At 42.2% G+C, this 144179-nt stretch overlaps 1 protein-coding gene and 1 long non-coding RNA gene across 5 annotated transcripts; both read left to right on the top strand.

The window, feature by feature from the left end:
* Positions 1 to 3629: 3629 nt before the first annotated feature.
* Positions 3630 to 109523, top strand: ZNF704 (zinc finger protein 704). Of its 4 annotated transcripts, XM_064442498.1 has the most exons (9): positions 3635 to 4316; positions 22988 to 23235; positions 69528 to 69631; positions 73654 to 73886; positions 77258 to 77358; positions 79356 to 79617; positions 84616 to 84720; positions 90637 to 90731; positions 92537 to 104085. In XM_064442498.1, the coding sequence occupies exons 1-9, from the start codon at positions 4035 to 4037 to the stop codon at positions 92646 to 92648; spliced, it is 1542 nt and encodes a 513-aa protein (XP_064298568.1). In that variant the 5' UTR covers positions 3635 to 4034; the 3' UTR covers positions 92649 to 104085. The 4 variants fall into 4 exon arrangements, with proteins under 4 accessions (XP_064298569.1, XP_064298570.1, XP_064298571.1 ...); XM_064442499.1 differs by lacking the exon at positions 84616 to 84720 and having other exon boundaries at positions 3630 to 4316; positions 92537 to 109523; XM_064442500.1 differs by lacking the exons at positions 90637 to 90731; positions 92537 to 104085 and adding an exon at positions 85428 to 85689 and having other exon boundaries at positions 3631 to 4316.
* A 28173-nt stretch (positions 109524 to 137696) lies between these two features.
* LOC135312295 (uncharacterized) lies at positions 137697 to 141730 on the top strand. Its single transcript, XR_010371862.1, has 4 exons — positions 137697 to 137806; positions 138504 to 138564; positions 140834 to 140945; positions 141651 to 141730. It is a non-coding gene; the product is annotated as an uncharacterized LOC135312295 (long non-coding RNA).
* The last annotated feature ends 2449 nt before the right edge of the window (positions 141731 to 144179 follow it).

Here is a 144179-nt window from a genome sequence, read left to right on the forward strand (position 1 = left end):
AGCGCCACAGGAGGACCTCTGCTTTTCAAAGCCAAGGTTCTCCAAGGGTCTCCTCCCCCACCTTGGTGTCAGTCAAGCTTTGCCTGCAGTCATGGTCACAGTATAAAGTAGCACTAGCTGAATGGAGCAAAATGTCAAAAAGATCAGTAAATAATTATATTAAAAATTAGATAAATATTTAACTGAAAGATGGACCGTACAAAATATTTGGAAAAAGCATGTATTGTAAGAAGACTCCACTGGACATTAATCAGTACCAACTAGTTAAGGCAGTGCCAGGGAAAGCTAGGTTTTCTCCTGTGGCTGGTGCACAGAACTGAACAATGGATTTACTGAAAGAAGTTAGACAATAATTATTCAAGATGAACTGCAAAGCCATTGCTGTAATTGACCTTCACAGATTGTTCTAGAAGAGCTTCTGGAGGGATACATGCTTACATACACGTACCATTCGAATTGCCTCTTATGTCTTTAGAGAGAGAGAGAGGCATTTCTTTTTTGGAAATACGAACTGATTGCTAAGGTTAGAGGCAAAGAAGCATCTGAGCCACTTCTGCTGTGTTGGAAAGCTGTATACACAAAGGGAGTGCAAATGTGCACATTAACTTTTAATAAGCTTGGAAATCATTGACATGTAAACAGTTATTACAAACAGAGCCTGCACTTCCGTTAGAGGCATATTATGCTGTAGGACAGTCATGAGATATCTCTCTTGAGCTAAGTGTTACCATATTACCCGTATATCACAAGAATTTGCTTGATGTCAGGACGTGGCTACGGGCCAGAATTGTTCAGCAGTTCACCCCAAGAGTGCTAAGACTGAGTCTCAGGGAAAAAAATGTTGATGGGTGATAGTGAATTATGGCTTGTGTTTGACTCTTAACTATTTGTGAATATAAAGATACTTAAGGGGACTGTATCTAGGACTCCCTGACTGTCCTTAGAAAACTGTCTCCATAATTTAACTCCCCTGGGAAGCACTGGAAGGGCAATATGGGTTCAGCTTCAGTTCCATTCATACTGCAAGTCAGACAGCATAGAAGAAATGGATCAAACCGTAATTTTTATCTTTTGTTTGTATCAAATATTGTGAGAGAAGTTATTCTTACTACAGCTCCAATCTGGCTCGCCTGGGAAGTGCTAGAAATCTTTAACCAATCTGTTGTAGAGTTGTCAACACTGGCTTCTCATTGCATTTGATAACCCAGCAGGAGTAAAAAGCATTAGCAGCTCAGATGATTACTAATCAAAAGTCACTATTCTTCCTTAAACCCCTTCCCAGGACTGCCCTGCCCATCAGTCCAGTGAACTCTGACCCGCCATTCCTTTTCCCTCCTGATCCCTCTCCACCAAAATTTGGTTACACTCTTCCTCCATCATCCTGCCCAGCTTTTCCAGGGCTCACCTGCCATCCTGCTCTGCTTTGAGAGCTGAGGAGCCATGACCTGCCGGAGTCCTGGGGGAGAAGAGGCGGCATCGTGGAGGATGGAGCAGCCTCTGGCAGACAGGCAGGCCGGCCTGATGTGTTTTATGCATCCCTAAGAACCTGTCCGAGCCTCTCTCCTCTGCCTTCTGCCACCACGCTCCCGAAACAGAGAACCCAGCTAGTAATTTTTGCAACAGTTGCTGTTGAACTGACAGCTAAAGGCCTGATTATTGATTAACAATCTCTGCTTTTATGTTTGTCCCCCAAAACCTCAGTGCGAGAGGCGTCAAGTCAGCTGCATCTTACAGTGGGTCCCGGAACTAACCTGACAAACAGGCTGGATGCAGAGTCCATAGAGAGGCTGAAGTGTGAGGTGTCCCGGCAGTTAACAGATGCACCTGCGCCAGCCCAACTATCCTTTATTATCACTGTTTTCTACAAGAGATCCTTTGGTCTCCATTCTGTTGTTTGTGGCGTTCATGGGAGCGTGTATGATCCAATTCAGTGGTAACACATTCAGTGTCTGCAGTTTCTAATTTTGGTTCTGTTCTCGCTTCGGTTAAAACATACAGACTTTTGAAAACCTCAAGGAAGTCTCTCAACATTTATCCCAGTATGCGGCAAATAGGAACAGGACCTTCTGTAACGTCATTATAATTCAGATAACTGGACACAGGCCACTACAGAAGATCACAGACTTAGGTGGTATTCAAATGATACAAAATACTTAAAATAATTTTAATACTGGGAGGTATTTGATTCCATTTCTATGTCCTTGAGGTATGAGTATGAAGGAACTAAGAATTCATGGTGGAATTCACTTTTAAGGCAAAACTGAAGTGTAAGTTTTTGTCAAATCAAAACCTTAATTCTGAACATTCAGTTTAGAATTAAAACTAAAACGCATTCATCTTTTTTTTTCTTCCACAGATCTATCCTTTATGCAACATCAGCTTCAAAAAACCATGACTGATCCACTCAAGAAGGTATCAAGAAGGTAGGAGTGCAGTGGCAGGAAAACTCATGCAGTGGCAGGAAAATTGGCGGGCAGGGTGGTGGCGGCGTGCCCCAGGGGCTTTGACCGCTGTTCTGCTGTGAGGTGGGCTGAGCCGGCACTGCAGTGCGGCCGGCCAAAGCCGCAGTAAAACATCTGGAAACATCACTCTTGGAGGCATGGGGAAATCCTGCTAGAAGAGCTGAAATGCCAGAATTTGCCAATGATCCTGCTGCAGATCTCACCCGGAGATGCAGAGTCTCTGTGGGGTTGGGTTGAAAAAATTGAAACAACTTCCATAGTTCATATTACTTGTTTAAGAATGGGTACTGTATTACCTACAATTTCTTGCATGGAAGGTGCTGTTATGCTATATTCCAAAATGAATAAATATCATTACTTTCTGACAGGGACAAATTAACCTAGCATTAGAGGCGCAGCTTGGCCCCGTGCTGACAGAGTACGTGTAGATTTGGCCTGTTGGCACGTCTCTAAATCAGAATGTGTGGGGAGAAAGGTGCTGAACGCCAGAAAGGGAGTGACTGTAATTCGCTTGTAAGTGAGAAAGAATATACCTATATGGATAAAAAAACCCCATGTAAATGCAGACTTAACGGTTATTCATGGGGGAAGAGGTGAGGAAAAGCATGTGGCAACCTGAAGTGTAACTCAGTCTCAGGAGGTTTTAATAAACGGTATGGAAGCCTATAATAAATTTATGCAGTGACTGGTTAATAAATTAAGACTCTGTTTGGAGACTATTTGAATTTAAAAAACTTTTCAGAAAGGTGTTTTGAAGCTTAAAGCGCAGAGGTACTACCACCTAGCCTGGAAATTATTGCCCTGACTATCCCGGATAGCTTTCTCAACAGGCTAAAGATTGCCCTGCTCCGATTTTTCACCTCCAAAGAAAACCCCCAAGTATCTTCTCAGCTTTTTTCCCAAAAGTTCCATTTTCCCCATGTATGATTTTTTGGGGGAGGTAGGTGAAATAATTTAATCTCACCCAGGCCCGAGACAGCCGGCAGCGAATCCCGCTGGCCGGGCAGCGCCGGCCCTGCCGCCGTGCGGGCGGAGGCAAGGCCGGGGGTGCGGAGGAAGCGGCGGCCGGCGGGGACCGCTCCGCACCGGACCGGCACCGCGCTCCCCTCGGCGGGCGGGCTGCGGCCGGGGCAGGCGGGCGGGCGGGCCGGGGGCCGGCGCCGCTCCGCAGGGAGACCCCCCGCGGCGGCGGGCGGAGGCAGCGCGGCCCCGCGCAGCGCCCGGCGGGAATCCAGTCCGGGTTTTGGTGTCGGGGACCGGCGGCGGGGAAGGGCGAGCGGCAGCGGACCCGCGCCGGGCCAGGCGGGCGGGCAGGCCGGCGGCGGCGGAGGAGGAGGAAGACGAGGAGGAGGGCGGCGGCGAGAGCAGGTGGGCGAGCGGCGGGGCGGCGGCGCCCGCGGGCCCCCATGGCCGCGGCGCTCCCGCCGCACACACCCACCGCCGCCCCCCGGTGAGCGCCGCCGCCGCCCCTCGGGCTTGGCGCTGCCGCTGCGCGCCCGCGGCGGGGCCGCTGCCCGCAGCCGGGGCTGAGCGCGGCGGGAGGCGGGCCGGGCCGGGCCGGGCGGAGGCACCATGCAGGCGCGGCGCCTGGCCAAGCGCTCCAGCATGGGCAGCCGGCGGCTGAGCGCGGGGCCGGCGGCCGCGCAGGCGGACGGGGCCCGGCCCCCCAAGCCCGAGAGCGCCTGGAGGCCGCCCCGGCGGGAGGGCTCCGCCGCCGCGCTGGAGGAGGAGGACGAAGACGAGGACGTGGTGGTGGAGGTGGAGGAGGAAGAGGAGGAGGAGGAGGGCGGCCTGGGGAGTCCCCCCCCGGCGCTGACCGGCCACGGCAAGGGCCCCCTCCGGGGGAGCCTGAAGGTGCGTCCCGGCAGGGCGAGGGCGGGAGCGGGGCGGTGGCGGCAGCCGCCTGGCCCGACTCGGTGCCGGCGGAGGGGCCCGGCCGGGGGGCAGGCTGGGCCAGCCGGTGCCCCGGGCTGGAGCGGGGGGGGGGGGGCCGGCGGGCGCCGTGCCCGGCCCCGGCCCCGTCCGGGCGGCCTGCGGCGGGGGTACTGCGGGCGGCGGGCCACGCTCAACAAGTCCCGGAGGAAACGGGCGCCCGGTGCGGCCCGCCGGGAAGGCGGCGGCGGCGGGCTGGCCCCGGCGGCTGCGGGGCTCCGGGGTCGGGCGAGGGGGGGGTCACCGGTGCCTGAAGTAGTTCGCGCACCGAGAACACAGCCTTTCCCGGGTGAAGCGCGGCGGCGGGGCTGCCCGGGGGTGCTGAAGGTTGTTGTGCCCGGGGTGTTTCCCAGGCTGGAGCCGTGCCGGCGGGGCGCGGGGGTTGCGCGGTGCCGGGCTCCTGCGGGGGAAGGTGGCCCTGGTACGGGAAGCGGGGCCGGCCGATTGGGAAAAGTTTCTGGATGCAGCAGTACTGTGCGGAGGCCCGGTTTGCATCCCATCGAAGGGCGCTTGGGCAGTCCTCTGACTTCGGCGCTTTTGGAGCAACCTGCTGAACGCTTGCAGGCGGAGGTGCTGCAGACTTAGGCTTAATTACTTTATCCTGAGAGGTTTTCTATAATTATTTTTCTCTTGAGATAACCCGGAGAGTAGGGTTAAGTATGTGTGTAAGTCTGCAGGGGATTCATGTGATAAGTGTGCACTGGTTATGAAAAATAAATGTGCATGAAAGTTTAAAGGATATCCATATGGATTGATTTTTATTTTTTTTAAAATCTAGATAATGATTCTTATTTAACAGGAGATCAGGGTTGGCCTAGTAGTAGTGCCATGTTACCATTGGGGTCTCCCCTGTATACATAGAAGAAAAAAAAAAAGGAAGCAAAATCAAAACAACCAACAAAAAAAATTCCATAAAGGAAAGCAGCAGCAGAAATAGAAGTTAGCCACGTATTGCTTCAGAGCAAGTTTGATACAGCATTGACAGGATAGATCCGACCCAGGTGGGTCTTTGGACCTTGTCCTTGTAGCTGTTCAGTGAGTCTGTCAAAGGCCACGAGATGTGGTTATGGACTGGCTGGGTCAGACCGTCCGTGCTGCTGAGGCCTGTCAGGCTGGGATAACTTCATCGCTACAAAACCTGTTGGCACTTGACTGGTAGCCTAAAGATGAATGACGTGCTGATGGGCTTCTGGTCCCATCAGTCTCCCCATCACACCGAAACTCCAAGCGATAGAGGAGCCTTAGAGAAACTTCCCCTGTGCAGCTGATGGGTAAAAAGAGTGAAATTTTCAAATGGAGCTCAATAATCTGAAACATCAGCTGGATTACATAGGTATAATCTCCATATAACGTGGGTTATCAGAGTGTACTTTGTTGGCCCTCAGCATGTTTTCAAGTAGTGGGTCTGTTAATATAAACCAAGGTCACTGGTATTTCTCTCTTGCTTTTAAGACTATATGTGCATATAAGATTGTTCTCACATGTATTTATTTACCTGGGAAGTAAATCGGCCTTATAGATGAGATGATAATAATAAACCCTCAAGTTATCTGCAGCACTGTAGTTCAGTAATCAGGTGCAGTTATTTACTGACTTTAGAATATTTCTAACCCTCACGACCTGCCTTGGTTTTGCTTTCAGTATGCATGCTTTTAAGTACTATAAACTAGGAAAACTGTTACAATTTAACATTTTAGAGAACCTGGTTTTGCTTTCTGTATATTTCTTTAGGGATAGATATGTAGGGGTACATGAAGCTTCATCTAAAGCTTCTTCCAAGTGATTTTAAAGCAAGAGATTAGAAGTGAGAAAAGCGGGCATGAAATGAATGCAGAGGACTGACTGCAAAACTGCAGGCGGGTAATAGAGCTGGCATGATCAGGCTGTGGTTTGTCAAACAGGATTCCTGCCAAACGGAGAATTGGTGTGGGGTGAGCAGCATTTGACTCCCAAACCTGGCCTTCCGAGCTGGGGTCCGGGAGCAAAGAGAGTTGAAGGGGTGTCCACTTCTGAGACAGGGCATAAATTATTGCACTATCCAGTACCCTTCAGAACAAGAGACAACCTGAAAATCTTCAGAACTGAATCAGACTTGAAAGCAGAGTGGTCCGGGTACTGGTTTTGCAGTCTGTGCTACCCAGAGAATGCAATTAAAAAGCAGCGCACAATGTTTTAGCGTGTGGTGTAGATACAGATGACACGTGCTGCTTGATGTCTGTGCCCTTGGGTGGAATGGCATTTTAAAGCTAGAGGTTTCATGGGCTCTTCACAAAATCGCTTCCATGGAGTGGCTGTGCTAATGGATGAATGCATCATAGCGTCTGTGATGGAATTAGTATTTTTTAAAAGTGCCTGAGAATTTGGTCCACTAGTCAAGATGGAAACTACCTCCGCCATCAGGTCTCAGCTGTGTTGTCTCCACCAGAAGAAAAGCCACTGTGTGTTTGCACCAGTGGTGGTCTGGTTTTGACCCTCACTCTTAAGTGTGGGGGTAGAGAAGACAGTAATAAATACTTTATAAAGGCAAGTCTTATTTCTCCAATTTCTAAAGTCTTGGAAGGCGAGAACAGATACGACAAAAAAAGCGTGAGAGAGACTGTTAGTCACAAGGAAGATAAAAAAATTGCTTCTTTATACTGCTGTAGCCACAAAGATGTCCAAGAGGAGGACACTGGAGAACACTTTTGTTGCTCTCTTTTTTTCCCCCCCTGCTATTCTAACATGATGCTAGAAGAGGCACGAGTGTTCTGTATGTCACTGGTGGGTGATGGCAGGGTAGCCAGGAAGACTTTGAGAGCCTGTAGAGCTTTGTTGAGAAGTGCTGGGATTTCTTATTTTGTCAGCACTAGTTCATTCATCTGTGTAGGAAAACAAATAACACCAAGGTGCTGATTTTACAGACTCATTTTGTGCATGAAACTCTTTCTTTTCAACCCATACTCGATGCTTTGGCTGCATCTAGATTTCCAACCATTTGAAAGGAGATGAAAAAGAACAAATAGCGTAATTACCAGTACTTTGTCTGGAAGCGTGGATTAATTTGCAGTCTTGTTTATTTAATCTTTTGTATGGAGCTTGGTTCTGATACCACAAGCAGCCATGTTAGTACCACTCTGAGGTTAATTAATTCCATGGAAACTGCTGGTTTTGGTGATATGGAGGGAATGTGTTATGAAGTAGGGTCTGTCAGCGGTCTGCGATACTGACTTTATCTGGTACTTGGTGAACAAGTCTCACTGCAAGTTGCAGAGCTATGCTAATTTGCCTGTAAACCACTAAAGCACTATGATTGAAGATTTGAGCTGGTAATGAACCTGGGCTTGTGATAACTTGCCAACATGGTGCAATGTTTTCTCTCCTGTTACAAATAGTAAAGGGGTTAGTGCTTTCATCTGTTCAACCCAGCTGAGCTGCCTCTGCAGCTCCAGCCTGTTTTCTGTCCCCAGGCTCAGAATATGGACCCAGCTGACTATGGGGGTTGCTCCTGTTCCTCAAGCCCTATGTTCCTGTGGTCTCTGCCCTTTACCTTACCATAAGCACCTGTGCAATTATCCATTCCAGATACTTGCTTGTGCATGAGCACTTGTTGGTAGTTCAGAAGGGTGAATTTCCCGCAAACGGATTTGTTCCTGCAAATACACAGCTCCCAAAATCATGGGAAATGAGCAGACGAAGAGTCTGAAAACTCAAGGCCCAGAGAGCTGTGCTGTGGCGCAGGAGGAATACAAAAGCCCAAGCTGTGTAAGCAAGACTTCAATTCATACACGTTGGGCTCAGTTTTGCCCACCTTGCAAAGTGGAATTAGTAACAAGTACAAAGTACAGGCGCATGCAAATCTGTGCCAGAGGTTTCAGAGCGGGGATGGCAGATATTGGTAGGAGTGTAGGTTAATCCAGGAAAAAGTATGCTTTTGGACATGATTTTTGTGGTTTGTTTTGCTTTGGGTTGGTGTTTTGCCTTTTTTTTTTTAAAAAGAGACAACATCTGTGTGATATATCCGTGTGAAGAATCTTCAGAGTTTGTCTGGAAGAAATCAGTTGCCTGTTACTTACATGCGTTGTTTGGCTGGGTTGAATTCACTCCCTGTTCCTTTGCTCATTTTCCCTGCATTATTTCTACAGCTAGGTGTGAATTTGTTGTTGTCCTTTAAATCAGACTTTCAGCTTCAGATTTACTGTTTGAATGAACCATAGGCTCATCTTGGGCAAAACAAACATGCTTTTTTTTCTTCACTAGCAAAGTGCTATTTAATTTAGTTTTCATATGTGTGTGCAAATATATTTTAACTGGCAATTTGCAAAATACAAACCTGAAATGCCAGATTCATTTAGTGGTGGAGAGATCTCTAAGGCACATCAGTAACTTGCATGCTAACCTAAGAGAAAACTGAAATGTGTCCTCAGACTAATAATGATAAAGATATTTTTATAAATACTACTAGTTATTACAACACCAGAACTCATGTTCTGATCTTGGAGCAGGATCCTGTTAGGCTAGGCTGTGTACAAACTCAGAACAAGCATGATCCTGCTCTACCCTGTTCTGTGAAGTTGGAGAGTAACATGAGATATTTTGAATGGATACTGATGGACTGTGGGGAGCAACTAAAGTGTGAGACAAGAGAGGCAGATAAACACTAGCAGCTAAGCCATATTTTTGTAAGTAGATAATAATTCATTTTTAAATTTCAAACTTCATTCAGTTAGTTATAGTCCTTGAGTGAGAATCTGGCTAGTGAAGTTGGTGTGGAAACTGCAAGACTAGATTTGGGATTTTTTTTTCTTCTTTATTAAAGCAAAAAAAAAGTTCATACATATTATGGATTACTAGAAGCAGAGGTGGGGGTGGTGACATTGTAAGACGGTGTTTTTTTCTCCACTCTCCCATAATAAAAAATGAATGGGAGTAATTTGCTGAGGATTTTAAATGTAATTTTGTTGTTGTTGTTGTTTGCTGGACACAGACCAAGCATAACCACTTTGCCCTTAAATGGAATTGAATTAGAAAACTGTGACTATGTGAGAATAAAGGGGTACGGTGGAGCCACTAACAGTTTTGGTGCTTATTTACTAGACTGTTCTCAACTGAACTCATTCTAGACCAAAAACAATCGGTTGGCCGGCTTCAGGTATGCAGTATGTACCAGTGGATAGAGATGTGCTGCTTGGTCTTTATCACAGAATCACAGAATGGTTGAGGTGGGAAGGGCCCTCTGGAGGTCATCTGGTCCAACTCCCCTGCTCAAGCACGGACACCCAGAGGAGGCCGCCCAGGACCGTGGCCAGGCAGCTTTTGAGTATCTCCAGAGATATAGACTCCACAACCTCCCTGGGCAACCTGTACCAGTGCTCCGTCACCCTCACAGTGAAAAAGTGTTTCCTGATGTTGAGAGGGAACCTCCTGTGTTCCAGCGTGTCCCCTTTGGCTCTGGTCCTGTCACCAGGCACCACTGGAAAGAGCCTGGCTCTGTCCTCTTTGCCCCCTCCCTTCAGGTATTTATAGACATATATAAGCCTTCTCTTCTCCAGGCTGAACAGTCCCAGCTCTCTCAAGCATTCCTCACAGGAGAGATGTTTTCATTATCTTTGCGCCCCTTCGTTGGACTCCCTCTAGTATGTCCATGTTTCTCCTGTACTGGGGATCCCAGAACCGGACCCAGCACTCCAGGTGTGGCCTCACCAGTGCTGAGTGGAAGGGCAGGATCACCTCCCTCTACCCGCTGGCAATATTTTGTCTAGTGCAGCCCAGGACATATTCACCTTCTTTGCCACAAGTGCAAACTGCTGGCTTGTGTTCAACTTGGTGTCCACCAGGACCCCTGCACCTTTTCTGCCAAGCTGCTTCCCAGCTGGGCAGCACCGAGCGTGGTTGTTCCTCCCCAGTGCAGGACCTCACATTTTCCCTTGTTGAACTTCATGAGGTTCCTGTTGGCTCATTTCTCCAGCCTTCTGAGGTCTCTCTGTGTGGCAGCATCACCATCTGGTGTATCAGCCACTCCTCCCTGTTTTGTGTCATCTGCAAACTTGCTGAGGATGCGCTCTGCCCCATCATCCAGATCAGAAGTGAAGACTTTGAACAGGACTGGATGCAGTATTGACCCCTGGGGTGTGCCACGATTTACTGGCCTCCAACTATACTTTGTGGGGCTGGTCAACATTCTCTGGGCCCATCCATTCAGGCAGTTTCCAACCCACCTTGCCACCTGCTTGTTCAGCTCATACATCAACAGCTTGTCTAACAGAATGTTACAGCAGATGGCATCAAAAGCCTTCTTGAAGTCTTTTGTCTTCTTGAAGTCTAGATGGAGAATATCCACTGCTTTCCCGTCTACAAGGCTAGTCCTTTCATCCTTTCATCCAGCCACCAGGCTGGCCAAGCATGACTTCCACTTGGTGAAGCCATGCTGCCTACTCACAATCATTTTCTTGTCCTTCATATGCCTGGAAATGGTTTCCGCGTTTAGTTGCTCCATCATGTTCCTGGGAATCAAGGTGAGGCTGACCAGCCTGTAGTTCCCTGCGTCTTCCTTCTTGAAGATATAAGTGATATTTTTTTGCATCTGAAAACTAAGTATTGAGAAAGTGCTTTGCATGGTCTGGTAATTAACATTTGTAATGTGTCCTTTTGACAAGTGTGGACGCATGGACCATCTGTTCCTTTCCTGACCCTGTGCGCTTCCAAACTTGCTTCTTACCCAAGGTTACAGAGAAGCCTAACAGTCCTGTAGATCAGCTTTGAACCCTCAAGTCCTGCTCTGTGTTTTTCCAGCTGCTAGATTAGAAATTCCATGAGAGCACCAGAGAGATCTTTGCAGACTATGGGATAAATCTGTGCCTCAGACTGTGCCTCTTGGCCATCTCAAAGATGGGAGCTTTGCTGCTTGGGCAGTAGGGAGCAGGCTGGTCCTGGCTGGTGTCTGCTCTGTAAATACTGCTGTGGATTGAGCAATGATGCTCTCCCCATGCACCGCCCCCCCCCCCCCCCCCCCCGAATGAGAGTGCCCATTGGCTTTGTAATACTCTCAAGTGATTTGTTGAATTGCTTATTTCTAAAAACAGTAGAGCAGCTTGACCATTCCTGCTGCTTGAGGCCAGCCCAAAGACTACAGAAGGATGGCAGGCTGAGAAACTCTTAGTAGTGTTTTTGTTTATTTGTGAAAACTGAACAGGAAATACAAAGTGAATAAAAAGGAACGTTCCAAGATCAGCTTCAATCTCATGAACTTGTGTTGAAGTTTTACTGTAGCATGTTGCAGAAAGAGCATGCAGGAGTTCAGTGTTGTTGCTGCTGCTGAACAATCTGTGATGGGATCGCTTTCGCCGCTCTGGCACGTTGCCAAGCTTTCCAATCCCAAATGATGATTGCGGTGACATTTGTCTCATTGTATTAAAAAGTACATGTGTGGGTGGTATTTGTTGTTTGACAACAAAACTAATGAAGACAGGAAGCTGAACAACTTCTGTTGCTTGAACTTTGGATAAAAATACAGATCTTTTTATTGGTGTTTTTGCAAAACATAAAGAATCAAATTTTCATAAAATCCTGACCCAGCTGACGTTGATGGAAAAGTCCCGCTAGTTTAAGCAGATTTGGGATTTCAGCCCAATTATCTAACTGCAAGTTACTGATTACTATTAGTCTCCTAACCTTTCCAGAGCAGTCCTAATAATTTTTAAGTATTGCTTCAGACTGTAGAAGACCATTACGATCACTGGACACAGGATAAAAGGGAAGGTAAAACACTTCAATGATCAGAAACTGAAGTGTGAAATTATATAGCTCATTGTTTTACCACCTTCAATGTATTTCTTTAACATAGCAGATAAAAGGTCACTTGAACTTCAGATAGGCAGTGTGGTTATGACAAGCAGTCATAAGACTGGATGGTTACTTAATTCTTTCTGCTTCAGCAGATAAAGTGGTAAATGCCGGCATCATCCTGACATAGAGAACACACTGTACAATCACCTTCTATAAACTGGACTTTGTAAAGTTGGTAGCTAAACATTTGAGCCAACCTGATCTTTTATGTATACATGCATATCCCTTTGAAAAGGCAGAAGGAACTCTCTTTGGATCAAAAATGCTTTTGACCTTGTATTTCTCAACAAGTCCTGTTTTTTTTTGTTTAATGTAATTGTGACAAATGTAAGTACTGCCAAAGGAAAAAAATCTGATTTTTCTACTTTAAAATACTTCTAAAGAGGACACTGTGATGCACTTCTTGCTGCTCTTAGGTCTAGGTTAGTGGTGGTTCCTCATAGCTTGTGGTTCATAAGGCCATGGAAGGTGGTCCTCATTTGGCTTACAGAGCTATATTGAAAAAGCGGAAAAGGGAAGAAGGGTGAACTGGTGATTGCTAAGGATTTACAGTGATATTTTGCTTCAACATGCGTGGCCACCACTGTTCTAAACAATTGTCCTTACTTTCTCAGGGCAGGAGAGAAGTGGCTGGTCTTGCAGGTGTTTCCCTTTCCATGCTGGTAGGTTCCTCTGCTGGAACAGCAGCCTTTGGCGCACAGCACGCTTCGTGCCTGGGCACTGGGTAAAGCCAGGAGGTGTTTGTGGAGCCATGGTGAGATGATTTGATGTTTCATCAGTTCCAGAAAGAGTAAAGCATTCCCCTCTCTGTCCTTCTTCCAGCTCCCAGCCAGGCACTAGCTACCTTGGGCTTGTGTCAGAATTTGTTTTGTGCATTTGTGGGTTACTGAAGCAGCAGGAAACCTGTGCAGCAGAGAGTCTGTAGACTCTGTAACTTCAGTAAGTCAAGGTAACTCAGGGAAGGGCTTGTCAAGCATCTTGACAGTGCAGATGAAAAGGTGCGATATCACAGCTAGGGCATGCATAGGGAGGAAAAGGAAGGCGAGAAAGGGAGCAAGTCTTCCTCCTTTAGAGGACAGCACTCATTTGACTGGCTGGGCTGGGCTGGGCTTGAGTTTGGGCTTGATTGATCTTCATGTTCTTTGTGAAGGCTCTTCTCCCATGAAACATTGTTGCATTCCTCTAGTGGTTTGATAGAGGGCTGGTTTATGGGGTGAGCGAGGAGGAGAAGGTCAGGTTTGGCCTCTGCAGGTTTCTACTAGTGCTATTCCATTGCTTCCAGGGGTAATGAGATGAAACTCTGTGATACTAATTCTCTGCATAGTCAGACCCAAAAATAAACTCCTTTTTTTGGCACCTTTTCCACTCTGAACAGGAAACCTGCTAGATGTTTTTTTTCTGGAGCTGAACATAGATTTGGGAGAATCTCTTAACTGGGGACAATGCTCCTTACTTGTTCACCTCCTCCGAATGACCATGCTTTCTACTTCCAGGCTTGAGATCAGTTACAGGAGATAAGGATGTGTGCTTAATTCTGCTCTTGTAATATCTCCTCCAGGCAGCAAAGACAGTAGATACTTTCCTGCTGGCCTTTAGGACCCTCTTTGCATTTCTTAAAAGTAGGAAAAATTGCCATTTCAGAGAAAGTAGGTGTTCATAGGCATATCATAGGATATAGCCTGACATGAGGTTTCAGAGCTTTAGCCAGTGCAGTAAGAACACCTGATTTGATGGCGCTCACTAATTACACCTTGTAATTACAACCAGTAACGTAATACGAATAAGAACAAAAAAGTTTGTTTGAATTTCCCTGATACCCCGCATTGGCATGCTCGTTTTTACCTCCAGTTCTAGGTTTTTTAAAACTTTGGGAGGAGGCCAGCAAGACCCAGGCATATCTTCCTCTTCTGTCCTTCAGTGCTCCTTGGTCAGTCCAGGGCACACATTTCCAGTCCCTCTCCTGTCCTGTGCATGGCCACAGCTTGCCCCAGCAGCGCCAGGCAGTGCTCACGCTGCTTTTGCCGCAGGAGAGGCAAGGGGAACCTACTGCCTGGTAGACACCCCTCCCATCCTGCTTGCACGGCCAGGCACGTACATCACTGCAAGAAAATGTGATAATTGGTTTAGTTAATTTTAAACTCACTGTTTGTGAAACCAATAATTGGGAAGGTAATTATGGCTGCCCATTCCTGGCCAGTCATGTCCTTTTTAGCCTGGTGGAGTACCTGAGCATGAGATGGTGAGCATGTTTAGCAAAGCTTGAAGTGCAGCAACAGGATTGCTAAATGAAAAATGAACCTGGTTTTTGCAGCTGTGCTCCTCCACTTGCCTTCTGTTTAAGGCTTTCCAAGCTAGCATCTTAATTTTTAGGTCTCTAGGTGTTTCTCAGGGGCTTGCTTTATTTAAGAAAAGGAAACCAGGTCTGCAGGACCTCTGCTGAGATCCATCCAGAGATGTCATGCATGAGGTTAACAGCCAGGTTAACAGGGTGGTGGCTGCAAGGCACCCACTTCTGTGCGCAGCTGATCCAGAGTACAGAGCACGCAGTTATTTGTTTGAGACTTAAACACTGCAAGCGAATTTTGAAGATGCATGCATTCAGTGATTAGTATTAATATTTGGTAATTGTTACTAATTGGTGTCTGATTATATTAGAAGTCATGCCGTGTACTTTTCTATAAGGAACTTACTATGACTGCATACAGATGGGATGGAAAAGGAAGTTGCCTACTTTTACATCTTCATCCCTTTGCTAATATGGTGGAGAGAAAAAGGCTTAAATATCTCAGAATCATCTTTGTTTAGACCTGAAGATGGTATATGGGGAAGGCCATAGAATCCCAGTGTTCCTCACTGCGTCCTCCTGTAATCTAGTAACATCTCTCTGTCCAGTTTTAATAACATCTGTGACTTTTTGTGCCCGTTAGTGCAGGAGTTCAGATGTCACGAGTTGGTCATCGTTTTATTTGGGGTACAACGGATACCAGGATGGGTACTGAATTTCAAATGTGGGAGTGAAAGTTTCTGTCATTCATCTGGATAGATGCTGTATAATTCAGAAACACCTTAGGCTGATGCTGGGGTACACGTTTTTTGTAGATGAGTTATATTTAGCCAGAGAAGTGCTGACACAGACGTGATGATGAAAGGGTAGAAACTTCTTGCTGACTCCAGTTCTTGCTGCCTAACACCATATCGTGAATCCAGGCAACATAAATGTTTAGATTTGTAGTTTAATGTCTAGAAAATATATTTTGTGGATGGTTTTGTATATTCAGTCAAATGCTGAAGACAGGGATTTTGTCTTAGCCTAGCTGAAAATGAATACTACGTTACTATACATTAATGCATACTCTGTATTGTAAAGAACACTTACAGTGACCTTAAAATGTATTATCTTCTGTATTATTAGAGAGCAGCAGTTTACAAATGCTTAGAGTGATTAGATTGACATGGTTTATATGTAATGAGCAACCGCTGGTGAAGCGAATAATTAAATGCAAAGTATACTCGAAAATGTAATAATACATTGAAATTCAGGGCAGATTATTTCCAAGCATCATTACAAGAATCTGTCTTATCTCTTTGTATTCTAGATGAATAGAGATTTCTGGCGAAATCGAAATTCAATACATTCTTTCCTTCCAGTGAGGACACCCTTTTGGGATGGCAAAAATTGGAGCTTTTTTACATAAAAACCTCTGTTATGGGAACTTGAGCTGGAAATACTGTACAAAGTAGTACAAATAAACCAAAGCCTTTGTCCTTCCAGGGATTTAATTTAAAGATCTTTTACTTGCATGATGTTATCTTGGTAATAAATTTGGTGTTTGTCATTGCTGCTTGTTGTATTTTGCTGTGAACTTTACTCCTGATTTCTTTCTTTTCTGGAAAGTGGCTTATCCCTGTCCCTAGAGCATAGCCTGGCTGTTCAGGCTGGCCGCGCTGTTATGGAGCTGTTGTTTTGGCTGAACTTTAAAAATGTGTATCTTGTTAAATATATACATTTCAGTATTGTTTTCCATTAATAGGCTAGGCTGAAATTGAGTCCTCCTTTCACTCCCCCCACTGAGCTGCATATTTGTTCTGTAGTGGATCAAAAACATTTAAAGCCTTGTTTAAAAAAAAAATCCTGTGACTTGTTTTCTGACCCAATAGAAGTTTCCTTGGCAGCCCTTAACATGTAGCATGCATACATCTATTTCAGAAAACGGAAAGAGGTGGTCACAAAGTCAGAATGAAAAAATTGTTTATAAGAACAACAGTTATACGGCAGGTTGGCTGGTGCTAAACCATCTTGTGGCTATTGCTGGTTTTTGTTAATTGGTGTTTAATCAAAAGAGTTTTTTTATGGAATTAGACCAACTGATCACGTAGTAAATCATATGGAAATAAAAAATCCTCATCCTGAACTGTGTCTGCTTTATCAGCTGTATAGTTTTAATATTGTACATAGGCCTAGGACTCACAATTAAGTTAAAATTATTTATTTATTGACAATGCAAATTTTTCCAGAATTGGAGAAGTGTGTTGGGTGGCTGTTGTTGGGGTGCGGCTTTTTGGTATGTGTTTTTAATTAGCGTGTTCTTCCTCCCCCCAGTCTGGAAAGCAGCCAGCGTGGCTTTTGAGGGATTGTGCTTTTGGAATGGGGGTGAGTCCAGCTATGGTGGCCTGTAGCTGAAGTAAAGGAAGTAGAGCTTTATGGGTTGAGGGAGAAAAGGAAGTTTGTACAAAAATGGAAACATGGCAGTGGCATCAGGTTTATTAAGATAAGGTGTTTTTTTTTAAGCAGCTAGTTTCCCAAAGCATATTCCCACTAGCATGTTTTTTAATAGGGAGTTTTGGATGCAGTCAACTTTTGTACAGATACTTCCCTCCACCCTCATAAAATATTTTTAGTGTTTTTAGAGATACTTTTATTGCTGCTGTTGTAAAATGAGCTCTTTTATCTGTGTGGACAAAACATAATGGTACAAAATAGGCCATAGTTGCAAGATCATTTAATTTACCCAGGCCTCTAGGATTCAAACTGTGCGTGGAGGGGACTTTTTCAGACACCTAACTCCTTCCATAATCTCGGTAGACAGTGTGAGGAGAAATAGGGGTTAGCAAGCATCCCCCAGAAGATCAGGGGAGCCTGCTGGGTTCTCACAGCCATCTTGCTGCCTGACAGCATGACACAAGCCTCGCTCTGCCGAGCCTGTCTTTGCTGGCTTGCTTCTTGGCAGGCAGATGCAACTGTCACATGTGTGGCCAGGTCTTCTTCAGCTGGCATGCGTCGGTGTAGCTCTGTTGAAGACACTATGTTGAGTCACAGGGTTGGAGGCTGTGCTGCTCAGGTGAACCATGCTCTGCGCTGGGCAGCTGCCTTCTGCTTGTGCGCTTCCATCACATCCAGTGCCTGTGGCCTGACTCCTCGTCGACAACTCAGCCCCCGAGTTGTTCATAAAACCATCAGCAAAGTAAGCATGGTATGTGCGTGGCAATTCTTTCAGTAGTTTTTTCTGTGGCCACCTGTCTTGTAGACCGTTACAAAGCCTGTTGAAAATGAGGTCTGTGCTCCTGGTGTGCCCACCTGGATCCACAGGTGCTGCACAAAAAATCAGGAAATTTGAAAGAATGTAGGTGGGAGGCAGTTTTTACATTTGAAGGAATATTTCTATACCTTTGGGTCACATACAGGTAAATGATGGTATTATTCTTGGGGATTTCATGCTTTCCATTGTATAGGAAAGGCATCCAGCAGAACACAACAAAAGACACCTTAATGCCTGTTAAATGCTAGCGAACTATTTGAAAATTAGGTAACTTCAGTTTTCAAGCAGCAATGTGCCACAAACAAGGGAAGATGCTAAAGCCAGTCAGGTGGTACTCAAGAGATGACATGTATAATCTGTCAAATATAAGTCTCTGCATTTGCATATAAATATGATAGGTCTGCTTATTCTAGTGTTTGCCGAACCTTTGACTAGGCGGTTCAATACCTGAGCTGTATGATCAATAAGTTTTTTGCTGTTCAGGGCAAAATCCAAGCCGAAATCTAACTGAAATTGGAGAACAATGAAGTTTGACTGCAACGTGATTTTGGGTCATAACAAAAATTGACTGCAGATAAGTTGAGGCCTAAACTATTGCAAAATTGCAGCCTGCACATTCTCTGTAAAGAATAAAGAAAAATCTGTCTAAATTCCTCAAAATCTGTGTTGATGTGAGCATGCTTTCATTTGGCCAGGAGTTCTATTGCAATGCATGGTCTTGATTGGGGCATGTGGAGTTCAGGGCTAGCAACTCAGTTATGACAAGATACCAACAAATACAAGTTTCTATAGGCAGGTTAAGATGGCTTTTGCAATGAAAAATTATTAATATACTGCTGAAAATATTAACTGTGGCAATCATTTAGCTGTCAATGTGGAGTATTAAACTTAATCACTTAAATAATAATCATGAATCAAGCAAGAATTTTAACTTAAAAGTAAAACCCTCAACCTAAATATATACCATTGTCTTGACAACTTCAAAACAGAAACTAAAACACTTTCCTCTTTTTATTTAATAAAGTTTCTGCTTAGAAACCAAAGCAAGACATGGTTTTCAGTTTTTGCAGGAAGATTACCATACTTCCCAGTTGAAGGGGCACTGGTCTCGGTCTGCCACAGGAAGGCTGTGCTGCTGTGCTTCATGAGCCAGAATATTTCAAAAGAAGCAAGGGAAGACCACTCTGTGACCCAGCTTGCACCTTTGAGGAAGTTCGTGGAAATGTGTGTTGAAAACTCAGAGGAGAGTGAGTGGGAAGGCCAGTGCTTGCTGAGAAGCAGTGGAAGGAGTAAAGTCAGATCACACCTCAAGTGTGAGCTCCAGGGAGGAAGGTGCAGGTAATACTAAGCTGTTGTTGCTGAGCGGTGGCATATCAAGTTTCCTTTGCCCAGCGGTGATGGGAGGGAAGTTGTCAAAGGCAGGTGAGGGGTAACTGCAGACAGAAGCAAACCTAGTTTTTAAAATATGCAGATTGTTTATGAATCCTGTTTTCTGTGGCTGATCTTCCAAGTGATGTTGGTTGCCTGAGCCCAGGTTGTAAAGGACACAGTTGAAAGTAAGCTGAAGGTTGCTAATGGCTCAAGGGTGACAATATGCAATGAACTGCATAGAAAAACAGTTAGCCTATTATAAAAGGGCTGTAGAAGCAATAATTAATCAAGTGTATGGAAAAAACTATATAAGTTTTTATCAGCAGTTGATACTGGAGGCAATAAGGTGGCAAATACGGAGGTATGACAACAAGAAAAGCCAAACCATTAGGGAACAACATAATCACGGAGTTTGAGAACAACTAAGGAGAGAGAAATGCGAAGCATTGGAAGTAAGCTGAAATAAATGGATGTTAAGGTGTTAACATCTGGCTGTCTGTGAGACAGGCTGCGTCTGCTTGGGCTAGACCGTCAGTCTTTGCTGAAATGTGTTATGGACTTAAGAGGACCGCCACAAGCCTCAAAGTGGATAAAAGAATACAAAGGATCTATGGGGGGGGAAAATAAAAGTTACTGATAAGATGTGACAGAACAGTTAACTCATCTGGAAAGACATATTGGAAATTGTCTGTGTTGTATCTGAACTGTGAGTAATGGTGAAGCAGAGCTTGAAAGCAGAGGGGTCCAGGAGGTTAATCAATGTGTTTGCCACAAAGCGAGGAACCTGTTCAGTTGAGTGACTGTGGGCCTTGGTGCTCCCACGTCAACAACTGCTTGTGTAGGTGGTTGGATTTCCAGCAAAGACCCCATACCATTCCAGCTAGGGCAGGTGTCTAAAGTGGAAATGGATCTTGTAGGCCTGGTTGAATTACAATAGAAAAACTGCCTGCAGAACAGGAGAAAGCTACTGGAGAGTGGCTGCCAAGGTGAAGCTCTTGGCATTCTCTCATGATCGCCTGCTTTTAAAGCAGAAAAGATTCTTTATCTGCAGTTGCTCTCAAGGGAAAGTTTAGAAAGAGGTTAATGTTTACAAACATCTGTTGAAAACTGAGGGAGCGGTTTAGTATAAGCATTGAATTTGGCTATTTCTGGCCATTTAGACAAAGGACCTGAACTGCTTGGCAGCAGCTCTGCAACCTTCTGAGCACTTGTGTCTGTGGGTTTTGTCATTCCTCACTTCCACTTGCTTGCACGGGGCTGCCTATTAATTATGGCGCATTGATGTATGAGAACCGAATGGTTATTTGAATGTATTTGAACTGGTTTTGAAGGATTTTGATATACATGCACAGTCTGTCTGGTATCACAGTACAAATATTCTGCTTTTTACATTTTAGGCTTTATTTGTACGACTGTAGTCTGAGTCTGCAGCCTTTTGTCATCACTATTTAGGTCTACAAAGAAAACTTAATGTATGGCACAATATGTTTGTTGAACCTGAGTAAAATATTCCAGTTCCATAAATGGAGGAAATTTTTCTTTTTCCTGTGGTAAAATCATTGATTTATTAGGTTGAAAAAAATTATCCCAATGAATACCATATTCAGTCTGACTTTGGAGAGTAGGGAAGAAGGGAGGTTGACCCTCTCCCATGCTCTTGGTGCTTTCTCCGCTAAGGGTTGCACAGAGGAAGGAGGAAACTGCTGGGTCCTGCCTTGTACCTATGTGCACCAGCAGGTGTAGTAGCACCGTCCTGTGCGCTGGATGAGGTAGAAATCCTGGGGAGGGATTTCCGTGTTGTTGTTGTTTAGCATGATATAATTTGTAGGGGCTGGATATTGGAACTTGCCTGTTTTCAGGCTTTTTTTTTTTCTTTAGTACCTCACTTCTAGGTTAATTTTGATGAAAACTGAAGGCAACTCAGCATCTGTTAAGATTCTCAGACGCTTAGAAGAGGTCTTACTGGAAATCTAAGAAGATTAAAAAAAAATAATTATTAAATCCAAATTCAATTTGTATTGTTTATATGTCTTCTCCTATATCTATGTGATCACATGCTGACCGTTTTGTCTTCCAGGCAGATTTTCTTGGTAGTGTCATGTTTGTGTGTGAAGAAGTGTAAAATGACTAATTCTTTCTACTGTTTACATTAATAAAGTAACAATTCTAGTTTTGTTCTTGAAGCAACTGCTAAAAGCTCTTCTTTGGAACCACTAGAATGAGACAATTAAATCATCACGCCTAAGTATTTATGCATTAGTGATGTCATATACTTTACCAAACAAAACAAAGTTACCTTGGCAAGATTGTCTTTCCTGAGAACTTAAAATTGCTTGCACCATTTTTATGCTTGCTAAGGTTTGAACGCCATAAACAGGGAGATTTGTGGGGAGAAGAATACATTTTTATATGTTTTATGCATAAGTATATACACATATACATTTAATTTTTTTGGATGATGAAAAGAGGGAGGAGTAAGGGGGAAGAGTTTAACTAGGAATAGGAATTTCAGCTTATTGGTGCAGTTACTATCAGAGGGTGACACTTCCTGGATTTCTTCACTGTCAAGGTCAGCAATAATTTACAGGTATCTAAAAATTGGGTTTGCAAGTCCTAGAAGGTGTCTGGATTTCTCTGAGGTGGTGACTGGTGTGGAAGTACCTCTGCTCAAGGCGGGACGAGCGGCCATTTTGTTGGGCTGTATTTTGCTTCGCTGTTTGGGTTGGGTTGAGGGGTTGTCTCCCTGGTGCATCTTCTGGGCTTATGGCAAGTTAGCAGTTGAAGCTCCTGGTATTAAAAGCACAGATATCCAGAAATAACTCTTGTTAGCAGATGCTTCTGGTAGGCTCTGTGTTCGCGGGGACATGAGGAAGCTAGCAGGCTGAGGGGCTGGAGGAGCTCGGCCGATCTATGGCAGGACAAGAGGCTCGTGGCAACCTGTAAGACAGGCCTGTCCTTGTGAAGCTGAGGAAGCCTAGCTGGCCAGGGAACAGTATTGCAGAGGAAAGTTGAGATCCTGGACTTTGTTTTGCTTGCTGGGAAGGCGAGTGGCTCAGTTCTGCTGGCTTTCTGTGCTCTTCACTGCAAATCCGCAACAGTTCCCTTTATAAACACCAACACGTTGTGTTCCAGAGAGGTAGCTATTTGTTAAGATACCAATTTGCTTGGTAAGTCTTTGCTTATGGGAGGCAGCAGACCTGAAGATCTGGGAAGCGCTGGCAGCCAAAGAGACCACCTGACACTGCTTCTGTGTGTGACCGTACGCCTCACTGCTGGCCGTCGGTGGTGGAGCTGGCCGGGCTCCTCACGGAGATCCTGCCGGCACAACTTGCTCCCATTTGCCTTCTGGCAGCTGAGTTGGATTGTAGCAAATTATTTTTCTGCTCCTGGAGAAACCCTCATTTACAAATACAGCTGTTAAAGAACCCAGTCAGTGGCTGCCAGAAGCGCTTTGATTTCTTGGTTGCCTTTTATCTGGATAAATTCCCCTTTTTTTCCTGGAATTCTGGGAGGAGGGGAGCTAGGATTTCTTTTGCACAGTTATATAGCACAGATGTGTGTATATTTAATGTATGTTGTATATACTTTGGATTCTGGTATTGCAATTCAAATACCTTTTTGATTTAGGGTTAAGAGGTAACTGATTGCTTTGTCAAATGGACAAGAATTGCTTATTTTCCTGGGTAGTCTTCAATGCTGTAAAGAAATTAATGGCAGTTTCAGAATTTATGAAGGGCAAAGAAATGGTATTCTCTGATTCAAAGAGCTAATTAGAAGTAAATGCCTGTGGGTATTGGGTTTTTTTCCCCCTTTACATTTTAGGAGCATTAGATGAAAATTTAATAATTGCTTTTAATTTTACAGGCAGCCAGCATCAAGCGTGAAATGACCTTCCCTGCATTTCAACACGAGGATGTAAAAAGTGACATCAGTCAAAAACTGCCAGACCAACAGTTTCTCCTGTTCACCACAAAGGAGGAAGATTTAAAAACAGCAGAGACCAAAAAACCAAACAGAGCTCATGAGTATGAAAAGGAAAACACTCGCTCTGTTTGTCTTCTGGAACAGAAGCGCAAGGTTGTTTCTTCAAATATTGATGTGCCTCCAGCAAGGTAAGGAAAGCTGGGTTTTTTTGGTTATGTTTTGTTTGAAGCTTTTTTTTGCCCTCTTTTTTTTATTTAAATGGCACATTAGAGGCAAGTTTGGTAAGCATTACTGTGAACTGATAAGACTAGTATTATTGTCCAAGCAGTCCAAAGTCAATCACAACTCCACTACTTGAGAGATCTGCTAGAAAATTGAAAACACTTGTAGCAGAAACTGAGACCATCTGCAGTGTAGGGCTTTGTATTACTTTTGTAATGTTTTTGCTTGTATAACATGCTGCAACTGAGGTACTTTCAGAAGAGGACATGTCTTAATGGGAAGAGATTGTTGACCCAGCTTCACCCCGAGAAGTAATCTTCTAAATTAGACCCAGAATCATCTTACCTGCTAGCAATTTTTTTTGTTATTATTTTTACTTTTTTACTGCCATACTTTTAGCCACTTCGTACTCATAGGAGTGTGCAGTGACTTACGCTGCATAGTGAGGATGTAGTATCTTATGTTCTCTAATATCCCTGTATAGATATACAGCTGGGTCATAATGTGGTCTGTGAAATGAATTAATAGAAAAAAGTAGTGAGGAAAGGCCAATGCAGGGAAATCAAATTTGTACAAAATGGGGATTTGGGGATTTTGGTATTGCTTTTTAATTTGTTATTTCTTGAGGATCTGTTGTGAATGCACATAAGTGTTTGTGTCTTCACCATTCACATCTGGGTAGTTACACTTTTAATTATAAACTATTTATAGGGAATTATTTTGAGTAAAAAATTGTTCTTTAATCTGAGACTTGATGTATATCACAGCAGGAAAGTCAAGGTTTATTTGTCTGTTTTTTTTTCCTTCCTGATTTTTAAGTGGAATAATAGTAAGAGAAGCTGAGAATTCCGTACTGGTTAGTGATTTAAAGAGGAGACGCTTGAAAATACAGAGCCTAGACCCTTGAACTTTGGGGAAAGATTCACTGCTTTGAGAGAGAAAGGGAGTGATTCCTCTAGGAAATGCTGAACATTAGCCTTGCTGGGTATGCTCTTTTTATACTAATCAAACTCACTTGTATCAGTGGTGAAAAACTGACAACAAATTGGGTATTCCACATTGCAAGATAAGTGGTTTTTCTTCTTTCTTTTTGTTGTTTCTGATTTCATGTTGGCATCAGTCTATCTGCAAAGATTTTTTTTCTTAATCTGCCTGGTAAATTCACTTGCACATAATATTCATTGAAATGCCTTCTGAGTTCATAGTGCCACTTGAAAAATATGTAGTCAGACTGGATGTTTTGCTGTGTTTTGGTTTGTTTGCTTTCTAAAAACCAACATAAACCGGCAGATTTCACCACATTCTGCCACTGTTGTGGTTTAGCCCCAGTCAGCAACCAAGCCCCATGCAGCCACTCGCTCACTCCCCCTCAGTGGGGTGGGGGAGAGAACTGGGAGAGTAAAAGTGAGAAAACTCCTGGACTGAGATAAAGACAGTGTAATAGGTAAAGCAAAAGCCACGTTTGCAAGCAAAGCAAACAAGGAATTCTTTTGCTGCTTCCCATCAGCAGGCAGGTGTTCAGCCATCCCCAGGAAAGCAGGGCTCCATCAACCATAACGGTTACTTGGGAGCACAAACAGCACCACTCTGAACTTCACCCCCCCCCCCCCCCCCCCCCTTCCTCCTTCTTCCCCCAGCTTTATATACTGAGCATGACATCATATGGTATGGAATATCCCTTTGGTCCGTTGGGGTCAGCTGTCCCTGCTGTGTCCCCTCCCAGCTTCTTGTGCACCTGGCAGAGCATGAGAAGCTGAAAAAGTCCTTGACTAGTGTAAGCCCTACTTAGCAACAACTAAAACATCTCTACATTATCATCACTGTTTCCAGAACAAATCCAAAACATAGCCCCATACTAGCTACTCTGAAGAAAATTAACTCTATCCCAGCTGAAACCAGGACACTTTTAAAAACCAACATAAACCAGCAGATTGTGCCACGTCATCCAGAACAGGATGACCATCATTTTCCTCTGGCTGTCATAAATGACACTTGTGAAAACTTCAAAGTTCACAAGTATTTTGACAGGATTTCCGCCCCCCCCCCCCCCCCCCCCCCCCCCCCAGTATATCTAGCAGAAAGCTATGCATTAAAAGCTTGAAAATGTTAGGATACTTATTTGAGATTTTTACCAGTAAGCAACCTGGTAACGGCTGAGTGCCCTTCTCATTCATGCTTATATGTCTCGAAGCAGATAGGATAATCAGAAAATTCAGGCTAGCAGGGACCTTAGGAAGTCACCTAGTCCAACCTCCTGCTCAAACCATATGTTAGGATTTCAATTTTACAATTCAGGCAGCTAAGGTACAGGATTTAAGAGCCTTTTTGCATAGCTTCATGCAGATAATCCACCTGAAGAAGGAGTCGAGCTTCCCTTTTCTGTAAGTGCAGGATCATCCTTCCTTGGAGGGATGGATATTTTTCTGCCAACAAGGTGGAGAAGAGAATGAATAAACATCTTAATGCTTTCTCAAGACTAGTTGTGAGCACAAGATACTTAAGATGATGGGAAATGTTAATTTTTAAAGGTGTCTTCTCAAATTGTTTGTTGTTCCTGTATTTTGTTGTGGACAGAAAAATGATCATATTGTGTCGTTGTGTGTTTTTCAGACATGCAGGTTCAGCTGCTGCATTAGCAGAATTAGAGAATGAAGTAGAAAACAAACCTAGAGTCTGAATTTGGTGGTATGATAAACATCTTGGTCACTGTTGCTACAGTTCTGAGGACAAGTTTAAGTTTCACGTTTAATGTGAGGTGATTTATTGGACCACTTGTCCACGTGGGACAGGAAGAGCGCTAAAACTTTTGGAGATTTTACTAAGTATTTGTTGTTGTAATGAGGAGAATGCCCAGTCTCTCTTCCTCTTCAGCAGTTTAGAAATCAATCAATCTCTAAAGTCATATTCTCTGAGAAGTGAGAGTCCAGGCATTAGATGTTGTCTTGCCTCTTTATAAGCCCCTTCAAGTCTTCTGTCTCAGACTGGGCTGATGGAGTTGCATGTTCCCCAGAGGTGAATTCCTCCTCTGTTCTCCTCCTGGCAGGACTTGTTGGGTCGACTGCCTTCTCTGATGAGAACATCCAGCTGCCTTTGCAGCCTGCTGATTGCCTTCACAGATAATTTGTTGTGTCCAGTTGTGAAAGGTCATCTTGAATTAATCAGATGATGTTTACAAAAGCGTGGGAGAAATAAGGAGTTTAATATGATCTTCAGTTTCTTATTGCTACATATACCCTCTCTACAAAAAAACCTGTCAGCTATCGTTCTGAAGTAGGAAAATGCTATGGAAATAAAGCTTGCTGTTTATTTTGTTTTAAAACCCTAGTGGAGCTGAGAAGGTTACCCACTTCAGATGCCAAGGTAAATGGTAACATTAAGTTTTGCAGTGTCCCACTTAACCCAGGACAATATGTAAATGATTATGAGACAGGAGTTTATCATACTGCAGAATCCTTATTATCAAGGGCAATGAGTATCTCCATAAGAGCTCTGAAAAAGTGTCTGCAAAAGAGCCGGTAACATGGATAAGTGTACTTCACTTTGAGCACAAAATGAAACAAAGCCCATCCCATATCACATGTTTTTAAGGGTCTCAATGAATAAGAATTAAAATCTTTGTAAGGCACTGTATCCAAAATAACCAAGTTCAAAATACACCAGCGTAGTAAATGTTGCTTCTGAGGCATTCAGCTGTGGGGCGTTCATTATTTGCTTATAGACTCTGAAATTCTAGAAACGTGAAAATATCTAAACTGAGTCCCTGGTGTTTCGGGTGATTGGTACTCAGGTGTGCTGGAATTACAGTAGGTGGAACTATAGAGCAGGGACAGGCTGGTGGCTGTCTCGTGTGTGTGCAGGAAAATGGGATATTAATGGAAATCGCGGACACTTGATAAGAGTTTTGTTTGTTACTGAAATCTGGAAAGAAGAGGTAGATCTAATAAATTAATACAGGAATCTAATAATAATACAATGTAATTAATAGCCCAACCGTTACACACTTGCCTGGAGTGTGGAAAGTGTGGGTTCAGGTTTTTTTGTTGTATTTGGAGCAAAGACCTGAACCAGGGTCTCCAGTGTACAAGGGAGCCATCTTAACCATCACAGTCCTGGCGTATTCAAGGTGCTTCACAGGGCAGCTCGTTAAAGTTATAGTGTCAGGCTAAATGTAGCAAACCTGAAATAAATATCTTACTACATGCAGGAGAATTTTAATACTGAAATTAAATGAAATTTTAAAGTTAATTGTTTACATTTTCTATTTCATCTTGCATAAATACTGCAGACCTTTCTACATTATGTGCTGTACTGGAAGTGTTTTTTGGATTAAAATAGGAGGAAACCATGACTTTTTTTTACTGATTTTATGTTTTGGAGTGCAAAAATGAAATGAGAGGTGAACAGCATTGTCTTTTCAGATTTTCTCATTTGGTCACTTTGAACAAAACTTGTACAAGTTAAAAAGCTTTCCTAGTTCTGAAGCCCAGATAAGCATAAATGTTCAGCTTGAGTAGACGAGTTATTTAAAATAATAAGGAAATCTGAATTCATTACTTTCACTTTAAATTTATTGGTAGTTTTGGTGCACAAAGGATTGCTGTGTTGGAGAAAGTGGTCTGACCTCTCGACTGTAAACTGCAATTATCTCTGAGAATTGAGATGTTATGTGTACAACAGAGGAGAATACGCTTTACATTGACCTCCAGCTGAAACATGAGTGATCAAACACAGCCCAGATCCCTAGGATCTGAGAAGTGACAGGTCATTTTCTAAAAAGAGAGTGGTGTCACTGAGGGGCTCATCGCCTTGTCTTGTGAGCAGGAGCAAGCACAGGTCTACCAGTGTTTCGGGCAGCTACATCTGTAGAGGTCAGATGTAATCAAAGATGATGTCCCCAGTAGGCAGCGGTATGGAAGTTAACAGAGCCTTTTTGTTCGTTTGTATTTTCATCAGTTACTTACCGTAATGCACACTTACTCCCAAAGCAAGTCAACAAGAAAGATGAGAAAAAGCCCAGGCTGCTGATAGAGTGGGTGTGAGGGTGTGAGTCACGATGTATGCACCCAGTGTGGGTCAGGCATGCAGGGAGCACCTTCTGCCTCTCGGAGGATGAGGATGGAGGGGTGGGCGATGGAGAGCAAGGGATGAGGTTTGCTTTGTTTGAGTAAAATGTGAGAATAAATGTCTCAAATGGTGATTGGGTTAAAGGTCCTTTTAGGCAGAAGCATTTTGACCAGCTGTAGCTGGAACCCTTCAAAACTTAAACACGTTAGTGTCAGAAGTGGTGTCCTTTCTGGTGTTCCAGACAGGAGAAACTGGAAACATCTGAAAGGTTAACAGAATTAAAGAAGGGACTAGGCTGGCATCACTCCTACCCCTCTAGTGGGTGGGAGTGTTTGAATAGTTTTGCTTTTGTTAGATGACTTCAAAATATTGTGGAATTTGTATTATCCTCTTGCACATTATTCTCCTTTTCCCCAGTCCTCCTGTACCCTGTCTTCTCCAAAAAAAGGAGAAACACAAACTTTTGAACTTCCTAACTTTTTCTACGTTACATTTATTCTCTTTAAAGGACAAGCCAAAGCTCAAACTCAGCTACTTAAGCACTTCGTATAAGTGTGAAAATAGCTATTAGGCAATAAAACCTTCTAGTTCCTGTGCCCTTCTGGTTCGCTGCTATTAAGCAGTGACATTTGCCATGACAACAATATTTTGGATTTTACTGTCTTCTTTTTCTTTTATATTAAAAAGTGTTGCTCAATTACTGCAAAATTAATTTTTATTCATGTACCTATACTTTATCTACTAATTAGTTTATAATTTAATGGAAGAATATGTGAAATAATTGAAGTAAATTAAACTTCTCTAGGAGTTCTCCCCCCCCCCCCTTGCCTCTTTAGGTCCTCTAGAGTAGCTACAGAAAATGGAGCAAAATTAATTGCAGCTGTGTTTTCTGACCATCATTATAAAGAAACAGTATAGGCAGTGTTGCATTTTCATCCCAAAATTATTTTCTTGCCTGGTCTCTCCAGGAACATAGCTCTGGGAAGCCTTCTGATTAGAGTGTGTTGTTGATCCGTAAGGCCTGCTGGGCATGACTGATTATGTGCCATGCATTTCAGTGAAAATATTTGCATATTTTCGTAGCCAAAACTCTCCAGGAGCCTGACTCCAAGATCGAAAGCAGTATGTGCTTAACTATGATATCTTCACTAGGAAGATATCACTTCCCAATCTACTCGCAGAGAGAAGAACCTGACGATCAAGTTGTGCTTTTCTGTTTATCCAGAGATGTTGTTTATTCAGAGATTGTCTTCTGTGATGTTTCTCCATCTGTTTTAGAAGGCTCCTCAGTTCTCCTTGGGGGAGCTCCTTTCCTGTATCCCTCACGATTTTGGCAGAGTGGATTGATGGGACAACTTCTGAGGGCATCAACTATTTTGTTGGCTGCTGAGGATTCTCAGTCAAATGGGTGAAAACAAAAGGTCAAGTAACCAGGCTGAGCTTCAGATTTACTGACTGTAGCTCTGCAAGCTTTGGAGCCCTCTAGCTTTCCTTCTAGCCCAAAAGCACTTCGTTGGGGTGTGAGTTTCTCTCCAAGCTTTTTCACCACCCTATAGGTTGAGTGCTCCTGTTTCTTAAGTTTTATTTTCTGTGCATCCATGATAGCTACAAACTTTGAAAACAGTCGTTTTTCATGTAATGACAATTACTCCCAGAGTCATTCCCAAATTTCAGGGCTTCTGTAAAAACATTGGTAGTTGGCGTTTAAAAGCAGCTTCTCCAAACATCCACGCCAGCTAATTATTGCAGCAGTAAATTGTTTCTTTGTTTTACTAGACTTCTTTAGTTAAATATGTGTGCAGCTTGTTTGGATTTTACCCAAGCAGTCATTAGAGCTTGATTATGTTTAATACTGATAGCAAACTGCTTGTCATGGTCTGTTGCAAAAAGGTGTGGTACCTTCTAGGATCTGACTGTTAATGGGTTTATCCAAAGAGCAGTCAGAGAATTGGTCTGTTAGCGCTAAAAAACCTATACATTTCTTGATGCTATTTTGTAATACTAAATCTTCTTTTCATTCTAGAAGGACTGTATATGTGCTTTAAGCTCTAGATGCCTTTGATCTGCCTGCAGCATGCAAAAGTGGTGTAGCAGAAGCTTCTTGGAAGAGCATAGATTAAATTGCAAATAAAAACTGTACAGGTAGCTACCACAGAGTGAAATCAGAACTCCAAAAGTCACCTTGCTCATTTAACTGGAGTGTCCAGTTACATGAGTGTCCAGTGTCCATCCAGCTTACACGCCTGGGTGTGCATAGTGTTTGTTGCCATCATAGCTGAACCAGCTTCTTATGATGCTGAGGCAGATGACAGCGTTCCTGACAGCTTGCAAACTGTTGGAAACTCAACTCTCAAGTGGTGAGATGATCCAAGTCTCAAGAGTGCTGGGGAACAGAGGACACACTCAGTAGGACTGCCCCATTCAAAGAGTGGCTGAACATAGGGGTGGTTGAGCTTGTTACAAATAAGATTGGATTTCATAGCTGGGTAGTACAGACTCGGGCATTAAGTGTTCAGAAGTCCCCACCACCAGAGAGCCACGGCGATACGTTGGATAGTTTGTTGAAAGAGATGTAACATCCCCTGCTGTAGAAAAAATTACTCTGAAAGTGTACATAATGTATCTTTATTTTGCAGTGGACTTTTGTCAGTTCCCCCATTTCTCTCAGTTGTGTTGTACTGTGTGCATATCTGAGAGTTTTGAGTATTACTGATATTCCTACAAACATCGTGTTCGGTCAGTTGCAGCTTGTAGAGGAATGAGGTATGTGACTAGTACCATTTATTCTTTCATCACTGGTCTTAGATACACTGGCTGGCCTCTCCAGCAGGATTTTGCCAACATAATATTCTTGTTAAAGTGCGAATTTTGGATGAGTTAACATTACTCTTGAGGTATTTTTTCCCAGTAATGTTCAAAGCAGAGGGAATATTAATCTCATGAATAAAGCAAAGAGCTTTTTCTGTTCTTTACTCATGTTTTGCATTTGATAGTGATTTTCACACAATTTGGTGTAATGGCAGCTACATGTGATTGTGGTCTTTGAGCCTGATTTACTATACTTGATCCTGTGAGAACAGGCTATGATTTAAGAGTGGTGGACCTAGCAAGAATATGGATGAAGCTTACTTCTCATGAATAAGTGGGTTTCTGTATGGTGGGGCTTTTTGTAGCAACTGGTCATCACACGGGCATCTTATTTCATTGTTCCTGGGTTTCCGTAGTTTTCAGCTTTCACCCTCTCTTCTGATGTGTGCAGTAGTATTAACATTAGAAGAGGGAACTTCTAACCCCTGCTGGTGACTTCAGCCATCTGGATTTTTGGCCAATGTTATTGCCCAGTTTTTTACCTGTGGAATTGCAATGGCGTTCCCAGAGAATGAAATTCCAGTGAAAACCGAATTTGATTGTGCAGTTAAATGTGGTAATGCTAAGTTGTCCTACTGCCTGGCATTGGAGTCTGTATGATGTTAGGTAATTACTATTTTCAAAACAAGATTTTGCTTGTGCATGTGTACATCTATATACACATACATATGAATATATGCACATGTAAATAAGTTTCCCGTTTCTCTAGAAAAATCCTGTATTCAGGGCACTGCTGAGAAGGGTTTTTCTTCATCTATGGAAGTATGGCTACGTCTCTTTAAAATCTTCCACTGCTAGCCAAGACAAAAGGCTAAATAATTTCATCTGTGTGATAGAAGTTGCCAATGGACAATGATCTTATTACCAAGCAAATTTCAGTGAATTCCTCTAATGTGTCGCAGAGGAAAAATGTGTCCTTAATCTGCAGCAACCATTAGGCGCAGGCGCTGGTTCTTGAAGAGCTGCATTCAGTCAGCATTGCTGCTTTATCTGTTAGCCATTGCTGTGAATGCACGGCTTGTTCTCAGCTCTTCAGTTCCCTTAAAAAATGGAGTGTAATTTCAAAACACTCTTCAACAGCAGGCAATATTCAATAAGAGTAATTTCTTTGTGGTTTGTGTTAGCTGTGGCACAAAAAAAATTCCTCTTGAAATGCCATCTGTGCTGAGAAAAAGAAAGAAGTCAGTGGGTACATGCTTTATAACTTGTGTATCTGTGACATGTGCAAGAATGGGTTACCATGTGTATGGTTACACAGATTACATAGATCATAGCTGTGTTCATAGCTATAATTTTATTTAAATGCTATAAAATAAAAATATTCTAGTTTATACAGCGGTATTCAATGTATTGTTGAGGTCAGGAAAGACATAGAGCTTGCCTTCTTGAAAGAAGTTGTATCACTGATTGTTATTTGTGAAATATATTTAGAAATTTCTGTCTTAACTCCTTTAGCATCATCTCCATTAAAACATTCGTTTCACACATTTTTAAAAAAGGAGGTAGAAAGTGACTTTTCTCCACTTATAGCAATATGCTTGCATTATGTGTACAAGGGTTTTTCTCAGTGTCTTGTTTGTACCCCTAAGATTATGGTACAACGAAATTCATCTAACCACATTGATTTTGAGGCACGTAAAGTGTATAATTGGTTTGTATAGATGAAAGGCTATTTTTAAGGTGCCTTTTATTTCTATAAGATTTTCTAATTTCTATTACATTGGTTTATATGCATCAGATGTGTTTTGCCTATTACTACTTCAGTTTCTGTGACAACAGGAGTGTTGTCAAAGGATGGAGGACTTAATCACTTTGAAACAGCATTATCTAGATTAGGATATGTATGTAAAATAGGCTCTTCTAACAGGTCATTCTTATTTGAAGCAGAAGCACATCTTGTGGTTTTAGTCATCTACATGGCTTAGTATAAGCTCTAGCTCTTCTGTTTTTTACTCCCTGGTCATTTTGGGAAAGTGATGGAACAGAAGTGTTGCTAGATACACAAGGTCTGCATGAAGCAGCTACAATTTTTGATAAGTTGGTAGTCTTTCCAAATAAAATATTCTTTGACTTTGTTACAGAAACAGTACTCGATGGCATTGTATTGCACCAGACTTGTAGTGCCCATCACCTGCAGCATGGCTTTTGCTCCCTGTGGAAAGCGTAGGTCTATACCTGACTGAATGGCTGCTTTTTGGAAGTTTGCAAGAGTTAACCTGTTGCGTGCAATGTATTTTTAATACATACTGAATGACCAGTTCATAGTTTTCTCGAGCCAACAACAAAAATTAGTTTTTGTTCTTCAAGTACACTAGTCAAGCTTGCTACATAAGGAGTTGTGCAATTTTGCATGGGTCTGTATTTTAAATTCTGCCCCAGGAATTCTTGCAGGTGATCTGATACCACGTCTGCCAAGTAACCTTGGGCAATCTGTGCTTGGTACCCAGTGAACAGAACAGAGGTAGTAGCATCTTCAGTGGACCAGGAGGAAGTTGTGTGTGAAACATGAACTTCTGCTATTAGTGGTCCCAGCAGAGAAAGTACATTCCATCCATAGAGTAAAAGATGAAATGAGATATTTTGCTAAAAATGTTTTAACGTTCCCAAGCGAATGGATGTTTACACTTTGTATAGAACCAACGTTCAGAAACATAACTTCATTCTCATTTTGGGATAAAACATTCACTGTTAGTGGATGTGTATGTGAAATGGTTTGTTTGATAACCACATCTTCAAAATAGCCTCCTTGGGGAACTGAGGGAAAAAGTATAGAATAACATTGCCAGAATACAGTAGCAGAGTGTTTCTTTTCTTTAATTATACATTATACTAAATTCTAGGTATCTGAGAGATGTCCTTGCTTCTCTCCAGGAGCATACCAGGAGCCCACATGTCACTGGACACCTGAGCTGCGCTGTCCTCTGCAGTGTCAACATTGGCATACTGCGTTGGGGCTGCTACTCTGCTGACACATGGTTGTTTTTAGTAATAGCAATGTTCCAGATGGTAAATGGAATCAATACACAATTGATGCTTTTAATAAGTTATTCTTACATTGCAGAACTGTTGCTCCTCATTTGATTTGGTTTGTTACCCAAAGCTTAATGTCTTGGCCATTTCTTTGAGGAGGGCCAGAAGGGATATTCCCACCAGCAGCAGAGGTACTGTTATTAGGGTCAGCTTTATAGTGAAGTAAAGCCTGTGTTAAGGTAATGCTTTCCCCAGAAAAAAACCCATTAAAATACTTAGTAGTCTTCTACTTAATTTTGTACATGAAGGACATCCTTCATCCCATACTGTGCTCCCAAACTTAGGCTCCCTGCTGTGTCTGTCTGCTTTCCCTCTTTATTGTAATTTGGATCATCACTTTTGTTTTCACCGTGAATGTCCAATTCCTTCCTCCCTTGAAGTTGAGACAGGCAGTGACCTAAGATGTAAAATAAGAATTTAGGACTTTCCCATACAGGCACACACAGCGCCACATACTGTGTGGAGCAGGAAGCACTGTGCGCCTGACGGCTTGGTGCAAGGCAATTCCTCACCTGGCTGGGTGAGGAGGGAAAAGATGCCAGAGAGGATGTGCTAGGCCTGTTTTGATATTTCTTTCTGAACAGAACTGTCTGTGAAAAAAGGTTTGATGCCAATGATTTATAAAGGATATTTTGTCTGCTTTTTCCTAGCTTGTTAACTCCTGAGCACTGCATCATGAAGTCATGGATCTTTGTTTCATTAATGCCCTCTTGGATGAAATGATTTGGCCTTCTCTCTTCCCTCTCCCCGCTAAATCGGCAGTAGCGTGGCTATTAGTATGGGGCATACTCATGCCATCTCTTGCTTTTCGATGTTGTTTAGTTTATTTTACATAACGGTGGTTGCTTTTATAGGGTTCACCAGGCTTTTGGCTCCAAGATTACAGATGTGTAATTCTCATAGTAAGTGCAGAGTAGCTATTAAATAATATTTTTATGTGTATATATACATACCTATATATATCTAATTAGAGTGTAAGCATGTGTTTGTTTGACATACTTGTGCACTCACCTGTGATATCCTGAGAAATATCTTGCTAATATTTAGCCTTTCTAAACTAGTGTTTCTACTTCTGGTACCTAGCTAGAGTACATTTAGATCACAGGAATAATATTAATAGCAATAGTAAAAATCTGATTGATGTTGCAAGCCCTTTAAAAATGTCACATAAAAAGGCTTGTGGTTACACTTATTTATATTTCATGGTATATATTTTATGATGATGTTGACAGAAGTTCAAAGTATTACAAAGGAAGATACATTACTATGTCTCGCTAATCTCTGAAGCAAATATATGCAGGGGAATGCAGCAATTTTGTCGTTTGATTATGTTTTGATCTAAGTAAGAAGCTTGGAGAGAAAAATCTATATTGAATGTGTAATATGGGTCTTACCAAAATAAATTGGGTATGTACTACACTTTAGAATAAATCATCTACATTAAAGCAGTACAAAACCAAGCTTTCACATCTTAAATTAAGACATAATGTGTATTCTTAATAAACATGGCATGTATTGGTCCTACAGATAGAAGCTTTGAATTACATTATGCAGCAAATGTTCTTAGTTATCTTCAGGGTTTTTTTTTTCCTTGGGATTTTGTTTTCTTGGCAACCTGTTGTGCAGACATCCAAACTGTTCACAGTATTAATTGCCATAATAATGACAGGCAACTCAGAGGAATTGGAGAGGCAGTTTATCTGCAGTGGGGAGCTAGATTTACAAGCCAGAGAAAAGTGTGGTTGCTGTGAAAGAAACCATGAGGGGTGGGTAGATGTCCCACATACTAGTGCTGCCCAGCACAGCTGAGGTTTCCTTCTGCAAGACAAGGATGGAGGTCTCAGCAGCTAATGCCCCTCGGTGTTGTGGTTGCAGCAGGGCCTCCACAGCGGTAGATGCTGTACTCACTTCACCTGTGAAATCTCCCCAAGATGGAGGGGACTGCTCAGGTACAGCTGAGGAGACCCTGGCTCCCAGGGGTTTTTATTGTATGTGTCTGGTAAAATGCAACACTCTAAAAGGAGCTCCAATTCATCACAGTCCTTCAGTGCCATCTTTGCCTTTTGAAGTACTGTTGGCTCTAGCATTATTTGCCTCTCTGTGGTCCTAGAAGTATGGCTTATTTACCTGCTATCAAATGTATCAGAAATAGGAAATACAGAAGATAAAATCTTTAGTCAGACTTCAAAACTGAAAACAACCTCTCCCTCTGTCCATCCCTACATTGAGGGGCAAATATTAAGCCATTCTATGTGTTTCTGCTTTTCTTACCTACTTTTTAACATTAAAGTCTGTCCGCGCTAAATGTATCCCTTGATGTCATGGGAACTTATAAAGCACCTGGCCTAGATTGCCCTCCTGCTTTGCAAAATCTCCTGTTGACTCACTGTGCTATACAGCCTCCCACCCACCCATCTATTGCTGCGTATTCTCTTCCTCCTACTTGTTCTCCATGTGCTGTTCCTTCTGTGGGTATGCCTCTGCTCCAACCATCCCTTAAAAACACCAGCGACTCTCCAGACCTCACCTTCTTGCAAATATTTTATATTTTTCACAGTTAGATTTCTAAAACCTTTTCTTCAGTTCCAATGAGGAATACATTTTTCCTCTTTTCCAGAAGATATACTTCCAAATACTCTCTCCAAATGATCTTCCAAATGATTCTCTCCTCATGACTCTATGATATATTTGGTAAACAATGTCTGAGATAAATTGTGTTGTGCTGAATTAAGGAATTATATGGTTAAAAGCTCCTGTTCTCACATCATGCACTGAGTGTGTTTGTGTGCCTGGAAAATACCCAGGTACGCTTTGCGTGCCCTGCCTCACGGGGAAGGAAGTCTCCTGAGAGCAGTGCAAGCTAGTGGGGGCAAAGAAGTCACTGGGAGAAAGGAAATCTGACTAAATACGTGAACCCAATCACCATGTTTTCCTTACTATTTTTCTGAAGTTATCAGCATTTGTTATATAGGCTGATTATATCCATTTTTTGTTTGCGGGGGAGCAGCAAACAACAGACTGAAGTTCAAAATCTGCGTTGCTTGGTGGCAAGTACCTCTATTTCTGTGGTATAGCTAAAAGTAACAAACTTTCATAAGCAAGGGCAGATGTGTATACATGCTAGGTTACGTTCCCATACAGCACGAAATCACCAACAGGATAATTAGAATTTGCCAAGTAATGCCTGTGGTGAGGCCACAAACAACACGCACATTATTTTCTTTATGTGAGCAGTGAGGGACAAATTGTTACTGATTTCTGTAAACAGTGCAACCTAAAGAAAACATTAGACTTTGAAGAAGCTTACCTTTCTAGTTAAAAAAAAAAAAAAAAAAAAAACAGAAAAAAAACCACTTTAAAAAAACCCAACCAAACAAAACCAACCAAACAAAAAACCCCAAACCAAAAACCCACAAGCCAAGTGAAAGGTAGACAACAAAAATCCAGGAGAACAAACATTATGAATAGATGGCTAATTTCCTGTGTTTCCTAAACCAGTTTTGTCAGTATATATTGCTAAGTCTAATGAGTTCTTTTCTGTTTACACTATACTTGAGGCCAAGACATGCATAGTTATCTTTAGACCATTACAGGCGGCCATCCATAGGAGTATGGGGACCCCATTCTGCTGGTTCTGCACAAATGTGAGTGGGTACCTGTTATGGAAATCACATTTTACGGGGTTGAGGGCACCTTGGTTCCTCCCTGCATACTTAACCAGGCCCTTTTTAGGCTATCAGAAAGCTTTGTTCATTACTCAGTAGGGCAGCTACCTCTAGAGGACAAGAACTGGAGATGGAGTGAGCAGTGCCAAGCTGCACACGCAATGAACGGCTCTTAAAACTAGCATAACTCTGCTGAAGCAAACTGGCTCTGCTACCACACATCTTCATTAACTGATTTCAATGAAAACAAGGTCTGACCATCAATTCCAGTACCCAGCATGCATAGAAGAAGTGGGATTTATAAAAGATGTTATAGAAAGCTACGCTGTGATTGGTAAAGATTTGTTTCCTTGAAACATCTGTGTGTATGTACATTGAGTAAACTCTTATGTTAGAGTATCTTGTTGGGAAAACTGGATATGCTGTCTTTACCTCAGAGCCTTGTCTTGTTGATAGAGAGAATTGCTGTTGTTTTAATGGAAAATATTTGAACAGATTTTAACAACCTTAAACTCATACCATGTTCTGTTTAAAAAATATGCTGAATACTTTCCCAAACTCTATCTTCTAGGAGATGCATGACTGCATGTTTTACTTTGGGTGTGTTGCCAGATTTCCTGTATCATCATCTATGCCAAATAATTGCTCACTTATTATACTGGTAGCATAAATACCATTGCCTCAGAGATTTGTGTAGAAGATATGATAGATATTGGCATATTTTGATTTGTAGCACTGGGACAGCAAAAATACAGGTGGAAGGTCCTCTGTGGTCCTACAGGTCTTTGCTTTTTGCCCAGCAAGATCAGCTGGATGTATCCCTTCTGATAACTGTTTGTCTAATCTGTTCTTAAAAGTTTGTACCTATTGACAGGTCATCATTCAGAAGGGCAGTCGGTTCCAGGGTTTAAATATCTGTACTGCTAGAATTTTTTCTGATTACAGCTAAAACTTCCCTCATTACTTTTTATATCTATTGCTTCTTCCCCATATCACAGTGGGCATGGAGAACAATATACCCCCTTCCTTTTTTTTATTTTCCCCTCTATCTCTTTTTGGTGACTGGAAGGGATGCCTTTCATCTGATCGCTATTTAATACAGGTTGCATGAATGAAGTTGAAAATTAACATCCCATGGGTGAATATCCCATTTCATGGTGGGACAGATGTTCAGGTTCTGGCCTTTTGCTGAAGGCAGGGGATTGAGGCACCCTGCAGGGAACCGAGCGGTCAGGTTGGGGATGGGATGAGAAGGGAAGGGGACTGACACCAGTCAGCAGAGACACACGGTGGCACAAACCCTTGAGCACGCCACAAGCAGGAACCAAAGATGCCTGTGGCTTTTGTGTTGCTCACCATGAATTTGGAATTTTGGAATTTGTATTGCTCATCAGGAATTTGTGGATCCTGCCCTTTAAGCATCAGCATTTTCTGTGGCTTTATTATTATTTTTTACCCCTCTGCCTCTGTTCTCTGTTTTTAACATAGAAGGTGAAATGAAATAGATCTGAAGGTTAGAGGAGCTCAATGGCTGGTCAAGTTGAGTACTTCTGTGAGGTTAGCGAGTAGAATAACTGGGTGAGACTGCTGGCACTTTCACGTGGTAATAGAAGTAACAGGTTCTGAAAACAAAATCCAGCATTTGTTTTCAGGGAAAGGGAGTGTAATGTTTTCCACATTAATGCATTGTATGGGCTCAGCGTTGGAGCCGACCCAATCTGCTGTAGTTCGTGCATGGCTGGAAGCCCAGAAATGCCACTTGTGTCCACTGAAGGATGGCACTAAAACTAGTTTAGAGAAGGCGTATCTGTTGTGCACTTGTAAAAGCAATAGTCTTACCACCACTGCTAGCTCTGTAATTTAAACTGAGTCATCTCTTTTTTAATAATATTTAGAATACTTCAGCTGCTCCTGCCTGCATCTCCTTCCCTCTGTGCTCCCCAAAATGTATGTAGGCTCCCAACAGCAGAGTGCCGCTGGAAGCAGGGAGGCTTGGTTTGGAGATTCGGCGCTTTGAACCCAGTTTATTTACAGCAGGTATAAAGCAGACGCATTGTTTTACACTGGAAAGGAAGGGGGTGGTGGTTGGCAACTGTCCATCCATGCGGCTTTGAAACTTGGTTTCTATTTATTTTAATAGTGGTGTACTAGATAGGTTTTGACAAACTCCAGATTGCAAGAGAGTGGTGATGAAGCATTCCTTTTGTATAAGTGTGTGTGTATATATGTATAGTGTATATAAGATATATATATGTAGCTGTAGAGCCTTGTGACCATGAATTCAAAAAGTCTGCGGTGTTTATGAATCTCAGAGGTAATTTCTGTTTTCCCTTCCCCTCCCAAGGATACTTTAATTGTTTTCTGTGGGAATTGCATTGAAGTTAGACCTGGGGGTGGCTGAACAGCTGACCCTCTATTAAAAGTGAAGGGCTGTTTCCTACTGAGTATCTTCAGGTCCATCATCTAGTTGAAACGCATGGCATCCAAAAATTAATCACCCTGAGAATGGCTGAATGGCTGTTTTGCTAACTATATTTGATATTAATGGTTTCCTGTGTACTTTCCCCTGGCTGTGTGTGTCCACTGTTACATACTTAGGTAATGCAGCTCATCCTATTAGTGTGCTGTATAATTTAGAAGAGAAGATGCTTTCTGCTTTATAACAGCTTCATGTGTGCACAGGGAGATGACTATTTTTTGGGGGAAAAAAAAATTACTCAGATGGTGATACCTTCAAAATTTATCAAGTCCACTTCAGTGTGTGCAGGATAGCAACTGTGCTGATAATAATAATGCGTAGTATAGCATTTTTATGATTCAGCACTGTATGGACACTAACATGTTCTAAAATAACAGGCAACAGTAAGCAAAACCCCTTTAAAGATGTTCAAGAAGTGATACAGCAGGAGGAAGTGGCTGCCCAGCAAGGCAGGGGCTGTACCAAGATTAGAAGTGGACACTTCCTGACTGCCAGCCCTGCCCTCCTTCTTCTGACTCCCAACAGCCGGCTCCTGTGTCTAACTTTTACCCCCATTTATACTTCCCAGCCGAGGTCCCTTGTTTGAAATCCCACCTCAGAATTGTCTTGAAAAATATGGAAAAACCTCTGATCCAAACCCAAAGCAAAATAGCTTCTGTGTCATATAAAAGCTATATGCAGTCTTATAAAATCTGTGCTGTTCCTGCCTTGTATGCCTAATGGCCTTTAAAAAAAAAAAAAAAAAGCCCATGGTTTCTCTTAGATGTTAAAATGCTTTATGTATTGTCAAGTTTGGATTCAAAGGATGGTCAAAAGCATACATTCTTAAAATGTCACTCATTTATTTAAAACCTTTTATCTTTAGATTATTAACTCAAGTTGTATAAAGTGTGACTTTTACAGGTGCTGAGCACCCAGACTTGCAGTTGTCTGGGACGCTTTGCAGTGAGGCCTGTGCATGAATTTGTCAAACTGGGGGTCATCTGCTTTCTGAAAATGTTGGCATAAGTGAATCGTATGGATGGACACAACAGAGTTGTTAGCCTTGGTAGTGTATTCTGACTATCCGTCCTGCTGCACATAGCAATTTTAGGTTATTGCCAGTCTCTGATCCATCCAGACGAGGTGTTAAATAGCAAATTTTAATAGTGGTCTGGGGATGAAGAACTGAGATTTTTATTTTTTCGTCTGGTTTAAAGCCAATTTTGCAGTCAGGCTGGTCTTGAAACAGAAGAGTGTGTTTCACAGCAGTAGAAATTTAAGAGAGGAATAAAATCATCAGTCTTTTTTTTTTTTTTTGTCATTTACCTTATGAAGAGCTTAGCATCTCTGATACCAACCTTTATACCTCACTTGCCCTAAATATAAAAGTGAATAGCAGAAGGAGGATGTATTTTTTTGGGGTAAGGAAAGTACATGTTCATGACTGATGTTCTCTACAGCTCAGGCCACAGGAATGAGCTGAGTGGCTCCTCTGCTGCTGCTAGGAGGTGGGGGCTTCAAAGCACCTGCACTGTGTTTTTCAGCAGTTACATGCTTATCAACCTAAGCCTTGTGAAGAATTACTGAAGATGGAACTTAGGGTCCCAAGTCATTCCAGCTCCTGAGGAAAACCTCATGGGAAGCAGACTCCACATAATCTCTTAGATCCAGTGATTAATTACATCTAGTTTGTTTGCGTTCAATTAAATAAAAAAATCACAAAGGAAACACCTGTGGACATTGATAATCTTTGGAGTTACAGCTGCCAGAGACTATTTCAGCTGTCTAAGTTAGCACTGTGTATTGTAACTGAAATGCATTACAGAAATTAAGTGCAAGCAGCCTGGCTGGGGAACATGCTCCAGGGAGCACGGTGGGCTGGCCACTTTCTGCAGCTGATGTCCCACAGCCTTTGAAGCTCTTTCTTGCGTGCTCATAGCAAGAAGGCGGGAGCTCAGACTTCACTAGTTTCTTTCAAACACATTTATTCTCAACAAGATCTTTAAGATAGACTAAACCACATTTAGTCATTGCAGATTTTATATGCACATTTTTTTAATAACATGCAGCAAAAAATGGTTTGTTTTTATAGATGTAGAGCTCGAACAGCTGAACAGATTTAGCTAAACTGCTCCAGTTGAACAACCTGCCCGTCCCTCAGGGTCAAACCCAAACTCAGAAATGTTTGGGCTGCAGTGAATTTGTTTGAGAGGGTTTTTAGAGGAACTTAAAAAGATGAGGTACCTTTAAACTTTGAGAAGAGTTTGTGATTCACAAATGATTGTTACTGATCACCTATTAAGTAAATTGTGGTTCTAGGACTGTTGTCACTGGGGGATGGATGATACCTGGGAAGGAGGAGGCAGGGCCTGCAGGTGGCTGCAAGGACTCGCTGTGCAGCTCCACGCAGGTCGTTCTGCCCTGCCAGCCACAGCACGAGGTGCGCGAGCATGCTGGAGGTCCGAGGCGGTTGGGTGGTTGAACTTAAATGGAGGGCTAGGCAGTTGAGATCCGCTGCATTGCATCATGCATATTTTTTTCCTCTTACAGTGCACCCTTAAGGCTAGAGGCGTAAGAGAGAAGGTGAAGAAGAATTTCTTCTCAAAGCTATATGGGCAATATAAATTTTTTATGCATCAGGACATTTCTCAACTGTATAATAATTTCAAAAGTGTTGTTCTAATTTTCCCATTATACTTTTGGCTTATTCAGATCTTCCTTTGTTTGCTGCATCTCCAGTTGTGATGCAGCTGCAAATTTGATCATGCTTTAAATGTCCACCAAAGAAGCATCTAAGAGAATGCTTTGTAGGGAATGCTTTTTAGGTTAATTTGTTGAAAAATAGCTTCTGGGGGATTTAAAATCGGCTATACAGCGTCTGTGCGTATTTTAAAAGTATATATAAATAAATGAAACAGTACTACAGAAAATACATGTCAGTCATGGTCAGAGCGGTAAAGCAGCTCTGTACAGCATCAGTGGTTCCTATGGCTTACGTTGTCAGTCTCTCACAGTGCTTTGCCTTTGCTCAGCAAGACTCTCCAAACGAAGCATCCCATCGCAGGGATCAAATGGTGTGGAGACACTTAAAAGACTCTAATCTCAGTCTGATAAACTCTTTCTTGTTGCACATAGTGGAAACCTCTGAGTCCAAAGAAAACAAAATTGTGTTTGAAATGTGATGGTCTGCTGTTAGTCAAAGGAAGCAGAGCTAAGTAAATGATTACTTAAGTGCATGGTTCAGCAGAAGAAAATGTATTTAATGACTGATGTGATGATCTGAAGTAGCGCATTGGTGTCCTGCAGTTCTTGTCTGTTGTTTATCTAGCAGCAAATATTAGATGAAGTTCGGAGTAACAAAGCTCCGCAAAATACAATATCGCCTTGCCTTATTGGAGCTGGAAAAGCTGTATTTAACCAAAGTAAACATCTTTTTTTACAGCAGATGTTAGGGACAGGAGGAGCTTAGAAGAGCAGAGTTAGCATTCTGATTATGCTGGTGCTATTTATCTTTAACTGGAGAGTAAGCATTTTTAGAACAGACAATAACTTGGCTCTATTTTAAAACCCATTTTTAAAAATATGGACTAGAGCTATGCTTTGGTGAATTGGTGATTTTCCCTGTTTAACCAGGCCAGCCCAAGACCTGGGCTGATTTTCTTTCTCTTCTTTATTAGTAATTTTTTATAGTGCTTCTCTGGCACATTGAAGAGAAACTGTACAAGCAGAGAAATTAAGTAGTTGGTGAGGAAGCATGATTTTTGTCTTCTCCAATGGTTTCTGAAATCCAGCGCTAGCCAGGGAGCCCTTCCACTCTGCCCACCGGCATTTCAGCAACTCTTCTGGTGCCTCCGCATCTCTCCGAGCTTTGTGCTACAGGTTGTTCATTTTGTTCCCTGGGGATCTGTTCCCTCCCATTTTCACTTCTGGTTGTGTTTTCTGGTCCTCTGGGACCAACATCAGTGGTGAAGACCCTGTTCTCTGCTGTGATTTTACTTCCACCTCTCACCTGGCACATAGTCCTCTCTGCCGTTATCCTTCTGTGTAGTCCAATTCCAACTACTTCTGACCATCTTAGCTCTTGAATCCTTTCTGATTATTTAATCCAAAAGTCCCTTTATTGCTTTATTCTCCATGTACTTTCCTTGTGCCAATCTGCGTGTTTGCCATGGCTTGCGCAACCCGATTTGTACCACAGGTCTTTAGATATTCCTTAAAATGCCACTTCTGCCTGATGTTACACAACAGATTGACTACCTCTGTCCGTTTTGGGCATGCACCTTCTTTTGCAGCTGGTGATGTTGTGCCTGCCCATCCTGCATCTTACGGTTTAGATCCCTGCATGTGAGAAACTGGCAGCGGTCCTTGGCTCTGATCTTGTGTTACGCAGATCAAAGAAATGTAAATTAATACATACTATTATGAAAAAGCCACATAAGCAAGTTTCACATACAATTATGGTACTTCTATGGGGTTTTTTAAACCAGCCTTTAAAAAGTTGTAGATAAGTTATGCTTCCTGTCTCTATGTGTGTGTATATGTATATATAGTCTGTATATCTCTATGTATATAGTAGTAGTATCATTGAAGCAATCCCCAGAAAGGATATATTTTGTATTCCATAGATTTTCAGCATAATTTTTACAGAATTAGATTATTTAAAAAAAAAAACCAACATTAGGTAATCAAAATGCACCTATGACTTTGGCTATCCGAGTGGGAATCATTCTGCACATCTTTTGAAAATAGTAGAAATACACGTCTTCTACGTCAATAGAGTTTTTCCATGTTGTAACTCTTCATTTACATATTTTCTGCTTGGAGAGGCTTATCGAGCACTGAAGACTCAAATTCTGTGCCATTAGTCACTAAATTGCATTTAATCTTCCTGCTACTGTGTGCAGATGGGAAGAGCTTAGGTAAAAAGTTTGGGGTGTGTTTGTTGTTTTTTTTAATTAAAAATCTATAACTACTTTTTTTAAGGAGAAGCATTACTGATCCATTTTTTTAGCACCTTCTGGGGTAGAGAAATAGTGTGAAGAGATGAAACAATTTGTTGTGTCATATAAACTTTCTATTTCTGTTTAGCCTTTGTCTAAATTAATTTGAAGCATCCCGTTTTGGCAGGGGGGAGAAGAGAGAAGTTCAAGCTGTTTGACATTATAAGAGCAGTAAATATTGAAGGATAAGTATGTATCCTCAAACTGTGGTAGAATGAAGCCACAGAATTTGGATCAGGGGGCTAATTGCCAAAGATTTGGATGCTAAGATGGGAGATTTCCAAACAGTTCTTTGTAATGCAGAGTCTGTTTACAAGATTCAAAATCTGCACTTGGATCAGAAGGGATGTTTTGGCTTGTTTTCCTCTTATTTTCTTAAATCTTGAGTATATCACCATGCAGATATTTACGTGAGAAGGCTAGGCAGGATTCCTCGGAGCGGAAGGAGATTCATGGATGAGCCGAAGCATTTGTGCAGGCGTTGCTTTACTGCATCCTGTGTTTGTACAAGTCCCACAGAAATTCCCCCCTCTGAGGCTTCTCTTACTGTGCCCTCCTGGGCTACCAGCCTCCATTTGCCACTCACCACAGGGACTGTGAACTGCTCCATCAGATAGCCCCAATGGGAGGTGCCTGCAGTCCTTTGCTTTGGACTTGGTGTTTTGTAGTGACATTTGCCTGTGCAATTTTATTGCTAAAGTATGGTTTTGTTCATGCATTTACTCTTTTCTGGGCATACGTGTTTTAGTTTCCTTAATCTCATACCTGAAAATGTGTTTGGGATTTGTATTTGTTTGAAATAATGAGGCTTCCTGCTCATTCATGATAAAATTACTCTGTGGTTCAGTGAGCTATTAAGCTCTTCTGGTTTTGTGTTAGTGTCTGAAAAAGGTACTAGTCCAGGAATGACACCAGCATCCTAGACTCTAAAAACACTATGCAAAGTCATAGCCCTAAAGTCCTTCAGCCTAAAAGAGTCCTCCAACCTGAGTGTCTGGCTTCTGCTTCCTCAGGAGCCTGGTTGTGTCAGGCTGTAAGGGTCCTTCGCCCCTCTGCAACCGCTCTCCTTGTGTCCTCTGACTGCTTCCTTTCCTGGTTTTTCCAAATGCACCTCAGACATTTCTAACACTTTCAAAACACCCTGGTTGTGTTCCCCTCCGAGGACAGCAGCCGTGGCTCCTTGGTGGCTAGAAGACCCCTCTTGCTCTGGTGGACCGCTTATCTTGCCTTTAGCTGTGTGGTATTGACTTCTGAATGCACCCTGCTGCCCCACAGCTCTTCATACATCACTGAGAATCTGCTGTGTGCCTTTTTCCTCCAAACGGTGGGTTTTAGATAGCATAGGTCAACTTGCAACATGAAGCCGAGAAAATACAGCAGTTTGGAGTTAGGGCTGGCAAGCCAGTAAACCTTCTGCAGCCATATTAGGTCACTCACATGGAGCAGAAACCTGGTCCTTTGGTTTTGAGCTGGACTACAGCGCGAGAGGTGATACTGCACATTAAAACTATGTTCCTTGGTTTAGGGTATGTTACCTTTGGGGTTTTTTTTAAAGGCTTTTACAAGTGCACTGTACAGAGAAAAGTATCTAAAATTTCAAAATGTCAGAGAGCATATTTTTGTCTGTGTCTTACAAGGAATACATAGTGATAAGGTTTAAAACTTCTCTTAGATTGTATTTTTCCCCATTACATTCTTTTATGGGGGCTTATATAGTATGCCCTTGTTCAGTATGAAGAAAGAAACCTGATCTTTGCGTGGGCTGTTCACCAGACCAGTAGATGCTATGAGGCTGAGTTGTTTCCAATTTTGTTTTGTTTAGTGGTGTGCTGACTGCATCAGACAACTGAGCTGTGCTTTCTACTGCAATCAGAAATTTTATAAATGTCTCAGTAAAATAGTAACTTTATTGAAGAGTATGAAATAGATCTAAATGAGCTTACTAATATTAATGCTTACTGTACTTGCTGAAGTTACTAAGCTTGTTATGGACCTGGGCTAGCATATTCATAAGAGTAAACAAATGCAGCTGTCCTTTCTGTTCATGGACAATTAGGAAAACACCTCGGATTTCTGCAGGTCGGTAACAAAATTGTTCTCCGAGCATTTCTTTCCCATAAGTTATTTCTATGGGCTTTGTATTAGCTGTTTAGTTTGTTTGTTAAGTTACCCATTATTACTAGGTTCTGACTATTCACCTGTGTTGCATATTTTTGTATCTGCACCTTCAGTGTCTGATGGCTAACTAAAACAGGGTTAGAGAAATGAGAGATTTCAACAGCATGGCTATATAAACACTACATTTTTCAAACACATCTGTTTGAGACCTGGTTTTGCGAGCATTTTTGTGAGAAAAAGGTCATGAAGTTGTAGGCTTAATGAAAATCAAGTAAAAGCATTGAGGAGGCCTTTGAAAAGTACTTGTGGATCTTATTCAAAGGTGTGTCTCTTAATACTTGTTTTTTTAAGTATTTTTTGAGCTGTACTGGTAAATATGCAGTTTTATCCTTTTCCAGGTAGAAGGATGTATTCTTTTGTGTCTGGGCTGAAGCTGTGGCAGACCTAATGGGACAAAACCAATGGATGTAGCAGCAGATCCTCCAGCTTCTGTTCCTTCTACCTAGGAATAGCAGTATATAATGATCTTTTTTGGAAAAAGCTATGTGAAAAAGCAGCAGAAACCCTGTGTGGGGAGGAGACAGGGAATGAGTGAGTGTGAGCATGTGCGTGGCTCTGCAAGCATGATGTCATTCTAATTTGCACTGCTAGGGGATGAGCTCATCGGGGAGGGATCTTGCAGATTTACAGCTGTGCCAATTCATCTCTGGTTTGATTAACATTCTCCAAGCTCCCTTCTTGTACTAAACAACAGGCGCTGCGTTATGAATTATTTAAAGACCTATGAGAGCTTCTACTAAATAAAATCAAGCATCAGTGCAAAACAAAAGAGTGAACTCTTTTGCTTCTGCAATGTTGTTAGAAAATGGCATGTCTACCATTCCCAAAAGGATAAGCAGGTATTTTTTTTCTCCCCCCATTCCTGCTCCTTAACATTTTTGCGCTACTAGCTTTCACCAACAATCTGAGTTGCCTTTTTGTGGAAGGTGGGTGTGTAGACCTAATATGTATATGTATGTATGTTTCTTTTTTAGATACAGTGGAGCATTGACAAGGCTGTGTTATTATACTCTATAACTGGGTTTTCATTTCTAATAGAAATTTAAATATAAAACTTAGACTCTTAGAAACAAGTATATTCTTATGCTTCTAGAGGCCATGTTTAGACTCATTATTTATTAATTTTTAAAAAATAATCCATTAGAAAATGTCCGAGAACTAAATAGGTTTGCTGTTTGCTGTTTTCAGGAATCTGACTGCATTAAATATGAGATAATTAGGATTTTCCTTACACAAATTTAAAATAGAATTTTGAAATTCTGCTTCCACTGTGAAGGAAGTCAGTCTCCTAAAATGGCTGAATATCCAGTCTGGGTTTTTTCACAGAAATCATGCCATTTTGCAGGTGGGTCAGAGCAGCCATTTGAAAATCAGATGAAGGACCTGCTGCTGTACTCTGCCTCCTGCATAGCCATGGGCTAGAGGTGTTAGCGGATTTGTATACTTATATTCAGTGAGATTCTCCTCAGAAACATGTTTAACAGATTTTTCCAAAGATTAAGATACTGGGTTGAGATGTCAGGTGCAAATGGTGAGAGCAGAAATGTGCCTAGCATCTGGAAAATACTTTGGGACCTTTCCAAGAAGCAGAACGTAGGATAAACATTCAGTGTTACTTTGGTTTCACATAGATAACTGGTGCCTTCTCCTCCCGTGCAACACCTACCTTCTGAGATGAGGACAGGGTGAATCTCCTCTTTTTCTAAAGCCTTAATTATCGCTACTATCTGTAACAGCTTTATAGCTTTATTAATTCCTGATGTAAGGTACTTCAGCCGCTTCCTTTAGATGCATGCGTCTTGGTACCTGTAGTACAGCAAGCAATACAAATAGAGGGAAATCGGAAATTAAGTAGAGGAATAATTTGGGTTATGACACCTCGTTGCTCTAATACCACTGTGTCTCCCTTTCAGCTTTGGGGTCTAGGAGGAGAGTCTGGCTGAATACCCCAAAAGTGAACAAACAGCTATTTGCTGGGAGCTAGTACTAAAAGAGCATGTTGCTGGGGGAAGTAATTAAATTCAGAGACTAAGCTGGTTTTATCAGTAAGTTCACCAAAAAGTTGCCAAATTAGAAAATTATCATTGTTTAAAAATCACAGGGACAAATTAGAGTATGGAAATGCTGCACTACCTATTCTCTTCCATGAAGGGAAAGGAAAGAAAATTCACTCTGTACTGTAGTACAGGTATGTTTTTAATAAAAAACCTCTGCTACTGAAGATGTGGAAGGACTTAATGTAATTCTTGTAGTCTCTATAACTCAAACAGATGAAGAAACAGAGGGGGTTTTTATCTTAATGAAAATATTGTAGAAGCATGGACAGCAGGTAACAGTTCCTCCGGACCTATGAAATCCTTCAGCTGGAAGCCTGCTAGAGCTTGCTGTCCTTCTCCCACTCCTGGAGTGTTAGGAAAATCTGGAGTAAAGCAAATAGACTTGTAGTTTAAGTGCCCACTTCCTTATAACCAGCTTTGTCTGCAACAGACAAATTGTGTACCATGCTAGCTTGTATAGTTTCAAAATACTAATCTTTTAATTTCACACCGTGAATGGGAGTGGTGCCAAAATACGCTTTTTCAGAGGTGAACTCAAAACGCCTTCAGTAATACCAACCCAGCATGTCCCTCTGAACAAAACCTGTAATGTTGAATAAACACTCTAATTTTCAATATTTTACAGCACTTTATTTACAGCTGTGCTCAAGGATGAACTTGATATTCAAGACAGCAAGCAGTTTTCATTCAGAGTCAAAAACAAAAATAAGCCTGCTACCCAAATTTAGACGTGTTGAGACAGACACCTTGGTTTTGCTGAGGTAAAGTTTAATTAATTGTTTTGGAAAGATGCCTTGAAATGCTGTTGGGGATGCTGCTGGTTCCAGGAGTAACAATGGAGGGGGATCTGCTCTGGGTTTTGCTGCTGAATTGGTAACACCAGCTGATAGTGATAGTACAGCTGATGCTGGGCAAAATCCTTCTCTCTTTTGCTGCTGTCTTTCCATATGTAAAATTAGGACTGTTTTACAGTACCTTTGGGGGAGTCTACTGGTATGAACTAAATATTACAGGATAATAGGGTATATCTTAATTTTAAGAATGTAGTTATGATTGTCAGTCAACAGCAAGTGCCTTGATAATAGTTGCGAATTAAAGGCAGGACATTTTTTATTCTGAAAAACTTAATAAGAATGAAGTTTTCCTTTCAGATGGTGGAACATGTACAGTGTCATTGCGGTCAGGACATTTCCTCAGTGCAGAGGCCAGTTGACCTAGAGGTCAGTTCATCTTACCCCAAAGGAAGCACCAAGTGGGAGATGGAGTTGGCTAGACGTAAGCATCCAGTGCTGTGTTACATGCCTTCAGGTATTTCAGGCGCCTGTGCGGAGCTCTGGATGTCAGCCAGGAGCTGCCCAAGACTTTGCTCTGGGAGCAGCAGCTAACGGCCACAGGGATATGCTAGGGCATCCCAAAGTTGCTGGATACCTAAATTTAGGCAAGCCCCATCTTAAGCATGCCATAATGGTTGGTCAGCTGAGTCACTCTCACTGCTCTGCTAATCATTGTGACCAGTTTTCTGTTGACAGCTGTAGGAGCGCAGGCACATAGTCCACTTGTATACCTAAGTGTAGATGTCCTGAACTGGAGCTGAATCCCACCCTGTGTCAGCTAGCTTTCCATGTATTTCTAACCAATCCTTTAACTGAAGCTCAGTGCAGTGTATCCAAGTTTTTGGTTTAAAATCCTCAAAAGGAGCTCTCTGTATTTTAACAATGTATTTTGTTGCTCACGGCACTGATTTGTAGAACTTACATAAGCTTTAAACACCATTTGTTTTAAAATGCAAAAAGACTTCTCTTACGTGTTTCTGGATGGAAATTCGTCCTTCTCTTCGCAGGTCCTAGAGAAGGAGCAGCACTGGATGTTGCACTAACAAGTTCTAGGCATTGAGGTTAAAATTTAGGTTTTTGAGCACAGGGATTTGGAGGGAGATGTACTGCTGCTTTCCTGCTAGTCCTTCTAGGGATACAAAATTGGTTTCAAAGCTGTGACCAAAAAGCATCCCTCAATTATGGTTGTTACGGAAGTGTATTGAAACTACCAATCAAGTGTGATTGCAAGTGCCTTGTGGGAGAGTGAGAATAATCAGTGCTCTCAACTATACCCTTTTTGTTCCTGGGAAACTGAATTAATCTAGCTGGAGGCAATATTTTACTTCATTAAAAAACTTAAATACAGGCTTGGGTGTCCTAGATCTGTTACCAAAAGCCTTCTGAATATTTTTAATTTTTTGTTGTTTGCTGTATTTTTTAAGATACTGCTGACTGTAAGTGTGGTGGGAGAAGATGCATCTGAAGGTGGAAGGTGGGAAGTCACCACTTGGTTTCACATACTAACAGACTCAACAGAATGCAGTTTTTCAGTTGGGAGCTGGATTTTGATTTCTTGAGGTGCAGCTGAGATTTCTAGGTTCCTGCAGATATAAGATTTTGAACTTCCTCAGCTGGCATCATGCCCGGCGGTCCATTACCTGGGCCTAACCCTGAGCCATCGCACAAAGAGCAAGCTGCAGCACTCTTTCAGCTGCCTTCTCCCCACCACACAGCATCCTACCTGTTGGGACCTGTGCTAGATAATTCACAGCTGACTTGCATGTGTGCATGTATATATCTACAAATATACATTTTTATATTTACACATATATACACACATATATAATATATACACATATATATGTAATATAACTCTACTGTGTTGTGCCATACACATGTATTTTAACTCATGTTCTGTTTAGTTACTGAGTATTTCAGGAGCTCTCATTTGGAAAACAATTACTTAGAAGTGACCTGACATGTACATTTCTATGTGACCATTTCCAGTACATAGTTTCCAGAACTGAGTTTTAAATTAATAGGAACATTTTATTCCTGGTTTGGAAAGGTAAGGCAGTTTATCCACTTAGCTATTGCTTAACCCTGCATTTCATTTTCCAGAATAAATACATAAATTATATTTAAGTGATTTATCACATACCCTTTTACAGGGCTGAAGTCATAATACAGATGCATTTTAATCCAATAAATGCCAACCAGATATTTTCTGGGTAGATTGAGCTTCTGTTCTAGAGAAAAACACACATTGAGTTTTGGTAAGATTCTTGGCATAAACTGAATTTTACAGGATTAGACCATTGATATTTATGGCAAGTATAATAGAAAGTAAAATATTTTAAAAAAACCAAACCCATAGTTTTTGTTAGTTGACCATTTGATTTTTCTAATCTGAGGACTCCTCAAAGAATTTCATGCAGTGCAGTGGTGGTACCCTGCTTTTTGGTTGTTTCCACAAGGCTTGGAATAGCCAGTCATGCACAAAACCATTGATTTTAGCACATTTGGCATAAAAACAGTGCAGGGAAAATATCAGTTGGCTAAAGGAGCCAAGTATTTGCAGAAACTTCTTGTTGAGTCCTTTGTGTTCCCTGCTGGGAGTTTCTCCAGTGGAAAATTAATGGAAATTAAATCAAGTAGCAACTCACCAGGGCTGTCAGCTGATTTCTGAGTAGAGCAGGTATTTATTTTCTCTTTCCACCAATAACTATATTCTTGCTACTGCTATAAATGAATTTTAAAAAGCGTTACATAATCAATTACTATTGCACATTAACAAGCTGTGGTTCAACTTCGCTCTGCTTGTCAAGTTATATCTTAACTAAGAGAAGAAAAAGGCAGCATGTAAATTTATGAAATATTTCTGGAGTGCAAATATGGGGGGGGGGGGGGGAAGAGTACTTCTTCTATCATGTCTGCTTTTTGTTTAGTACAAAGGAGGGTGGGCTACTGAAACAAAATTTAAGCTAATGAATTCTCCCAGCAGTCTAACATGGGAAAATGCAGTCTGTAAATGTGCTGAAATCCTCCAGTCTATACATACAGCTTTGCTATGTCATGTTCTAAGGCACGGCTTGAAGACACACTATTTTAATCTGATAAAGTAGTAAAAATGTCAGCTTTCATGGGAAAAAAGGGGTAAATGGATACTCACTCTAAAGCTTGATTTAAGGGTATGGTTAAAATTCTGGCTGCAGAAAAGCTTCTCAGGATGTTCATTTTTTACAAACTTCTGTTCATAGAAGTTGAAGCCGAAGTGAGGCTCATGTTAACAAAGATAAATATTGACCCCACAGATTTTGTCCCTGTGATTTAATTTTGAGAACAGACCTTATTCGGTTCACTGCCAGAAATCATTAGAGAAAATCTCTCATAGTTGTCTCTCTTCTACCAGTTTAAGCAAATACCCCTTTTCAGAACTGACATTGTAATAACCCCCAATCTACCCCTAACGAGTCAGAAATATTGGATATTACTACTGCAAACATTTTGCAGTGTTAGAGAACATATTACGTACACTATAGAAATATTTTTCTGTTCTGTGTTTGGTGAGACCACAGTCCTTGCTTGCTGGATTATACTCTAAACTGTAAGTTCTTTGTGAAATTTTTTCTGAAGGCAACTTTTAAAGCATCACATGTTTCTTTCACTCTAGTGAGTCTTCTGTGATTTTTTTCAATAATGGTAGTTTAAAGAAAAAAACAACTGAGAAAGAAACAGCTTATTCCTGAGGAATAAAAAATGAGAAGATGGATCAAAAAGTGAAGGCTGCGCTTAGTTTTTTGGTTACTGCATTTGGATTATCCAAAATCTTGACTGTTTACCATGGCAATAATGCCACAGTAAGGTTGAGCTAGACATTTAGGCTTCCCTGAATGACTCAGATGTGCTCTAGGCTAAAATGTGAAATCTGTTTTACTTCTGTGCATCTCTGATGCAAGAGTGATGTGTGAGGCTGTGTTGATCATGTTGTCTGATTGCAACAAGGTTTTTTTTCCCACTTTTTTTTTTTAAAGTTGCCACCTTAACAGTTTCTGAAAAACTGGTCCTTCCAAGTTGCTAGTTGTGTGCCCCGAATTACTGGTTATTCCACAAAAAGCATGATTGTGAACACACATGCAACAACATAGTTTTATTTTGCTTTAGATTTTAATGAAATATTTTTGAAAGATGATATTTTTGACAGTTCTTCTACCATCAAGTGAATAAGGTGGTTCAGATATGCTCCTCTGAGTCTGGATACCAAAATAACATCTGTCTGCTGGAGCTGACAGCACATGAATATGTTTAAACAGCCCTAACACACGCAGCTTTATGCTCCAGTTGTCTGTTCTCACATCAATAGATAAATGTTTAAATTTATCTCAGATATGTTGCTTGGAAGTGAGGTATGCTGAAGGAAGGTGTGAATTACAGAAGTTGGCCAAAGCTTTTTTCTCTCCTTTTCTTTTGTTTTTCATATATTTGTGTGTTTGCACACAGCACTATCCAGTCAAAAATCTGTGTCTTCTAATTATTAATCCTTTGCTAAGGCATAGGTGTTACTTAGGTGTGTGTTTATCTAAATGCCATTAAACTGGGGACAAACCTTTGTGGTTACCAATAGTTCCATTATCCAGGTGGAAGCACAGAAACCAGACCAGTTCAAACAAGCGGGGGTCTTGTGCATCCCAGTGCCATGGCGCTCGGGCCGCTGTTGGGCCAGTGGGAGCAGGAGGGAGCAGCTTGTTTTCTCTTTCTCCTCCTGGGCTGGGCTCTCTGCTGTGCGGCTCAACCACAAACGTGCTCAGGCATCAGATATCGGCCTTGATGGAGGCTCAGGCAAAATAAAATTGTCAAGGATGAGGTCTTTGCTTTCTCACCTCCTGTTCTGTTGTTTGGGGTTTTTGGGGGGGTGGGGTTGTTTTTTTTAGGTGGGGTGGTTTTTTTTTGTTTTTTTCCCCCCTGGGTTTCTGCTTTGCAAAGGTAGGGTTTTGCCAGTTCCCGGTACCGCAGTCCAAGAGGCAACACAATTGGTGTTGTACTGCCAGGACTCCATGCGCTGCTTTTCATGAGCCAGGTGCAGCAGTGAGGAGTCACACAAATGTCATCCTTAGAGTTATTTAAAGAACAAGGAGAGCCTTTTAAATACAAAGCGATGATGCCGATGCGCTTGGCTTTCCTAAGGCGAGCTGTCAAAGCCGGCGGAGGAGCCACAGATGGACGTGTTGTGTAACAGCCTTGCTGGTCGGCTGGTTGATGTATCCCTTGTGACAGAGCATCCCTTCAGCGCAGCAGTGAGCAGGGAGGGCAGGGAGGAGAGCAGGCATACGGAAACCATCACGGTCTGAGTCTGCCCTTGAGTTTATTTTCAATTCTTCAAAACATGCCCTGGTTGCAAACTGAGACAAAAAAAAAAAAAATATCTGTCCTAAAGCATGTGTTATTGTTTTAATAATATTTTTGCATGTGAAATGTTTTTTTGGAGGCTGTGACATTATAGATGCTTGCTTGAAAGTGATTTATCATGCCCTGCATATTGCTGTTTATGGCTGAATACCTTTTGTTAGGAAATCCCATTTGGGGATCATGTACAGGCACAAACGTGTGACTGTGAGTTGTTTTTTTTAATGGTATTGTAAGTTAACGATTCTCTTTTAAGATAGTCCTTTAAAATTAAAGACAAATATGCATCTGTTGCATGGTTCTTTATCTTATTTTATATTTAATTAATGAATCAAAAATTCAACGGAAGGTCCTATGCAGGAAGATGGAAGATGAGATGTAGAACATAAAAAAATTATTTTGAATGGTAAAATGATGCTTTTCTGATTCTCTAAGCACATGTGCTCGTTCTCTCTCTTACCAATTTACTCCAATTTAATTGTGTGCATTATCAAAACATTAGTAAAACTTCCAGCTGTTACAATTAACGCAGGCTCTGCAACAGACTCTGTGCTGTATTTCTTTGCTATTAGCAGTCATCCCTGAAGCACAGAAGTGCCACTTTCCTCTCCAAACTGTTTGTAATGAATGTAATTTTGATCTGTTTTAGTTGGCCCAGTTATGAATCCTGTGGTTCTCAAAGTCCCAAATCAAGCAGTTCAGGGTCCTTTTTTCCTTTCTTCCCTGTGGAGCAGTGCCTGAAGCACGCTGATGGGTTTTTTTGGGGGGTGGTCTCTGCGTGCTGTCAGTGATCAATAGCTTTCTGATAATGCAAACTGAGGAGTTAGTTGAACCTACTACTGAAGCTGCAGCCACAGTGATCAGGGCTGTAAGAGGAGCATCTTCTTTCCCTGAAAAAAACAGTGTGTTTTGGATAATTTACAAAACTTTTGACCTCATCAACAACAGGACAGTAGGCTGCAGTGGTCTCAGGTCATGCTTCTCATCAGCAAGCTGTCGTTACAGTACTGCTGTAATGGGTTTCAGCTCATCACATGGTTCGCTACCAGAGCTTGTTCCTGCCAGGATGGGAGCCTGACTGGAGAGTTTGAGCCAAGTGCTCTGGCATTAGCAAAAGGAAGACTTCAGAAATTGAAGATGGCACAGCCTGCTAACATAAACTTGTGATTCCTTACTCATGGCATGCTGTAAAGAAAGGTGCTGGCCTAGATTTGCTCATCTGCTAAGATCTGCTGTGCAAACAGCAAAAACCTGTCACGTAGAGGATAGAGAGCAGTTCCCACTGCCCAGGGGAGCTCTTGGCTGGGCAAGTTGTCAGAATCGCCTCCATAGTCACTCTTGCCAGCTAGACCATGCTGGTGGGATTGGGACAGTGAAGGGGGGGCTTTTAAAGGTAGGAGGAGGTGGCATGGGTAGTGCACCCAGGAAAACTTCCCTGCCTACATCTTTTCCTTAACGTGAAGTTATATAAAGACGTTGTGCTGGAGGTGAAATAAGGCAAAGATTACCCTAAGCAAGGTGGGAGAATTGGTGACCTGCTGAGTTGTGCTGAGGAGGGGAAGAGAATCAAGGCTGTGTGTGCGAAAGAAGATATTGTTGAAGGGAAGTAAGAGAGAAATGGTACGATTCATCTACTTTACCATCACCTTTTGGCTTTTCAGAGAAGTGGCTGTATTTAGGCTGTGCTGTCAGCTCCACTTGCAGCTGCATTGCAGTTTCTACGTCTGTATTAAGGTGTGCAAAGGAGAAAGAATAAATTCAGTTACCTTAATTTTTGTGGGGGAAAACAATCAGAAATTATATTCTAAAGGCAGCTTATCCCTTAAATAAAAATGGTAAATTTTCAAAACACAGTAATGTTCTGTAAAGACAGTGTTTAGCTGCAGTGCTCCAGGTTGTACAGGACACAGCGTATCTACAGGATAGCAATGTAATCTGTCTCTGGAAGTTGTCATGTTTGTGTCGTATTAAAAGTCACTGTCAGGTGAATGCTGCTTTCAGACAGTGACTCATGGAGAAGTAAATCATCCTTTGTGAAGGCTGCATCTCTTTGTCCAAACTAGCTAACATCCTAACTGGGGGCTCCCAGGAGAAAAAAGGAGGTGGCTGTGGTTGCCCAGTGCTGCAGAGAGGACTCTATGAAAGTGGATGTTAAGCAGGCACCAGACCTTGACTGCCAGCTTCTCACAGGCTGAAGCTACTCCTTTTCACCTCTTCTATTAAAAGATATATTTATTTGTTAATGGCTTTATTTATCTCCACCTTTGAATTTTCATTAAATTTAGCAGGATTTTTTTTCTCCCAGAAATTCTCTGATGGCTGTAGAAAAAGACAGGCATGCTAGGGGAAGTGCAGCATCAAGAAAGAAAGGGGTATAGGAAAACCAGAGCAGACCATCACAGGACAGAGGGACTGAGATGACAGGGGAGAAGTTGGGGAGGAGAGCATGTTTGAATTGATGGAAATTATGGACTGTCTGCCTGACAGTGTGCAAAGCAGGATGTTCTGCATTTGCAGTGCCCCTCGGCTCTCCAGGCCTATATTTCTAGTGGGTATGATTTTAAGACTAAACTAATAACACTGCTCCTCTAAGACTTCCCTCCATTCTGAAGAATGAGGTGCTATTTGCTGTGTTGCGTGTGAAAAGAACTATTTAAATATTTTTAGTGAAAACTTTAAATGCCAGTGCCTCCGTGACCCTAAATACTCTCATTTGTTATCACAGAGCATTGGACAAGCTCAGCCGCTTCTAGTTTTGTTATATGAAGACAAAGGAACTAGTGTATTAGACCAGTGGTAATAGTATGGAAATAGAAAAAAAAGGTGGAAAATGTTGTGCATTGTTGGCTAACAGTGGAAAAGAATCCACTTCTCTATCTGGGAATAGGAAGAGAATTGAATTCTGTAATGGAAAATGATGCCATCTTGTCTGTGTTATCTTTGGTGGACAGAAGTAGAAATAAGGTTAGTAGCATCAACTGCAACATGGGCATTTTATAACTATTCAGTAAGATCTTGGTAAATTTTTACAATGTGCATCTGTGGTTTAATACAGAACACAGCTTCCAGGGGACAGTATGGAAGGTGGTGAATGAAGATGGTATCTTCATCACAGTTAAATTTTTGCTATGATTTCTTTAGGTGACTGTTACTGTTGCTCATGTACCTCTCAGTATCAGGAGTAACTTTATGGAAGTGTGAGATTGGATAACATATGCGTAATAGACTCAGAACAAGTGACTGCCTGTTTGATGCGTGGTAGTTATTGCTTGTAATATTTGTTGCAGCAGCATTTTCCTAGGGAAAAAAAAAGAAGGCAAAAGCATGTTCTGCCATGTTATTTAAAAATCTGCAAGAAGAAATTTCACATAATTGAGTCTCTACAACAGTGTTATGGCTTCATACACAGTTACTAACACAAATACATGTATTAACAAGGAGGCAGTTTCTGTCTAATGGAATAAACTGGAGAACAAGCTGGACCTCCTTCTAGCAAGAGGCTGGGGAACATATTCTCAATTTCCCTTTGATACCTGCAGGCCCCAATTCAGTTAGTTTCTCTTAATGAAAAAAAAAAAGTCAAATTATGGGCAAGGATGCTAAAGATGACAGCGGAGTTAAGCCAGATGTATTCTTCTGGTACTATGTGTTATATCAGTGGTTTCATTCTTTTAAATGCAAAGTATTCAAGTAATTAAGAATAAACAAACAAAAATCAACAAAACCCCCTACCCCTGGACTCACAGAGCAAACATATTATAGCATGATGAATGTCTAATGCTAAAAAGCATCTTGGAAAAATATTTAGATCGGGAGTGCTTACGAATATTGCCGATACCTCCCTTCAGTTTTAATCTGTCCAAATTGACCATCTTGTATGCTGACAGTGTTTTATCAAAAACAAAACAAGTTACATAATCCATTTTTATTTCCATAATAGCTCCATGCTTTTATAAAGTTCTGTCTTGTATTTTAAATAAAATAATTTTTATGGTTACCTTTTCCTATAATGATATTACAGATCACAGGTAAACAGAACAATTGGAAAAGTAACTAAATCAAACCTAATAAAAGGTAACATTCCTCTCCTGAATAACATTAACTAGATTGCAGTGCTCCTTGCTGAGAGTATGACTGAAGCCCGGGCATGAGGACAGTGTACAGAGGAGGGAGATACTGAGGAAAAGGAATATCCAGAGCCATAGCTGATAGAAGATGTATTGAAAGATCTAGAGCATTTTGTTTGTGGGTTTGTTTTTTTTAATCTGGTCACAGAGTGTAAGGAAAGCCATAATTCCTCAGAATTGGATGGTATATTGATCAGGGGAATGTCCCTATTGCATCTTCCTTTGAAACAGTCAGTGCGGGCCACAGAGTACCAGACCGAGTGACCTGCAAAGCCCTGCATATAAAGTGTGAGAGTTTATGCTTTACCAATACTTGTGCTATACACCCTACTTCCCTACCCAAAAAGTATCTGGAAGTGCTGTTACCTCAGTAATGATCTTTCTTGAGAAAGTGAAAACCGAGAAAGGGATATCTTGAAAATCTGGCCCGTCGTCAGGTTGGATGTAAAGATAAATGTCAGTTGTGTTTGTTCCTTTTTAAAGTTCACTAGCACCAATTAATTCCAACTTCATTAGCTGTAAACAAGGGATGAAGAGAATGGCAGTGGGGCTGTATTGCTCATTACAGGTGACTGAGCTGTTCTTGTAAATCATATCATAGAGATTTCAGCAGAGACAGGGAAGCACTACTGTCTTTGTAGAAAATATGGGCAAGACCATATCAAGAACACCTGGAGCAGCTCTGTTCATGATGGATTAATCACATGAACCAGAGACGAAGACAGACTTGTAGGATGATCAGGGAAATGGAAAGAGAACCCATCTGAAGAGCCGTACCTTGGATGCTCTCCAAAGGAGTGTGTATGCATAGACAAAATAGCTGTGAACTAGCTATTACGGGTGCTGTTGTCAATGTAACCCTGCAAAATTGGTCCAAGGACATGGTGATGAGAAGGTGAGAGTAGAGAGGACAAGATGAGCTAGCTCTGTGCCTTCCCTGTTTTGAAACAGATTTCTAATGGATTGAGAAGGATGAAAACCAGTTATGAGATGAACCATGAAGTTTGTCTCCTGGATTGCTGCAATAGCAAGGAGGACCCTGGAAGATGCTTTACAGTGCTGTGACCTGTTATAGAAACTGTGGTTTAATGTTCAGAAATGCCACTCTTTGGGATATAATATTTCACCTTGGTAGGAAGCAGAGGGTCATCTCAGAGGTGGTTCTGCCTCTAGTCTCCAGATCTCTCTTTCAGCAGTACTGGCGGCAGTGGACAGCCTTGTCCAGAACCGGTGGTGCTTTTTTTCCCCCAATTCTGTTAGCTTCTAGCTCAAAAAAGTGAGGAATCCGAAAGCTCAGAAAGGCTGCCATGTAAATAGTGACAATAAACAGAATCTGACCCTGTGGGTCGTTTTTGAGACTCTTATGATTTCAGCAAAGTGCTTGTCATCTTGGGTTTTTTTAGTCGTTATACACAGCAGCGGGATAGCAAGCCTGTGGCTCTTTGGTGAGAGGTAAAGGGGATAAATGTAGTGTAGACTTGCAGGCTTCTTAGTGTTTCATAAATATATATTTTATTAGGAAAAAATCTATTTTAATGTGTTGAGGGGGGAAAGCAAACAAATGTTAGTTTAAAAATTACTTACAGCACCTTTTCTAGATAAATCGTGCTAAACATTATCTGTATAGATGTGTTAAGACCACATATAAGCATTAATATTATAAAATAAATTTTGGGAATGTTAGCATTAAATTTATTCAAGGTGGGAATCATACTGTTTGCAATATGTAAGGGGGGAAGAAGGAGGAAGAGCAAAACGTTTCTAGCCTTGCATTTTGTATTTTACTTTGGGAAAGACAAAATTCCCATAGCATCTGCCATAAGAATATCTTTGGCTAATTACTGGTAAAATAATTATTCCTAAAGGGTGGGGAAGATTTACGAAAAAGCCTGTTTTGCAAAAGGCTCAGTGAGAGAGCATTGTGAAAGAGAGATGTCAGACATGGTAGTATTTGGGTGCCTCTGATTGTGGGGCCAGGTGAGGGTCGCAAGTGGCGCTGCTCTTCAGCAGCAAGATTTGTAGTGGGGACACCAGCTACCTGTAGAGAGGCAAGGTGTCTTACCCTCTCTCTGTTATCAGGTGGCATCAGCTGTTCCCTTAGCACATCACAGTGCTTCTTGCCAGTTATTATCACATTTGATGAGCTGGGACCTTGTGGGTTTTGGGTTTTCATCTTTTTCCGTTCTTGGCATGATAATTTGCATTGTGTTGAGCAGCACCTCTTGGGCATTGCAGCAAGTGGTCCAGCCCCTTTCCCCAAAGAATGCATCAGTGCTCAGAAGTGTGAAATTTTCATTTTGTAAACAGTACCCCATTGAAGCAATCCCATTTATGAAAGGAGATGTGCCTGTGAACAAGCTAGAACAGTAGCATAAGTTAAAGGCAGGAAAGGGATGCACGTGAATATATTGGATAATATTTGGAATAATTGGTCTGGTGCTTCAAAGTGCTATTGGGACTTGGTTTGTAGAGAATGACTTGTTTATTGCGTCAGCAAGCGGCCTTTAAAGTAGGGGAGATGGAACAGAAAATCTTCCCAGAAAATCCTCAAGGTTTGTGGGTGACCATAAAGGATAAATGTTTCCTGCAGGATTCTGTTATTCCTTTCTGAATTTAATTTTTGCTTTGTACTCATAATCTGCCAAGTGACTACCTTTTATTTGATTGCCCTGTTTTGAAGTGGGCTATTTCTGTGTCATATTCCTACTTTGGCTTCTGTTGTTGCCCCGAGGGCACTGCACCAGATAAGTTCTCCTGATATGTCACAGCTGTTTGAAAAGTAAGAATTATTCATCAGATCAACTTTTTCAATATATAGAATAAATTGTTCCTGTAAACTGCAGCTTATCTCCCAGTGTTGTATTTGGCTTGCTTAACGGTCCCCATGTATTCAGAGCATTTAAAAACTGTGGCTCTTACCACTGGCCAAAAATGAGAGCAGTGTGTTCCTACCCATCCTCTCCCTCCCCACCCCCAGCATACTGTGTCCTGTGTTTTGTAAATCAGAGAGTGAGATCTAGAGTTCAATGCTGTTACCATTTGGATAGGTTTGAAATATCAGTTGCCTTTAAGGAAGGCAGACAAGTTGCTTAAGAAGTGGTGATGAAAAGGCTTCGATGAAAAAGGCATTTTCCATCTGTTTTGCAGGCTTTGCCTTAAGCAGACTTTTGTGGGGAGTCTTAGAGAGCAAAGCAGCCATTCCTGCCACTGGGCTGCAGAGGGGACGGGAGCAGCAGAGCATGCCCATGGGATGTGTTTGCACCAGACAACAGAAATCGCAGTAATTTGGCATCCTTTTTGTTGCTAATGCAGCTCTGCCAGCACTCTCTGAAGAGGTCTGGTAGCCTACAGAGCAGCCAGAGTAGCATCACTGGGTTGTAGCCCCGCAGGGAGGAGAGGGGCACTGGGAAAGGGTGCTCCAGGTACTCTCTGGGGATGCGCCTGGCTCGGGAAGCCCTCTCCCATCTGGGGGCTTGATGAGGAGGCAGGGACGGCAGAGGGAGAGACAGGTGAGGCCCTGTCTATGGGACAGTACATCAGCCAGCCTTTACAACTGGATATTGCCTTTTCGTGGGTATCTAAATCTATAAAATGATGGTAAAACTGAATGGATTTTTTTCTCTCAAGTTTAAGTGCTTTTAATGATAATGGCTAGAAAAAAACCAGTCTTTAGAGAGTCTTCTTTTTGTGGAGCAGTGGAAGGTGATGCATGGTCTGATGCAAGGAAAAATAAAAGACTGAGAAACACCTGCATTACACACCACTTCCTCTTCAGTTCTTCTGTTAAATATGTTATCTTCTCCAGGGTGCTGAGAACCACTCTGTGAATGTCTCCCATCTGATACAACTAATTTGCAGAGACTTTTTATTGTCTTTAAGCCATTACAGTCCACATAGAAAATCTGTATCTGCATTACTGATGACTCAATCAACTCTCCTCAGCCTCTAACAGACCAACCAGACTTCCAAAGGTCCTTCGAATAATTGAATCATGAAATCTTTCAGCTTGGCTGAGGGTGGTGGGGAGCTTTGACGTGGCCTTTGAAGCACTTTTTGTTTTTCCTTGAGGTCAGTTATATATGCTTTTTGGAAGACAATTTCACATATTAGATTAATAAATATTTTTATCATCATTAATTTCTTGTCACTGTCAGCATCCTAAAAAATTGCTTGTGTATAACCAGAACAGCAGGGAGAGACACAAAAAGGGCAGTTATTCTATATATGAACTAGTCTGCAAGTATGACAAAGAGTGGAAAAGGTTAATTCTATGTTTGGCCATGATGAGCAAAGCCAGAAATCCCTGGCTTCTAATTAGTGCATCGTATTTATTGTGTCTGTGCTTTGGATATCAAATGCCAGTCCTCTTTTTAGATGTGTAAATAGTAATGCTCCCTTAAGTTTTAAGATGTATCATTATTGTACTGTAATGATTTAAAATAACCTTTGAAAATATTTCCCTTTGCTTTTTGCTTTATTGTGAAAAGTTACAGCTTTTACCAGAGAGTGCTGAGGACTCGGACTGGTTATGTGGATAGTTCTCTCTATAATTTTCCCTTTTGTCTCTGGCAAGCAGGTTAATTTTTAATCTTCACAATCAACAGCCAAACCTAACAGCAACTAGAAAGATCATTTATTTGTCTGTACTGTCGGTATTTTGAGTTGTTAGGCGTTAATCAAATGTTATTGTAAACGTAAAGTATTTTATAGATTAGTAATATTTTGCTGCATGATATTGTAGCTCTTTGCTCAAGACAGAAGAGTAGTTGTAGTTACTTTAGATATCGAGTCACAGCCACATGCATGGCTTTTCTTGCTGGTTCCTTGTTAGGGTGTTGCCTTTGCCGTTAATGAAGAAATGAAGAAACCTTAAACTCTTTATTTTACCTGTAGAATGTAATTTAGGATTTTTATTTCTTTCAGAAGTGCTTCTGTTATTACTAGTGCACTGATTACAATGATTGATTACGTGATGAGTCATATATTTGGTGTACAAAAGCCTGTAACAACATGTTTATCTATCAGTATTGATACAGTGCTCAGTATGACGGCATCAGTGTGATGTGGCTGTAATCGGGTGGTCAGAGTAAGATTTCAGAGGTCTCTCTGTGAGCGTTTAGAAGTGTACGTATGGGAGGGAGAGCGCAATTTAAATATACTGTTATTTTGTCCTAGTTGTAGTATATTTATGCATGCATATTTATATGGTACTTCCTTAACAAAATATGAAGGTGTTTTGTTAGCCACTGTCATAAACTGGTTTTTGGATGGAGGACAGAGGCCGGCTACCATAGCACACTAGCATTTTTATGTCCGACTGCTGCTGTTCTTGATCAATCCTAGTTAAAATGTTTTATTTTATTTGTTTTTTACTGTGTCCCTCTGGTGAGGATAGCAGTAAGAAAGACGTAAGCATGTGCCAAAACAAAGGAAAATGTAAGCCTTTTAATAAACCGAATTTTTAGGGCATATGGGCTTCAGGTGGTTATTGTTTAGAAAGTAGGATAAGGAAAGGCAAGCTCAACAGTGCTGGAACAGCATGGGGATGTGGGTCTGGACAAGGCTGGGTCTGTGACCATCAACTTCTGTAGCCAATCTCTGCTTGAAGTAATTGGAAATATCCTTCCCCTTCCCTGTTCCATGGGCTCGTCTCCCGGTGCTGGAGTTTCTGCCCCCTTGCAACCTGATTCTGCCAGCTGCAGGATGCTGCTGCCCCTGCTCCCCCTGCCACCTTCTTGATGGGAGTTGAGCCCTGATGAAGAAACACTACCCAGTCCATACTCACACTGTGTCAGGGCAGCTCCAGAACATAGGAGGGCACTTCCCATATGGTGAACCTGTGCATCGTTGCTTTGAGCATCGCTGCACCGGAGTTAGGGGTTGCTGGTCAGGGAATTAACTGAAAGCATTGGAGTTGTGGCCAGGGCAAATAAATATGGTTTTTATTTTTCTGCACTTAAAATGAACTTAGTTGTCCTTTTGGATAAGGTCAATTTTATCAAAAACACCTGCTACCACTACCAGTTTTCTGCTCTAAGAATATTCTCCAGGACCCTTAAAATACTCTTGGGTAAAGTACTGACCTAAAATGCAGTCTTTCCAAGAGGAAGAACTACAGGCCTTTTGACCTAAGCCAGGCAAATAATAAAGAATAGACTAAAGACTTCAAAACCAGAATAGAATACATATTTCTAAGGATTTTTTGAGAGAAAGTTTAAAAAAAAAAGTTCCAACCATGGATGATGGTGTGGGTAATAGAAAAAAATACAGAGGTGTGGTATAGCTGTGCCCAGATGGGAATAACGCTTAGTAGGGAGTGTGAAGGTGACAGTGGCCGGAAGAGGACCTGTGCACCTTTCCCAAAGGGAGGTCAGGAAGGTATCCCCTTGCCAGAAAGTTGCTAGTAGGGAGGAATTGCACCAAGAGCTTAAACCATTAATTCAGTCCTATAAGGAAACATGGGTCCTAGGGGTAGTCAGCTGCTCGCTGAGGAAATGGGAGAGTAGGAGGTTGGATGTTGTGTTGGATTGGGACACTTGCATAGCCTTGGGCTCATCTTGGACCCTCTCTTGCTCATCTTTTGGAGCTTAAACCCAGCCTTTCCTCGCAGAGGTCTCTGACTGAGTGAGATGTGGTGGTTTCTTAATACTGTTAAATGACTATCAAAAAAGCAGTAAATTCATCAGCAAAATCAAGGTAAGGATTGAGCGAAAGTGAAGGTAACAACTAAGTTTCATTTGAGTTTGGCTGTTAAAGGACAATTTTAAATACCTGGCTGGCTAGGTTAGGGTGTTGCAGGGATCAAGTGAAACCATTCTTCCTGCTGAGGAAGCAGGGAGACATGAAGCTGAGAGACATGCGGTGGTGGTAAAAGATCTGTCCCTAAGGACTTCTGCTGCTTGTTTCTCAGGTGGTTCATTGTAATTCAGTTGTTGGCATGCGTTTGGATTTACAAAGACTTGGAAATAAAGGATGCAAAACTGCTTAGTCTCAAATACAGATTGGGCTGACACAAATATATCCATCCAGAAGTTGGGGGACAGCATTTGGAGACTGAGATGTGGGATTAGAGGAAAGAAGAAATCTTCAGGGCTGATGTAGCAGATGATCTTACAACTGATTTAGATGCCATTATACCTAATAACAGTATAAGCAACATCAAAGATTATAACTTCAGTCTCTAGAAACACCTTAGCAAAGGTGGAATAAATGGTTTGTGAACAATTGATGTGCAAGTTATTCTCCCCTCTGAGTGCTAATGCTGTTGAACAGCTGTGTTCATGTTCAACTTCCCAGTGGAGGAAGCTGGAAAAGACTGGGTCAGTCTTAAGGCATCATCTCACATGTGATGCTGACTAAATGCAGATGGCTTAAGTGGTTCCTGTCTTCAGTTTTATGCTTTGCCGCTCTCAAAGGCTGCTGTTGCTGCAGTGGTGCTGGCTGATACGTGAAATATGTGTGTTTACATTTATGAGCCAAACTGTAAAAATGGGTTTGGGAGCAGAGTCATATAAGCCAACACTTGTAACTGCTAAAATTCTTGTGGCTGGGAAGTACAAGTGGAGCATTCCTTGTTCGCTGGATGCAGCTGAGGAGCAGTAAGTAGTAAAAATGACTGTGATTCAAAACAGGCAGCGAAAAACTTCAAACTTTTGTTTATTTGGGCTTTCCATATTGAAAACCTGTTAAATTGGTGGGAAAAAGCATTCCAGTAATTGCAAGAGCATGGTTTAGCATGGCTAGAAATGGCAAGGGGAGCTAATGACTGTTCCTGTCCTGTAAAAACTTTCATCTTAGGCACAGATGCCAATGCTGACAATTTTGGGGCTTTATTTACAAAATTATTTGGAGCAAAGGTCAATTTTTCAGAGCAGCCATCTGAGTCATTGCAGAAGGAAAAAAAAACATCAATGCAGAAGAGCTAGCAGAAGTTAAAATTATAGGCTATTTGGAGGAACTTTGGGATTAGTTCTGGGTCTAGACTCTGACGTCTTGATACCAACTTGGCAAATGCATGCAACAACCGCTGTAGTGTGATTTTGCAATTCTGCAGAGGCCTGGACAGGAGCACGTTAGTCCTGTTGCCACACACACAGAAGAGCTTTGTTGGAAGGCTGATTGCAAGCACTAGGGAACCGCTTCTCCAGCATATCAGGAACCTGCGGTTGTTTTGTCCTCATATGTTGCAGAAGTGCAAATATTAGTGGTTCATCCACAGCTGGATAAAGAAGTAGGGGTGGTCGGTGTAGTGTCGCAGGAATTGACTACATAGCAGCTGAATGCTTCTCAGAGAGTGGATTTTCATATTGGGATATCAGGTAATTGGAAAATCATCTGATGGGGTTGGTCTCCAGAAAATGTAGCATCTCCACGTCATCCCTGAGGAAAGGTATTCTGGACCTAGAAGAATCTGGCATTCAGAGTGAAATACTCCTCTGCTGGTGAGAGGACCTGATGGGGGATGGATTCAGGTATTAGCTGATCACAGCACTGATATGTTGCCAGACAGTCATGAGAGCTAAGCTGTTGTGTGGCATGGGACCGTGTTCATCAGCATCTGCGTGAGTCCTTGCATCAGCTAGAAAGCAGTGTGAACTGTTTCGTGGACAAGTTTGAGGTTTGCTCACGAAAACAGCAACAGGCTTTGACTGTAGCGTGGTTTCCAGTTAATGAACCTTTAACCTGATGGGTGACATGGGATTCTAGGAAGGGCACTACAAGCAGCTTGGTGATTGGGTGATTTTGGGGGGAAAAAATGTGTCCTTTTCTAAGAAGTAATTTAATTTTATTTCTAGTAAATGTGAAGATGGTCTTGGATTATCAATTGTATGTTTGAGAGCAAATGTTTGAGAAGCTCTCTGCTTTGGTTCCACTGTCTCACAAGGGTGGAAAGCCAAAGCCTGCTAAACCTAGTGGGTTTAGTAGTTTTGGTTTGGTATGTTCACTCCTCAGAAATTGTACATTGCACTGCTAACCCATCAGGAAAAGTCACTTTTGGGAAGAAAAAAGAGTGATAGTGTGTACATTTTTATAGCCAATGAAAATTCCACATTGTCTGAAAAAAATATTGCTCTTTGAGCAGTGGGTCACTGAAACCTGGTTTCTGGAGGCACCTGTTGTCTCCAAATCCTCTCCTCCCTCCCCTGGAAAGCTGGCTGCCCTCCTCTCCCTTATTACCCCTTCCCCATGCCCTCTCCTCTTCCTCTCTCCTGATTTTTTTTTTCCCCCCTCCAGAACTCATTGGTGTTAACAGCATGAAACGAAGCAGAGACTTAGGGCCAGTTCCCAGCGAGGCTGAGCTAAGGCAGCGACAGGTCTCTCTCTTTCCACTGCGCTGTCCTGCTGGCTCCAGCACCCGTCACGCCTGCAGAAAACTCCTCTTTTTTTGGAAAAAGCTTAAAGTAGCCCCTTGGTATGCTCAGGTTGCCAGAAGACAAAAACATTGAGAACTCTGCTTGGTGGCTTGCTTCAGTTACTGGCTTAGGGTTTAGCCTGTTATTAAAAAAAAAACAAACAACAACAAACCACTAAAAAAAAAAAATCTAAGTATTTGCTGATGTGTTTCCTGCCTCCCATTCACTGTGTTTCAGAAAATCTTCAGAAGAACTGGACATGGATAAAGTAACAGCAGCCATGGTACTCACCAGTTTATCCACCAGCCCTTTGGTCCGCAGCCCTCCTGTCCGACCCAACGGTAAGCCTGAAGGCAAGGCCTGCGGTGAATGGGGTGCCAGTGCTGTGTATGTGGGGGCTTGTTTCCAGGAGTTGTGTCCGTGGTGGAGGACAGAGGATGAGTGGCTGTCTTCTGGTGGTGGCCCACGCGTGCTGGGGATCATACTGACTGAGCTTTGCTCTGACATAGTCGAGGGTTTTGGTGTGCTGTTGGCAGAAATGAGAAGAAACCTTTTCCATGACCATAGAGTGGCTTCAGTTTATGAACACAGGAGATGCCCTATTTCATAAAAGGGAGATGCGGAAGGTCTCCTGACCTCACCGAGATGCTGATTTTCCAAACAGCTTATTTGCATTTGCACATATGCAGTAAACATGACAGCAGTTGTTCTTGTCCCCACCCCATGGAAATCAGATCAGGCTTTACTCAACACTGCGATGAGGCAAAGCGCTTCCAGATCCCAGCCGTTGGCTGAGAGGCCGTGGACTTAGCAGTCTGCGCGGGGACGGGTCTGTTTCTGTGATGCAGGATTAGGCCCTCAATTCCTGTGCCCATTGTAACTCTCTGATAGTCTACCATCAAATCCATAATCCCTTAAAAGACAACTCCATTCGTGGTATAGCAGAAGACACACAAATAAAAAGAAATCTAAAAAGTTAGTGGTAATAATGAGATTGCTAATGAAATACAATTAATCTATGCGAGCTTGACTGGAGTTAAAATAAATTTTTAAAAGTGTTATATTTTAAGGAATAATTTAAATTAGGACATCCACATTAGGATGTCTCAGCATTGTTTGTATGACTGGCTTTTCTTACTCAGAACTGTTAAAGTGATACCAAAAGCCCTTCTACTGTAAAAAATTGGAGTACTTTGAGGAGTACTAACTGGTTGCAAATTAATAGGGAAATAGTCTTTGCAGTTCTTCATGGAAGCAGGGGCAATCCACTGAATGATGCTGTATTTAAAAGGAATTTGTAGCATGAGGGAATGTCCCAGCTTTCAAGATTTTTTGAACAAACAGTGTGGGTTTTTTCATTTCTTTCCAGAAAACTTAAATTTTATCCATTTAGCTGGAAGTCTAGCGATGGACACCCAAGGCTTCTGCCTGTGTGCTTTCCACGCACTTACCAAATGTTAAAACCAGAAGTATTTATGGAGTATCACTGCTCTGAGGAGCCCTGGGAAACCTCTGGTGTTGACATCCCCAGGGACTGTCCCACCTCAGGGCTGGAGGTTGCAAGCCCCCAGGGAAGGCCAATGGAAGGGAAAAAACATGCCTGCTCTCCAGCTGCTCCAGCTCACAGATGAAACCACAGATGAAGGTGGGTCTGTGCTGATGTGCCAGGCAGGGATTTGGAGTGGCCGAGGCACGTGTGTGTCCCACGTTGCATCCCTGGGCACGGGGAGCTGCTCTCATGTGGGGCAAGGCAGTATCTGCCACCTTAAACAGTTTGAGCAGATGACAGTCGTCAGGACTGGCAGTGCACACTAGCTAGCAGCTGTCGGTTGGAAAGATCTTCCAAACAAGCCCTTTTGAATTGCTAATAGGTAAATGGTAGCTGTTAACTGCCTTTGATATTTCTTCATGCAGCCTGAGTGCTCTTTGATATTTGTTCACATAGCTTGTCTGCTTGTTTCCTGAAGTCTGGGAAGACAAGCCTGAAGAAGTAATTCATGTGGTTTCAGTAGTCACAGATGAGATTTTGAAGCTGTTGTTGGGCACCTTCTCCCTGAATATCTTAGTTTTGCCTGAGTGAAGACTTACTAAAGACTTCAGTAAAAGTGTGAAGATTTGATAATTTAAAGCTCAATTGGTGTCACAAGGCTAGGCTCTGATCTTAGTAATGTACTAATGATTAATTCTTTCTACATCCTTTTCCAAAAAGGGGCAGTAAGTAGCAGTGTAATTAAAGGAACATTTGTTTAAACAAATGGAATTTTGCCTAGAAGTAAAAAAAAAAAATGACATTAGCATTAATATTAAAGTCTGATCTGGGCTAGAATTACTGGGGATGATCACCCATGTAAACTGGATCAGAGTTTGGCCCTTGTTTCCCTGCAGCTGAGTAATATTTGGTCTGGTTCTTTTTCACGCAACTCCAGCAATGTGAAAAGAGCCCCAAAATAAGAGTAAGTTGCATTTATTTATATTTTTAACTTCTTTACATTGACAGATTTGTTAGTATTAATGAGAGCCAGTGTTTGTTTTTTCCCTGTTGTCAGCCTTGTTCAGTCTTTTCCATACTACTTTAAAAATGTTCTTGATTTACATCTTTCTCAGCAAGGTGAGGAGACATAAATGTGTCAGAAAGTAGTAGCTGAAAGAGTGCCGTTTCCTTTGTTTTTCTGAAGAAATGAAAATTTTCAGCTACGCTAAGGTCACAAGTTGATACCAGATGTACTACTTAGCTTTGGCACGAGACTCAACTACAAATACTTAAACAAAAAACACCTCCGTTACAGTCACATGAAGGCTGTAATCATGAACCAAAACATGACATTTCCATACGTTAACTTATTAGCTACCAGAAATGTATCTGTTCTTTTCCAATGAGGAATCTTGGCATGGAAGGGTGGAGGGTTGATCCCATTTATGTGCTGTGGCCCTTATCGGTGAGTGCAGGGACTTGGCTGCTGCCTATACAAGGGGGTATTTTATGCATGTGCTTACATGATGGAGCACTGCATTCTGTTTTGTGAGCAGCTGATGTTAATGATTAAGGGCTTTGCCCAAAACCAAGTAATTTAGGAGAAAAAAAAGATTCCTTGGTTTTGGGTTAAGCTTTTGGTAGCAGGTGGTAAACATTGTTTTCTTGCTGATGTCATTAGTTAAATTTATCTGTAAGAAATTGAGAAGGAATGAAGGAGTGACTTCTGCAGAACTCTTCAAGGCAGGCACTGGCTTGAAAAGACTCATGTCTCATGCTTAAATAATGTTCCACCAACAGATAAGATTTATTTGCTTGCCAACTCCAAAGTTGGGTATTGCACGGTGTAATTGGGAGAAACTGCTCCTAATCCATCCCTGCCTCTGTGCCCAAGCCCTGTGAGAACCTGACACTTTGGGCAGAGACGACCGGGGCTGCACTGCTGGACGCCCTTGGGTCATACTTTTGCTGAGCAGATGGCCTACATACTCCTCTCCTGCCAAAAGCCCTGTAGGGATTGGGAAGAGTGATATGCCAATGTCTAACGCCTGAGAACCTCAGCACGTGAAGCATGGCTTAAGCCATGGCTCAGACTGCAAAAGCAGTGCTGTTACTCCCACCTGCTATATTGTAGAGTAACCTGTTAGCCTGAGCATCTGCTTACCACCTAGAGTCAGGGAACTGCTGCAGTGAGGAGGGGGTTCCTCCGGTGAGTAAGTGTGGCAGTGATCCAGCATCTGTGTGTCCCACTTCGGAAAACAGATGTCTAACGATACACGTGTATGAAGGAAAAGGGATATCCTTCCATGGATACATACCACCTCAATTAGAGATTCAGATTAGGCGGGGTTGTGTACACTGGGAGGTTATTAGAAGACAGAGTGTAATTATGATTTTCTTTAGTGTTTTAGTACTGGGATGATGATCGTGTTTTTGCAGATCTAGTTAGTGTCCTGGGGCTCAGAGTGTATGTCCCCTTCCCAGGGGATCTCCTGTTGGCCGTGTGGTGGCTTAGAGCTTGCTCTGATGCCCCACCACAGTCGTGTTCCTGGTGAAAGCTGAGGATGTATTTGAATGTTTTCCCTTAATCATGCACACAATATCTGACTTTTTATTGCAGTTTATGCTCCAGAACAGGTTATTTTCCCAAACCCAGTACTTCTTTTTTGAGAAATACTTTGTTTTTAAAAAACACCTGAATAATTAAGCGTGGAATATGTAATTTGTGTGAGTGGGATAGATGTGGTTGTCCTCTCTACATCCAACGCTTTTGCTTTCCTTTATTGCATGTACAATAATTACCAACATGACATCTAAGCCTAGGCATCTAAAGAGCTGCCTAGCCCTAACTCATGATACTGTTGTAATGATGGCTGTTGTTGTTCTTGACAGAATCCCTAAACGGGTCTTGGAAAGAAGGAGGATTTGTGCCTTCTAGTACCAGCAGCAGTGGATACTGGAGCTGGAATGCTCCCAGTGACCAGTCCAACCCATCCACCCCATCTCCACCTCTGTCAGCTGATAGCTTCAAAGCTTTTCGGACACCTTCCCAGCCAGATGATGGTATTGATGAAGCTGAAACAAGCAACCTTCTCTTTGATGAACCCATTCCTAGGAAGAGAAAGGTTAGCCTCACATTAAATTCCATACCCATGGGCAGATAGGGTGTTGGTAGACTTATTTTGCTGTGAGAAAGGAACAGGTCACCCTAACAGCTCTGTATGTGTATCCCTCCTTGGCATCCAGTTAAAGTAGGTACTTAGCCTAGTCGCTATGTCTTGTTCAACCTGGTTACCTACTACACACACATCCTGCCATCAGCACCACATATTTTCTGGCAGATGGTGAGGTTCTACAGAGCCTCCTGCTCAGGAAACACTAGAGTGATTTCCAGAAGGTGTTGCCTCTGGCCATTCAAGGGATTTCTATCCTACTTTGGCAAATTCTTTGTATGCAGGATGCAACAGGCAGCCTTTACATGTCATCACAAAAACTGGATGTGGCCTTAATACTTCTTGTTCCCTGAAAGTGCTGTTTGTCTGACAGCATGTCAGATACCTTAATACTGTGAAGCTTTCTCTGCGCAAACATATGGAGTGAAAAGAGGAGAGATCAAACCTGATGGCTTTTGATACAGTATTAGCAGTGGCCAAATTTATCCTTGGTAGGAGTGCAAAAGCCAACTAAATAAAGCACAGTGTTAAAAAATAAGTCCAAAACTAGCCCCAAAAAAGCACCGTTATGCTAGCAAGCAAGCTCCTCTTGAAGAAAAAGAAAACAAAGAGATGGCACTAGTCCAAGTTCCCTTCCCTCCCAGCGCAACAGGACAGATTTTACATAGCAAGATGAAAAAGGGCTTTTTGTAAGAAGAAAAAAACCAGAATTTATTCTCCATAGTGACTTTGTTTCTGGCTCAGTCTGAGACAGTTAATTGCTTCATCACCAGCAGGAGGAAGTTTTAATGATTGTTTAAACCTGTTCAGATTTATCCTTTTGCTCTAGAAGTTGCTTATTTGCCAACCCACACTGTTGTGCCCTTGTTTGTGGGAGAGGGTGTAAAATGTTAGTGCTTCTTGCTAAAAAGGGAAAAAAAATATTTTGGAGGACACATTTGTTATAATAAATTAGAAGTTAGAGCTGACTGTTCAACTAAAGACAGAGGTGATTTTGGAGGGTGTGGGACAGGAGGAGTAGGGGTGCAGAAGTATGCTGGTTTGCCTTTTACTTCTCAGTTAAAGTTCAGCTTATTAGCATGACTTACTGCTCAGCTGTGATAAGACAGATGGGTTTGCAGTTGCCATCTTTATTGTTATCTAACTTATCTTCGAATATTTCTATTTATGTACCCACCACAGATCTATTACACTCTCTGTTCTGCTTCACAGGGATTTTGCTCTGTATGGCAAATGTTTAAATGTAGATAAATAATAACGTTACCTGCCAAACTTTGTTTTATAAGTGAACTGTGTTTCCTGCAGGTTTTTTTAATTCTTGTCCAAGCGTGGTGCTTTATCTGAGTACAGCTTCACACCTTTAGAAGCTGAAATAAAAATGTTCAGGTTATATCTTCTTCAGGGCTTCAAAAATCAGAAGGAGTGAACCTGGAAATAGAGTGATTGGTAACCTTACTTTTACTTATTAAAGTTTCTTCCATTTCATGTTTGGAAAATGTCATGTTAGCAACCACTTCCCATTGAGAAAGGTGCTTGCTTAAAAGTTTCCACTAATATAGTTATTCTTCACCAAACCATTTATGTTCCATTATTTTCTTAAATAAAACATTAACCCTGATTAGGTAATTTTTTTGACTAGTCAGAAATAGAAGCAAGGTTTATGCTCTGTGTTTCTAGTGAGTGAAATTTCATTTGGTTATGTTAAAATGCATGGGGTTTTGCAGAGTCCTAGCATTGACAATAAGGCTAAAAATACAGTGGAGCTAGGAGTTTGGTTTTGCCATCATGATGTCATATCGGAATTCCTAAGATGTAAATGATAAGCATGGTCTTCATCTTGTTGTTGCAGTTGTGGATTTTTGAGCTCATGATAGTGTGTAGTATTATATTATAAAAGTAAGAAATTTATCTATTGGAATTGCTAGATAGAGTACATTTAACTTTAGGAAAAAAGAGTTCTGTATCTATTTGAATGGTAGTTGTACTATCAGATCAAAAATCTGTAGAGGAAATTTATGTGCAATTTATTCCAAAGTAGGTTTTTATACAAACAGTACGATCAGGTACCTCAAATCTTAAAGCCCTTAGCATCTGTACTTTCAAATGGAGATGTCAGACTGCCAAGTAACTATGAGAACACGCTACTACAATCAACTTGTATTTTAAAAAGCCCATCAGCGGATGTTTTTAAAAATTACATTCTGATCATTGTCTTTCTAGCAAATGCTGAAACTTACCATGTACTGGCATGCAGTTCCAAAGGGTCCAAATTGAAGAAAGCACCAAGTCAGCCTTTGTTCAAGACACAGTGAAACATGTACTTAACTCTTAATTTTTTTTTAATCGAGCTTTATATGAACATACTAATTTAATCTTACATGTAACTGAAATTGTAGGATAATAATACAGTATTTTGAAGCTCTTCCTCGTGTTTTCTGTAATAATAGAGAAAATTATTTTTGAGAAGTACAAATTATTTAGATTTTTTTTAATTTAAAATTTATAAAGAAGTTCTGCAACATCTGTATTGCTTGTTACCGCATACTGTGCTTTAAATTAAGACTAGTTGTCTCCAGAATCTTCAAGATATTGAAGATTGGGCTGGTTGTAACCTTGTTGGGTGTGCTCTAAATCAATGATAACTCAGTTTAGGCTAATGAAGTTGTATCAAAGAATATAACAAGAATAGTAAAATGAGATTATACACATATTCTTTTAAAAATGTTGAACACAGCCATGTTGTGTTCAACACAGAACAAGGTGGCTTCTCATTCTCTTGCCCAAGTAAGGGTCACAGCAGCTTCTGAATGAAATAAAAGAAGGTTTCGCCAGCTCATGGGTGAATGTTGTCGTTGCAGAAGCTACAGTTTTCTGGCACAATGTTTTTCAGTGTTGCAAAATTCACAAGCAGAAATATTCATAAGAGCTTGCTTTAGGGAGATCTTAATTTAAGAAGATGCTGTGCGTTAAGTGAGAAGTCCTTATCAGTTGTTCTTTGAAAGGCTCCAAAGAAGCGTAGGAAGTTTTTGTATCGTCTGCCTCCTTTACTGGGGAAGACAGAAACTGGAACTTGCAAATGAAAAAGCCATGCCAAAGAGTGGAGAGAGGTTAAGTTTTGGCACAAGCTGCTCCTGTGGCTTTTCACTGGGATTTTGTTGAGTTCAGCAGAATGACACTGTTGACAAAGGCTATTAGATCATTACAAATTCAGAGTTGGAGGCTCTGAACCTTCAGAGTGTTTTTCAACTATATATCTGTTTGGAGTGGTTTGCTTTTCTTTCTATCTTCCATGCAACTAATGCTGCTTTACTCATAATTTCCAGAACTCCATGAAGGTGATGTTCAAATGCCTGTGGAAAAACTGTGGGAAGGTACTGAGTACAGCTGCAGGGATTCAGAAACACATACGGACCATTCACCTTGGGTAAGAGAGCAGTCTTTTTAGGAGTCTAAAGGATTTGGTATAGTAGGGGAGCAGTCACACTTGGCCGGGGAGGTGAACTCACTTGTCCTTGGCTTTTCTGTCTCAGATCCCTAGGTTTCTGAGGAAATTGCGGAGTAGTGCATCAAGGTGAACGGGAACTTATTCCAACAGTGAGGAGCTTTCTTTCCTGACCTTCTGTGAACTCCACCAGAAGGTCAAATACAGCTCCAGGTCACACTGCACCTCCCTAATGGCAGCACAACTCAGTGGCATTTACTTTGTGTGTGCTATCTGCATGTCATGTCCCTGCCAGGCTGACACTCTGTGAAAGACAGCAGGTTTTGGGATGTTGCATTAATACTTTCCAGCTTTGTTTCACATCAGATCAGGTGCCTGTGCTAGCTCTGAGTCAAATTAACTCAACCCCCCCAAAAAAACCTAAAAACCTAAGAAAAATAAACTGAGCTGCCATTCCATTTGTATGTTACTTGGACTAGAAGCAAAAGCAAATTATTCCCGTATGACACAATTTTGTTTCAGAGCTTTAGGTTGCAACTGGAATCGCCTGTGCAATTCGCTGAGTAACCTAGCTGTCTCACATACAGTTACAGTGGGGACTTATAGTCCTCACCTGTTGGGTATGTGGAAGTACATCTCTGTTGTGTAAGTCTGTGTTACCCAGTGCTTAAAAATTAAAGTGAACGTGAAGTAGTAGTCTGGTGTGGAGCTTAGTCTTGCAAAGGTCATAGTAACTTCTGTTGGGGTTAGGCTCTGAAGAGTGAGGCTATCAGAAATAGAGAAAATCTCTCGCAAAATGCAGTTATGAACGTTGCTTTGTCCTATATATTATGGGCCATCCTTTTCATGGCACAGGACAGAGAAGTAAACAGCAGAACTTCCCTGGAGTTTGGAGTTAGTAACTGCTGGAGAGAGGAGTTCTGGTGAGCGTCTGGCTGCAGTACTTCTGGTAGAGCCTTTCAAATCTGCTGAACCCATGCTCTCTCAACAAGTTCTGTTGAGTAAAGTAGCAGGAGGACCACAGGCTGAGGAACTGGCTAGGGGCTGGTTTGGGGATGCATACCTGGAAAAGGAGAGGCCCAGCATTCAGCCCTGATATGGACATGCAGGCAGGAGGACGCTTAGGGCTCTCAGATTTTCCGTATGGAAGATTCAGGAGAAAATATGCACGTATGAGCTGTGAGTTACATCTGTATAGCGTGTGGATAATGAATGTGCTAAAATAGTGGTTTGTTTGGGACTTCAAGATAATGTGTAGCCTACTGGGAACTACTGCTTTGACTGGGCTGCTTTGCTCCTAGCGCTTGCACTCAAACGTGCAGCAGATTGCGCCAGGGGATGCAGGGGCACTTAAGCCTTTTACATCTCCTCGTTCAGTAAGTCTGCACCTAGAGAGCAGGATCAGAAAGTCCAGCACCAGCAAGCCAGCCCTTACATGTCCTTGTTCTACCTGTGTTTGAGCGATGCATGGCAAAACACTTTTCTAGCAGCTTCTTCTGCTATGCCAAGGAAAGTTTAATTAAGTAGCCTATGATAAGATTACATATTCTTTGGTGTTACATTAGTGAAGTATATCTTGCCCTTGTTATCTTTACCCACCCTTCTGTGGCTGCTCTATCATTTCTGAAGTCAGAGTCCATTGAGATTCTTGTTAACTTCGATAGCTAGGAATGAGAAGCTGATATTTAAGCTGAAGCACAGAAATAAAACATCTACTCCAAGGTCAAAGAATTAGGCAAGAATAACACACAGAGGAAAAAAAAATTCTAATTCCTGCTTCTTTTCCCTTCAGACTAGATGATTTTCTTTTCTTATCCACTTCCCTGCAGCCAGATTGCTGATAAAGTAGGTAGGGTTGAAACTGGGAATATTAATTTATTGACAGTATGAATATATTTGCTCATGCATGTAGAACTTAAAATTTACCTTGGGGTTCTTGCTTTCATTAAATCAGTCCTTCATCCTTTGTCTTGATACAGACGTGTAGGAGAGTCTGACTACAGTGATGGAGAGGAGGATTTTTACTACACAGAAATCAGGCTCAACACGGACTCGGTAGCTGATGGCTTGAGCAGTCTTTCCCCAGTCTCTCCGTCTTTAGCATCTCCTCCTTCCTTTCCTACCCAAGATGCAATCCGTCCTGAAACTTCCTGTGCCAAAACCGAGACTAAATTGATGACACCTCTGAGCCGCTCAGCTCCTACCAACCTCTACCTCGTACACACGGACCATGCTTACCAGGTAATGCTAGTGAGAATGACCTCCACTGATTACACTAATGTCATTAATGTATGAACAAATGTCAGATGACAATGTTTGGGTTTTAAAAAGCCAAGTCTAGTTTTAATAGGCTGAAAAGTTTTCAGGGCAGCCCAAAGGGTCATCTCATTTAAATCTTCTTGTGGTCTTCTGAGCTAGTTGTTTGTGTGTGCTCCCACCATAGCTGGTGGGCTTTGAGGTGCTATATATCCAACCACACATAGGTGCGTGCTTCAGGTTGAGAAGAGTTGCTCTGTGTATCCCACTGACTACATCAGTTATGTATGTAGGGCCCAAGGTGATGTGCTCAAATGTGGTCTCCTGAATTGTAAAAATTCTCATTTGATCAGCCAAATCCCTCTCAGAGTCTTCATTTCAGCTCTGGTTGTACTGGATGTGTCTGTAGGCAAGTACCCAAGGGATGCCAGAAGCAATTAATTTCCTCTATTTGTACACTGTGAGATGTCAGTTTGCATATGTGAAGAAGAGCAGGAAGAATGGAAAGACATGTATGGTATCCTCCTACTCTTAGAGGTAATGCTTTGCAAATGGCAAAAATCCCATCAGATCCAAAAACTGCTGTTCCAGAAACTTCCAACTAAGTTCAGACAGAAAGCATTAATTGTAAAAGTGCACTAAAATTTGACAGGTTTTGGTCTGGGTGCCATATGAGAAAAGAATAGAGGCTTTGAAGTAGTGTGGTCCATGACCTGTGTATGCACCGGAGATTTGAACTCTTAAATTTATAAGATGCAATAACTTTAGTGTACAGCATCGTGCAGATGAAACCTTTTTGTTGTGTCTCTGGAGCAGACCTGCTAGAAGGGCAGAGGAAACCACACAGAATTCACAGGCTTATTTTAGACTCTTGTGCATGACAGAAAGCATGGGTGGAAGCTTGGCACCTCAGGTGGGAGCTGCATTGGGTAGCACACCAACCTGGGGACCGATCAAACCAGCTAGGAGAAAGACTTTCTTTTCAGTCTCGCTTAAGCCCTGAGAGTGAAGCACCAAGTCTAGGCTGCTGAGAAGAGTCTCACTTCATTTGGGATTTCCAGTCATGACACTCTTCCCTGCAGTTTGGAGACTCGCTTGATCCTTTTTCATAAGCAGCCTTTGAGTTAAGTACTTGCCTAAGGAAATCCTAGTTCAGATGTTTCAGCCTCTTGAATTATATTTGAACTGATGTTTTCCATGACATGAGACTGCAAATGTCTGAGCCATTTCCTTTTCAAGTTGCTCTGGTTTCAATACTTCGTTTCATCAGCAAGGAGTGACACAGTCCACACTGTTCAAGGCATTCCTGTTGGAAGCAGGAGACGGGGGTCCCTGCTCCAGTTCATGTTCAGGTTCTCCTTGCAAAGGAAGCAGCTCTGCAGAGGAGGTCAGTGGCATCCCGTGCTAGGGTCCCGCTAGCCCAGCAAGAAGAGCACTCGCCGGGAGGCAAGGTAAAGACTCAACTCTTGCCAGCAAGACAAGGAATTGAGCCCAGCTTTCACTTGTAGCATTTAAGCATTCTTATGACTAATCTACTGTGTAAAAGGGAATAGAAGAGAAGGTGTCAACAGCACCTTTAATACTTCCTGCAGTTTCCTTGCTGGAGCGAGCCATATACAGAATTTCAAAACTTTACTTCTGATAAAAATATTATCTGTATCAAAACTGAAACAAAGTATTGAATGGGAATGTAGTGAAGACAATCTCTCATATGAATGAAAGCATGAAAGTGGAAATTACTTCATTTGGAGTGAAGAGGCAAAATACACAGCTCAAGGAGCTTAGATGAGGGAGGCTGAATTATGTTAATTCCAGAATTCCTGTTAAAAAAAAGGGAAGAAAATCAGGAACACAGAGCTGAGTCGCAGGAACCCTAAACAGCTCTGTTAATTGACATTTCCCATTTGACTGGAAAATTGCAAATATAATACCTGTAGTAAGAACGGTGTAAAGGGGAAGTGATAAGACAAGTCCTGACTCTCTTCTCTGACCCATTCTTGTGGATGAGCAAAGATTTAGAGGAATAATTGAAGAAATTGTGTAAAGTACAGCAAATGAGGTGAACTGCGATGGAGGACCCCCAAAGGGAGATTATGCTAGAACAGTCTAGCATCTTCCTTGGACAAAGTCAACAATGAAGAAGTACAGAAGAACAAATCCCTGTGGATTCAAGGAGAGCATTTGATCTTAAAACATATAGGCAGTATTTGTGAGGCCAGTGTTTAAATTTAGCATAGGAAAAAGAGCTGGGGAGTCAGGGAGGACAGCAGTGAGTTATGTTGAAAGGGCTATTGAATGTTATTAGTGGAGTTGAATGAAAAGCCATATTTGGGCCTGATCTAATTTTCATTAAATCATTTTGGTACTAGCAAATACTATGATAAATGTCGCTGATGATTAACTCGGGGGACGTCAGCAGTAAAGGAGTTTGTATATCATGCTTACATGACTGGCCGATCTTAAGAATAATAGGTTGTGGATGCAGTTTAATGGCAGAACATGCAAAGTCCTGTACCTTAGGATCTAATGATATTTTTATGCTATAAACTGAGGTAGTTAGCAAATTACATGAGGAGGAAACCTGTGTTCATTAATCAAGCACAGAATGACCATGAGCCAACAGCAATAGAGCTGTGAAGGAAAAAAAAATTGTCAGCTTTCCTGGGTAAGAAATAGCAAGGAGAGACAGTGGGTTTTAATCTTGTTGTACAAGACCCCTGGATAACTTCAACTGAGATACTGAGTAGGGTTCTGGTCAACCAAGTTCAAGGATGCTGGGCTCCAGTTAGAAGAGGTAGAAATGTGATTAGAGTAAAGAGGGAGGGCAGGGAGGACATACATGGAGGGCCTCTCCAGCCCAGGGACTGACAGCTCGAGCAAAGCCAGGGGCAAGGAAAGGATGGGATTGACACCTGGGAAGAAAGCGGGAAGACAACACTGACAGGGGAAGAGGTGAGCACGTGCTATTTCAGATATAAGGGCAATATGGGCACAAATCAATAATTATAAATGATCTATTAATATATTTTGAGTGGAAATTAGATGGACATCTCTAAGCAAAGTGAGATCAGGGTATAGAAACTCTTCACTTTGTTGTAATGTTATGGTTGCTTACCTTACAGAAGGGATTGTCTAAAATGTTAGCCTGAAAAAGGTGATGGTGTTTGATGAGCAAAGATGCACCTCTGGGAAACAATGGGACAAGGTGATTGACTGTCTAAATCTGATCATGTTTAAGGTAGATATTTAGGCACTGAGAAAAAATAATGGAGCACCGTGGTATTTTGGGCAACTGCAAATCACAGCAATTTTAAACTTCTCATATTTCACGTTTCATTATGAAACTAGTGCCTGTACCTGTTAATTTTAGCTACAGAGGAACTACATGCAGGCTCTTTCAGCATCTAGGATTTCCGTTGCGGGTGTTATTCAAATACCTGGGGAAGTCTCCATGCTGACCCAGCTTTGAGCTGATATCCCGGTGGGGTGCTACATGGAGGCAGTGCTGCCTCGCTGCCCACCCAGCTGCATGCAGTTCTTTCTGGCAGGAGTGCCGTGGTCATTCACTCCTTCCCATTTGAACAGGGCTGTGATGAAGAACTACTGGTACCATCTGGAGTTGCCAAATTTTTCTTGATGCCTTTCAGCAAGGTTTTTATATTTTGTGGAGCTCAGTGGACATTTGCTCCTCACGTCTCTGTGGGTTCTCTTGGAGCTGTCAGCAGGCTCGGCAGCCTGCAGAGCATTGCTGCTGTAGACGGACGCATCAGCAGTCTCAGTTTCTTTTCCTTGGAAAGACTCCAGGGGGTTGCTTCAGCACTTGTTTACTCTGAAGATTATCTTTAATGGGGACTATCAGGTTGTAGGTTGTCATCACTCCTCTCTGCCTGGCAGCTCAGGGAAGCACTCTCTTCCCTGAAGTGGTGAGACAACTTCAGCAGCCTCAAACACAAACACTACTTAAATAAGTGCATTGTGTTATTGGCAGGCGTAAACAACTGAGAGGCAGAAGTAAAAGCTCATTTTTAATAGCAAGTTCTTTGTAAGTTTAAACCAAGGAACCTTTTTTTTGTGGTTAAAGTTTGAAATTCAAGAGTCAGGAGGAGCCTGCATTCATGGTGGCTGGTCACGCTCCTGTTAGGTAGGGTCACTGCAAAGGTATGAAATTCCTGACTCTGTCAGTTAAATGGGATTCAAAAAGTGGCAGGGGAGAATTCCTGATGAGGGCTTAGAGCCCAGAAGGAAAACCAGAGGGAAGGCACAAAATGAAAGATGCTCAGTGGTCTGTGCTCAGATTGTCAGGTATTGCACCCCAGAGTGGCACTGGGTATTACAGCCCAGATGGGAAGAACGTTCAAGGGGCCCAGGGGTCCTTCAAGTATTTGCTTTAGCTTAGTCTTTTAAGAGCTGTTTTTTGAATCCCAAGGATGATTTTCGGCTCGTTTTTAATAGGAAAGGCTGGTTTAATTGGGATGATTCTCAAAAACATTTATCTGATAAACGAGAAATGGCCAACCCTCTACTGTTGATCGTTAACCCTGTTGTCCAAGAAGCCTTCAGTTGTTTAAACCAGCTGCCATCAGTTTAAATACTGCCTTGTTTATCACTGTGGAACAGGTGATTATTTGTAATATTTTTTGCTGCTAGCTGGCATTATTTTGAAAGTTATTTGTATGTGATGTTTGATTTTGTGTGACTTTTTTATCAGATCTAGCTTTTAAGGGTTTTGTATGGATTCTTGTGAGAGCTCTCATTTTCTCTAAACAAGGTTTCAATAACAGTGGTATATAAATACGCCCCTTTCTTACTGGCTCATCCAGAATTATCCCCCTCATAAGGGTAAAATGCTTGTCACCATGCAGTTTTTTCCCCACTTTAGAAAGTCCCTTGTAGATTTACAGTTTCAAGGACTGAAAGCTGCCTTGAAATGCTTTGGAAGAGGAATGGTTCTTCTTACTGGAATAATATTTTCTTTTCACACAGGCCACTCCTCCGGTGAACATTCCAGGGTCAGCAAAATTCACTCCCAATGGCAGTAGCTTTAGCATCTCTTGGCAGTCGCCTCCAGTTACCTTCACTGGCATTCCAGTAAGTGAACAACACCAAAAAGAGAGAAAGAAAAAATAACAAGTTGTTAGAACTTTTTGTTTTGTTTCACAGTGCCTCACAATAGAAGTAAATTTGACGTAACAGGTACTGAAAAGAAATAAAAGAAATATATGCCTCTGTTTGCCAGCATGGCTGATTTTAACACTTTTGCTAGTCTCTTTAATTCAGTAGGGTTACTTTTTTTTTGTTTGTTTTGCATCAGTGTCTACAAGCAGAGAACTAGATCTATAGTATATATTTTTTAAAACTATATGCTTCCAAAAGAACATTCTGGTAGGTGCAGAGCCTGGCACTATATGCTCCTTTTTGTGCCACTAAGAGATTTCTTGCAAAACTAGATGGAAAATCAGTGTGGTGATGGTTATGCGAACAGGCTAATTGGATTCAAGCAGTAGGGCTGTTACCTAAATGAACTCTGAAGATGAAGCATATTTGAAAGGAGCAATAGGATGAAATGCAAAGTCTGATTCTAGTAGGCTACATATATGTAGTCACTGTTGATATCGGAAAATTCTGTACTTTGATACAGAAAACACAATACAAATAAAATAATATACAGAAAAAAATAAAATTCAATAGGTACTGCATTTTGATACTAATATGTATTGCAGTTTGACAGATTTTTAATGAAGATGTATTAGATGTATGTATTAGATGTAAAGTCAACTCTGACCCTGTCTTCACAGCAGCTAGTGTACAAGGCCTAATTTCATGAACAGGACTTGCAGAAATGGAAAATTTGCTTGAACGTAGACTTCGACAAGTCCGAAATGTAACACAGCATAAGTGTGGATACCATAGGGGGGGTTAAAACCTTTATGAAGAGTTCAAAGGGATTAGGCTTCTAGTGCCTAGCACGGTGAATACGAAAAGAAAATGTAAATCACTATTTATGAGTAGTGGAAAATCTTCTGTATAATAAATAGAAATAAATATTAATGTAATGTATCCTGAGTTTTATTAGAAAGCATTTTTCAGTATAAATTGATATTCTTGAATCATAAGCCTTTTTTATACATAACATTTCATTTAATATTACACCTTATGAATTTATGAATTTTTAAATTGTGTTATATAAGGCACGTTACTTATCCAAAGAACCATATAGCTTTTTTTCTCTCCTGACAGTGAATATTAGACATGGCAATAAGAGACACTGCTTCTCTCCCTTCTCTTCATCAAGTCAATCTCCAAAGCTTCTTATTGTCAACCTTTGGCAAATCTCGGAGATTTTCTGCAGAGGCTGTGGCATCCTGCAGGGCTGATAAAAAATGAAAGTGGCTGAATCAATTACACTGCACTCTGCCAATGAATATTTATTAAATTCCATCAAGGAACAACTAACAGTGAAAGACATCATGCTGGCAGTAATTCGAACAAGAGTGCCTTGACAGAGCGTGCTATCCATAAAGTTCCTCGAGAATTTGATTTCCCAACAATGGGGTTGATACGGAGTAATTATGAAACTGGCTCCTTCTGTGGAGTAGCAGAAATTGGTGCCAAGAGTGTTGGGAATCTAAAAATGCAATTAGCCACATTGTAAATCAGACACTTAAGAGGACAGGATTAGACACGTATGCGTTGAGTTTACTTGTTCAAGCAACAACATTGATCCGTGGCTGTAGAGTTGAGAGTTCTCAAAAGAATTTAAGAAATGCCAAATCGCTTTCTGAGGATTTTATGGAGATGCCAGTGGTTTAAGTACAATTTAAAAATAATCCAGCTACAAAAACCTGGGCAAGCAGTGATGATGGCAGAATTATAAACCTCTCAGGGAACCATATGAACTGCCTTTATATCTCTGTCTAATAACATTTATAAGGCTAAGGCTATTCAGGGTAGAAAGGGAAAAAAAAAAAAAGAAAAAAACCCTTCTAGGTTTGCACACATTTGACTATTCTGTCATCAGTGAGATCACTTACTAATTACAAAGGTTTGCCTGCAGTGGAAAATTATGTGCAGTAAGTGAGGGTGCAAGTGCAAAGAGATGTTAAATAACTATATAATAAATGAAAGTTTTGTTTCTCCTGCTTCAAAGTAAATTAGATATTGCCTTATAAAAACAAGGCTCTGTCAATTCCCACCCTTACACTGAGCGTAACTACTTTAGGAAAGCTGTAGTATAGGGGACTTTCTCCCTCTCTTATGAGGTTTATTTAAGCCCAGACTATGTGACAGAGCCAGCATACTATAAACTTGTGCAATTTTGTACATACATGGTCCCTGAGATTAAATGCAGGTCTGTAACACCCAAAGAAACTTCAGAGAGTAAGTCCAAACCATTACTTTTTGTCTGACCCTTAATGTCTATTCAAGCAGTTTTCTAGAATGGCTTTTGGATACTTTTTTGGCCTGGACAAACCACTGAGCAGTAAAGGATTTGGTACAGATTTGCAAAAGAGTGTAACATTTTTTCACGTGACTAGTGATGTTGGAATGGGGCCGTTCTGTCCCTGACCCATTAGAGAGCTGTAGGATCGTGATTTCAGACAGTTCCCTTTGTAGGCCTGTATGTCAGCAGTTAAGTCCACAAGAGAGATGAAATTTCAAAATAGTCGTCTTTTGTGGCCTTTTGACACTTACCTTAGGTGTTACCCCAATCATTCCTGCGGACATCGAGTTCGGTGACACTGAGCATGCCCTGCTTGCTCTCCTGGGAACTTGGGTATTGTGACAGACAATCATGCATTGCGTTTAGTCCTCACTTTTGGGCAGTCTTTAGCAGAGCTCTCCTGAAAGGCCTTTGCGAATGTCAGTGTGCTTTTCAGCAAGTACCTAAGCGCCTCAAAACAAGCTGTACATGTAGCTGGGTCAGTCAGGGTTCAGTATGCAACTGCTTTAGGCTCAGGGGTATTCACAGCATCTAACTGTGCACATTTATCTAGAAGTCTTGTAGCCATAAATGAGGAGAATTGGGGGACCCTCTCAAGTCCTCATACTTTGTGCCTTAATTGTACCTTAATCATTTAGGTCAGATTCCCAAGGCAGATGGGAAATGCACATTTTCGTACTATTTTCCCGAGATAACTTTGCAGGTGCAAGAGAAGGTCGAGTGTAGGCACAGCTAAGAGTCACTGGTAGGTGTGATTCTCTGCACGGAGCAGAAAGGACAAGTTCACGTTTGCTCTACCGCTTGATACTGAACAAGGAGAAAAAATAAGGCACAGCATGGGGATGTATGAGGAGGACGAATGAAATGATGCAGGTGGTTCTAGTCACATGAGGAATGGTGGAGTCTGTATCTCTTGGTACTGGAGGGCTTAACATAATGACTGTACAGTTCCACTTTTAATAATGCAGAATGAAAGTCTTCTTGAATGCCAGCATGAGCTCTGCTGTGTGATATTGATTCTTACCCGCCTGCTCATAAGACCCAAAAAGGCTGAACAGGAGAAGATCTTTAAGTCTGATAATCCGATGTTTACAGATCACAAAAATCTTCTCTGTAACCACAGTTTCCCCCAGGAGCTGTAACTGGAAACTCCAGGTCCTCCCTTCTAACAAACACTATAGATTCACATTAATTCTCTGCGTAGACAACACTTCAAACGCGAAAAGCCTCCAACAGCAAGGATTGCCTTCTCACGCCCTCCTCTTGATCAGCACTCAGTGTTGCGTACAGGGGAGTACAGCTGACTGGTATTGTTAAGGCCTGCTGCAAAGCGTGTCAAACAGTGCAGTGTAGCTGCCTTGGAAATCATCTTGCAGAGACCTTCTCTGGAGAATGTGAAGGGAGACGCAGTCTGCACGCCGCAATTACTTCTCAAGCCTGTTCTGTGTTTGGAAGTGAGCAGGATAGTTGGTTATAACATAGGAGGCCATCAAAGTACTTTTCTGGTCAATGATAATCAAGGAATATGTTGGGTATGGGTTAGTAGTGGTAGATATCCAAATTTTCTGGTTTTTAAAGTGTTCAGGAACCCTTGCAGAATTGACTGGAGATCTGTGGCTGCTGGTAATGACTGAAAAACCATGCAGTGTGTGGTAAATGCCGAAGACTAGAAAGGTGTAATTGCTTTGCATTTTATCTTCAGTGTTTCGGTCATTCCTCGGTAAAGCAGAGAAGTGATTGATAAAAGATAGGAAGAAAGGTCAGTCAGCATCATCTTATGTGGCAGGATTTGCCAAACCAACCCCATACCAGTCTTCAAGGATATGGCAGGTTCGGTGGATAAAGGCAACTGCACACGTCTAATGTACATTTCGAAAAGCAGCAGGTAGTACCAATGTAGCACATACTAAGCAAATTAAGATCTGTCTGTCAGACCTCAAGTACCAGTAGTTAACTGGGAATCTTCTTTACTGAGCCAGCATCACCTCCATACGAGGACGGGTGCTTTTCAGGATTTTCATAATTGATTTGGAAATAAATTATGAAGTTACTGCTGATGATCCGTTTTGTGGATGGCTGAGAGACAAAAAGACATGATAATTGTCTGTGAAGCAGGGCCCTTTTCAGACTCGGTGTCCTCTAATTGTGCAAAATGCAAGGTTGTATTTATGAGAAAAGGGAATTTGGGTAATCCCTGGCATCTCAGGAGAGCACTGCCATTGAAAGTAAAGGCTGCAAAAGGTTCAGGACATGCAGACTGCAAGCTGCCTTCAGTATGGAGAGGCGATAGGAGAGACGGAGCTAGCGTGGTCTCTGGATGTATGTATGTGAGTTCTGGTTAACAGGCACAAAGTTCTTTCACATTTCGGATATGTAAAATATTATATCAGTAATGGCCTAAACCCGCTCAGAGCGTGAGCTGCACATGCAGTTAAAACAGAAATTACTGTAGTTGCCAGCCAAGAGTAAAAGTTGAAACAGAGTCTGCACTCCATTGTGAGTATTAGTTTTTTTGCTCCTGTGGAGTAGCTGTAAAATAGACTTCATTTCAAAAATCAAAGCACATTCATCTCCTCAAGTCAGGTCAGTCCCCGTTCTTCCAGGACTTCAAAAGAGCAGGAGTGAAAAGTTGTAGCAATGCAGGGAACTATGACAATATCTGCAGGTCCTGGCTGCAGGAAGCAGTGACTCCATGCACCAGACGCCCAAAAGAAGCTCGCTACATTGTGTATGTAACAAAAATAAGTGTTTGTAGATCTTTTTTCTGGTGTTTTAGATGGAAAGTGGTTGTGGCCTTCACCCGGGAGCAAAGACAGACCCTAGCGGTAAATAATTTAGGAATTTTAAGGCCAAGCTTTATGCCATGTGATTACTCGAATAATGTTGCCAACCCCCAGGTTCATGTAGGAGGCTTATTTGGAAAGTCACAGAAGACCAAACCACACCCTTCACTTGGGAACATTCAGAGGAGGACACCTGCTGAGAAGGTTTACGGTGCAGAATAAAGGAAATAATCCAGTGCATCTTGTTAGCAGCCTCAGTCAGGAGGGCTGCCTTGCACTCCCATTAAATCCTAGAGGGCCGCATCGTAACTGCCCTGCAGCAAACCCCCTTCTCCAAGGCTGTCTCTCCCCAAAGAGCGCCAGGTCACGAGAGCAACATGTGAAATCCTTTATTTCATAGGGGTTTATTGGTATTGATCTCAGCCCAGGCCGGAGACTGGAGAAGGTTTTCATAAGAGCTATTCAGAGTTCTTAAATAAGAATGAATGCATTTTCCATATTTCCCAAAACCTGAAATGATGCTGATCTGTATTCTGGTTTGCTCTGTTTGGACGGCTGAAGTACAGGGAAACAAAATGGAGCTAACATAGCGTACCGAATGCTCAGCGGAAGTCTTTCTAAATAGACCTACAACCTACTTAACATTTGTATGTTATATAACAACCTTCCCTGGTTATCCTTGCCACCATGCATCATGTATTGCGTTTTCTGGGAGAAGTGTTTATACTGCATTCGTATGTGTACGTCAGTCGTAAGCAGTTTTTTTGTCTGTATTGACAGGTCTCACCAACTCATAATCGTCCTGCAGGGAGTGGAGAGCAGAAACAGTCCCACACAGTTCTTTCATCACCGCCTAGAGTAGCGTTTGGCTTGAGGTATGGGACCACTAGCTCCTACTGACAGACCGGCAGCCTCAGAACCTGGAGGGTGTTTAGTAAATAAGGTGTCAGTGGCCAAAGAAACAGAAAAACCACACCACCAACCGTGATTGTGGTTGTCAGGCAGTTTCTTACTAGAACGCTTCAGTGTAACTGTCTGGACCTATTTTGCTTTTCTTTGCCATCAAAGGTAAAGTTCGGGGGGAAAAGGGAGTTGTTGTGAAATGAAAAAGGCAGGCTGGGAAGCAAAACCGCAGGCCTTGTGCCAGGCATGTCTGGAGTTCAGATGCAGATCTAAATTGCCCTGCAAAGCAGCGCTGCCCAGGCTCACTGACGCTGCCCAGGTTCGCCCCTCCAGTTGAAGCAATCCTGAACTCCAGTATGTGGCTCTGATTTTTTCCCCTGAAAGGCTGGGCTGGTTTGTATGTTCATCACCTTTCGGTCAGTATGGGATTTGGCTGCAACTGAATTATGAGAAACAGTATCTTAAAACAAATTAGATCAAAGCAGAGCTTTTTATACTTTCTATGAAAGTTAAGTAGGCTACGTTCACTTCCATTAAAACTAACTGATGTTTGAGCAGCATCCGCTTTAAGAGTGTTCAGAAAGTTCTGTTAAAAAATCGAACTGTGATGCTAAATTTCTTGAAGCGAAGAAACTCTTCATTTCTCACAGTCCTAAAGGTGACCGTACCCTACAGTGAGACAAGAGGAAGTTTTCATGCTTTTCAGTTTCTTCATGTTTCTCAGATAATTGCATATGCTACAAACTAAACATAGGATCTTCCCAGTTCATGGATTGTGCCCATTAATGAATATTCAGTAATCAAAAAATGTACGGGTATGCACAAGAGGCATCACCAGGCAGCTCCCGTGTGTGCCGTGCAGCGGGTAATACAGGTGCTGAACAGTTCTGTCTGTACAGTTACTTGATTTAAAGATGCCAGGACAGATGGCACTGCTGTAGTGAGCGTTGGGTGAGATCCTGTAGCATTGCTCCTCAGGTTTGCTGGCTTTCTGTGTGTTAAATAAAGTTCCATTTTAACAGTTACTTTGATCATTTTCTAAACTTGTGAGCTTTTCAGTGTGGTTGTAAGATGGAAAGCATGACAGTCGTTACAGCCCTAAAAGCGGATACTGCCTGCCTTGCTGACTTTGGGGATGACAGAGAAGGAACACATGTCAACGAACTGCAGCTGAGGGCAAGGGTTAAAACTTGTTTTGAATCGCTTTGTTGCTTTTCGGTCAGTGAGCTCAGAGAAACCACGCAGGGAGGACCGGCAAGCCTAGGAGATCTTCCCTTAGCTTTGCTTTTCCCCCTTTGCATAGCTGGTACCTGCGGGCAGTCAAGGTCTGCTGCTCAGAGCTGTGCAGAATGCTTGCACCACAGCTCTAAAGCAAAGAGGACTTTGGCCTCACGTGACCTGGACTGTATGGAAGGATAGCTAAGGCTGGCCATTACATGGCTAACGTACCATTTTTCTAGACCAGGTTTAGTCGTTTGCTAAAGTCAGGTCCGCACGTGCCTTGGATGAGCCCTTGTGCGGAGGAGCAGGCTCTGCAGCTGCTGCAGAGGCTGTAGAAGCCAGGCGAGGAGAGGGTGGGTCCCAGGGAGCTGTGGAGCCCCGGCCCTCTGTCTGCCTGGTTAATCAGCTCCCAGTTGACTCAAACAACCCAAATCCCTTTGAAACGGTAGGGGTTCTCTGCCTGCTGCTCTCTACTGAGATTGTTGTCCTGATCTTAGGGTGATAGAGCAAAGCTACAACAGCATCTTGTTAACAAGCTTCCCTTTCTCTCTGACAGGAAGCCTAGAGGGGAGGGGAAAAAGTGTCGGAAGGTCTATGGGATGGAGAACAGAGATATGTGGTGTACTGCCTGCCGATGGAAGAAGGCCTGCCAAAGGTTCATCGACTAAAGATTGAAATTATGCAGAGGATTTGGGGATGGGGGAGGACAACAGCAGAACCAGACTGCTGCAGCTGCACTGTATCACTTCCCATTTTCCCTCCAGTGATGTGGTGTTGAGGGGCTTTTTTTGTTGGTTTTTTTGGGGGTGGTTTGGTGGTTGTTTTTGGTTTTTTTTTTTTAAAGAGCTTTGTATTTCAAAGTGAAGCACTTGTAGCCAAGGAGAAGCACTAAATCAAAACCTGTGTGGAGCAATAGAGAAAACAAAAAGCAAAACCAAGAACATACAACAAAATTCTGTCTTACTAAGTATGGAAACCAGAGCAGCTATTAGTGTTTTTCTGTAGAAGAAAGGAAAAAGTTAAATTTTTGCTAACTCTGTGAGCTACTTGCTCCTTAGGATAATTTTTAACCATTTCAGTCTCTGTGCTGTGAACGTCTGTATTTGCTAAACTGAACAATTTTTCTTTTCCTGAAACGAAGATCTCTTTTTGAAAGCTTTCTAATAAACACTTCAGAGTCATATAAGCTACAGTTTACTCAACAAAAGCTGTACTAAGACGGGAGACTGCTAAATAATTCTCCTGATAGGATTGATCATGATTATATTGTATTTTTGGAAAGGGGATGTGGGGAGGAGTTGGGATTTTCATTTGTTTGTTTACAGGAGAAAAGCAAAGTCTGAATTTGCAAGAAGGGCAAGCAGTGCTCCTGGAAGATTTTTAAACCAGGCACAGACCAGTGGAGTGGAACAAAGTAATTTAAGTACCAAATTGGATTTTGATCCTCTAGAGGAAGAAAAGCAGCAATGGAAAGTCACCAGCAGATACTGTCACGTCAAGAAGTTGAGGGAAGAAATCCAGCGATGTTTGATTGAAACCCATAAGAATACAGTGGGGGTCTAGTAGCTATTCTTACGGCTCTCCTGTTCCTGAGGGAGGATGACCAGTTGGACCAGCACGTCTGTTGCTGCAGGAGGCCTATAAAGACCGGGTAAATGCAGCCACTAGGATTGTATGTAATACCGATTCAGGGACACGATCCAGCCCAGCAGTTCTTCTCCTGCTTCCTTTTCTCTTATCTGAGAGATTTTTAACATAATGGTTTGCTAAGCTTCCCCCCACCCCTTAGAGTTGCTAAGATCTTGATGCAAAAAAACAATAGAGAAAGGAAAACACCCCCTTTCCACAACATCATCTCAGAAAAAGAAGTACAGCAGCAAAGGAGCAACGTATTTATGGTAAAAGTCCATTTCTTAACTCATTTTGATGTACAAATTAACAAGTTTCTCAATTTGCAGTACTTGGATAGATATGGGTACTTCTGGTTTCTATGTCCATTAGAAAGTACACAAGAATGCGGAAAGCTGATATTCTGTCTCAACTTATATCGAATTACTATTAATTAATGGTTATTTCAGTGCAAAAATAAAATAAGGGTTTGCTAGGATATGAATGTATACAGTTAAAAATACTTGCTTGTTAAACAAAGTAAGACACCTTAAAAAAAATCAGGAAAACACAGAAGCAAAACTTTGCCTATTAATAGAGGCATGGAGGCCCACAAACGCCTGGATTTATTTTTTTTTTCATACAATTTGAAATTAGACCAATTTTTTCTTGTCTGTGCCAGCTCATCCTTACTGAGAAAAAGGGGGGCTCTAAGTATCTAAAGAGTGCCCTGAAATCTGGTCCAAAGTTCACTTGACAGCTTTATGAAGCGTGCATCGCTGCTTATGCCTGTGTAAAAGCACAAAATAACAATGCAGTTGTTAATGGACACTCTTGAGTTCAGTGAAGGAGTGCTGAGATGCAAAATTTATAATAGGAGCTACCGAAGGTTATCATCTGATTTTCTTTGAACAAGTTAATTGGGCAATCAGATGCCTAATTTGAGCATGCTATTGCTGCAGTTGTTTACAAATTGTGTGATTTACATGCACAAGTGGCAAGAGACGTTTGCGTGCACGCAATTACTCCTTTTTTTTTCCCAGTCATGTTCGCTAAGTCATTTCTAAAAAAAAGGAAAATACACTCTGAAATCTAGTAAGACCCTGAAATACATACATGTGTGAGTGTTTTTATATATATATATTAAAAATATATAACTATATATTATATAGTTTTATAGGTGTATATATATATAAAACCTGGGATCAACAGAGAGGAGAAAGACTGTTTTCTTTATAAATAGAAGACAAGACATTAAAGGTCAGTGGATCCACACAGCCACTCTTTTATCGTCTTTCCTCTTAATAAAATGTGGGTCATGGGTTTTCTTTGGGTGTTGTATTTGTTTTCAATTTCCGTAGTAAAATACCTCATAGTAATTCATAGTCATTTCATCTTCAAACACCGAGCTTGCTGTTGGTGTAATTACTTTGGTAGAACTTAGAAAATTGGGTCCTTTCCAAGATACTCCTGCCAATTCCCACACACCCCCCCAATTTTTACAAGCACTCTGAGACTAATTATAAAGCATTCCATAATTAATTTTACTATTGCTAAACTGACAGTATTTGCCTGTATATTTGTTGTTCCCTTCCTTTTATATTTTCCCTTTTTGCTCTGGAGGATTTTTTTGAAAATAACGTATCAGATTGTATATTGTTTCTATAACGTAATGGCGTTGTGAGCACCTTTCCTGAGGGCACTTTACAGATTATTGTAATAAGATTATTCTTTATAAATTTCTGCACAGAAGAATGGTTTTGTTCCCAGATCAGATATGGATTCCATATTGGCACAAAAGCCACAAATCTTCAAAACGGGATAGAAAGTTGGTGTGAACAAAACAGAGGACATAAGATTCTTGATAAATCCTGCCAGGACAAAGCTAAATTACCAGTACTTTTACACAACCTTTAATCAGCAATTTATATTAAATCAGTTTCGTATCTTACGGCTGTGGCATTTTGATTCAAAGTAGGCCTTCCTCTAGTCACCGTGTCTCGACCGTGGCCTGCAATAGCGAGACGGCGCGGCCATCTGGGCCTGCAGGAGGCATTCATTAGTTGCGTTGTGCTTTGAACTCGTGTCACACGATCACTTCGGCATCTGCCGAGACCCCCTTTGCCCTCCTGACACACCCAGAAAGGACAGAAGTGTCGGCAGAGCCCTTCCTGTGCTGGCGCAGCCAAGTGTAATCTGGAATAACCTCTTTGGTTTTTCAGTTCCTTGCTTTGGTGTTGCTTTAAGCTGCATCACTGTCCTCCTAATGTCCAGTTCAGCTCAAACCACTGCACCAGCCTCCCCAAAAGACCGGGATTTGTTTCCCAAGGAGGAGCTGGCCTGAATGCTTTGGTCATTTATTGTCACCAGTACACGCCATTTCCCTGTTTTCGGTGTCTCAGTGGGAGGCAGGTCATTGGCTGTGACCTCCCGGAGAAGGCAGAAAGAACAGCCTGAACACATCACACAGTCTCTGCATGCTGCGGGGATTTGGATGTGGGGTCATTTATGTCAAGAGCAAGAACCTCCCCCTAGGATACAAAAATGGAAGGATCTATTTTATTGGGTTTAACCACTTATTAGTATTGATGCTGGTACAGAAATTGCCAACATCAGTCTCAGAGTGGAGATCGACCGTATAGATCCTAAATATTTTTCTTCAGGAGCTTTCTTGCTATAACAAAGCTATTTCCCACTTCCCCACTTACCCCACCCCCAGAAAGGTCTGGAAAAGGAGATAATTTTAGAAGGGGGAAATTTTAATGGCAATTTTTAAAATGTGGCCGCTCCAACTGCTCCTGTATGAAATAGCAGCTATTGGGCGTTACAGAGTAGGGTCATCTTAGTCATAAAATGGTTTCCATCCAAAACAATGTGCCTGATTCTTTAGTGCCTTGCACAAATGTAACAGGATACACAAGATGCTAAGTGAGCAAAAACTCTTCCATTCCAGTTTGCAGGTTTACACTTAACTTTTAACCAATACCAGTCATCACCTAGCAGCTATCCATTGTCATGTAAGCTAGACCTATACGCCCTGCTTATGTGAATAAGCTGAGTAGAATGCCTAGCTGTTGAATTACTTTATCCAAGTCATTAGCCCGCTATGAACGTTAGGTGTCTAATGATCTACAGGTTCCTTGCACCCATTCACCTAGACTGACATCACTTTCTTCATTCCTTCTCCCCTTTGTTTCTTAAGATAACGAATGGGTAGACAACAGGAGGCAAAGCTTTAGCCAAAAGTTCTTGTAGAACCTGCATGTAAGAACAGATTCCAGCTCCATGTCATATCCCAAACATCCTTGTCACCCAGCTTTAGTTTTTTCACTTCTCCTCATCCAGTGAGTCGGGATGGTTTTCCATTTCTTGCTACGGTCTGGGGCCAGCTAGTGTGGCCCTGCCGAGACTGTAGGACAGTCGCTGTAAGTGTGGCAATATAAAGCAATTTCTTTCTTCCCCTGCCTGTAAATATGTTGAAATACCATCTCAGAAACAGGACGTGAAATTAGAAGCTTGCTGGCCATGTGTAGAGGCGTAACAGGTTACCAGTGAGGCTTGTTCCTCTTCATTCAAACTTCAGTCATCCGTAGGAGAAAGTTGTGCCGTGCCTTTTCTTAGAAGTATTTTGATAAGGAAGTGTTTGCAGTCTCATTTTGGTCTTAATTTACACTTTATTCGGTCTTCCTGTAAGGTAGTAGCGCTGGAACCAAGACCTGTACGGAGTACGGGATTTAATCTGCGTTTGTCAGGATTTTTCTGGTAGGTAACTGTGGGCTGTTGCAAAGCATCACAGCAGAGATTTTGTTCTACTATAAGTTCAGGAGAGATTTATGGCACCTTTAGCAACATAGCTAGAAAGTAAGTTATGAGCAAAAATTAATCAAGCTGAGGGTTTAAATGCATCTGTGTCTGCTAGCCATGTGCAGCCCTTGTCTGCATCTATGCGGAGCTTGAAAAGCGAAACAGCCGATGTACGCCGACGGGTGGTAGCGCCCACTTGAACTGTTCTTTCCATCTTAGGCTACAGTGCTTTCTCATAGGCCACGCTCTCACTTCTATCCAAATTCAAGATTAAAGATGTGCGTCTTCCTCTTGCAGCTTCTTGAGTTCATTCCTGAATACGAAAAACACTGATTGTGTTCCCTGTGCTTCACATGGACCATTTTCAGTAGCAATCGAGAAAGACCCTGAAAAGATAAATCAGCCCGGTTCTGATGGCACCAAGCAAAATAAAATATGGTTTTCTCCTCTGCTGGCTTGTACTCACAGCAAGAATTCGTTTGGCCAGTCAGCTGATGGCATGTAAGGGAATGGATAAATTTAGTTACAGTGTTCTCTTTTTTTAACACATTTTAACAGCAAGACTTTTTCTCCTTCGGTGTTTGAATGTGAATGTGAGATCACTATTATACCCTTGAGGGAAATTAATTTAGCAATAGGAATGCTGTTTCTGCTTTCCTCGTACTGGGCATGCACCCAATATTATACTAACAAGGTTGGGTTTCAAGGTTAAATCTGAATTCTTGATGTAATTCAATGCTAAAGATGGGCTCTAACATTTTAAAGTGTTTGAATGTGAGTTTACCATTTGCCAGTCCTCTTAAAAAATTCAGGTTTGACTTTGGAGTCCTTATCTTAGCATGTTATACCCTGCGGCAACTAGTGTGTGATGTGTAATGGTCGGATAAACAAAAGTGACTAAAACGTTTGTGGAAAAACTGCCTTGGGAAGACAGCGGAAAAAAAGGTAGCCAATACAAATTTCCTCAGGGAACCTAAGAGGGCTGTAAAGGCAGGATGTAGGTTTATTGAACAGAAGATGGCTAAGAAATTGATTTTTTTTTTCTATTCTAGGCAAAATTTAAAGAGCAATATGTTGCTACTTGAATTATTAAAACTAGAAGGAAGCACTAATTAGTCAACATGGTCTCACTTAATGCTATAGCTTATGAAGTTCCAAATAGAAAAAAAAAACATGTTAGATAATATAAAAATATAGAAAATTAGCTTGAACCATAACCTGATTATAATATAAATCTATACATCTGTATAAATCTTCAGGATCTACTGTAAATATAAGGGCTTCTTGTTTCTATAGTTGCTTGGTCAAAAAGCATCCTTTGTCTCTAATGGGATGACTTCTTACCAAATTACTTCAGCAAGCAAAAAAAAAAAAAAAACCATGTTAGCATAATCTCCTGGAGGTGCTGAGTGCTCTAGAATATGCAAACTCTCAAATTTTTCTTTATTTGTACGCAAAGAAATTATTTTTAGTCCATAACATTTTTTCCTATCAACTCTTTCCTGTGTCCAGGGACGCCATTCTGCAAACTCCCAAATATTTATACTGAAGTGAATAAAAATCAGAAGCTTGAGTATTAGGACCTAAAAGTGTAAATAGCACCTGGCATCAGAATTTTTAGTATCAGCATTTAACTGCAGTAATTATTTCTTACAGTGGTGCCAACACATCTTTCAGGGAAGGGGTGCACATAATCTCTAAAGGAGCAGGTATGGCTGCGCAGAGGTAGAACTGCTGGTATTCCAACAATAAAGCGTAGGCTGAGGTTCATCAGAGCACTCAAGTATGTGCTTAACTTCACTTGCGGAGTTTGTCGATGAGACCGTCTGTGTTTCAAAAGTTAGGCACGCGTTTTCATGCTCTTCTGAACTCAGGCCTTGGCAAGAGAGGTACTCTTACAGCTTCGTTTGAAATACACACTTTGTAAGACAATCTGTCTTTTTCTGATTTTATACAATTTGTCTTGTATTTAGAAGACCAGGCAAATTTGGAGAATTCTTTTTTAAAATTATTTTTTACATTGCAGAAGGGAAGTGAGAAAGTAGACAAGTTTAACTGTACGTTTCAGCATGTGAAAGCGTTGCTTCGGTTTGTAAAAGGTGTCTATTTGCCATCAAGCTCAAAGGAACTTATTTGAGCACATCAGAAAAAAAACACATGACAAGCAGGTCACGTTATATAAATTAATATAGTTCCATCTGTATTTCCTGCTCGCTCAGCACTCCTCCAGGCAACTGGAGGCATAGGAGCCCTCAAGTATGCAAGGAAATAAATAAGTTTACCTAAAAACAGGAGTACTGTGCTTTAAGCCACAAATGATGTTGTCTGTGTGTAATTTTTAGTTGTAGAAGAAAACAGACAGTAGCCTTATTAACAAGGTGCAATACTTACAAAGGGCTAAATTCTGGAAACAAGCGGTGTGTGTTTGTACTTCACCGCAGAATGTGCACTCTTTTAAAACTGACTTTTATAGCACCGGGATCTTATTACCTCTCTGAAATGATAATGTTGGTATAATTGTCTAACCATTCATTATACATTATGAAACAGGATTTGGGACTTCCTAAGAACCAAAAGGAGGAGAGGGGGAGCTATAGATCACATAAAATAGCGATATGTTGTTGTACATGGTAGAAGTAACCTAAAACACCTTTACAGAACTATACAAATTCTGGATTACTGAAAGAAAAAAGATATATTGCCGTTGGTTAGAGATAGTTTATTCTGAAATTCCCTGTAATGTCATGAAAATGCCTGCTTTAGTGTTCAGTGTTTGCTTTGTCTCTTGCATCTTACTATTGGGTTTTATTTGTTTGTATTCTGATTGTGGAGACATTCCTGAATTACCAATACTTGGCTTGAAGTTGTGTTCTTTTGAAAATAACTTTTAAAATTGAGATATTTCTTCATCGAACTGTACAGTCTGAATGAGCTCATACAACACGATCTGCTCCAACTTAGTGGAGAATTCACGCAGGCAGAAGGTTATATAGGAAAAGATGACATTGAGGGATTGTTGTTCAGTTATGAAGAGGATTTGAACAACCAAACTAAAAGCTCCGCTCACATATTTATTCTTTCCATCTGCACTGTGGGGTCAACAGGGTACAGGTTGCCAAGTATGGTGTATCTTGCAATCTTACACCTTTTTTTTTTGCTGTTAAATGATGACATATACATAATTTTTCCCATCTCTCTTACGGGTTTTGTTCAGAGTCCAGAATTAACTGAAAGGCAGAACTACTCAGATCTTTTGAACACAAGGCTGTTTGGTCACTTCCCTGTTTGACTTCCAGCAAAGGGCCAAAGGATAAATTCAAATTTAGTGACAGTAGTTGAAAGAGGCTTGAGCCAGTCAGGTAAGACCCAAGACAAAATTGCTCAGAATTGAGAACTGAGGAAACTAATCTTAAGCAGCCAATTTCAGAAGTTTTCGGTTTTGTTTTGTTTGGTTTTTTTAAATTACAGCCTGATAAAAAGTCTCGTTACACACTTAAGAGCAGAATGCAGATAGCATTGTAACTAGCTGAGCCCTCAAAGCATTACAGGTTTTCTCAGGAGAGCTGCAATTATTCCCATCCATAAGTGCATTGACTAGGCCTGCTCACGTGGGTAACTGATGTAGATCGAAGGCACTTGGGTTTTCCTCTGTGTGATTATTTCCACTGTAATTGGGAGTGTAAAATTACGAATCTCCCTTTCTGAGTGCTTGAGAAGAGAGTTTTGCTGTTAGGCTTTATGAGAGGGATGAACACGTACTTAGGCACATTTGCATGGCTCTTGGAAGATGGTGGCTCAGTTTCTAGCAATACCAAAGTGGCCGTGCTTTGGCTGTGTCACTTAGTGACAGATTTAAGAGCTGTTAAGCACATGCTGTTCAGCCTGTAATCCATCCTACTGATAGCAGGCCCAGCAAGATGGAGGTTTCTCGGAATGGGATCCAGGGTAGCCAGCCTGTTGTGAAGGGAGTCGCCACCATGACACCAGCCCGTGTGCTGTCAGCTGGAGCAAGCGCACAACTCGTGTCCAGCTTCAGGCAGGTGGTCCTCTGCATTCACTGGACCCACAGTACAAAACGCTCTTTCGAAGCGTTCTTTCTTTCAGAGATTAAAGTAAAAATGTTGGAGAAATTTTATGTTACAGAATGTCTACAATATTTTCAGAGCTGAAATCAGAAGTGGTGGTTTCCCTCCTTTCCAGAGCCACGGTGCAGCTCCCCAACTAAGCCGTAGGAGTGTGCTCCCATCTGGGCTCCCGCAGAGCCCTCTGACTTTAACCAAGTCCTCCTCACAAGATTTGCTGGAACCCATCAAAGAGCCCTAAAACCAGGCCAATGTAAGTTTGACTCCCCCCCCCAGGTAAAGGAGGCTTTTTCCAACTCCTTCCAAACTCTTCCACTTCCTAAGCGAGTGCTTTATTAGTAGACTTTTATAAAGAGGGCATTGCCCCAACACTTTCCAGTGGCATTTCTAACACAGCGCCAGCCACCACTGCATTTGCAAGGAACTGGATGTTATCTTTGTCAGTCATGGGGTTTTGGGAATATTGTTTTAGATTTAGATCTCCACATTTCACCTAACGCTGTAGTTCTGCAGCAGCTTAAGTTGGCATCAGCTTGTGCTACTGTTGAAAGAGCTGTTCCTGCCCCTTGGCAGAGACAGGTTTAGAGAGAAATATCCCACGTTATGGTGGCTCAAACCACTCCTGAAAGTGTAGATCTCTATAAAAAGCTTAAAAACTAGCTCAGTATATGGCTTGCTGGGTTTGTACCTCTGCTCTTAATGTGGCAGGCGCAATAATACTGTCTTTATCCCACCCTGTCTTGGCTGGAGACTCATTAAGGGCCTGGACTCGCACATGCTCCTACAGCAGCTAGCTCAGGAGAGCTCTGCTAACGGCTGGTTGCTTAGCACTACTGGAGTAACATTAAAACAGCATCGATTTTGATACAAAATGGAATCTATAGGGGAAGAAAGAAGAGTTAGATCAATAATCCTACATGTAGTGAGTCTTAAAACTACATCTCAACTATGCCATGGTCTTGCTAAGCAGATATTGGAGGAGTTAAGGGACATGCAAAGCAGCCTTACCAGACCTTGATCCTCCCCTGGCCCCAGGGACATCCTGGAGCCAGTCTGGTGCTATTCAGCGTCATCTCTCAGGCCGGGCAAGGTTTATGAGGGGGGTGGGGAGGTGGGATCTCTGAAATACATATCCAGGCATCAGAAATCCAGGGTGTATTTCTCCTCTGGACATGGTAGCAAATAGGAAAGATCCTCATCTGCTTTGCTAGTGCAGTTTTTCAGCCTCTTTTTATTGAAGCATCAGTGTAATAATGACGGGAATGCCAGGAAGAAGGTCAAGGCTTGTAAGGTAACTGAAGGAAGGTAACTGTCAGCATCAGTTGCATTACATTGTTTTAAACTCTGAAAAAACCAATTGTTTTCTTGTCATCTGCTATTTACTTCATATAAGAAAGGCGTTTCCCTCATAGAAGGGGGTGAATTTAGCAGCTGTAGGAAAACAAAAGCCCAACTGCCCAGTTTTTATGAATATGGGATTTCTGATACCCTCTGCTTGCATCAGACTGCAGTATTTAGATCCGTGCATTCTTTTGTCTCACTTCAGTCACAGAAGAGCAATATCTGCCCGCAAAGTTGTTCTTCCTTTGTTTCCTATAAAATATTGTTTTGGAGAAGATGAAGTAAATTTAAGTTCTGTTTTAAAAACATTTTTTCTGAATTATTATTTTTAGAACCAGAGCATTTCCTCTTTCACTCAGTGTAAAATTACTGACCTTTAATTGCTCTGCATTGCACTTTATATTTTTTTTCACTTGCTGGGCCATGTATTTTTCATACACCAAACAATGAAGGTTTTGTTAATGTAGTTTTAACTAGAAATTAACCATGAAACTAAGATGTTTTTATGAAAATGCAAATTCCGTAAAATATAGCAAATAAACTATTTAGATGAGAGACATTTTTAATGACATGTTGAGAAACAACTTCTGAAATTATTTATCATTTGGTGAATTCGATGCATTAATGGATAGCATGGTCTAAAATGGAATACGAATAAGCGGGAGACAAAGTTCTAGACATTGGGTTTGCCTCTATGCAAAACCTGCATTAGTTTAATTGACATGGGTCTTTAAAAAATTAGCCTAATCTCTAGTTTAAATGTATAAAGTTGAAATCAGTTTAACTTAATTACCAAAGAGATACGTTTTCCACTGCGCTAACGCAGTGCTGTGCAGCAGGCGGTCTGAGAAGCCCCTTGTCTCTGGAGGGGCTGAACTCACACAAGTATGAGACACCACCAGAAGCCATATGCAAGTATATATTTTCCTGCTTTAAACAGCAGCTCTCCAAACTGTTATGCTTACAGGCCCACTTCCAGGTTGACAATGGCATTTCCGTTTGGTTCTTCCTGCCTTCATCCCCTCTAATATTGGGAACTAGTGTCGTAAAGACAATCTTCTTGTTCCTAATTGAGCTAACGAAGAACTCATCTTCCCTCTGGGTTTGGTGTTAAACTTACAGCCCTAATACTATTGCCTGTAGTTTAGCTTAAGAATTTTTAGATGCCAGTTTCAGTGTTTTAAACAAAGAACGGCTACCCTACGCCAGCACTGAATCCCTTTCAAATCTTGTGGAGTATACTGAAAAATAAAGACCTTTTTTACTTTTACTTTGTCCAAACTCTTCATTCCAAAACAAAGTAGAAACGTGGAAGTCTGCAGTGACTGGAAAGTGCATGGCAGTAAAGAGGGGAGAGAGAGAGGCAGCGATGCTCTTATTTTCTGCCCAGGGCGAGCCCTCCCTGGGCTCCCCTCTCCCAGGCTGATGCGCACGTGCGGGCACAGGCCACGCACAGCTCTGAAGTCCTTTACACCATGGTGCGAAATCCCTGCAAAAGCACTTCGTCAACCACCTCCCAGAGCCCCCAGTTCCTTTTAAGGGACTTCCAGACATTCTGCTTTTCCATTTCTACATCCATAGGTAAAAGTAAAAGCTAACTGTTAGCAGCTCCAATAGCATGAGTACAGTCTCACCTTGAGTTGCAAACGTATCCTCTTGCTGTTTTTAATCAAGCTTCAGTTTCGCCTACAAAAGATGGATTTCTGCACGCTGTAAAGCTGTTGTGTCTTTTCAGGGACTAACTGGAGTCCCCGGAGTGTGGCAAGCGCGCCGCCAGTGGCACACAAGCTACATGCTTAACGTCGGTGAGCACCGTGATACCTGTACAGAAGAGAGAGCATAGATTAAGATTACCTGTATGTCCTACCACAGAAATGAGCGCTGCTCAGGTCTTGCAGTTGTGGAAAAGTGCTTAAAGCCTTTGCACTAAGCATGGTGTATCTCTGGAAACTCAGTTTGTGTTTGGCTGAGGAGCAAGAGCAGTGACAGGCCTACTCCAGTGTGGTGGTCCATCAGGCATCACAGATAACAGTCCTGTTGCCCGACTTGTTTCTGTATTTTCATTTGTCCGTTTGAAGAAAAGCTTAGAAGAGAAGACTTTTCATGTAGATCATACTCATTAGCAATATGATTTGATTCTGCCCTCTGGGGGCAGTGCGTGGGCCAGCACAGCAGATTTAGATAAGGTGCTTCTATGGCTAGTGACTTAGACGTAGCGAAAACCTGTTTCTTGTTAGAAGCAGGTGCTTTTTCCTTTCTTAAGATTAAAAAAAAATGCAGAACAACAAAACACCACCATGCAGACCTTTGTTAAACTCTCACTGTCTCCGTGTAGCACCGGCAGCTGGGGAAAACTCCAGAATTCAGAGGACCTTGGCCATAACTCATCAAAAAGCCTCTGTGATCTACTGCGATCTAGTGCTAGATCAAAAACATGTAGACTTGGTCTCTCCAAAGAATTTTGCTGTTACTTTATATGAAAAAAATGTTAAAATCTTTGTGTCTGCATCTGAGTCAATTCTGCCTGCTGAATGAAGAGCACTTCCAATAGCCGTCAGATATGTAGGGAGTCATTCTTGCTACAAGTCGTGATGCTCCAATCATTTAAAACCTTTTTCTTAAATGAAAAACATTTGTGAAATTAGCAATGTGCATATTAATGCCTAAAAGTCTATGAAAATAATTCCGTTAAAATACTAAGAAGTATGTGCTTGCACTTGAAACGTAAAAGAAAAACTACTGAAATACTAATGCGCTAAGGACTAGCTCCTGAGTTTTATTAATGTACTAAACCAGCTTTGGACTGAGTAACTTTTTCTAAAAGTTGAGAAGGAATATTTTTTTTTCTCAAGTTATCCAAGTAATCCAGATAATGTATAGTTTGTTTCTGGTCACTGGGTTTTAGAATGAGCGAATTGCATCCTCTTGCACTTCTAATATTCATTGTACAGAAGCAAATCTTTTCTGCTTTCTTATGTCCCACTGAGTGATCAGTTTGCTAGCTACAGGCAGTGCTTCCTCACATAGATGGCAAAATATGCTTTGATAAATTTACTCTCCTCGTGAATTCTAATTATCTGATTAATATATTTTTTCTAGTTTCAAAAATGCTTTTGTACAATTTTCATAGATATGGTTGAATGAAAATTGCAAGGAAGAACCCAGGTCACCTAATAAGTGCATTACCCACTTCTTTTTCCTAAGTAAAAATTAAGAACATGAAGTATAATGAAAAAAGTCAATTCATTGCTGAATGCAATATTTATAGAACATCTCGATTAGTAAAGAGCAGTAATCTTTGTTAAAGTTATATTTAGTAGCAAACCACTGTGTTTTAGTAAGTATCACAAGTGAGAAAGCAATTTTTCTTCAGAAAAAGCACAAATGGAAAACAAGGTTAATATCAATCATTTAAACCAAGGTTTTCTCCTTGTCTTTAAGCCCATCCTGCCTGGTACATTACTGATGTACCTTCAGGGATGCTCAGGACGATAGACATTCCTCATGGGAAACAGCTAGGTTCCAAAGTGATAACCAAAATAAAAGCAGAAGTGAGCAAACTCGTAGAATTTTCTATATACTAGCTCAGCTATTGCCAAAAAAAGGTACTACTCTCTGCTGAACTAGAGTTTCAGCATTTTAAAAGAATCGCATTTTAATCTAGCTCACACAGCAGATTTAAAACCAGATTTCTGTTGGTTTGCTTGTATGACTTACAGGACTTACACTTATTAATTAACCTCAGCACAGGGTGTACCAGTACTCAGATGACCACAGCTGTATCGGAATCTCTCGAAATCCCCAAATCTATTATACGTTACTACAGAAACAACAGTCTTCAAATGAAAAGCTACTTGAAATTATCTCAAAAAAAAGCAAGAAGAAAAAGAAACTCATTCTTTATTTGGGAAATGCCGTTCAGCTACCATTAACTCGCAAGCCGCGTGCTTAACTGGTCTCCTGTAGCTTTGTCAGGTCGCGTTTTTGTTGAAAGCAGGTGGTGATTAAACGACGTAGCAAAGAACCTTCCTTTGATCCTTGTAAATGAATGTATATGTACAAACTATGCATTTTCATATCGCTGCATACTGCATCTTGAATCAATTCAAATCCGGCCTTTTCCCCTAAATTAGCAACCCCCAGACTTCAAGAGCTGAAGCTGCTCCCATCCCCTTTAGCGTGTATTTGTCTCCTGTCTTGTTTCTGCTCTCCAAAAACCTGAGACGCAGGACAGAGAAGTCCTGAGCCGCAGGGCCCCAGGAGCGGAGAGGCTGTGGGGTTGTGGCCAAGGCAGGGACCTGGCATGCTCTGTCGGGGACCAGTTTGGACTCCCAGGCCCAGCATGGCCAAGCAGAGGGACATGGTACCCGTGCTCGCTCAGCCAGAGCTGCTGCTGCTCCTGCTTCGGCCCTGGCACCTCTTGCACTTGCTCAGCATCTTGCATGCTGGGGCAGCAGAGCAGGACCAGCAGCTGGTCTCTGACATGGGGTCAGGAGGAATTTACAGCAACACTAGAACAAGCTACGCCAAGGAGGCGGCCACTGCAAATTGGGCTTGCAGCCACCACCCTTCCCCTCAGGAGAGCATTTTCAGGCACCCTACCAGCCCAGTCTCATTCTCACCATCACCTCTTTACAGTGCTCTGCGGCGCACCGCTGAGGAGGCACGGATGGCTCCCCAGGGGTCATGGTCTCACGGCTGAGACCTGCTGCCCCAGGTGATACATTGCTCAAAGCACTCAGTCCTTCATCCTAAGCATTGACTGGGCTTCAGGGCCAGGGTATGTAGGAGATGAAGGATCAGACCTTGTTTTTAGTGTACCCTCTTGGAAGAGAGTAGGAAAGATAAAAAATGGATGTCTTGTTCTTGTAGCTGTTGTAATTAAATGAAGGAAAAAAGGATTGCATGCAACATTCTTCCGTAAATTTTGGGTTGTTGCTGTTAATATACATCAGCGCAGTCTGGTCAGTGAATGAAGTGTGTTTCTTACGGTTTATCCTACAGGAAGAAAGAGGAAAAAAAAAAAGACGTATTAAGAATCTCCTTGCTTTGGAATAAAGCAAGTCTGGACTCAACAACAAAGAAAGATTTTGTTTATATGCAAACTATTCAAGTATTTGATACCGGTATGAAGGTGGTGATATTCTTATCTACCCAGAGATGTGCACTCATCTAGGTTATGTTTAATTGAAAAGTATTTTTACAGTGCGTATTTGCATTTGATGGGCTAAGGCCTTTAATTTTATATTCTTTACAAGAATTAGCGTAGAAATTATGTTCTCCCTGTTACTGAGCTACCTGCTCTTGCTAGGTGTCCATTTGCATAAAGAAAATTTCCACCGCTTCAGAAGCTTTTGGGTTGCTTTGGTTTTTTTTTTTAAACACTGTCCTTTTTAAAAAATGCCATGCTTTTCGTACGTTGCTCAATAGAAAAACATAGTCCTTACCAGGGCCCCTACAACGTGATCCACAGAACCCAATGACTTGAAAAAAATGCTCGAGGGCAGGTCTCCAGCAGCTGTCAGCTGCGGCATCTCCCATAGCTGTGGCCATTCATGTCAGCGGAGGAGCAGCCCCGGGAGGGTTATGCAGCGGTAGCTGTAGGGATGCTCAGCGTGATACCAGAGGCTCTCCAGAGCCCACAGACCTCCGAGACCAGGACGTGGCCTGTAACAGCAACAGAAGGACACTTCTGCGTTCTTTGGCATTCTGCGACTGCCTGTGGGCCTGGCATAGCTCTGGCTGCGGTCCCTCAAATCAAAGCTCTGACTGCAACCATCAGTCCTTTGCTGTCACTATCACAAAGTTAACTTTTTAAAATGAGAGCGAGCTTCCAACTCTGGCACTAATGGAAATACTGAATACTTTTAATATATATATATATTTGAAAAAAGTGTTTTGTCTTTTTTTATACAACTTTTAGCCAAATAGAAGTATTCTGATTATTACTTCTGTGGATGCCCATCCACCTGTAAATAAACTCATATTTTCAGGTACATGAACCTGAATTAAAAAAAAATAATAAAGACTGTTCACTGGCTATGCGCTTTGCTAGCTTTGGGTTCCTTTGTACATAAGAGGTAACTGTTTAAATGTTGGGTGGGGGTTTTTTTATTTAATTGTTGTTCCTCTAAAGAAAGAAGAAGAAAATAACTTTTGACTTTGTTTTCTCTTTTCTGAGTTAATACAAAGATTTTCTAACTTTTTACTGCAGAAATGGATAAATACCTGGTGCTATGTGAATTTGAGTCAAACTGGCCATAGCAGACACACCAGTTAGAATGCACTTTTCCTGTGGCACACAATGTATTTTCTCAGAAGGGACTTTCAAAGGACCATCAGATGTTTACATTTCTTCTTGTTGCCCCAGATAGGTTTGAACATTGAAATAACTCCCAAAAAATTGAGAAGGTCACGACCAATTACTGATGCGACGAATCCTTACATTTAGGTATCTGCGACGGTTTTGTACAAATCCCATTTTAGAGATAGTTGAAATATCGGGCTTTCATACTTTGTAATGCTTTGATGTGACAATAACTATGCTGTTGCTATCTAGTCTAACCTCACTGTAGACCTGTAACTTCCTGTTTATGTTTATGTCCTGAATTGCACTGGCTTGAATTCAGCCAAATACTGACTGTTCAGCTGAAATATTCCGACTGTTACGATGTCCACAGAACATTGATTAAATGCACTTGTATCTGACTACCACAGAGTATGTCAAATTATTCACATAATAAAACACTTGTGTATAACTTGTGCTACTTTAGTACTTTTACAGCCATGAACATCAGCGCGTCAACCAAGGAGGGACATGAGTCAGTGACAGCCTTTGCACTGACTTCATTACAAACAGGACTGAATTCCTTCCCTTCGGTCAGAAGGCAGATATTTTGACACCATAACATGAGCTAAGACACACAGGACAGGAATGTGGCCCTTGAATTTTAAGTTTTGGCCCTGTGATTTTTAAGTGCAGCCTTTAGCTAGTGACTATGGTTTCCCACTTCCGGGGGAGATATGCTATAAAACTGGTCTTCCTGAGGCATTAAGCTAGCAACACTCCTGTCCTGCTCTTGCCTGGCTGTAGAGGAGTAGCCTCTCTGTGCACAGGGAATGCTCATGATAGGCAAAGCTTCATTCGAAGAGGCTATGCCTTCCTCATGGTAAAGCTAATTAAGCTATTGCTTTAAACTTGCAACTTGGAGAGACATTCCTGAAACAGGGAGTAGTTTGTTTAAAAAAAAAAAAAAAAAGTATAAATTAGTACCCTTCTGTCCAAGTTCTCAACTCCCCTTCTAGCTTTGTTAGGTTTAGATTTTCCTTTGGCTAATGCATTCCCACCCGCTGCTGCAAAGCCAACTCCAATATAAATAGCAAGGCTATTAAATTTAATGAGCGGTTTAATCACTCTTCTTCTGTTTGCATTTTCTTCCCTTCGAGCAACACCTCCTTGCCACACGCATGCACAGTCGTCCATCTCTAGTAAAGCAGATCTCTAAATTAATCTGTTCTCTAAGCCAGAGGCAAAACAGCTCGGGCAAAGAGCCCCTGCCCTGCTGCCCAACAAGTATCGTCACTAACAGTCAGGCTTGTCCAAACGGTCCCTTCCTGCACACTCCTGTAATCCCGCGGATACCGGCACTGCCCGAGTGAGGAGCGCACCTTGAGGCTTCTGTTGGAGGAGTCTGTTGTCTTCAGATCCCCCCCTCCTGCCAAGCAGGTACCCAAAGCTGTCTGAATTGTGTCATTAGAGAAGCTAATCCTACAGCTGATTCCTCTAGATAGAAAAAGGAAGGGATTTGAAGTCATATAATTAGCAAGGAAGCATCTTAGTGGTATTTTCAGATTAAATTCCACTAACTAAATGCTACTTTAAGAGATAAGAATCTCTGCTGTAATTTATGTTTCTGAAGCCAGGCAGGCGGCCCGTTACAGGTCTCCTTATGCAAACAACATGTTTTCTATTTTTGCACGTTAAAGAAACAGGATTTCATTTTATCCCAATATTCCATACCTACACTCCCTCCTCTCCACTCCTGCAGAGGCTTTGTCTCTTTTTGAGCCAGTTCTGAACAGCTTTAAGAAGTGACTAACTTGGGTGCATTTGGTTTAGAAATACGCACACCCTCATGTACTGCCTTTAGAAAATTTTGAGACAGACAAAATGATTCCTTCTCTGCTTGCATCAATAACTTCCTCATTTCTTTTAGCTAAAATAATTCCCTAAACTCAAATTTGAGCTTCAAACACTCTTGGCTGCAAGAAAGCAATTTTTGTTGAAATATCCTGTGCATTTTGTACTTCAAATGTTGCCATTGTCCTTTTTTTATGCCAGTGCCTTTGAGACCTGTTTTCCACATGTGGTGTTACAGAATTTTTATGTTATAATCTTACTTATTCTGTGAGGTCCTAGTAGAAACCTGCTGCACCCAAAGCAACTTCTAGCAATGAAAATACCACTTAGAGAACAAGAACATATTTTGATGCCCCTTAATTAAATGCATTATTTTCTAGTTTATTTGCTTAAGCTGCCAACTTCTTTCTCCCTCTCCCACCCACCCACCCTTTTTTATGATGCCAAGAAAAATATTTAGGTTATAAAATTCGCCATATTGGTTTGAAGACTAAACTACGTTTCTCTTTTTGGCTAACAAAATAAAAAGCAAACACTATGCTAAGATATGTTCTAAATTTAGCTTTGGAGAGGAGAAAGAAGGAATTTGCACCTTGCTGAATTATGTTTTCCTGCTTTATCCCCAGATGATACTGCCATGAACAGATGCAGCTTTTTTTTCTTTTACATTTTTGGGGAAGAAGAATTTTCAGACACATTTGTTTCAATGCAAGGCAAATGACAAGCAAATGCCTCATTACTCTCTGTCTCCGCTTCGCCTTGCGTCACTACAGAACAGCACCTTACTCTGAAATGACTTCAATGATTTTTTTGTCAGGTTGTGAAAACAAAACAACCCAAAACTTACAAACAAGGAGAAAGGGAGGAACCACTACCTAGGACTGGGTTGAACGACCAAGCTTGTTTTTAACCAACTTTATGGCACAGCTCCAAGTGTCTCGATCTGCTCTGCGGATCACTGGCTCACCAAATTTTAACTTCAGTATTTTTCAGTAGTATGTGAACATTCCCTTTTGGCTAGAAGCAGACTTACCCTTCCTTCCCAGACTTTCTCACTGTTCCCTTTGCAGGCTTTTTAGCTTTCCTTCATAATACTATAAGCAGCATCTTATATATACACACAGAGAATACAATACATATATGTATAATAATATATGGGGGGGAGAGAGAGAAAGGGTGTGTGTATGTATATATATATGGTTCAGAGACCTTTTTCACAAAATTAGTTTTCAAAATGAGAACATGCAGAAAAAGGGAAAATCACTCGAAAACAATCCTTTATAAGAAAAAAAATAAAGATATGTGCAAGCTAAAATTGTATTACATAAAACTGTTACTGAAAGGAACTCAAGTGCTTACCAATTTTACTGAAACAGGTGGGACCTGCACATTCTCGAGAACAGGATTTTTTAAGACCATTCACTGGAGGTACAAACTTATCCAGTGCTGACCTCTCGTGGTAGGGAATCAATCTGCAGTCGCCAAAAATAGTTGGCAAAAGTCACCACCACAGGAAGTTGGAGAAAGAGAGGCAGGCTGCCCCTCCAGGCCCGGGCTGGCAACGCAGAGAACACAAAGAGCACACCCCAGAGGGCACACACCCCCCTTTAAATTTACATTTTTAACGCCTGAGCACACAAAATACTACATCTTACACAACAGTGAAATATGGTGAATCTATCAGGTTAAAAACAGGTCTTAAAATTTGAGAAGGATTTATCTAAACTCTTCACAAAGCTTTAGGAACAGCTTTAGCTGGAAAGCACTAGCAATCTGATCATTCATCCTTGCAGATCAGAGCTGTATTTGTATCGTTTTTATCACCAATACTGAACTATATTGTAGACAAGGCACGGAACATCCCTGTCTCACTACTTGTGTTTGAGTGCATTTGACTAATCTCTAGAAGTCTGTGTCTCCTGTCTCACTTCTGGTATCTTTCTTTTTGCCCTGTTTCCCACCAGAATGGTGGAACACAACAGCTGGCACAGTAAGGCATATATGCTATACATTTCCATTACTCACTCCTCTAAGCACTTGTCCATATCACTCAAATCAACTCACCCATTCTATTTAGGCTCCAGAGGATCAGAAAATGAGTTAGTAAGTGGAAAAAACAAATATTTTTAATAAAGTTCCTCAATTGTGAGCCCATTTAAGGTCACAGGAAGCAGACACGACTAGATCTGCCAGAAGTGAACTGTCAAAGCCTGAGGACTGCGACAAGGAGGACAGGATTACTCATATTCTCATCCCACTCCCAAGCCCAGCTGCACTAGCACCCTTTCATGTTGTCACCCCTACAGCTGCCCCACTAGACCCACCTCACACTCCCTGGCATACATCTCACCCCGTCTCCAGCCGACGTGGGTGTCCGCTACCCTCAGAGCAGCAAGGCTCTCACTACTAGTGCCCAAACAAGGCTGCAATAAAAAGGGTGCTCTGAGTCCTACCGCAGACGAGGGAACAAATCCAGTCCTGCAGTCTTGCTCTTTCAGTGTCGTCAGAAGAAGCACTATGTGCAAAGCAGGCCTTCCCGGTGCACCCTCAGAAATGGGAGCGCACCGGGGTGCCTTCATCTTCCCACACAGCTGGAACTGCTACTCAAACACAAACACGAGCGTCCTTCTAGCTAAAGCTCCTCTGCTTTGAAGTCTCACCCCCTCACAGCTAGCAGAGAGCAAACCACCCCCAGAAATCACTGCCAGACATGCTTCTTACACATTTTTAGGCCATCAACACACCTTCTAGCCATCTTGGAGCAGAAACTGGCTCTTTTTTTTTGCTCCTCTTTATTTTTCCCCTCTTTTCTGTTCCTTGCAGGTCCCTTGCTCTGGTGTGTATTAGTATCATTGCTGTTATTTCCTGTCATGCCTGAGGTATGGCGTTTGTAAAGTGGTGACTCACGTAACCAAGTTTAGCCCGAGCTTTTAGCTAGGACTGACCAGGCTTTCTGAAGCGCTGTAGTGTGGAGGTTTCTCTTAGAAGACTCAAATGACATCCTCTTTAGAAAGGGCTGATTTCTTCCTTCTGGTCACAAACCTCTTGACCTGTGAAACCAAACAGGATACAGAATAAGGGATGGAAGGAGGAAGGAAAATGGTTTTTACTTCCACAGCTTTGGTAAGAATCTGAAATTTCCAAAAATATCCAGAAAACCCCACTCCCAGGCTGCTTCTCTCTTGGGTTCTCTTTTCTTTAAAGGTTTACCTTTTCTCCCAGAATGGTGGTCAGGAGTTTTGGCATTTCAGGCTGAACTCAGGCCGCATGCCTCGCTATGTGGGGTGATTTTCAGAGCTTATGCCTCTGCCAGCTCTGTTGCTTCCTGAAGTCAGCAGCAAAATGAGAAGTACAGTCTCTCACTGAAGATGTTTCATATTTAGAATTGGCACTTGATAACGATATATCCTGCACTGCACTGCTACAAGACGTGGAGGGAGGCAGACCTGGTGCAGTGTCAGGGCAGGGGAACTAGAGAGCCATCAGAGGAAAGCAAGATGAAAGTGGAAGGGAAATTAAGTAAGTGGGTGATAAAATAATCCTGTTATATAGGGAGAAAGCCAGAAGGATCAAAGATCTCTTTTATTTGCATTTTATCCTCATTTCTGCTCCTTGCAGTTTCTTTCCTCTGCTGTATATTATTATCACCTCTATTATAAAACTTTCTGGTTGCTTGCAATTATCCCCCCTTTAATCTCATGCTAGGTTCTTCCCCTTTGATCCAGTGTGGTACACGCCTTCTTGCCATATGACTGATTGTGGGATTCCTGCATATATATGTAAAAGCATTTTTTTTTCAACCTGATTTCCCCATTGTGTCTCCAGTTTAAGTCTATAAAGTCTAGGCAGGGTGGCGTATCCTTCACAAAATCCTTTCTGCTTACCTCAGTTAGGGTGGATTCTGCTCCCAATAAAAATGTTATAAATGTAAAGCTCCTTCTAACATCTTTGTTTCGTTTTTGCATGTAAGTTACAGTTATAATTTCATACAATAAAAGACCATGAGCTACACAGAGGGACATCTAATTATGCCCTTCATTGCAAGGCAAAGCTGAGTTCAGTGAGAAGAGAGAAAACCTGTTACTGGCAGACCTTTGATTCTTTCACAGAATCACAGAATGGTAGGGGTTGGAAGGGACCTCTGGAGATCATCTTGTCCAACCCCCCTGCTTGAGCAGGCACACCCAGAGCAGGGGGCACAGGAATACATCCAGGCGGGTTTTGAATGTCTCCAGGGAAGGAGACTCCACAGCCTCCCTGGGCAGCCTGTGCCACTGCTCTGGCACCCTCACAGGAAAGAAGTTTCTCCTCATATTCAGGTGGAACTTCCTGTGTTCCAACTTGTGCCCATTGCCCCTTGGCCTGTCATTGGGCACCACTGAAAAGAGTCCGGTCCCATCATCCTGACACCCAACCTTTAGATATTTATAGGTATTGATGAGATGCCCCCTCAGTCTTCTCTTCTCCAGGCTGGACAAACCCAAGTCTCTCAGCCTTTCCTCATATGGGAATTTCTCCTCTTTTCAATTTATTAAAAAAAAAACCCCACCCTCTCCTGCTGCTCCCACCCTCCTACCAGCCTCTCCCAGGATCACAGCTTGCCCTGCCCCCTGTCCCTGCAAACCCAGCTTGATGCCAGGGCTGGCAGGATTGGGATATACTAAGGAATGCCAGGGCCTAATGGCCAGAAGAGCAGCCCTGAGATGGCAGGGCCAAATCAGTCGGAAAGTCAATAGGGAAGATGCTCCTTCTCCAAAGGACAAGCTGCTGCTTCCTTCTCTGGTGGGGAGCAGGAGGCAAAGGAGGGCTGTCCAACCCAGCCTGGCCCCACTCCTCTGCAGAGGGCAGCTCCCCACTCATGGGCAGCCGCTCTCTCACAGGGCTAACACCAGGCAAGACCAGGCAAAGCCCTATTCTCTGTTTTCTCACTGGTTTTAGGTCTTTTCCTTTTTTTTCTTTTTTCAGCTGTGCTCTAGCCTTTTGACCGTATGAAATACACTGACCCTGGTTGGCAAGGAAGTCTCATCTTCTTTCTGCTTCAAAGGGAACACTGAAGGAACACTGTATGGATGATCTGAAGCAGTCAACTGTATTTCTTAATGCTATAAGAATTGTCAAAAAATACCAAAGCCCACCTAATATTTAAGCAGTTTGTAGCACGAATATTAACTATAACTTTTGATTTGAAAAGGAACATGATGGAAATTTTCATTACCTTGTCCACCCAGGCTGAATTCCTGTCACACAGCCACAGTAAGCACCCTGGTAGCTCAGGGGAAAAAAAAGCCACTGAAAGAAGCCATAGAAAGAAGGCAGGAGAACACCCAAACTGCAGCTCTCATCCTGGCCTACCCAAATATTCCGCAAAGCAACACATCTTCCAGAAAAAGCAAGCTTTCCTTGGCTATAAGGAGCATCTGCTCTTTACGTCCTCCTGAGTATCAGTTCCCCCTCCAGATTCATTCCCCATCATTCCTCAATATCCACATCCACATTTACAAACTTCTGTCCATCACCAACACCGTCCTGTCTTCACTAACACCTTCCTTATGAAGATGAGATCTAGTTGAGATTTTAAAACATTTACATTTTAAAAATACTTTAAAAGAGCAACAAGTGGTTTAATTTTGTTTTCTTCACATGAATTTGGTACTAATAACCACTGAGCAAAGGATCTGCAGAGATGGGAATGACAAAATGTATTTAGATTTTTCTGCTTTAAGCTCTTGCACATGCAGCATTGTCTCTCTGGAATTAAATGGCACCATGGTTATTTCTTATGTGGCTCTGCACTCAGATAAATCCACTAGTGATAATGCAAGATGCAGCACCCCGTTTTGTAGTATTCTTAGGTCACAACATGACCTTGAACATCTTTCCACTGCCACCTTCTCAGACTACACTGCAGAAACACAAAGGATTTGCACACGTTATTGGGTTAAAAGAGAGATCTCAAGATCTTGCTACCTCACATCCTTCATGTGCCCTACTCTCCTCAACACACTGGCATGCCTCTGATGATGCAGCACTACTGTCTTTTTCTCTTTTTAAAATCTCATACAGTGGTGAGTATATTAATGCCCCCCCGTGCCCTGCCCTGGTGATTAATTACATTCCCCTCTCAGAAATGTACTTTACTTGATATATTGTTGGAGGTTCTAACATCAAGAGCAAGAAACTGGATCTTGCTATGCAGAACTGAAAAGCCCTGCGCTAAAACACCTTTTGCAGCTGTATCAACACCCACTCATCACATTGCCTTTTTCAACCTTCTCTTCAGTAAGGTGCATTAGTCAGGCTCCTGAAATAAGCACCTTCAGGGCTTATTTTCCATTCTCATGGTCCTCCTTTGAACTCAAGCCAGCCTGTGCCTTCCAAAAACATTAACAACCGTGGTAATAAATATATCTGATAAGAGTTCACAGAACATTAACATCAGCAAGCCAACAAATGGCTACAACTGTTGGAGAGCACTACATGCAGGGGATATGTAACGGACCGCGCAGGCCCTTTCCGACCTCCGAAGGGTGGCTGCTCTCCTGGGGAGCATGGATGGGCACAGCTGATGTGAATTGACTTCACAGGGCTGGATGCCCAGCTCAGAGACTTCAAAGGCTTCCAGTTTGGGAGGCAACTAGGTTGTTGGCCTTGGCAATTCAAGTCTCCTATGATCAACTTGAAGAAAGAAAGTAAGTAATGGACTCTGTTGGTTTATTTTTGCTGTGGAATGGTGTTCTGATTTCCAAAGCTTTAGGAGAGAAATAATGTTTTGTATGCATCGCTACTGAATTAAGAGTGGTAGCAGTTATCTTAGTAGGCTGGTAAGAGGTACGATGCATGGTCAGACTGCTAGTTCATAACATAAACAACAAGTTGTGGATGGGTTGCAGGGCTGGAGCCAGAATATGTAGAGCGCTCAGGAAATACATGTGCAAGTGTACTTTCTGTCTGATGTGGTGATGTCTCTGACACTCACGGAGGGGAGATACAACTGGGGGTAACTTTTGATGCTGCTCCCATGAGATCTGGGCTCTGGGTTTTACTCTTCAGCCTCCCTTGCGTTAGCAGTACGAAGCAGGAGGGCTCTTACAGGCTGTTCTGGCAGCTCAGACTTCCTGGGGTGTCAGAACTTCACAGGCAGCCTCCTACTGCCGGGAGCCCAGAGCTGCAGTGTGCAGGGAAATCCCTTAGCAGCCTGCCCTTCTACAGTAACCTGGACTCCAGTTCCCTGGGTGTGGTGTCCCCCATCATAAGGGGAGAGAAGTGAACCACTAGATACTGACGTCTGCCTCAGGTTTTGATGTTTTCTTTTCTGATCTTAAGGTGTGATCTTGAGCCTGTGCGGTTCATGTTTCATCAGGGATCAGATTTCAGTAGCATATGTAAGGGCTTTTATATTTTCATGGCCTGTGCTGAGTCTGTTCAGGCGCTGTTTTCTCTCAGATGCCCACAGCCTATATTTCATCTAGAAGGACTTCAGAACATTTCAGGTACACAAAGGTTATCCACCATCTTCTCAGTGACCTGTATCTTAACCACCCAGGAAACTACGTGGCAAGCTCCGGTGGGAAGTGAATCGTGCACTGTGTCTGGTTAAATCTGCAAGAGGGATATAGACAATCAGGGTGTAGTTATCCAAAGTGGAAGCAGGACAGAGCATAGGGCCGAGACTCCTCCCTGTTACTCCAGGTTACTTCTGAGGGAAGGAGAGAGTGTGCCGGCAACCACAATCCTAAAATTCAGAAAGGAGACTCTGCAGTGTGTATTGTTCACCTGCTGACTTCAAACACTGTGCCAGAGCACAGATACAAAGTCTATGGGGGAGAAGGACGCACATGGACTTCAGGAAACACTTGGTTACCATAGCTCTTCACCCAGACAGATGGGAAGAATGATTGAATTCTCATTGTAGGGGTCATAACTGCAGGTGTCGCCGGGAAATTCAGAGCAGCTGTCTTAAGGCATAGGCAAAGGCAGTAAAATTAGAAAAGCGGTACCTCCGACTGAGGTACAGTCAGCAATGAGGTTATCTGAACAGGAACTGATATTCCTAATGACTTGTGACAGAAGATGAAGATACGGCTTTTATATTGTGAAAGCTGCAGTACTGATGACTTCTGCTTCAATTTCACAGTAACACTTCCCTGCCATTTGGTCTATTTCAAACTAAACTGGTTTCTTGGAATTTCTGAATGGTATCCTTCAACCTCAGGCCTTCTTTTAAGACTTCAGTTTTATTCTGAGCTGATGCAGAACTTGCGGCTGTGCTGATTTCCTTCTTTCACAACAGAACTGTTCTGCTTGTGCTGCAGATAGCAAGAACTTGGTTACTGGAGGGGAAGATCAACGTCAGAGGAGAATCAAGCTGAAAGTGACATTTCTGTCTAGGAAAACTATGGTAGAGATTAATCCAGTTTATAGTAGTCCTGCTCTGTAAACACTTGAATACTGTCTTTCCTGACCAAACCTTTGAAGAGTTGAGTCTGAGTGTCCTTAGTCTGTAAATAAGAGGATGATTATAAAAATATATTAAGTTTTACCGTTGCTTTAAAACTCGCACCAAAACACTTTTTATAAGAAAATGCAACTATGAAGAAGGTAATAATTTTTTTTCTTAGAAAACTGAAGCATTTGATCAGTGAATCAATCGTCTTAATTCAAACATTGCTTGCTGGAACACACTGGAAACAAACTGGATCAGTTTGGTAGCAACCTGTTTGTACCTAAGCCCCACAAGACATTTCTGGGAGATGCAGTCTGAGATAATCCATTTTCCTCTGTAGGATGCTTCTTATGTCAAGGTGTTTTTTCCCTTAGCGCACTCTGTTCTCTGCGTGGAAAGGAACACTGCCCAAGGACAACCTTGATTGTGTTGAATGGCATACAGATCCTGAGGCCTATAAAGCACAGGCACTAAAACTACCCGTGAGTATACATCTCCAAGTGAAACAAAGCCGATATGAACTGTTTTGAACTGGAAAATGTCAAAATGAAACTTTCCAAGTGAGAACATTACTAAATATTTCACTGGGGAGGTGGGGGTCATATTTTTCAGTCTTTATCCTGAACTTGAGACCAAAACATAGTGTTGAAATGTTAGAACTTAAGTGTTCTGATTTCTTACTTGTTCGGCAAAACACCTGCAGCTTTCACTGAGGTAAACTCAGGCTGAAGTTGCTATAAAGAATGATAACCACAATAGCAACAAAGCTCTAGCCCAATGCCGGACTGTGCAGTGAGGCAGATGTCTACTCTGCTGTAACACGCCCTGCTAGGAAGCATCCTTCCCTCTTGCAGACCTAGGATTGCGCACATGCTTTCATTGCACACTGACGCAGCACGTAAAGGGCAACCTACGGCAGTGTATTTATGCTGCCCTTGTCTTACAGCACATTCACAGGTGAGCGAGCCAGGGGAGGTCCCTGTTTACACAACCTGCTGTGCAGGCTGAGGGCTTGGGAGCTGGAACACAGCAAGGTAAAACAGGAGGCACCCTTTTTTGTTGAGCCTACTTTTTGTAAGGCCGGTGCTTGTCGGCCTGCTGTAAAGATAAACTGCTGAGCCCTTGTAGTGCACTTCGCTATAGCTCAAGAACTGGATCTTACTTTTGGCACAAGCTGAGGCAGGAGATTGAAGAATGGGCTTGTAGGGTCAGCAGCCACAGGAAAAGAACAAACGAAAGATCACATAGTCTGTGCTCATCGCAGAGCTGTGCCTAGATGCAGTGGAGATGTTTTACCTTAAGCTGGCAATGGTGTCCGCTTCTTTGATCTATCAATGTAAAGTCGAGGGAACTGTAACAAGAGATGCTTCAAAATTGGAGGAATTTTAACGTAGTATTTTCTAAAGTAACTTCAAGTTGTCTGAGAGACATGATCAGACAGTCCCTGGCATGGAAGGGAAAAGGACTAGAAAGTTGTGGAGAGATAATGAGCATCTTGTGTAGAGAAAAAGGGAAGGGAAGGAAAGGAGGAACTTCCCAATACATTAAAAAAGGAGGGAAGCCAGTGAAATGTTTGGCTTAGATGGCAACGTAAATGAGTGAGGTGGAGGCCAAGGCTTTTTAAAGGTCTTCCTCATAAACTCTGTAAAGCACTGCCACAAAACACAGCACCATAAAATAGACACACAATTGCTTTGCTGAAAGTGTCTTAAAATGTTCTTCTGTCTTTTCCTTTCTTCAACTTTTCTGTACTTGTCATGTTTTAACCCCAGTCAGCAACCAAGCCCCACGCAGCCGCTCGCTCACTCCCTCTCAGTGGGATGGGGGAGAGAACCAGGAGAGTAAAAGTGAGAAAACTCCTGGGTTGAGATAAAGACAGTGTAATAGGTAAAGCAAAAGCCACATGCACAAGCAAAACAAGGAACTTGTTCACTACTTCCCACCGGCAGGCAGGTGTTCAGGCATCTCCAGGAAAGCAGAGCTTCATCACACATAACGGTTACTTGGGAAGACAATGGCATCACTCTGGACAACCCCCACTTCCTTCTGCTTCCCCCAGCTGCGCATGACGTCATATGGTGTGGAATATTCCTTTGGTCAGTTGGGGTCAGCTGTCCCAGGTGTGTCCCCTCCCAACTCTTTCTGCACCCCCAGCCCACTCGCTGGTGGGGGGGTGTGAGAAGCAGGAAAGGCCTTGACTCAACTGTGCAAGCACTGCTCAGCAATACCTAAAACACCCTTGTGTTATCAACACTGTTTCCAGCACAAATCCAAAACACAGCCCCATACTAGCTAGTGTGAAGAAAATTAACTCTACCCAAGCCAAAACCAGCACTGTACTCCTGCAGCCATCTTCTATATCAGTTGAGTACACTACTGTGCGCTGTAGTTCATCCGTCTACCACATTCACATCTTCCCTTCCTGCTGCTCCCCTTACACATAATAAGAGTCCACAGAAACAGTTTGACAAGTTCAGCCCACCAGCCTTTTAAAAGTGGGACAGGAGAGGTTAGTAGCGTCTAAAACATGGTCTGTTCCAAGGGGCTGGTGGCTTGGGCATGTAAAGGAGTGCTATTTCTCTAAAGAACAGACAGTATCAACTCAGGCCTGAAAGGCAAATAAATATGGCAAGCAAATAAAAATTATAAACGAAGGACAGGTTCTAGGTTCTATCACTTTGCTTCTTTCAGTTCAGTGCCTAATATGCCAATTTCACCACACAAAACACAAGCTGTGGCAAGTACCCCAGGAACTGAGAAAAAAGAGAAACAGGGATGTTTTCTTTTAGAAGTGGTTTTCACGTGAAGTTCCAAAGATGCGGTGTATTTTTAGCTATTTACTAGCTATGTTATACAAAAATCCACTTGAATTTTCTGTAAGATTTTGAGTTCACATACAGATTTTTCTACTGTTCTCATAGTTGATTACCAGAATTGTCTGGGGAAATGTAACCATTTTTCTGTATTCCACAGTTCTGAAGACTGAAGTAAAAAGGGAAATACACATTTATGTGGTTGTGGGCTCGTGTAGGTCAGAGGCTTCTGACACTTGCCATGCCAAGCACAGAAAGCCCTCCAGTTAAGAGCGACGCAAAAGCAGCGACAGCTCATTTCAGAAGCCTTGTGGATGTCTTTGGATCAAGCCAGGATGCCCCTCCTGTAAGATAGAGTAGGTTCAACAAACATTTCAAAAGAGGCTTGTCTCCTCCACGCTGATAAGGAAAACGTAGAACCTTTAAAAGGCAATTTACAAAAGCGCAATGGCTGGAGTTGTTCAAGGACGCCACTCTCACTGAAATGGTGCACAGCTATGGCCACTTTAGGGGAGCTGGGAGCACACTCTGGCAGCACTTTTGGTGAAAAAATTATTTCTCAAAGTCACTTAGCTCTTCTCTTTGTGTCCTCACAGTAAGTCTGTACTTCTGATTACTGTATTTAAGCACCCTGGTACCAGTGAATATTGAATACCTAAATCCCAGAGGCACCTTTGGAAATTTCAGACCCATAAAACAAAGGAGTATATGAATTCAGCGCATTCTAATGAGACCAAGAAGTCTGGATTAGCACATTGTGATTCCACATACATCCAACTTTGTGCTGGAAATTGCTCTCCTCTATTGTCTGCACACGTATAACCTTTTCCTTAACATTTGTGTCTTTCCTAAGTTAAAAAAGACCAGTCTTAAGTATGTAGCAGGTGAGCTTGTTATTTGATTTTAAAGGCTTACCAACTGCATAGCCCACCTGCTCTTCTACAGACAGCAGTTTCAGGGCGTCAGACTACTAATGAAGCTTCAAGTCAGCAAGACACTCACTCCAGTGAAAGTCTCTGTGACTTAAAACTCCCCAGGTATTCATACAGCCTAACAGGAGGAGAGAGGAGCAATACCTCAGGGATTTTAAAGCAGAGCTGCTTTAGAAATGAGGACTTGCATTTGCTGTCTTGTTTTTAAGGAAGGTAGTTTTAAGGTGCATGTGTGTCCCCTTGTTCTTTTTCCAAGCTTAACCGGACTTCACTGTTTTCAGATGTGGCAACTTGTGAATCAGGCAAATTAAAAGGGATTGGCGATTACTGCCTAGACAGTCTTCTTGCCTGAACAAACTCATCAAGCCCTAAATGTGGTCTTAACCCTGTGAAGCTGTCAGTAATTGCTTCCAGTCTTAACTGACATGATAGCTCAGGGTGAAGTACTGCCTGGCTTTTCCCTGATTCTCTACTCAGGCTACTTGGTAAAAGAGCAGTACTAGGAGAGGCCTCTACTTTCCTGTGGTCTTTTTCCCATTCCCTATTTCTGCTCTTATTATCACAAAGCACTGAAGGAACACACTCATTCCTACCAAATGACTGTGGTAAGTGGAAACTTTGCAAGTAACCCAAATAGGTGACCACAGACATTATTTAGGGAGAACCCAGGGGGTTTGGGGAGGGAGGGGAAGGAAAGCTGGAATTTATTTTGTTGTTTTACAACTGCTGTATCCCTAAGTTTAGTGGTTGACTAGCTGAAGCAGCATGCTGAAGGAGACAGGTTCCTGACAGCTCCCTTCTCCTTCAAATTGATGTCAGTCTCTCACAGACAAACGTTGGCAGGCTCAGCCGTAATGTCTGAGGCGCGAGCACACCCAGCTGACACAACACTTGCTGCCAAAGGTTACAGACTTCTAGTAGGAGAAGAAAATACAAATTTTATTCAGCTGCTTTCTCCCTTTACCTTGTAGCTCATATTTCACATCCTAGAGGAAACACACATTTTTTCTGACAAAGGCTACTCCGATATATCTGATGCAGCTGAACTGTGATACAAATCTGCATTTTGTTGCGTAAAATCACTACCCATTCAATAAAGAAACCAAGCAAGCAGATCCATGCACCCTACATGTTCCACTGGCTCGAGATCCTCCTAACAGATTCTGCGTAGGACCAGGTCCATTACACAGGAAAGGTGTAAGACAGCTAGGTACTTAATGAAGCTGGGTTTGTGGCAGTGCTTCATACCAGCTACCTGATTACCAAAACCTGAAACAGCAACAGTGTGAATTTATGGCCCTGAAGCTTCATAAAAAGAAGGTTTGTGCTGTATCCCAAGATCTCCCATTGCTTGCCCTGGCTGCTTCACCTTGCCATTTGCTCCTCAGCCTTCCACTTGGAAATGGGGAATTGCCTCCTTTATAGATCATTTTGGTTACACCTGTATTAGCAACCCAAACAGGTTCAGGGCCTGCCCTCTGACTCTAAGGGCCAGCAGCACTGCCCAGCTTGTGTCCGTGGAGCAGCATTCTCCTCCTCTCCTAAAACAAGTCCCCACATTGCCTACTGGGAATGGTTTCTGGCTTGTGCCTGGGCACTGCCTGGGGAATACTAGCTGCATGGGCCAAAGCCATCCCAAGAGGCATGCTATCAGCATGAACAGTCACTTAGGAGTCACTGTTTGTGCCCAGCAGCTCATTATTTTTGTATCAAAGTTATTTAAAAAAAAAAAGGGGGAAGTGCTCTTCATATTTTCTTACTAAAGAGAACAAAGTTATGAAATACGATTTCTTCGAATACAGGCAAATGTGCAACAGTAAAGCAGAGTATGGAGTGTTGTGGGGATGCAATGAACAAGTCATTTCAAAAACATGCAACAGTACAAACTGCATTTTAGGAGTTTTTAGACCATGATTTTAGGAACAACTAAAAAACCCCAAAGCAACCATGCCTGGCAGCCTAACTCTTATTTACTGGGAACTGTAAAATAAACTCTGGAGGCAATGTTATGTTCTTAAAGAGTCACTGTCAAATTACAAACAATAGAAAACACACTTGCATTTCAAACCTGTTTGTCTGCTGGTGTTATATGTCACACAAACTGCAAAACAGATGCTATTAGCAATACTTTTTTTTTTTCTTTTGCCTGGTGTGCTGGCAATCTTCAGGGCTATTTTGGTGGATCTTCCGCACAGCAACAGGAAGGAGAAAACATTTTTGAAAGTGTGATTGTAAAACCACAAAATACTGGCTTGGGAACTTGGCCACTCATCCCTGAAGCTGCCCTTATTTCAAACCAAAAGTAACGCAACAAACATGCACTAAACTCTCTAGATTCCCCACCCTCACCAGTCACCATTTCCTCCTCTAGAGACAACCTTAAAACAGTCTTTAAAAAAACTGTCACTGCTGGATGGGCGGCGCTTCTCTGTAAATAAAGAGGTTATTCCCCTCCTTATATCCAGAGCCCTTAAACCTATTTCCTTGTCTCTGTTTTCCATAAGCCAAAGTGAACACAGGAAACTTCTGCCTTCTAACTTCTGCCTTCACCAGTGCTTGCTCCCCGGTCTGCTGAAGCGTATTGACCTCTGGTGGGGTAAGCCATCCTCTCACAGGGCCCAGCTGCCCTGTTCTCTCTCTACCCTCCGGCAAGAGTTTCCCCTGGCAAATCAATAATGTATCCCGGAGCCTGACTTTCCCAAGGGAATGCAGACTCTCCCTCCACCTGCGCAGCCGGATGAGGCTGCCCAGCTCACAGCTCACAGGCTGCTTTCAGTGAGAGGAAAAGAACACAGCAGTCCCTGCCCAGCTCGGAGAGGCAGAAGGGCTACACTGGGCTGGCCTGCCCCTGCAGTGGGCAGCTCTCAAGAGTCCCTACCAGCTTATTGCCACTTCTCGGGCACCAGGACACTGCTCGCAGTCTGCAGCACCCTCCCGGGTGTCACAGGCAGGTTGAAACAGAGTAACAGCCATCCTGACCAGATCTAAATGGAAAGAGAGATATTTTTGGATAAACAGAATATCTCAAAGGAAATTAGTATTTGAGTCAAATGCTGGGTTAAGAGCCGTGCCCTTCGCTTAGCCCCTTGCACAACCATGCGAGGATGCAGTCTTTACTTACACGTGATGTTCTAGGGTGGGTTCTTTCCTGTGGGGTTCTGGCATCATTTGGTGAGTAGGACAGCCAGTGACCACTTGGTGAGCGCCTGGTCAATAATTTGATCTCTCCTCTGTTCTGCCTGTGCTTGTACGTCCTTATTTGACAAATGTTGTCCCAACTCTGCTCTGCACAGAGATTTATTTCATCGGTGTTGTTCAGGGGCTCAGAGGGTAGAGTAACCCACCAGCATTAACGTACACATTGTTACACACCTTTCAGAGGTGAGGGGCAAGTTTTCACACCATCATTGCTACTTGAGTGATGGGGATCTCGGGGTGTAGTTATATGAAAGTTCCTTCCCCTGGCAAAAGCAGTCAGAGAAGTTCTCCCTCTCTTGGCTCCCACCTCTGGCTGCCCAGTCCCACCCACTCTTGCAGCACAGGCCACTGCGTCCATCATAGTGCTGATGCAATCATTTAGGAGACTGGCCTGTAAATCATATGCACTGCAGGCCCATGAATTAGTGCATTAGTGCATTTGGGGAGCTGGTAGCTGCTGTGCAGCGGCAGGGAACAGCGTACAGGCAGGTGTGATGTGGGGAAACAGAATCTACGTTTCATATCACAGGAAATGTTCATTTAACTAAACCTTAGGGATAGTAAAGAATATGAACAAGGGACACTACTTTGGATTCTTAGTCCGTGATGCCTACAACTTTTGTTTTGCTTACTTTTTCAGACTGCTTAGCGTTGTTTTTTTCACTCTCATTATTCAGGCTGGAAGTCTGGTGATCTCAGCTGTAGCTGTGACAGTGCAGGTTGGACATTGGAGCAACGGAGCACATACCTGCAGGGGCCAGCATGCTGGAGTTTAAGTTGCTGCCCAGCATTGTGTAGCAGCTCTGCTACGCAGGCAAAGCAAGACTGCAGTTCTGCTGAGTGACGTTTAACTACCTGGCTCCTGAGACCATCCCACCTCCCTCATGTTGCTCACTGTACATGTTCCAGTTCCTGCAAAGCTGAAACAGGAGCCAGCTGGATAACATCCCCCTCCAGTGCCCAGCTATGACCCATCCCCAGAGCACCATCCACCTCATGCAGAGGAAGAGAGGCATCCTGTGGAAAAAAGACACACGATCATGCCACTGAAACCTGTAATATGATGAATATATGCAGGAGAAGGATAAATTTGAGTCCTGCAGCATAATTTTGCAGGTTGTATTAAAAGCAAAGAGAGGTTACTCATCCCATCATCTGAATTCATGTATGTTACTGCATGATCATCAGCAGGCTTGATGAACACTGTTACTCCACAACATGCCCTTCTCCCATTTGAGCTGGAGGATTAACCTCTATCAGAAGTAATTTGCCATGTTTTATTCAGATGAGCAGTGCAGGGGCTTGATGGTTTCTCACTGTTACTTGTTGACAGCAGAGGAATAGTAAGCCATGGCTGCAACTCCACAGTTCCAGCCCAGCTTGTGTAGCAGGAGGGAACATCCCATTCCCCTCAACTCTGCAGCAGTGACCAATCCCTCCACCACTCTGCTTCCTCGCCCTGGTTTGGGGCAGGATTAGCAGAGGGCAGCGCAAGGGGTGAGGAGCGACCAAGCAAGGCAGAGGGTCGCGCAGCAGCACTCTGGCCGCAGCCGGCCCTTGGGCCACCTGGGCTGCGCGGTCAGTCGGCACCCTGAGGGGCGATGGCCCCCCCCCCCCATTCGAGGGGAATGGCAGCTGATGAAGTGCAGCCTTGCTGCCTTTGCTCTTCCCAGGCAAACCTTAAATTCCTCCCCTTCAACCCACTGTATTTTTTTCTCCTTGCCTTGCTCAGGAACCCTGGTTTACCCTCTGGCTTCACTCTCTGCCTCCCCACCCCACACCACCTCCCTCCGCGCAGGCTGCACACTCCGTACTCTGGTCCCTCCAGCCGCTGGAGGAGGAGGAGGAGAAGGGCAGCACCATCTGCCCACCCAAGATCCCGCCCGACCTCTCCCGACCACCACAGCCGCCCCTTCCAGCCCCCGCTATTCCACAGCCTCCACCCGCCCTGTCAGCTCCCGCCCGCCTTCCCGGGCCGTCACCCTCCCTTCAGCGCTGCTTTCCCTCAGCGCCTTTTCTCCCCCCCGTCCCAAGTACAATTCCTCCCCTTTCAGCCAGGAAAAATGTCCCCACCAGCTCGGCCCGCTGCCGCTTTCCTAGGTTGTTAAATAAATATAACAAGTGGTGTGCTGACTAAATTTGGTCTGTGACTTTTTTTTTCCCCTAAAACAGCACTGCGTCGCGAAGGAAACCCCATGACGCTGCGTTTTGGGCTCCGAGCCCCTCAGCGGGACGAGGCGAGGGGGCGGCGGGAAGCCGCCGCCCCGCTGAGGGAGATCGTGTTTCCATGGCGGCAGCGGCCGTTAAGTTGGCGCGGTGTCCTCCTTCCCGCTGCTGGGCGAGAGAGGGCGGGAATGGCGGCGGGCCGGGCCGAAGCGGCCCGGCCCTGTCATCTCCCCGGAGGCCTCTCCGAGGAGCCAGGAGGGAAATCGTGAGGGAATCAGAGAGGCGATACGGGCAAACCTGTTTCGCGCCCCGCAGGATCTTCTGTTACCCCACACACAAGCTCTGGGGATGGCCTGTGAGAGGGACGCAGCCCTGAGGGCTACCTCCATGCCTCAGTTTCCAAGCCAATGGTTTTCCCCATCCCTGGGTAGGCTAGCAATGACAGCTTTTTTCTAAGGGGAGGCTGATTTTCCCCAGGAGATTTCCATGTCCCTGTGGAAAACATGCAGGTGGCTTCCAGGACCTGCTGCAGAGTCAGGTGCTAGAACTGGAACGTATCGGCCGACACACAGCCACAAGCTGTGTCAGGGAGAGGGCCTGTGTCTGAGCCACTTTTGGGTGTGCAGGTTTCCAGAACTCTTTTCCAAGTGCAGACCAATACTCTAAACCATTCAAGTTTTTACTAAAATAAGTGTATTTCATGGAAAACTCAGTGATGAGTGTCTCTTTGAAGGTCCCACTGCTGAGCAGTGGGGGGATGATGTAGTCAAATTGGTCTGAAGCAAAAAGCATTCAAGGATACCTCTGGTTTTTGTACATAAGCAACATTTCAGTCAGATGAGAGTAAGACCAGAAACTCTAGCAGCACTGTTAACTCTGCTCATTTTGCTCTCAATTTTGGTACTGAAATCCTCCATGAAAACAGAGAACAAAATGTTCTTACAAACACCAGGGTTGTTGAAATTATATATGACGTCATTTAACTTTGAAAAATCAAGACCATTAAATATAGGCATCAACAGTGTATTGCTAGCATGTGCGTAACTGCATACATTATGTAATTTCTTGTTTCAGGGAATTTAAAGAAATCAACTGCTTCCAAAATTATTCAATCCTCCAACCTGGCACCCAGTTTCAAGTGAGTAGCTCAGAAGAGTAACACATCCCACACGTTCCTTGCAAACTTTGTTTAAAACTCAACTTCAGGAATCCGGGGATGGGTAACGCTCTTGCCACAGCCGAACTATATACACATATTGCCTTGTGCTGGAGCCCACTTGGCTATGTAATTGTACGAACTTGTTTGATATTTTGCTTATTATGTTGCTGCTAAGAACTCTCACCCAAATTAAATAGTTTCAGAAAGTTGCTTTCCAAGCACATGTGAAGATTAGAAGCCCCTTAAGGTTTCATTTATGGGCTATTAACTATATTATTATTATTATTTATGTAATACCCTTCTGTGCTAAGTACTTGTGACTCCATGTGCTTAAGGAGCTTACTGGATGGATTCCAAAGCAAGGATGTTGCAAAGCAGGAGAGGGAAGAAAAAGCCTGCTGCTTCTTAGAGGAAGGCAGCATGTTATACAGGGCTTGTGGAAGCCGTTGTTGTATTTAAGCATATAGAAGGTGGAAAGCCTAAGGAGAAGGGCTGGTAGGTGGGTTTCGGGTGTGTGCAAAGTCAGGTCAGTGGGAATGAGAGCTAAATTTGTGATGGGGATTTAGAAGGTGACAGCAGTTCCTTTGAGGCATCTTAGCTTTTAACTGCTCTGATACCTAAATAGCATTCACAGGTTTGAAACAAGAGACCTGCTCCCTCCTGAAATGCCTAGCATCAGCAAACTGAAGAGGCATCTTTCTGAAACAGCTGTAGGAAATGCTAAGGAGAGAGCCACAAGTTAACCCCAAGGGACTTAGGCTCAGATTCTTAGAGGTAATTAGGTACCTTTAAATATAAGTTAGACATCTAAATCTTTGAGGCTCAGGATCTTACTTAACTCTCTGGACTGGAGGAAGTCTCCCTAACTGATTCACAGCCATGAACCCTTTCCTGGATTTGGATCCTGTTTTGTCTTTCAGAAGCTGAACAGGGCATAGTTTTTATTATCATGACAATTGGGCTGGCGTGGTGGGGACTCTAATAGTCTCCAGGAAACAAGGGATAGAAGTGTGGGTTGGATAGGAAATGTTATAACTGTTGGTCTCTTGTGGGGAAAAAAAAAGCAACCCTTGCTTTTGGTCAGCACTGAGGTTTTTCTAATATAAGAATGTTGGTAAGTAAGGAGAGAAAGGCCTAATTTATCATGCAGTCAAGCAGAATCTCGCATGCCCTTTATTTGGATGGACAGCACTCATTTCACAGCTATATTCCTGTATTCTGGGAATATAGGAAACTTGCTTTTATTCATCTCAGGCATAAAGAGTCTTGAAATTGCAGTCAGAATAATTTACACTACATGCAGGAATCCTATAGTATTTGAAACTAATTCCTTAAAATATTTGTATGCGTTCTTTGTTTTGGGCCTCCGGCACATATTGCATTCCACACATGAGTCTGGAGAGGTTCAAAAGGATTCATAGCGCACAGTTCCTGAGAGTTACATTATTAGAAATGTAGTCATATATTTGCTTCTGTAGAATGTTCAGCTTTTAATAAATGACCTTCTTTCTTTGTTTCTCTCTGTCTCTGTCTCTTCTGTCCCTGCTGCCTACTGTGATAAAGCTACAGTTTTTTTCTTTAGGAACCTTGACATTCATTGTTTAGACACTATTTGGGGTATAATACCCAATATTTATGAACCCTTTCCTGCTATGATATTATGAGGTAAATCAAGAAAAGCTGAATTTAAAAGCATCAAAGCTCATTTTTGTACAGGGTGAGAAATTCAGAGTAATAGATGTGTTTCTATGATTTAAGATCCAGTGGAAGTAGTTTTCTTTCAAGTTCCCTGACGCATTTACAGCCCAAATGTTACAGTTTTGCAACATTAGATGGCATCCCAGCTAGAAATAAAATGTAAAAATGTTTGTTTCCTTTCAGTCTGATGGAGTGAGATTCTGGAAAATTGATTTAATTTTTGGTATTTCCATTTTTAATAACTTGGAATGGAGCAAACAGAACAAGCCACCTCCTAAATAATGATGTGTTGAACTAATTCACTCCCTCTTCCACAAAAAAAAGTTGTCAAGAGGGAGTCTGAAGCACACTCCTCTCTCTTGCTGAGCTTCCTGTGGGACATCTCCTCCCAAAGGACTGAGGAGGCCCTTTGCAGCTCTTTGCCTAGTCTGCACGGAGCTGTACAGCTCTCATCTTCCTGCCCCTTCTCCTGAATTCTCTCTGTCTGAAAAGCCTTTGCACCCTTCCACACCGGGCTAGGCTAGAGCTGTGTATTTGTACGCGCGTTATGCACAAGGGAATGGCATAAAGGCCATGACAGTTACTAAGGATCACATCGAGGCCAGGTTATTGCAGCGGAAGAATCACGAAGGACCGCAACCATAGTAGGAGAATCGTTATATCTTGAGGACAGTGATAAATACTCCCACACAGTAGTTGCTGTACAGGGAGCGTTTGCTGTGGACTTATGTGCTGCAGGGCTGCTGGGATGAACAAAAGGAATTCAAGGGGTGCTAAAACAGACTCAGTTCTTGATGTGTGCAGATTCCCTAGAATCTAAGCAGAAAAAGAGCTGCCAAGGGACATTAAGTCACTTCTGCATCCCTTCCCCCATCTGTGCCTTTGAGAGGTGATGCAGCTCAGCACTGGTGTCTCATTATACAAGTTAGCAGATGTGGTATAAATCTAAAGGGTTTTCATAGCAGGAAGTGGTAGGTGGAGACATCCTAAGGGCTGGAGCAAGGCTAAGACACAGCTTGCCAGGGAAACTCGGGTGGGTGGGTGGGAGGAGGAGGAGGCAAGTACATGCCTGGCAAGAGAGAGCCTTCCCAGGGCTGAACATAGCTGAGAGAGAGAGTGAGAGAGCAAGCGTAACTGAGCAGCTGTGCCTGGGGTGGGTTTTGTCCAGCACGCAATTTAAGGCCGGATGTAGAACGGACTCGCTCCATTGTGTCGTAGAGGAGTGAAACAGGAGATGTGTGAATCTCTTCTCCTACGCCTCCCCACCTTTCCCCTCTCTCCAAGTAGAAGAGGAAACTTTATGAAATGAGGGCATTATTTCCTTAAAGCCAAAACAACCTCTTCACTCCTCCCAGTATTCCTTTTATTGATTGTGCAGTTGTTACCAGAGAAAATGTCTGAGGAACTCCAGTCTCTGCTGGAGCAGAAAAACGTTGGTCTGAGGTGGAAAGTGAGCATCAGATGGATACACATGGAAATTCCAGCTGCGTTGCCCTCTTTATAGGGCTTAACCCTGTATGTGTTCTTGAAGCCAGCTCTGGGGGAGCGTCACTAGGAGGCCTGCTGGCACCTTCCAGGGACCGAGCTGGCTGGAGCAGCTAGCAGCCACTGCTGCCCACAAGGGTATCGGGAAGCTATTTAGGGTGTAGGCTGCTCAGAGGCCATGCTCCCACTAAATCTGATTGCTTACCAGCTTCTCAGAGGGGGAAAAAAATCACTAATAATTAGGTCCTGATTTTACTGGGAGATCTTGCAACACTAATTGAGAGGTCTGCCTGTGGGCTAAAACAGCTCTTAGAAAGTTGCAAGTAACAACTTGATACAAAGCACTAGTATAGGAGAAAAATCAGAATTCCAGACAGAAACTGTAGACTTGCATGTAAATGACATTGTCAGTTCTGTCCAGGAGCTCACAAGCTAGTGTTGCAAGTAACGCAGAGGTAGAGGTGCCTTTGCTGGGACTGGGAGGCAAGGGCAGGTCAGCTGCTGGCTCAAAGGCGTTTTTAAAATCCATTCGAGTGTAGCAATCTTTGACCTTGATTATAAGCAGTTCCTGAAGCCTGTTACTCAGCAGTTCCTGAAGCCTGTTACTCAGCAAAAGGGCAAGAGAGCAAAAGCAGATTAGACAGTTGTTAAGGCTTTTTTTTTTTCCTTTCCTAAACGAGTTATACACATCTGGGTTTGGTCCCTTCGTTCTGGGAGCAGTAACAAATATTTGTCATATGAACATATTCTCTACAGACTTCAGAAAGATACTTTGTATTTTAAAAAAAAATGCTTTTCATTTTGCCTCTGCAGACAGGCTCTCCCAGATCAATTGGAGCAGAGAGTATAAAGCAGCTAGAGAAACACGTCTGCCTACTGGAACTTGAGACATCATTTCTATATCCTTTTGAAAAACAAAACTGAAAGCATAGGAACTTCAAAGTGCTGAAGTGAATGTGTTCATCTAGGAAAGTATATGGAAGTCTTTTTAGGGGAAAAATGATCCATTTGATTTACAGTAGGAAAAGAGGATTATTTCCTTTGTTTAAGACTTGATGGAGAATTCCTTATTTGGAAACTGCATGCAGTTCCCCGTATTTGGGAGAATCTGTTTGCTGTTTCCTAAGGGTGTGTTCCTAACTGTGAGAACAGCCTAGATTTTAAAGGCAGAGGACTTTCTTTCCACTAGGAATGCAGTCTACCAAACTGCTTCAGCTGCTTTTCTGTCCAACTGAACATTTGTCTTTCATTTGGATATTGAATTTAGTTATCTGTTTGGAGAATACAGACTGAACGACCATCTTGTTGTTATGTCCTCTTTGGACCCTAAACATAAAACAGGCAGATAGTAGTTTTAGCTATTTATCTGCAACAACAGGTGGTTTGATTAGGAAAATAAAGGACACAGTAATAGAGGAGAAGTTATGCAGCTGGAATAAATTACATGTCTCCATTAAAAAGTCTGTATTTACCATGGCTCCAAGAGTGTTTTGCATTCATTCACAAAAGCGACAGCATAGGATTTTGTAGAATGAGGTTTTTATGCATGGCAGCAAACTAGAAAATGTCAAAGTGACTAGGAAAATTCCTTAGGATTTATGTTTTGAGTTAATGCTTAATCAGACTTTGCAAAAGCCAACCAATCTGATAGAGTGGCGAGATAGGAGTCAAGTCAGACACAAAATCCCCATTATAACGTTGGTAATAACATTATAGCACCGTAACTAGTAGCTTTCTTTTCAAAGTGGGCTGTAAAATGTGCTCTGGGTTGAAATACAGTGTTTGTAATTAGATTTCCCTGCAAAACTTGTTTCTGGAGGGCTAATATTCCCAGCTGCTCTGGACCAAAAAGAAAAAAAAAAGAAATCAGAGATGCAGAAAACACATCAGAACTCCATGCAGAAGGGAAAAAAATGAGTTTGCATTTTTCATGCTCTTATTAACCTGTAGGGACTTCTGACTTCTCAGTTTCTGTAGTATCAGAGTACAGCTGCATCTCACCGCTCACCAAAAGGTTGTTGGGGTCACATATGAAACAACTGTTTGACTTTGCCTGAATTGCATTGAATATTGGCATGTTTTTGTTTTGAGCTTCATATAGGGATCTACGCGCCCTAGAACCACGTGGTGGAACCTAGGCAGATGCTGTCGTTTGCCAGAGCAGAGGGAAGCCAGGCAGGTAAGTGGACTAGTGCAGGATTTCTCTTGCTAGTACAGCAGTCATGGTCAGATGTCCTCTTCAGATCTAAAGAGCTTATGGTTCAGAAGAGGAGAAGTTGCAGGTCTTTGTCCTGTTCTGGTACCATTTTACCTGCAAAAGGGAAACTGTAGGCTTTGCTTCTACATTCTACATGTGGTCAGTAGCAGCATCTAAGACAGACACAGCAGGGAGGCTGCGCGTGGGTTGCAGGTTCTGCATCCGGGCAAGTTTCTCCTAGCAAAATAAAGAGCCATTCCTGAAACAGTTGGGGGCCATGCTGTACCGTCAGTCCTCCCGAGGACTGAAGGGGAAGTTACTCATCTACAGTGGAGGAGTAGGAAGGAAAGGATGATAAACAAAAGAAAAAAAGTCCCATGCTTTTTTTTTTGTCTTTACTTCTAAACTTTCTCCTGATGGAAATCATGCAGCAGCTGGGGATTTCAAAGGGAGGAGAGACTTAAAACCATTATTGTAGGTGACCTTAGCTCTTGCTTCCATACTTTTCTGTGGAGTATTGCAACTTCTCTTTTTCCCCTGTATGCACATCAGATCAAGAATAACGAAGAGTGTCTGTAACTGCTCCAGAGAAATGTGAGAAATAAGCTATAGCCTTGCATTACCTGGAGCCCTGTGCTACAGGCCCACCCCGTCATTTGGCAGCCAGGCAGAGCAGAGCTGCACCCGCCCATGCTAGGGGCACAGTTTTGCCATTATAACTCTGTAGTTAAAGTATAAATACGTTTCCTAGATTCCTCCTTACGATAGCATGAGAATCTCTGAAACTTTGCAGTATCTAACTGATATTTAAGTAGTCTGCTGCTTACACTAGGCAAGTCTCTTCATTACTAGTTCTAATAGTTCACGCTTTCTCCCAGATTCGGCCCTTTAAATCACTTTTGGTTTTGTTGGGTTGTAATGACAGCTGTTATTTTCCTTCTGAAGAAATTGCATACATTACTTCAGTGCAAAAGTCTCACAATGTAAATCGGTCTCATAGTTTTTATGAATTTGTAGTTTTGGCAGTATTGGTGATTTTCAATGAGATCAGAGACTCTCCAGTCTTTAATATACAACTGCTAATTAGATTCTGCTGCAATTAAATCTAAATAAAGATTTGCTGTCTAAGCTATTTAGCTCTCTTAAGACTGTTCAGCCATCAAATAAACCTGCTTTGTTGTTATACCCAACCAGCCCATATTACAAAGATTCAAGAAAGCCCCTAAGACCATTGTTTCAGCTTTACCTTCCACAATTCGTCCAGTTCTGATCAAATCAACGTGAGCCTAAGCAGGCAGTACTTCTCATGAAACAAGGGCTGAATATTCATTTTCCAACTTTAACAGCACTTCAGACAGGAGTAATTTTTTAAACAGTTGTAATCCAAAGTGAGAAACGTGAGATGACGATTAAGGCTGGCTGAACTGTAAGAACAAACATGCTGTCATAATGCTCCTCAAGCACTCCAGAAATAGCCTCCATTCAGTTATTTTCAGAGAGCATATTTCTGTGTGTGCTCAATTAGGTCTACTCATTTGGTTGAAGTTAGTGGTGTTAACTATCTGTTGATTTGGGCCAGTAATTCTGACATCTGCTTAACAGTTTCCTCAGTGTTCGTATGATCCTCGTCTTTACCCTAACATACCACCTTGAGGTGGGAATGTTACAAGTCAGCGCTAACCCAAGGAACAAATGTAAAGAAGTAATATGACATTGCCTGACAAGTTTTGGCAAAGTTGGCTTTAGCAGTTGCTGTAAGTATGAAAGCATTTAGAAGATGAGTGCATTTGCTTGTTACCAGCTGTCATTGTTTTATCCTTAGTCTTGCACCTTGGGTGTTTCTTTCCCCATAAAACCATAAATTCTGTGGTTGGAGTCAAGATTATGCAGGAATTCCACCTTTTATTTTCTTTGCCATTGATAATTCTACTGGTTGCAAATAAAAGAAGAAATTGCATTCCATAAAACATTGGAATTTTAAAAGAAAAAGCAATGCTTAAGGTTTTCATACCTTCTGGTTTAGAGAGGCCTGACTTACTGTGACTGCTCAGTGCTGCACGTAGTAACACAGGCACTACGATGGCAGAGAAGCCACAGAAGGAAGTTTACTAGTAAATTTTATAACAGTTTGCAATGTTTATATTTCTCTATACACATTTTTCATAGTAGCTGTCACTGATTCTTAGATTAAAATGAAGTGGTTGGATAAACACACTCGCAGGATTTCAGTAGAAGGTTTGTTTGGCTTTTCAAGTCACTTCTCTGAGAAGCACTCACCTGTGACAGATTATTGTGACTACTAATTTATGTCTCAGCCTGTTTTACATTAGCTTGCCCTTTCCTGACTCCAATAATGATTTGTTTGTCTAGTTTATGGCAGATGTGCCAAGCTTGAGGATTAAAAAAAAATTAAGAACTTCTCCCCCATGCCCCCCCAGTCAGGTGCCCCCACACTGTGGTTTTTTTATTTTGGGCAACATTGTTGGGTTCTTTTATTTGCTTTCTGGTTTCTGAGCTTGGGGGTGGACCTGACTCACGTTTTCCAAGCACTATGCAAGCTGTAGGGCTTCTTTCATTTTTTCTTTAGAAAAGTTCTGTTCTATTGCAAGCCCTCAATTCCTGCAACTCAAATATTGAGAAGAAAAATCTATTACAGAATGAGCTTCAACAAAACCCGCGAAGTTGGCACCTCCCCGTTGTGCATTACTTAAACAAGACGGAGAGTTCAGAAGCAGTATGTGGTGCATGGTTTGTTGCAAGGTGAGAACAGTAGGTATCTGTATTAATTGTTCTATCAAAATATTATGTTCTAGCCAGAAGTAAGAAAACTGCAGTTAGTACATGATTCCATGTGCTCTACCACCAAGCCAACAGTTCCTGAACAGTGATTTATAATGAGAGCAGGCCAAAAAGGCTACCAGCATCCAACCAAAACCCACCACTCATGCAGAACGAGGCTTGCGGAAGATGAAGGTAGTTTTCTAATTCTAAATACTTGCAGCTCCCACTTGTACTAAATCTCTGAAGTGTGACTCCACAGCTCACTGATATGTGGCCTTTTCCCCCTTGAGATGTTCGTTCTCTGGTGGCTGCCCTCTGCTATGCTGCACCCTCCTCCCTAACCAGTTTGACAAGGCAGTACAATCACCTCCAGTCCCTCCAGCCTGACTGGCCTCATTTATTCAGGAACTGTTTCAGTTACTGCTCTTACAGTTCTGGCTACACATTCTGTACAAATTCTGTACAGAATTTGAAAGTAAAAACTTTCATCCAAGTGTACACAGTGAATTTCCACTCCTCAGATGAAATAGCCTAGTAGGATTCTTTCCCTCCCTTTTCCGGAGGTGCAAATGGGAAAAAATACATTGCAATCTATCGCATTCAGGAAAATTGCTGGAACGGATAGAGATTTTCCCTCAGCCTGATCCCAGTTACGTTTATTTTCTATTTTACATAGGATCTCATGTGCTCACAGCAGTTTTGGTGCCTAGAGTGCTCTGCTACGGTCCGAAATAGAGGTTTGTATCTCCCAACTCCTTTTTGTGATTCTGACAATATTGTGTATTGGCGTGATTTTTATTTGGTGTCAGACACTAAGAGCCTAAAAAACAAGGTGGGAACTCAAAACCAAGTGAAAGGAGTGAAGCCTACATTATGTTTGTCACCAGCACAACGGAGGCAGAAAAAGATTACAGAAAGCTGTGTGCCATGCAGCTCTTAGACTACGGCTCCACTAGGCCTGTTTTAAGGCACACAATATAGATTAAACTTTTGGAGGCACAGAACCCAAAGCATTAAACCACTTCAAATCCATTAGAAGAGAAAGTTTGGGGATGTAATTGTCATTGCTAAATCAGTTATTGTTTTCCATTTGCTACATTGATCTAATGCCATATGATTTCAGGTATTGTTTGTTGTCCTCCAGTCTAAAGCCACATTAAAAAAAAAACAAACATATGGACTGGTCTGTGCTTAACATGGTTATGCTGTAGAGCATTTGGCATACAAACCCACATGCTTCTTGTCATTTAAAGCAGGACTGTCATTCCCCGTGCATGAGAAGAGTAAATTGTGTCTGTGACAGCATGCACAGAAACATAAAAACCAGAAGTAAACCATTGAGTGCTGAGCACAAAAATACTTGTAACTAGCCTGGATTTGGCCAACCTTCTTGAGCCTCCCAGCCACAATACTAAAATCTTGATACAAGTCAATAGCCACAAGCAATGTACCGTACATAACTTTGCAATCAGGACAGAGAATGTGCCAGAAGTGGCTCATGGGGAGGAACGACCGTGCTCGGGAGTGCTGTAAATTCACTGCAGGAGGGGCCAGGCTGGCGGTGTCGTTGGGTCTCAGTGCAGTTCTGCAGCGGCTAAAACCAGCGTGGCAGATTCACGCTTTCCTGCACGGTGTTACGCAGCCGCGATGCTGCACAGGCCTGAGCTACAGCATGGGTCAGCCCGTATGCGCAGGAACTGTTTCAACTACCTCTGGGTTGAGTGGATTAAAACCGATAAAACATGTTACCAAAGATGTTTTCCTCCATTAGTGCTCTTTTTCAGGATAAAGCTCTGGCTTCTTATTTGTCCGTACCTTTCCTAAAGAACATGAACTAGGGCACGTTAACCCCAAGCAGACAGGCAGAGTTGTTTCATTGAAGAAGAGCTGCCAGTTTTAACATCATGTGTCATATTTGTGAGGATTTTGAGTCAGAGTATTTAGAAAATCCATGGATATTCAGATATCCTCCTGGAAAATATTAGTTGGTTAAATTGTTTAGAGGTTAAAAAAAATACTTTTAGCACATTGCCATGCTGGAGTACTGAAAATATTTAACACATCTGAATAAATAGTGAAAGTAGAAGATTTTGCAGGTGAGTGAAAAATGAGAAGATAAATTATTACTATTTAAAATATAGCAACATAGTACATTAAGTAACTTAAATAGCTGTAAGGCTGAGAGGCTTGGGTTTGTTCAGCCTGGAGAAGAGAAGACTGAGGGGGCATCTCATCAATACCTATAAATATCTAAAGGGTGGGTGTCAGGACAATGGGACTAGGCTCTTTTCAATAGTGCCCAATGACAGGACAAGGGGCGATGGGCTCAAGTTGGAACACAGGAAGTTCCACCTGAATATGAGGAGAAACTTCTTTCCTGTGAGGGTGCCAGAGCAGTGGCACAGGCTGCCCAGGGAGGCTGTGGAGTCTCCTTCCCTGGAGACATTCAAAACCCATCTGGATGTGTTCCTGTGCCCCCTGCTCTGGGTGTGCCTGGTCAAGCAAGGGGGGTTGGACAAGATGATCTCCAGAGGTCCCTTCCAACCCCCACCATTCTGTGGGTCTGTGAAATGTGATAAGGACTAGATGCAAAAATAATAGGGTTTTCATTTCTTTAGAAACAGACACAATAAATCTAGATCTCTGTGATAATACAAGGGGGAAATAAAAAAAAGCTGATGCATGCAAAGTTGTCTCCTGCCTTTTAGTGTCTTCTTTCTGGTGCTAAAAGGATTTACCTATGCAGACACATACATACAGTCACACACAGTGACGTTTATGGTGACTGTATGTTTAAGAAGTTACCGTCTTGTAAGCTGAGTCATGATACCCATGCCTGCCTCTAAGCTGTTGCAATGAAGTGGAGTGAGACTAAAGCATCACTGAATGTACCCCTGATGAATCCTCTTAAAACTCCTATGATATTTGTGAATTGGTTGCATTAACCTCTGCCCAGGGGTTGAACTGAGCAAGTCTCATTGCAATGCATTTTTGCCTACTGCACAGGTAATGGCAGCAGTGAATACTGGCAGCAACGACTTCTACACATGCGTGCTCACCAAAGAAGCCAGAATATGGACTGGGGTCTGTGGGTGCTCTCCAGTTTTAGTTGGCACAGGTAGGCCTGCTGATGCTGCCAAGCACTCCTTTCTTTGACAATGAAGCATAGGCTCCAGTAGAGAATTAAGGCAGCAGAAAACTGCTTCTCTAGGATCTTAAGAGGGTGCAGGAGAAGAGGTTGCTTTACCCTGGTGTCTGCAAAAGTTACTGGCAGCCTCTCCCCAGAACAAGCAGAGCAGAATGAGCGATGTATTCCTATCTGAGCTGCTCCTGTTCCCAGCACTTTACATGAGCTTAACCTATCAAGAAGGGTGAGTCGATGCTACTCGGGAGGAGGTAGCTGCAGCATAGCCGTGACTCTTGCAGCTTGATGTTCTCCCTGCTCATTTGGGCAATAGGAGCTCTCTGTTGGCATTAGCTATGCCCGCCACCACCTTGGTGTCATTCAAGAGAACTCACCTGCGATCTCAAAGCCCCTTAGCGTAGGCTGGGCAGTTTGTGTCAGAGCTAGGGTTAGAGCTGGGCGGCTCCTGACTACTAGCCTCATCTCGCTTACGCCCAGCCTGGGTCTGTTGTGCCAAACTGCATTGTGGCTGTAGGAAGCTAAAAAGATAACATCATTTCACTGCAACACAGGTGAGGACTTCAATCTCTAAAGGCACTTTTTAATCCCTTGGTGTAAGTGTTTGGTATTTTCTCTGCAGAACGTATTGCTAGTACTAATGTCAATGTACATTATAAACCTCAAGTTTTTCCCTTCCAGCAGTTATAGCACATCTACTCTACAGTTGGAAAACGGAAGCGGATAAGCCAGCAATTCTAGTTCTGGCTACCTAAAAGCTGAAATGTCAAGATGTAAGCATTCAAGCTAATTTCTGACTTCTCTTGCTTATAATGCCACTGCTTTCTAAAACTGTTTGCATCTCATTTTGAAGGAATTCTCTTTTATAAAACTGAAGCCTTTAATCATTCTCCAAAAGCAAATTTTTAGCTCATCAGCAGAATACATATTGGCCTTTGAGATGGGGACAAGATCACTAGCAGACAATAGCGATGCACACAAGCGGCAGGCTATTTTAAACTCACTGTTGCATTGTCTAATTTAGAAAATAAATTATAAAATTGAAACTGAAGCTCTGGTGGAGTTTGTGGTGAAACTAATACGACCAGCCCTTTTTAAAAAATTAAACATAGGAAGGTCCAATAAATACATGTACTTTTATGTGCATGGTTAACATGAGCCCTAGGAAAACCGAGCCCTTCATCCAGATTTGGAGACAGCCACAACCCTTTGTCACCATTGATACATCTTTATAACATCACCACGATCAGGAAGAGAATTTCAGATACCAATATTTCAGTTTATATTGCTTTTTATGGTACTGTAGCTAAAACTTTAAAAAGTGCACTAGTAAATTTCAAGCTTTGCTCCAATAATTAAAGCATTGTGAAATGCTGAGGGAGAGCCCTTGCTTTACTTTTACAAGCACTTGGCAGGTCATAAATAAAGCGTGAGAAAAACAAAGGAAGTAAAATTGTGCCAGCCCCCGAAGCACCCTAAGGTTCATTTAATTTCAGAAGGATTTTCCCAGTGAAGGGAAATTGCTTGTATAAAGCAAGATGCAAAGCAATTGATACTGCCAGCATTCGGTTTGCCTGCGTAGCTTATGCATTTTGTTTTAGTGTGCTGTATCACAATTTTTTTACAACGTTAGTAGCTGCGTACTGGATAAGTTCACATTAGGTTAGTAATGAGCATGTCCTTAGAAATTCTACAGTTTTTGCCGTTGTGGGGAGTCAAATGCGTTATGATGAAGGATGTATTGGATAGCTAAGCACTTCTAATAAAAAAATAGAAAGAGATGTTGCATAAGATACCTTGAGTTTGAAGTTGGGTTAACCCACATTTTTGTGAAAGGGACTTACTGTTGCAGTATGAACTGTTCAGCAACAGTGTTCCCCTGCAAAAAATCCCCAACTCAAAACTGAGGAACTTTCCATATCAGCCAATTCAGCCATTTCTGCATCTGTGATATATCTATTGGTTTTATTCCATTTTAGTTTTACACAAAATCCTCCATTTCATTTATTCAACTGTAGGAGGATACACCCAACGCAAAAGATGTTTGTAGTAGCCTATGGTCTGTTGTCTATACCTTGCAGAACCTGGTTCTGCAAAAATATCAGTCAAATTAAACTAAAAGTAGTGTGGAAAGAACCCTCCATCACTAGTCCATGAAAAAAATGCAAAGGAAAAATTAGGGAATTAGCTTGCATAAAGGCCCTGGATCCTCTGGACAAATAATTGGAATTCAGATGTACAGAACCAATTTTGTTTTCTTACTGTGAATCTGCTGGGGTGCCTTCATCCATCGTCAGCACCTCCACGTCTGCCAAGAGACAGCTGTGTAGAATGCACAGTGCCTCCTTGGATCTACAAGATCCAGTAGAAGGACCATATGATAGTTCAGGGCTCGATACCTACTTGTTAGAACAGATGTTTCTGTTCTCCCTGTGAAGTCCCAGGATTTGTTCTCTGGTAATGGGTCAGAAATTAAACTCAGGAAGAAATCCAAATCCCAGTAACCAAGAGTTTTAGATCTCAGTCTAGAGATCCTGCATAAACAAACCTGACATTTTTGCACAATCTTGGCTAAGTCAGCGGGTCTGCCTTCTGGTGGGCCTTGAATGCCTTCCTGCCTTTAAAAGACGGAAGCTGTAGTAACAACTTCAACTCAAAAAGGAACGAGGACCAAAAAAAATATATAATTTTTACAGTTGTAATTCGGTGTTCTAGGATTGCGCTGCTACATAGTGCACTTTCTAGAAGAAACGCATGAGACTCTGCATGCGTAAGCTGCTTTATTTTATGAGCAGGTAGGACAGACTTGACAAGAAATTAATGGTTAAATGTAATTTTACAGTTACACATATTTGTATGGTTTTCTGAAAGTTAAAGTTTGTACAGACTTGCTTTAATTACCTAATTATAAAACAATTCATAATGCCAACCAGCTATCAGTTGACGTTATCTGTGTATGTCAGCACCAGTTTGTTTTGCTAAGCTTTTGCCTAACTCATGACTCCCTTTAATTATTATACTCAATGAATCTATCAAAGGTGACTAATACATCTTCTCCCACAACAGATATTCTGATATATTCTGCACACTATGATGTTAACAAACTAATCATAAGCAGCAGCCACTTCTAAAGGAATTCCGATCTAAAGAATTGGATGCCAGTCTGAAGATTTCCTTGGCAGACGTAGCACTGCCTGACTTTCTGTGGCA

This window comes from Phalacrocorax carbo, chromosome 2 (assembly GCF_963921805.1).
Source record: "Phalacrocorax carbo chromosome 2, bPhaCar2.1, whole genome shotgun sequence".
In the NCBI taxonomy this organism is placed as follows: domain Eukaryota; kingdom Metazoa; phylum Chordata; class Aves; order Suliformes; family Phalacrocoracidae; genus Phalacrocorax; species Phalacrocorax carbo.

Excerpts from the sequence above, each read along its gene's own strand:
- ZNF704 (XM_064442498.1), top strand. The coding sequence starts at position 4,035 with ATGCAGGCGCGGCGCCTGGCCAAGCGCTCCAGCATGGGCAGCCGGCGG. Across the intron at positions 73,887-77,257 it reads CCATTCCTAGGAAGAGAAAG|AACTCCATGAAGGTGATGTT; the intron begins GTTAGCCTCACA and ends CATAATTTCCAG. Across the intron at positions 84,721-90,636 it reads TTACCTTCACTGGCATTCCA|GTCTCACCAACTCATAATCG; the intron begins GTAAGTGAACAA and ends CTGTATTGACAG.